Genomic DNA, 138353 nt, shown 5'->3' on the forward strand with positions numbered 1-138353 from the left:
TTATAATAAGTCACGTATTGGGGCCAGACATGGATCTATGGAAAGTTTTGGATATGAGCTCCTCCAATTAGCTTTTTACTAATTAAATTAAACTCAATTTAATATAAGCTTATAATTGGAATATTACGAGCAGACACTACAAAAGTAATATTGCACTCCCCATCCAAATTCGAAATTATAAGTACTCCGGGTTTCCATTACTTGGTATTTATTTCCCGCGCTTAAGATAGAAACATCCATTAATTAATTATTGTCTGCTATGGACTTAATTAATCAATATCTTATTTATTCCAAGAGTGGACTCAGCAAGAAATTCTTATTTATTATTCATATAGTAATCAAACTCCAACTAGCTAAGTTCTGAATAATAAAACCTTATTTCAAGCTCCTCTTGAGGATGTTATCAAACGAGACTCACCTCGCACACGATTCAACATAATAGCAATCCTAGCACCGCTAGATATTAATCACCACTACCCAATATACCAGGCTTATTGGGTTGCGAAAAACCCGCACCATTTGGTAAGTCAAAGTAGTGCATAATCAATACCGTATGCTCAATGCTAACGTACATTGATTAAAAAATAATAATTTACAAGACCTCGTCTTTCAGTAGATAGCATAAAGAATGTCTCGCTGTTAGATCCATTCAGTGTTATACCACACCAACGTCATCTTATTTCAGTAAGGCTTAGAAATAATCGGACTGACGTTGCAACCTTTCACGATAGGTAGTCTAAGCCTATCTAGGTTGTGAAATTCTTCTTTTTCTTTGTTCAGAATTGACCATGTTACCTTAAAGTGAATGACGCCCAAAGAGTTTACTTATACATTTAAACATGTAATAAACATCCATTAAATGTAAAACATAAAAACATTATGACAAAAATAATCTGTTTATTCCTTTGGAAAATAAAATAAGAGTTTTAATAGTATTCAATCACTCGAAAGGTGATTTCTAGTATACAAACTCTAACATGAACATATGTCCATTTTATCATTTTGGTCCTAAACTTTATCTTTTGAATTTTTTGGACCTGTACATTTCAAATCGGATCACAATTGATCCTCCGTTAGTAATTCCATTAATATTTAACGGTCAACAATTTTAATCACAATTTTGACCAACTTAAGTAATTTTTAATGGGATTACCAACTCCTAATCATAATTTTAATTATTTTAAGGATATATCATTTAAAATACAAAAATAAGAGTATTAAAAAAAATAAAGAGAATTATTTAATTTATTGTAATCGAATCTTTCTGCAAATCCTAAATTGCAATTCATCAAATTTAGACACAAGAAAAGCAATAAAATAAATAAATAAAAGTAACAAATTTATCTACCTCAAGTTATCCAGGTAGCTTCCCTGATCGAAAAAACCGCGAATTTCGATTTCTCCGAATACTGATACTCAATTCCATTGCTCTGCAGCAGCCCTTGGATCAAATTCTTGGCTTCATCGGGGTCGGAGCTCTCGCATTCAACCTCATAACTCGTGTCGAAGCTGTAGAGCGTCTCATCGACTTCTAATTTCAGCCCATTCCACTCGTAAACCCCTCTCACGTTCCTAAAATCCCCCAAACATACCAAACCCTTCCCGCCCAAACTGAACTCCTCCCTCACCCTCCTCATTATGTCGGACGGCTCGACGAGGAGGAGCATACTCTTCTTTTTTAATACTCTATGAGTACAAAATCACTCCTTATTTCATTTTCGCCTGCATTGTTGGCTCCATGGGCGGCTCCTTGTTTGGATACTATCTCGGCGTTTCAGGTCACTTTTCTCTTCTCCCAATTCTTTCATTGTTCCAACCATTCCTAAATCCTAACAATAGAGTTTGCAGATGGAGTGACTTCCATGGATGAATTCTTGAAAGAATTATTCCCCAAAGTATACAAAAGGAAGCAATTGCATCTCTAAGAAACAGATTACTGCAAATACGACAACCAGATTCTGACCCTGTTTACATTCTCACTCTACTTAGCCGCCTTAGTCTCTACATTCGGAGCCTCCCACGTTGTTAGAGATAGAGATCGATTGTGTGTTGTAATCGGAGAAGAGAGAGCGATGATTCGAGGGTTTAAGAAAAATAAAAGAAAGTTGGTGAAAAAAGATAGTGGAACGTGGGTCCTACTTTTATATATTAGTTTTATAATAAAATATGAATGTAAAAAGGTGATTGGAATGTGAGACCTATTACCAATTATGGAATACTCCAACCGGGGTTCCTAAGGTGGGACACCCAAAAATAGTAAACTGAGACTCTTAAAGTGGGACACCCAAAAATAGTAAACCGGGACTCTAAATTTTCCATTTGGCACCGTATAATTACCCAATTGATATCGATTTTATTGAAAGTGAAATTTAAAATATTATGGAGTATGTGATTGTAGTTTAGACTTTCCGCGCTAAACTCAATTTGCGTTCCATGATTCCATTAATTAAGAATCAGTTAACATAGACCATTAATCAATTCTATTAATTAAGACAAAATGAAAAAAAATAAATTTGTTTAGGTTAAGGAATCACCTCCATCCTCTCTTCTGCTCTAATACGTTTCATTTACGAGAGTAACCTTCATCTTCTTTGGTAATTTTCTCCCGCACTTTCATTGTCATAAGTCGACGCCGGCACCATCTTCTTCATCAAGTCAATTTGCCTCCATATAAGAACTTCAAACAAAAATCAATACAAATCCTATATTACAACTCTGTGTTCGACCACAAGGAGTTCATGATATAAAATTCTACAAGAAGTCCAATATTAAAAATCGCAAGACTTGAACCCATGACCTCCTTCTCTATATACCAAGACTTTTACCACTCCACCATATAACCATTTTGAAATAATATGAACATTAATTATTCTTATACACTAAAAATGATATTTTTATCCACATAAAATAATAATTATTTTAATTATATATTTTTTAAGAAATAATCAATTATAATATATATTTTAATTATGCTTTAATTATCACTAAATTTTTACAATATAGTTTGAGTTTGTAATTACACATAAATTTAATATATTTTATATGTAAATATAATTTATTAGTATTATTTAATATTAATATTTTTCTTGTACTATATATTTAATTTATATACACTAGCCATTGATATTAATATTTTTACATAAAATAACTAATTATTCATGTTTAATTATTACTCAATATAATATTATTTCGTTCAATACACTTTTTTAGTTACAATGAAATTTATCTATTTATATATAAAATATTAAATTTTTTTATCTACAATAAATAATGAATCATATATTTAATTTTATTTACCAACAAAAATATTTATGAAACTTAGTCATTTACTACTAAATTTTAATATTTATATTACAACTAAAATATAAGGTTAATATTTTTGATATATTATTGATTATATGTAAATTTAATATATTTTGTATATTGTATACTTAATTATATATATTTGCAACAGTAAAACAGTTCGACCAGTGATTGAACTGGTTGGACCGATTGAACCATGAACCAGTAGCTTTGTCGGTTCACCGATCCGGTTTTTAAAACATTGGTATTTATGGAGATTTGTTTTATTTCATATTGCAGTAATATCAATCAACTGTTACCAATTAACGTTTAATGAAACGGTTGGGTTTGTTTGTTTGTTAAAATTTCAAAGCGAATGCACTGATAAATTATGTAACTGATTGTGGTGTGGTGACAGCATTAAGTCACTTTAATTTTGCATCTTTTTCACATCCATGACCAAAAAATAATGTAACCTTGGATTGCATGATAAAAAAATTATACGTTTAGGTAGTGACCCTTCTTATTCCTATTAAATAGCATTGGTTGTACAATAAAAAAAAAAAAGGGACTAATGTGTTAATTAGATAGAATTAAGTGAAGATACTCTTGATTTCAAATGAATCTTCTTATATTTTCTATTATTATATTCATAATGGCATTATTTTAAATTTTTAATCCTACTTATTTCAATCATGTAAATATTTATGGTAGCCAATTAATTTGGAGGCAGGGGCCAAGAATAGACTGTGGAAAATCTAAATATCAAGAAGTTTAAAGGCGAAAAGAACTTTAAAAAATATAAAGATGGATTCAAAGCTGGATCCAAGTATCAAAGGAAACACACTCTGGTAATTGGTGTAAGAGGTCGGGTAATGTAAAGAAGGACTGCTTTGCTTGGAAAAGGAAGCAGGCGAGAAAGAAGCAACATAGGGCAAGAACAGCTCTAATTGTGTGCAAGAAAATGAAGTCCCATAGATATTGAATGTGACGGTGAAAGGTGAATCAACTTCTTGGATTCTAGATTCTGGTTGCAACTTTCATATGTGCCCAAATATTGATTGGCTTGAGTCCTTAATCGAAACCGTTGGGCTTAGTTTTGTGCTTCTTGGAAACAATCAAGTTTGCACGATTAAAGGAGTTGGAAGTGTGAGGCTGCAGCTAAGTGATGGCTCAGTGAGATTAATTCTTGAAGAAAAGAGGAATCTCGTATCACTTGGATTGCTTGAGCGTAAGGGCTATTGTTTTGAGTCTTTTGGAGGTAGAATGATAATTAGAAAGGATGTTGTAGTGGTTATGCAAGGAGAAAGGAAGGGGAGTCTTTACTATATGCAGGCTTCAGTAATAAATATTGATGATAAACTCCATCAAATCATGGCACATGAGGTTGCAGCATCCTACTAATGGGAGCATAAATCAGCTGGTCAAGAAGAAAGTGATCCCCATGGCTGAAGACAAGAATAGGGAACCTTGTGAAGAATGCATTCTGGCCAAATCAAAGAAGCAGTCATAATCAAGAGGTAATCATACATCACAATCTCCCTTAGAATATGCACATAGTGATTTGTGGGGGTCTGCTCCATTAAACTCAGTTGGGGGTGGAAAATATTACATGACAATCATAGATGATTATTCAAGAAAGATGTGGATGTATGTATGAAAAAAAAGTCTGAAGCATTTGTAAAATTCAAGGAGTGGTGTAAAATGATGGAAATGGAGAAAGGTTGTGTTCTGAAATGTCTAAGAATGGATAATGGACTCGAATATTTGTCTATAGACTTTGAGAACTCTCTCTGAAAAGAGGAACCAAAAGGCATAAATTTGGGCAGAGGCATCCGCTACTGTCGTAGAATTGATCAATATGTGTCCAGCTTCTAGCTAGTATAAATAGTGAGACACCAAACTTTAGATTGTGTGGCAGATTTGGGGACTACTCTCAGGTCAGAATATTTGGTTTCAAGACATTTGCATATCAAAAGCAAAGTTATAAGTTGGATGGTAGGGCATTAAGATGTGTGATGCTTGGCTATAGGCTTTGATGTATTTAGTCTAGGAAGCAAAGAATTGTTGTAAGCAAGGATGTAGATTTTGTAGAGAATGTAATGCCTCTCCACAAGACAGCTTAAAATCAGGAAGTGAACAAGGAAAACCAAAACGAGACTTCTTGTGTTATAGTGATTCCTGAAATAACATTACAAGGTGGAGTTGATATTGAGTCTGATGACGATCAGTTCAGCGATGATATAGCTCAAGGCGGAGCTGGGGCTGAGCAGAATCATGACGATATTGATGATAATGATGGTCAAGATGATCTCAGAAACTATCAATTAGCTCAGGATAGACTTACGAGATCAGTCCACCTGAAATTTGGATGATCTCCCCACGGGGCATCCCTCTCTTCCCTGGTTCCAGCTTCATTTTGATTCCAGCTACCAACGGCATTCACTTGAGCATGGTACTCACTCATATATATTAATTCATTAGCTGTATCTAACATATATGAAACGCTAGTTTTGACTATCTTTTCTGAATATTTATAAATTTTGGACAAGATTTTAATATGTACTGTTAATTAAATCTTTTCGATATTTGTAGATAATTGTGCATACAGTTGATAATAAACACTTTGTTATTGGATTAAATATTTGAGCCCATTAACACGCATTTAACACATTTAAATGGTGTGGGCTGGGAAATAATTTTTATTAAGTTAAGCATAATAATAATAATAATAATAATAATAATAATAATAATAATAATAAATTAAGTAAATTGGTCAATTGACTAACACAGCTATGACTCATTTGGCGTATGAGTCGAGATATTGCAATATAGAATCCTGATAGACATTATTTGGTGTTTAATACTCCCTCCGTCCCGCTTTAGCAGTCTCATTGACTTTTCTGCAATCGTTTTGTAAAAATAATAATAAATAGTTAAAGTAGAGAAATAATAAAGTAAAAAAGAGAATAATGTAGATAAGACTATTCTCTATATTATTCTCTTTTTTATTTTATTATTTCTCCACTTTAATTATTTATTATCATTTTTACAAAACGAGTATAGAAAAGTCAATGAGACTGCTAAAGCGGGACGGAGGGAGTATATAGATTATGATATGGATAACACTTTCGGTCTTAATCCGCAAATCAGTTGGGCAGGATTAGTCGGCTTCCACCAAAGACAAGTTTGGTACATCTATAGTCAAACCAAAGAAAAAAAAAAGAATGAAGTACTAGTACAATGTCGAGATAAACCTTATGTATCTATACAATTCAAATTTTGTTTAAATGGTTAAATACATAAAATTTAATTGGTTTTCATGTTATAACAAGTAATATTTGATTGACTTAACTTTGAAAAAATACAGTAAGGATTGAAATTCATAATTAGCTTAAATATTCATTTAGCTTTGTGAATGGTTAAACTTGAAGCAAGATTGACAAATATATAGTACTTTTTTCTTTCTTTTGTTGTGAAAAAAAAAAAACAAAGGTTTTTTCAAATACTGTATAAAATTTTCTTTTTAAATACCCTTAAAAAGAATTTTGTTTGCAAGTTAAATCAAGAGGAATTACTAATAATTATTATCTTATGGTAATCCAGCTCAGGGAAATTGCTTATGAACATTGACTAATATTCTGCCCAAGCCCGCATATAGCCCTATTAGTTCAAAATGGTATTAGCCCATAAACTCGGCCTGATTTTGAGTTTCATCTTAGATTCTGCTTAAGTTCAATCTATCTATTTTTGAAACTATTACTACTCCCTATTTATATAGCAAATGTTAGATTTTAACATGGATCCTGTTTCACTCCTACTTATTTTCAAATATTAAATATTTTTTACTTTAAATATATTTATGCACATGCAGTAATATTTCAGCCCATCTCGTATGTTATTTATTAATTCAATTACTAGGATTTAACTTTATATCTATAGTACCGTGCGAATTTCAGGTCATTTTTTCGTGCGAATTAAATACACATAAATTTATTCAATTATAAGGGTTTAGCCTATATCTATGGTATGTCCGAATGACTTCTCAGCTCCATTTGCAAACACCGTGCAATTTGAAATTTTTGTTTTGTAAATCTTACAGTTTTAATTATTTTTGTATCATTGAAATGCCTCTCAATGCCGTCTCTTTAAGAAGTAGCTGTATGAACTCCATAGGTTGACGTATAATCATATCCCTAACTGTAATCACAGGTTGCGTGGAGTTCGAACAGCTCATCGACTGTGTTCTTTGCAAAAATAATTAAGATGTTAGATTACAAATAAAAAAATTTCAAATCGCACGGTGTTTGCAAATCGAGCTGAGAAGTAATTCTGACATACCATAGATATAAGGCTAAATCCTTATAATTGAATAATTTATGTGTATTTTAACTTGCACGAAAGAATAACTTGAAATTCGCACGGCGACTTAAAATTCGCCCACCAACTCCCACCTGACGGCAGCGCCCACCTACTCCAACCGGACGGCATCACCCACCCACTCCCATCGGACGGCATCCGCCAACTCCTTCGACGCATCACTCTTCCACTCCTTTCCTGCATCGACCTTTTACTCCCACCAGGTACCGCCCTTCCACTCCTTTCCGGCATCGACCTTCTACTCCAACCAGGCACAGCGCGCCAACTCCCACCAGGCATCGACCTTCTACTCTGTGCTGGCATCGCTCACCCAACAGGCATCGTCCATGAACTCCTTGTTGGCATCGCTCAGCCAGGCATTGCTGCCCCTCAACTCCACCAGCCATTGCTGCCCGTCTCCTCCAACTAGGCATCGCCCGCCCAATTCCACCCGGCAGCGTCCCTCCCCTCCAATCCGGATAGCGCCTCTCCGCGTCCCCTTCCCGTCCATGTAGCTAAGTTTGGTTAGGGTTTTAGTGTAATTTAATTTTAATTATTAATTTAGTAATCTTAGGACTTATTTAAGACCTTGCAGTTAGTATACTACGTTTCAATATTATTGTTATAATATTGCTGTTATAACAATTACTTAGTATATTGCTGCTATAATAATCAATTAATGTTAAATTCCTCCCTATATTGCACCAAATACACCTTGCTTTGTCGTTTAACCACCCAATTTACCGCTCATTAATTGATAAAATCCCTTAAGATATGAAATTCAACATTCAAATAGATCATGTGCAATTTGACATATTTTGTGCTAGAGATTTGCAAAATAGATGATGTGCAATTTGACGTATGCATTTTCTTTTCGCTTTCAAATTTTTCTGTTAACTATTTGAAAAAACAAGATTAATAATTTAGACGAATAATTATTTTCTTTTAAAAACTAGAAATTTTTTATCAAATTTTGACATCGAAACATATGCATGTTCGATCTCTTTGGAATCCTGATTGTGATTTCTTCAATATAATCACAGATTATGTGCAGTTCGATTGTGTTCTCTGCAAAAGCAACTAAAATTGTCAGATTTACAAATAAAATTTTCAAATCGCACGGTGTTTGCAAATCAAGTTGAGAAGTCATTATGACATATCATAGATATAAGACTAAACTCTTATAATTGAATAATTTATGTGTATTTAATTCGCACGAAAGAATGACTTGAAATTCGCACGCGTAACTTAAAATTCACACAATACCATAGGTATAAGGTTAAACCATAGTAATTAAAATTAAATAAGTAACCCACGAGATGGGTAGAGCTCAATATCTTTTCCTCATTTATATCTTTCTCCCTCTTTCTTCTTCTCACACACGGAGTCATGCATGTCATTCGGAAGCAAAAGGCGACAATGACAACATTAGCAAGGGTACTCGGTCTGGCACACTCTAATTAGCTAAAAATCTGTACAAATACATCAGCATAGATCTTCATATTCTAGTAATATAAAAGTAGGTCTTATTAAATGAATTGCGACACACTTTTTTGGAAGTTGTCCAATTTCATTTTTGAGATAATAGATTACTATGTTCTTATGTTCTTGTGTATTCGAACATATATAATTACAAGTTACAACGAGGGCCAAGTTAAAATTACACTCATGCGTATATATATTCAAATTTTTTATTAATATAGTAGTATAAGTTAAGTATACTCGAGATACAAGCCATTGATTTTTTTTTTTTAAATTAGTTTGATGCATAATCACTCATAACATGTATAGACAAAGTTACCAAACCACACATATGAATCTATGTGTCTTTATTTTAATCACATAGAATATTTTAAAATTCGAGTACGACGTGTAATTAAACGACATGCTATAAAGTGAAGATGGACTAATTATAAACCAATCAAAACCAAGTGTCAACACTCATATGTCTTTACATTCTTATATTGGGACCAATCAAACTACTCCTACTTAATCTTGTGCATTATCCACTACTCCTACTTAATCTTGTGCATTATTCACCTCTCAATAAGAGCATCCCCACAAAACCTGCAAATTATGTATGCTCACCTACCCATCAATCAAAGTCGAACTACCAAGCCCTTGAACTATTATAGAAACCATACTTATTGTATAAAAATATAAATCGTTTTCGATCATTATATCATAAAGATTTACATTAGATTTCATTGTTTTACTCAATAAAATTTGCGGTGCAATATCCAGTGTCATAGATGACAAATTCACTTTTAGAATCATCATTTTTACTGTCACTTCATAATGTTTATAACAAATTCATAGTGTTTCATGATGAATTAATTATACATGGATATTAATAGTGTAAAAATCGTTTTAAAAAATCAGTGAAAATTGCTCAAAACTGGAGCTTGTCATTTTTTGTTGGTTTGGGTGGGTTAAGACTAAGATTCAAAATTTTATAAAATCGATAAAAAAATCAATAATCAACTTTGCCCCTAATTAACTTCTCAATTAGGTAACAAAACATGAACCAAACACTCATCACTAGTAATTGAGAATGCATACTTCCCTCAAACCCCTCATCATAAAATTCATAACCTATGGCTACCACCACGAAAATCTTGCTAGTAACTACCACATTTAATATAGTAAAATTAATCGACCACAATTGTCCACGATAACCATTTTGAGATTTTTCACTAGTGGGGATTGGGTTGCCACGACGCGACATCCTCGAGCTCCAATATGAACTAAATATTTTGATTCATTATAATGTGACAAGTTGGAAAAGTGTGGTGTTGAAAGGAATTATATTTACACGCGTGATTAAAGTATGTAGCATGGCAATTAGATTCTAGACGCTTCGGATCTCAAAAGGCCGTTTGTTTATAGTTTTATACTCATTTGAGTCACCTCTTATACTTGACCATTTAAACCCAAAACTGTCTCTCATCACATTGCATTCATTTTGCCTTAATGAAAAACCGACTACGGATTAAATAATTATTTCAAATGAACAAAAAATTCATTACACTGAACTTGTAAAACAAAGTTGTCGTCCACAATAGAACTTAGAAGATATAAGTTGCGTGTAGTTTATTACTGACCGCACCATAGGAGCGACAACCATTTCAACTCAAATTTTCCCTCATTAAACATCCAAGCGGTGTATACTTCAAGCAACAATATGTACTTCCCTAATTAAATTAAAATTTAAGTTTAATTAAAATTACAATAGTTAGACTGCTACATTGAAAAGTAATTAATTAACATAACTTTATATCTAAGTGTTAAAATCATCCTTTGTAGTCTTCCATGACTTAGTAATGATTATGTCTCATCAATACATTCTTCAATAACCTCCCTTAATTTATGAGGCTTTTTGGTGAATGGTCCAGTAATTTCTGCATGGCATTATAGCAAGCCTAAGTCAATAGTATACCTCTTTGTCTATCTCTTGTCACATGCATATGCATTCCAGTCTATATGTGCAAAGCATGTTGAAATCCTCATTTCTTTATATGAGAGCGGGCAAAATAATATATAGGGTGATTTTGACAATTTTAATAAGGAGCATTTAGTAAATAACTTAATATATAGTTGAAAATGGGGCATTCGCCTCACTTCTTAATAATATACATATATTCTTGGAAATCATCTCATTATAGGACTTTTTAAAAGAGTGAGTATGTAATGTAGTAAATTTAATTGGACATGATGTGCTGGTGAATACCGAACTTCGGTATACGAAAAAGTCATATCTTTACCTTATCAAAGTTTTCGGTATACCGAACTTCGGTATACCTTATTTTCGGTATGACGAATTTCCATACCGATACCGTACCGAAGTTCGATATACCTTACTTTTGCGGTATACCTGACTTTCAACATCAATTAAAATAAAAAAATTAGAGTATTTAGAATATTATTTATATTTTATAATTTTAAAAATAAATTAAATATAATTTATTCATAATTATATTTATATTTCACAATAGATTTTATAATTTAAAAATATATAAAATATATTTTATATATAATTGTGTTTATATTTTTGTGGTATATACCTTAGTTTACGGTATATACCTTGATTTACGGTATGCAGCAATATACCGCGGTATTTGAAAATTTATACCGTTACCTTACCGGAATCTTTCGGTAAGGTATCATACCGTACCGAAAGTCACGGTATACCGAAAATTTGGTATTTTCGGTATTTTTTTGGTACAATAAGGCCGGTATTTCGGTATTTTTCCCCAGCCCTAGGTGAATACTCTAGTATAAAACTATTGGCTACATATATTTGTTTACTATAAAAAAATGATGGACTTAAGTGGTGAATTAGAAGCACCAAACAAAATGGACCACAAATAAAGGCCTGAGAATTGAAAGCCCAATATTTACCTTTCATTTGGACGTAATTGGGTGAATGAATCGCCTATAAATAAATTCAATCCAGCCTTTCCAACTCTCACATTCCGAAATTAAAAATCAAGCATCATGCAACTGAAGAAGAAACTCTCCGCCAGAATGAGACTGAAATACGTTCCCCCCTTCGCCGGCGCCGGTGACATGCCTCAACCGGATATCTACGTCTTCACTTCCGCCGGTCAGCGGATTTGCGCTCACTCTAAGATTCTGGTACACTCTCCGATCTTCGATTCATCAGCTCAATGCATTTGGATCCTGTTTCGCTTTCGCCGTAATTCTGTTTGCATGCTACAGATTTCTTTTCTGATTCAGATTCAAATTCAGAATCTCGATTTTTATGTTCATAGGAAATGTATGTCAACTTTTTTTTTATAATTGGGGAAAATTGCAGGCATCAGCATCGCCGGTGCTGGAGAGCATGATAGAGAAGCACCTGAGTACCGAACCGAAAATCACGATTACCGGCGTACCGTTCGATGCCGTCCACATCTTCCTCCAGTTTATGTATTTCGCCAAGTAAGTGGAGTACAATTTATCAATAATACTTACATTTTTTTTCGAAAATCTCTTTCAAATCTCAATCAATAGTAATTCATTCTAAAAGATCTGAAATTTCAACATCGGCTGTCCATTCATAATCACGTGGCTTATTTTTGCCGATTCGTTTGGTGATTGGCTGACAGCAGATATTTTATTTACTCTGATTCCAATTACCGTGTTTCCAATATCATCTATGCAATTACTAAACTGACCTTCGTGTGTAATCGGTTTTCAGGTGCAGCCATGAGCAAATGGACAAGTATGGAATGCACCTCTTAGCCTTATCCCATGTCTACTCTGTACAGCAGCTGAAGCAGGTATGCACAAGAGGCTTAGCTAGGAGACTGAACGTCGAAAACGTGGTTGATGTGCTTCAGCTTGCAAGACTGTGCGACGCGCCTGATCTCTACCTCCAATGTATGAGATTCTTGACTAATAGCTACAAAGCTGTTGAGGAAACCGAGGCGTGGAAGTTCTTGCAAGACCACGATCCTCATCTCGAGCTCCAGATTTTACAATACATCGATGAAAATGAATTGGTATATCTACACCTTCAAACCTCAAATTCATAGTGTGCATATGTTTTGGAAACTGACTTTTGTTGATGTTGTGTAGAGGAGGAAGAGAACGAGGAGGCATAGGCGGGAGCAGAGTTTATATATGCAGCTGAGTGAAGCAATGGATTGTCTTGAGCATATATGTTCGGAGGGATGCATGAGCGTTGGCCCTTGTGACATGGACCCGAACAAGCATAAGGTTCCGTGTAGCAAGTTCTCGACCTGCCAAGGGATACAGCTTCTGATCAAGCATTTCGGTGTTTGCAAGAAGAGAGGTGATGGAGGGTGTTCGCATTGCACGCGGATGTTGCAGCTCTTCAAGCTGCACTCTTCGATTTGTGATGAGCCTGATGAATGCAGAGTCCCCCTCTGCAGGTAATGTGAAGCATTTCTTTATCTTTCAATCTATATTTAATTACATGATTTAGCATAACATATGGAAACTCACTTGGATCCAACCATATAGAAAAAAACTCTAGTTTTTTAGCATATACAGATTGTATCTTGTTTGCCAACTCTAAATGGTAGCAGATTGTGTTAAAGAGATGCAATCAGATACTACTTTATTTGGTGTAATATATAAAACTGAAGATTCTCTGTGAAAAGGAAAATGAATTGAGCTGTTTGTACAACAGCAGAAAAAGTGATTATGTATATATTTTGATGACTCTGCCAGATATTTACTGATTTAAGAACAAGAATATGCCTCACTAAATCTGATTTTGTTAACATAGTCACATTTTATATCAAATAGAGTATGATATAATTTCAATTTCATACAGCTGAGCATACAATCAACTAAAGTTTGGTTTGTTCTGTGGCAGGCAATTCAAGTTAAAGGCACAACAAGATGGACGAGGGAATGATGTGCGGTGGAGACTGCTTGTGAAGAAGGTGGTCTCAGCCAGAACCATTTCTTCTCTCTCCCTACCAATGAGGAAGAGAGTGGACGAACCCCGGATCGCATTGCATCCTCGCAGGATGAGGAGAGTTAGTCTGTAAATCAATTCTCACTTTACTTTGCCATGTAATTTGTGGCTAAAGTGAAGTTTTAAAAAAATGTGGTGGTTATTGTTGTGTGTTGTCACTTGTCACATAGTAGTTTTGTTCCCCTTGTGTCTGTGTGTGTGTGTGGAAAAGTAGGAAAAGCCAACTAGTTGATTGTAATAATCTACTACGTTTTTTTGGTAGTGGATTGGTTGGTTTGTTAGTACGGAGTGTAGTATAGTTATGTTTTTAAGTTGTGAATTTTGATATGCAAGTGGAGTAGCTTTCATTCTTTAATTTTGGGTCGGATTATTTATTTTGATGGTTACTAAACATGCGCTTATACTACTCGATAGTCCATATGAGTTGATCGCGTTGGTTTGGTTTAAGATTGAGATGCAGTTCAGTTACAAACTTACTCTCCTTGCTTATATATTTGGCTACTCCTATTAATATTAATATAGAGTAGATTTTTTATACTTAGAGAAGGATTGGAGTAAAATCATTATGAGAATGTAGAAAGTAGATATTGAAATGGGCATTTTAAAAACTATCAATCTTCACTGAATTCAATACTTGGGCTTTATTGTATTGAAGAATTGGGAAATTGGTGTAAGTAATTGTAAAATACCTATAAGTACTCTATGTTTTCCATCATAGATGTTATTTTACTTGGATATTTACTTTTACTTATCATAATTGTTTCTTGAAATTGACTCATGTTCACTACATGAAAAATGACAAGGATTAAAGACAGAGAAATGTGTAAAAAGGTGTCTAACAGTATAAAATCACAAAGATTTCTTGGAGCCGATTAATAAAATAGGTAATGCTATATTATAATTAAATTCATTACTCTTTACCTCAAGATTATTCATACGGAGCATCATTTTAGCATCTGGGATCAATTTATTCAGCAAACGAATAAATCCCAAGCTTGCATATTTTCTGTAATAATCAGTTTTCAAATGCCCTATTCAACATCGTTTGATTTGATTTAAGATTCATGATGCCACCCTCATGTTATTTTTCCCGAATAGAAAATATCTTATAATCTCGTCACAAAATATGATATTGTAAATTTAATTTTGATCTTAAATATTTGGGGCAAGATAATTTTATAGTTTTATCAAAACAGTAGTCTAATATATGTTCATAACTTAAATCATTCATGCCACCAATATCTACAATATTTGAAATAAGCTCAACCGCGCGATATGTAACTCATCATCTTCTCGTTTACCAATTGAAATGACAGAAAGAAAAAAATTACGTACAAATAATGTATATACATATGGTTTTCCACTACAAAAATTCATGACAATTTTAATTTAGAACATTGTAATTGTCGAGAATATCTGACGTTAGATATCCCAATTTGCAATATTCCCCTATTAGTAGTACTAATTTGAAGAATCTTGATCACTAGAAGTTGTAGGTGGCTGTCACAAATCTTGGGGAATCTTTCCTATATTGCTAGACATTATTATTATTATTTTTGTCCCCTCAGAATTTTCACATTTTTCACATTCATATTGTGAATTTAGGTCACAAAAGTAAACTTTTATAGTGGCATGCCAAGAGGGACAGACCAACATGAGCATCGACAGGTCGTGTGTGTCTGTTTTTTTTGGTACTCCGTATTATTTTGTAATTATTTATTTATTTATGTATTTATTTTGTGTGTGTGAATTACAATGTGTCAATAAAATGAACACGCCATTCCCATCTAAGCTTGACACACTTGATCAATGCAATATACTAGAGTTACAGTCCCATAGGCCCAATAATAATTTACTTCTAGGCCCGATGATGATTTACTTCTAGTCTTATATGCCCAATTAAGTATACTATAATGTGAAAAACAATGAGATTTATGATATCATTGCGTAAAATAATTTACTTGCCATACTATCTATTACTTATTATTAAATAAAATCCTAAATATACATATAACGAGTATTGGTACAATGAAACGTGGGCTATAATATGTAAACAATAAAATATGCAAATTGGTTCGAGTTTAGAGGTTTTTCCCATTTTTAAATTTATAATATAGTATATGCATAAAAATAATGTTTGCTCTATGCAAACGAAAAAAAAATGTAAACGACATTATTTAATTATAACAATATTTAATTTAGTGCGAGACATGTAACACCCAACTTCATGAGAAATTAATGCTACGTGTATGTATATTTGCTTTAATTTTCTCATTGACAGTATGGATTACAGTACATATTTAAATAAGCTGCATGCATGCAAATTACATACTGTATATTTCATACATATGCATCAAAAATGATTTCAATTTTGTTAATGGATACATACATTGAAAGACTCTATTTGGGTATATGGATCATTGAAATTAAGCTACTTTTTGCAAGATTCCTGTTTCTTAAGCTGCTTCTCTCTTTGTGAATCAAAAAGAATTAATTTCCCACCGATAAGAAATCAATAAATGGTGGAGAAGAAGGGATTTCGTTTCGTTGAAACAAAGCTTCTTTCTGATCAACTTCTTCTTCTTTGTCTTCGTCATCGTCGTCTTGTTTCTCTTTCCTTGCATAGTCTATTACTTCACTTCTATTTGAGTCAGTACTGATTTGGAGAAAGTTGTAGAACTCCACTCCTTTGCTTCTTTCTGCATTAATCAGAATTGCGTTAATTAATTAATTAATTAATTGATGGTATACAAGTACATGCATTAAACATTAATAAGCTAATTAAATTATAAAGGATTCATCTCAAGGCATGAGATCAGTTTAATAAGTTCGAAAAAATACATGTCAAAGATGTTGAGATAAGTACCTAATCGTAATAATATAAGTAAAAAAATATATTACCTTCATCTATGTTCATTCTAGTAATTAGTGTTTGACAAAATTGAGGCTCATTCGACTCTGCAATTTGAAAATTATATCTCAATGGACACTCGAACCTCTCTTGAAGGCTATTAAAGCTCGAATTTTTCCCTCTGCCGATATCAATCTTTGATCGTTTCTCATAGATTTTTGATCTCTCTCTGCATTTTCTAGCCATTATTACGTGCCAGTGATTTTTCACGGCATTGTCGGTGCGTCCTGGGAAAAGCCGCGCTATTATGGCCCATCGGTTGCCATGAATCCGGTGGCAGGCGAGGAGTCGCTCCTCCTCGTCCTCCGTGAAGGGGTTACGGTTGATTCTTGGATCCAATTGATTGAACCATCTCAGCCTACAACTCTTCCCTGATATAGATATGTCAACAACATTTTATGTACTAATAATTACGAATTTAATTTGCATGCAAAAATTAAAGACTGTACGTATTTAGGATGTGATTATATACATGAAATTTGAAAATGTTCATATAATTAAGAGCTTTAAGTGAGAACTTGAGAAGCATTTTATTGTGGTTTTTTCAGGCCGCGGGGCAAACGTATAATTCAGATTAAAATATTCTCAGGTTCTCATGGCAAAAAAAGGTTTTTAAGATAACTAATCTATTTTTGAATATGTAGAGATATAATTGAGGTCGTGTGTAATTTTTTAATTGAAGCCCTAATTTAGTTAGAAGTTTGGAGGTTAATATACTAAAACTAGTTCAATTTCCAAATTACGCATGGAGATATGTTATCATATTACATACTGTAAGTATTCTATGTGAGCAGCGCTCTTGTTTAATTTGGATTAGTATGATTTGTTTTATTCTAAACTTATTTTTATTCTAATTTTTCAAAATAGGACAAACTATTAATTTGATGAATTACATAAACATAAAAGCTCAATATAGTATTTATTTTCTCTATAAATTAAAAAAAAAATTAATAAAGGAACAAAACATATGCATGAGAAAGTGTATATATATATATACCTGATCTACCATGAAGCTTCTCAGCTATGGCGTTCCAGTTATGAGGTCCATATCTTTCTACTAATTCCCTCAGCTTCTCATCCTCTGCCGGCCTCCAATGGCCTCTACTGCACATCTCAACGACAAAACAACAGAGATATATATGTAGGTTGATCAAGCCCTAACTCAGTTTTTCCTTGTTTGCAAACTCAACAATCAAAGCTCAAAAGGGATTATTTATCAAGAAAAGTCACAGAATCATGTATGTGTAGGAAGAAGAAAAGATGATGATGAGGAAGAAAGAAGATAAGTGGGAAATAAAAGAGAATATATAGATAGGAAAGGGGTTAGATAAACAAGTGTTTTCCGTTAGAGAGTGGGAGGGATTTGGACAGACCAGAACCACCAGTTGATGCTACTTCTAACCCACTTAATTACACAACATGTACTCCTACAACCTCTACCTCTATCTCGAGATATATATACTACTTACTAGTATATGTATGGTAGAGAGAAATAGTGTAGAATGGAAGGAGAGAGGGGGTTGCTTGGTGGGGTAAATGTCGTTCTCCTTTCAACATCCATTTTTTCCAAAATTCTAACCTACATGTACCCACCAAACCACTTTGTCTTTCCCTTCTAACTCTGCATGCACACTATTTAAACTATACATCCAATAAATACGATGTCTCACACTTGTCAAATTTTATTTGATCTAAGATTTCAAACCTATAGCACGCTTGTACCTAAATAAAAGGGTGGGAGTGTGTGCAAATTGGAAATTAATTTGATAACCTCAATATTGACTTGCATTGAAATGCTTGGTAGCTTATTCACAGAACTTATTCCCACATCCCTTGGAATATATTGCGTATTAATTTACTCATATAGTATTTCAAAATATGTTTTGTGCAACAGTAAATATACATATAAAAAGGAAATCGGATAATTTTATTTTTATGTGATGAGTCCCACATTTCATTCATATATGCACCTATCTTATTTTAACTTTGGCCGTATTTCGTTACTACCTTTTGGATTTAATCATTGGGTAATATGATCTCGGTGGCTAAGGAAATTGTCACATGTTTTCTTTCGTTTTACGTTTTAAATTTAACAAATTGACTAATAACTTGTACATAATAATTTGAGAAATTAGTTATAAAGTAATGCACATATGCCAAACCAAATTCCCAACAAAATGACTAATAATCATCAATTTCGTCCAATGAAATCTCGTCCACCCTAACAGATTGAATTTGACACAATTTACAATCCTACATATAGAAAGAACATCTGCACAAATTAAATGTATAACATTCCTTTTGTCTGTGCATTTATATTATTGTAAATAAACAATTTGCACTGTTTATATTTTCCCAAGCCTCCCAGTTTATTATACATATAGTTAACATACTATTCAGTTGATATCTCCACATCATAGATAACAATGTTGGGGAAGCAGTAGTATATTGAAATCAAACCTTTAGTTCAAATTAACTTTCAAACTAAGGTAAACTTGTTATTTATTTTTACTTAAGCTACATACACATTGTACCTATATAAACTTACATCGCAATAAATAATAAGGTTTGTTTCCGTTACTAAATCGAGACAAGCCATTCTATTTGTGTTAATCATAGTAAACTTACATCACATTGTACTCCTCAAAAACCTCTCAACTTTACAAAATGTTTTCATTTACAACTTTAAAAAATTCGGCATCAGTACAACGAGTCAGCTAATTCTTAGCGTACCGAATTCTCAGGCTGTTTCTAGTTTAACTATGGAAAACCTTTTCTGATTGATCCACATAAAAATCTGACAAGCTAACTTTCTAACACCAAATATACATAACTGTAAGGGAAACTAAACTTAGTTCTCAACATCCTAAAACTGCCGATATTAAAACCTTTTTCCTGAGTGAGTAAGACTTGTTTTTTGACTGTTGGCCTACCTCTCTTCAGCTCAATTTGTCATATTTTATTGTTATCGAGTAATCCTTAATTAAGAACAAATTACTGGATTCCTCTTGTAAACGGATCACGAGCCCACCATTTGTAAAATCGACCATTTCTATTAATTTGACCAAATTATGTCTTTTACCTATTCGCAATATATTATTAAAATAAATATTTATCACAACATAGAATATTATGAAAAGTAACATTAACAAGCTTGAACTTAATTTTCTCATCATACAAGGTTCAAGGAGTGAATCTTAGGAGTAGTTCATAAATATTCACACTATATTCTGTATATACAATCTACATATAAATGTTAAGCTACGAAATTCGTACTGCATGCTTCAAGAAATACCTAAAAGTTTTCAAGAGTCAATTAACTAGTTAAGCATATTGCAAAGAAATGGAATATATATATATATATAGTCTATAGTGTTTATGAATTTATGCAAGAAACGTAATATACAAAGTTTTCAAGTAATCAATTGAATAATAATAACATTCATTCCATGCATATTGGTATGACTAAGTTGAAGCCAATTCTTAAATTGAAGACTTAGTAGATAGTTTACCAGTTTTACCTACTCCAGTTCAGCATATATGTAAATTATTATAATCCCAAGCAGTAAATAATAGTCACACAAACAATCCACTTCTCAATATTAACTTCCTGAATGATCCATGTGTTCAAAGTCTAGATGACTATATAATAATGTAAGACCTTAAAAGTAAGAGGGTCAAGCAAATTGACAATGAATCCAGCCAGTTCTCTTATCCATGTATACACATTTCAGTTCGCATCATATAAGTTTTTGTATTCGTCTCCATCTTGGGTGGAATACTGAGTGCTTCTATGCTAGACTTAACCTCCATATCTCACCTGATTTGACTCATTAGCACACCAAGTTGGCAATGAGTGATTCCTGAGTCAAGAAGTTATCAGAACTTCCCAACTGCAGCACCATATGAAAGCTAACATTCGAACCGTTCCAATGAGAAATCAAAATCTAGGTTTCCTAATTAACAATTAAGGAGTTCAGCTATACCTGCTCTAATGGTATATTATTGCAGTCACTATTACTAACAGCTGGGTATAAGTTCCCTATTTCGGCCAAGATTGTTCTGGTAATAATACCAGCACCAGCTCGTAGAGAAATGCTTATTCATGTTTTCTCACCTTGATTATAGTCTACATGTACCTATCTCAAGAGGATTTATAAATCAGTTAACGAATTAATTAAGAGGTAATACTGGAGGTGTCTTTTGTGTACAACTTACTTTTTGGATCTAATTGATAGTAGGTAGAAGACAAGGATGTAAGATGTCCTTGTTGACATATTGATACTTTCCTTAAATAATCTAACCTTGATGGAATATAACACCTTTTGCACTGGTACAGTCTAACTATTTATTTCTTTCTAAATTTGGTTGAGATTATACTATTTTATTTGCGTCCCTTACCACTCTTTACTAGCAATCATACAAAAGAAAATGTCTTGTTCATCTTTAAACAGTTCTATACCAACTAGCAACTTTTAATAACAAGCGTACAGATACTGAGGAACAGGCTGCAGGCAGAAAATGTCAATGGAAACAAGACGGCAGATATGTATGATCTGTTTATATTCGAGAGTTATTCAAAAAACATTTCTGTGTACAAATGACTGACATTTTCGCTTTAGACAAGAGTTGGAGAAATGGACAGAAAGCCACAACTTTCGGCTCAAGTGTTGAATATCTCTACACTATCATACCACTTCATGATTGATACAGCTTGTCGCATATAATAAAACTTTAATATATTTATCACCACAACTTTAGCAGATTGGAAAAACAAGTAGAAACACATGATTCTTCAATATTACTCAAGAAAAGAAGGCCACTACCAGAAAGAAAGGTCTGTTTTTCAATCAAAAGGCTCCACACCAGGGTTTGAAGCGGCACATTTCATGACACGTAGTTTTCCACAAACGTACCAGAAAGTCCAGTGCTCAACAAACCGTGATCTCAGCTTCCATAGCAGTCAATAATCAAATAATGATGCAAACAGAACATATGAAAAATGTGCAACTGCTCCACTTATGTATACTTTACCAAGAGTACTAATGGCTTGAGAATGCAAATAATTAGTTGGAAACTGGAATAACATCATGCAGTAATTGTAATTTACCTTTATCTTTTCCTATTTCAAGTTCACGTGTGGCCTTCCTTGTATAAACATCTGAGGGAAAATTTAAACTCTCACCTTTGAACCCCTTTCACATCTTGGTTCTGTATAAGTCAAAATTTCAACTACTGACCAGACAAAATGCAGAGTCATACTTTAAGTCAAGTTTTGGATGTTCATGTTCAAACATGTGGCAATATTATCCTCATTGTTGATGTTGATGTTAATGACACTACTTTGAATGAAGTATCTACTTCAGAAATTATCTTACAAAGAAATGAAGCTAAAAATTCGAGCAAGTTAGGAATTTTAATTCAGTAATCTCAGGCCATAAGCATAAGAGCTATTCTAAAGTATAAAAGGCCATGTCAAGGCTAAACTTCAACACCATCTATGCACACAGGAAAGAAAGAAAAAGAAGATAAATGTGCTAAATGGGCAGTTCTCATATAGGAAGAAGTTCCTACACATGCACTACCTATAAATCTGGTTTCAGAGCTCTGGGAATCAGAAATTTGAAAATCAAAACTATAATGTTTAGGGAGTTATTCTGAGTCAGGTATGTATACAATTACATTACATAAAATGGAAATTCGCCCACAAGCTTAGCTGGGTAAAATTGCATCATAAACTCTAAAAATTACAGAGGATCATAGAAATGAGGTTGCTGACCTACAAGGAGAATACAATATTTGCAGCAACTTTTCAATAAATTCAACCCTACAAATTTAATAATAAGACTTCCAAAGAGCTATGTCCCAGTTAGATAGGAACACTCAATTCTCAAGTGTCTATTTGTGTATTTAACCACAGGAATACATACTTACACAGCCGATAGTTCAACTTCCTGCGAGCAAGGTCGATAGGCCACAAAAGTGAAGTCATTTGAGAAGGAACCAGGGTTAAAGCATGTAACTCCAGTGTACTTGAATGCCTTCTGCTCACTTCTATCCCCCAAGACAATCTGCATCAACTAAAAAAATTAAATACCAAATTTGATGAGCTTGAAATCAGAACTTAATATATAAAAAAGGAAATTACTGTTTGTGGAGTTGGATACAAATGAAGACAGTGATCAAAGTTCCAAATTATGGGCTGTACGCTCAAGGGCAGAGGGCAAAGATGGCTTTGATGCACTATGGTAGCAACAAGCTGCAAAAAAGAATTGTGTCCAAGTGGCCTTCAAGGTGATTCCAATTAACAAAAGACGGGAAAATATTGTGTAGAATACTAGGCTTACATGCTCAAATGGGTCGCTTGTTTCTTCAGTTAAAGGAGGCATCAGACATGATCTACGCATTTTGTAAAGCATATCTTCACGTAGAAATACAATTTCTTGCGTATAAAATCTGATTCTGCTTTCAACCAAAAAGAAGAGTAATTTCGCTCGGTTCAAAACAAACAATTAACATCAGCAATTAAAAGAGAATTGGAAATACAGAGATTGATGATTGAAATCATAATCTAAGCAGCCCAACCTTACTAAAGTTTCTACTGGTGTGATCATACTTCATAGTGAAAAATAAGCTATCAGAGTTCAGAAAGCATGTATTCAAGTATGGTCAAGCAACAACTAGTTTAGCAAGCATTAAGAAAATACCTGCAAGGATTACTCATAAATACAGCATTTGGAATGTGACTTTGAAACTCCTCAATTATGTATTTTGGCAACGAGCATCTGGGTAGAGCATGTGAAGGTCCTGAAAACAACAGTATTTTATGATATAAGCATGTTAAATTTGCATCTGGAAAATATGTAAGTATTTTAAATTACCTATATCATCAGGACCAGGAATGAAAAGAAATCTACTATGTTCTTTTAGACGTTGATGATCCGCAATCATTTTGCCTAGCCTCCCAAAGTTTGATCTGCAGGCAAACCTTGTCCACTTTCACACTGTTTCTGTTACCCATGATTTATATCAATGACAAATACAATAGAGGTGTTCTCACCTGATGCTGGAGTAAGAACTAAAAGAAAGATTACATGGATGAGAAGAGAAGTTTCCCATGAAAATGAACAGAGACGGGACTACATTCTCATTCTCATAACCATTGAGGATGATCTCAAGTTTCTCCATAGTCTTCTCTAAGGATGGAGGATGAAGCAATTAGTGAATCACACTAACAAGTTAAAAACAAGATTGGATTTAACCAATTACTAAGCAAGGCAGATGAGATTTTAAGAATGATTACCTCCTCATGGTCTAGCCAAACATCAGAGAGTATCACAAACATGTCATTAACTGCCCCCCTTTCAAGCTCTGCAAGTCTAACCTGGGGCAGTGTTAAGGAAAGTAAAGCAATTATTACTTTCTAAACTGAGGCAGCATATGATTTGTCACTGACAGCAGTAATTTTCAAAGGATACCATCTCCTCTTTTGTAAGTGAACCACCGCCAAAAAAATCAAGTCCTGCTAGCATTGCAAGTGACTTTTCTCTGTCCTCTAATGGAGGAAATCCACATGTTTTCACCTGCAAATCATTTACGGAATTACGATTAACTGTTCCATTGTTGAAACCACAAGTTACATACAAGGGTTGCAGATGCAATATTGGTAATTGTCCAAGGATCCAGCTTAGAAAGCACAGTTAATGTATTCTATAATAAGCATTGTTTGTTCAGCACTAAAAGGTCTTTGCATGGTCAAATATTATCAACACAAACCTGAAAGATACCATCCATGAGCATCTCGCCTTCTGCTAAGACAATCGTGTTCTCAACAAAAAACCCTGTAGTGATTCTGTAATTCAAGTTAAAGAAACTGCATAGAGCTTTGTAATGTTCAAGAAAATACCACAATCATATCACACGCCAATACACGATGATAAGACTTCTAAATGGCAACACTACAGTGAACATCATTTCTTATTAACATTGACTACGCTAGATGATTTTAGATTTAAGCTATTCACAAACGTATTCTAGCCCAATTACTAGGCATTTATCTCCCTTTAAATGGTAAAAGGCACTGAGAGAGCCAAATATTTACTGGTCTATAAAAGGATATTGCATTGGATAAATCAACTTCCACAGCAGCAGTTAAGTCTTCCAGGTAGAAATGGCCATCCTCCAGCTGAGATATAAGTCCCATGACCCATCTCTTTCCTCTCTGACCAACTAGAGATTGAATTGGCGATATCTGAAAATGAAATTATAAAAGTGTCAGCAGAAATATGCTTCCTAGTTTTTGAAATTATGCTTATAAAGGAATCATGTGGCAGCAGGGTTACCTGGCAGCTGCCGTAATCTGACATATCACTATCAAAAACAGGCCTAGAAAAATGAGGATCCCGGGAGAGCCTTTGAAACAACAACATAAACCTATCTCTGTATAGCGTGACCTTTGCAGGCGCATCACCATAAATTGGGAGCTTTCCAGAGTACCTAAACAAGTAAAGAATTTACCATCAGAAGGTAAAAAGAAGCTGCAAGTATCAATACATTTACACAAATCCCTCCATTTAAATGTTGACCGGTTCCATGTTTAGAATGAAATAGTTAACTCATTACGTGAATATCACGAACCAAATATCGTTATCTCTCTCCCATATTCCCATAATACTAAGCTTCAGCTACATGTAATATATAGGAAAAGTCTAGTTTCAGAAACCAAGTCAACTAGTACTTAATATGTGCAAGTTTAAAGACACAACAACACCATACTCACCAACAAAGTAGAGATTAAATTTGACATTAGAGAAATTGTCATGCATCGGGCAAAATACGTCAGAAATTCATAATTGAGAAAAAAGTACATTTGAAGTAGGTTTAGGAAAACACATAGCATACTTGTGAAACAATTTTTTGATCGCATCATAACGAAATTTGGGGAAATCAAATGCGTCAATGATTCTCAAAGCAGACGCAGAGGCAGCCGAGCCATGACCGCTAGTCGTCGGACTCTCCTCCACCGCAGCTTCAGCTTCAAGCAAAAGCGCCACCACTCTCTGCACCGGCTCCTTATCCAGTATCGACGATTTCACTGAAACAGAACAAGCAACATTCAATTAAATCAAAAATAGCAAAAAATCGCCACCAAACAGGGTAATGCTTAAGAGAGAAGCTCGGGAGTCCATTACATGAGACGTTATGCAGCTCGTCGAGGAGCAGATCGAGCGCTTCGTCTTCCGCATCGGGAAATCGGCCGATGAATCCAAGGATTTCCGTTAGGGCTTCCATTTTGAGTTTGTAACCCCTCATGTTGAACTTCTTCTGCACCTTATTTCTCATCTTAGAGCTCATTGTTGAAGTCGCCTTTCGCCGCTGGATGAGCTCGATGTGATGCAGATTTGAAGTGAGTGAAAAAAATGGAGGTTTTGGCGGCAGAAGGAATGGAATGATTGTGTTTACGGCTGAAATGAAATTCTGAGGGGTAGTAGTGGCGGGAATTGAGGTGTGGGCCGGGCTCAAATTGTTATTGGGTTTTAATCCGGGCCGTAAAAATGGGTTAGCTATGAAACTGCTAAATTAAACTTGGGTCCTCGCTATTTAGGTATCTTCCATCACTTTTGAGAGAAAATAATAAAACAAATAAAAATTCTTCACATTTAAAACATTGTTCAGTTTTGCTGCGTCTACACTGAGTAGATTTAGCTCGGTGGGCCCATGAGCCATCGACAATTTTCAAATTTATAGGGGTGTTTTCATAATTTTATACTATATTATTTTTTAAAATATTACTCCCCCGGTCCAATAAAAATATTTTTTTTTTTCATTTTGATCTGTCTCACAAAATTAGTCTGTTTGTACTTTTTGTCAAGTTTTTCTGTTTTATAAGGTAGCCTTCATTGTCCACTAACAACACTTCAATTATCTATTATATTTTATATTTTACATTAAAATTCATATCATACCCAAAATATGGAAATAAACAAGGGATTAACAAATTTGGTAGTGATATGGGAAAGAATGGAAATTTTGAGTGGTAGTAAGATTTGAACAGCAAAGAGAAGCATCCATCATGATTGATCTTTATGATTAAATAGTCGTATTAAGAATAATTTTATGTTTTGTGATACTAATTAATACAGTATGTTGTGATTTGAGCGATTCCATTTATGATATGGCATATAGTAATGAAGTAACATATCCAGTATCCACAAAGGCGTGAAGCATCACTTTCCTAGAAATGGATGGATCGAGAGACACAATTGCAGTACTAATTTAAACACATGTGATGTGCGCGCATGCAATAAACAAGTAAACAATATTCTTAATTAAAAAGAATTAATTAAGGCATGATATATGGTCAAAGATGCTAGCTGCAGTTTTCCCCTCCACACATGATGGCATCATCAACCTTCACCACTCTTTAATTTTACATACCAAACGTAGATGCCGAGGCAGGCATGAAGCTCACCACCTAAACATCACTATAGTCTATAGTCTATATATAGAGACACACAACTAACCCTCCTCGTTAATTAATTAATTCCACTCATGGGTTCTCTGCAAGAAACACGGCTGCCCCAGTTTGAGTTCTTGACCAAGAAGTCTTACACCCCACCTTCATGGGCAGCACATCTCACTCCCACCCCTTCTCACCTCTTCTCACTCGGACATGTACGTTTCAAATTAAGTGAAAATGTAGTTTGATAATTATGCAGTAAGATGATTAAATTTGATGGTTTGTTGTTCTAGTTTCCCACTCCAATTCACAAGTGGAACCTTCCTAATCTGCCTAAGAACACGGAGGTTTATGTCAAGGTAATTAAATCACGCATGCTATGAGTATAATTAATCCAAGATTATTAATTAATTAGTTTTAATAATTGGAAATTTGTAGCGCGATGATCTATCGGGAATGCAGCTGAGTGGGAACAAGGTGAGGAAGCTGGAGTTCTTGATGGCGGAGGCCGTGGAGGAGGGGGCCGACTGCATCATAACCATCGGCGGTGTGCAGAGCAATCACTGCCGTGCCACTGCTGTTGCAGCCAAGTATTTGAATCTTGACTGCTATCTCATATTGCGCACTGCCACGGTAAATCAAAACGTTTCATTTCCATAACTCATTATTAGTACTAGTATTTGCTAATTTTTATGAATAATTATGAGTATCATTCTCATTATTAACATTTTTCTTATTTTACTTTATGCATTTATCTAGTTTAATCTGTTAAAACTTGTTATTGCCATACTTTATTTTATAGTAAAGTTTATGGAAAATGAACAAATTGATTTGTTATTTTCATTCAATTTGTAAAAAATTTTAAGGTATTAAAATAAACTAATTAAATATATCAAATAAAATAAATAATTCTAAACAAGAGCAATATTCACTAATTACTTGCTGCTTTTTCCTTTTTATGACCATTTGCCTCTGCAGGATCTAGTGTATAGAGATCCCGGCTTGGATGGAAACCTTTTAGTCGAACGTCTTGCCGGAGCACGTATAGAGCTCGTGTCCGAAGAAGACTATTATAGACTTGGTCGTGATGTAAGCATATGCATATAGTCGTAATGTTGTTGAATATATATAATACTATTTGATGTGTTCACTTGATTGTTTTCTTGTCATATTTTCTATTAGGAACTCATCAACATATTAAAAAGGAAGTTGTTGAGTGAAGGAAGAAAGCCTTATGTCATTCCTATGGGTGGATCTACTTCTTTGGCAACTTGGTACTATTATTAAATGGTTCCCACACTTTTATTTAAATAAAAGTATGTTTTCTTAATTAAATGGATATTTTTGCAATCTGTTTTTCCCCAGGGGCTATATTGAAGCAGTTAGAGAGATCCAACAACAGCTTAAGCAAGGGAATGTTGTTGGGGCAACATTTGATGATATTGTTGTCGCATGTGGAAGGTTTGATCCTTCTTCTTTTTATTTTACTTTTTCCATTTAAAATAAATAAATAAATAAGAAACGATACGTGACGTGATTTATGAATTTAATTACAGTGGATGCACGGGTGCTGGTCTAGCGCTTGGCTCCCGACTCAGCCATTTAGGAGCCCAAGTACGGTTTTCTGTCTCTCCTAATGCGTGATTGTCCATTGTTTTGTAAAGTGTAACATAATTCTATAAGTTGTGAATGCAGGTGCACGCATACTCGTCTTGGGGCACCCCTGATTACTTCTACGACTATGCTCAAGGCTTGCTCGATGGACTCCAAGCCGGCCTCAAAGCTAGAGACATACTCGACATAAAAGACGTATATACATATATTATTATTGTCATTGTTACTTTTTTCTTATACCATAGAGGACTAAAATATATGTTCTTGATAGGCCCAAGGCCTCGGATATGCTATAAATACAAGAGAGGAGCTAATTTTTTTGAAAGAGATTGCTGAAGAAACTGGCATTATTCTTGATCCTGTCTACAGGTACATAACTTTTTATTTTGTTCGAGTTTCAACTCACGCATGTAACTGCACAGTGGGTGACTCGAACCCCGACTTATTCTTGTTAAACACGCATGATTTTTGTGCAGCGGAAAGGCTGCTTTCCAGATGATGAGAGACATGGCTGATGATCCTGCCAAATGGGAAGGGAGGAAAGTCCTCTTCATACACACTGGTGGTCTGCTCAGCTTGTATGACAACAAGGATGCAGTCGCCCCGTTGGTCGGTAACTGGCGGAAAATGGATATTTGCGGGTAGTAGTTGCGGGTTTCTCGTTGTTTTTGGAAGAAAAAAGGGGGGATGGGAGATTTCTTGCATTTGCAGTAACAAACTGTATTGTAGTAGTTGGCTGGTTTATTAGTTTGAGTTTTCATGGTGTTTGAGAGCTAGGAGTTTGTGAAATTATTTTGAGTGATTTAAGATTAGTTAGTAATGTGAAAAAGGTGGATTATCACATTCTAACTTAAATCTTAGGTGACACTAAAGTTTATTTATGTTTCAAAAGGGGCTTTAAATGAATTCTTCACAACATTCACACACACATTATACATCACTATGATCTCATTGTCACCACAACATATGCAAGAGAACTAAGTTATATTGTAGCAAAAGAGGTTACAAATAAGAATCATGACTCCCCTATTCTTGGAATTGAACATTTTCACATAGGCCTAAGAAGTTTCTAGAACATCTTGCCGGTGCCTTCCTTGCGAGGGATGGACGCATGGACATCCATCCTGCGCCAGTTTCCGACCAGTGGCGTTATCTGCTCAGTTTTCTCATACAGTCCCAAGAGGCCTCCAGTGTGTACAAAGAGGACCTTTCTTCCTTCCCACTTCCTGGGATTTTCAGCCATGTCTCTCATCATCCCGTATGCAGCTTTTCCACTGCATATATCACAAAAAAGATGATGTCACCGGAAAATATTGGTCGGAAGTTTATCAAGCCATTAAATCGATTTCTGGCACAGGCTTCACAACCCACAAGTGGAGAAAATTCTAGTATTGTTTTTTATTCATCATTTTTCATATGGAATTCATAATATCTCATAGTGTTTCATCAAGAGGTGAGGAGACCGGTGACAAAATGAACTTGTACCTGTAGACGGGGTCAAGAACAATACCGGTGGCTTTAGCAATTTCTCGCACAAAATTTAGCTCTTCTGATGTATTCATGGCATAACCAAGTCCTTTGGCCTGTGGAAAGTGCAATTAAAGAGCAGAAATTAGTGTTTTAAACAAATTGTAGAATTTTTTGTTTTAATCTTAACTAACATTCAATTATCAAGAAATGCCAATCTAAAAATGTTGAGAAAGAAATGGAGCTCAACATTTTGAATGTTGACAATGTCACGCGAGCTAACACCGGCCTGGAGCCCATCGATTAGGCCTTGAACGTGGTCATAGAAATAGTCGGGATCATCACATACAGAATAGGCATGGACCTGCATTTACAGACGTTGTGAATAGATAACGATTTTCAAGATGGAGGAGCAGAGTAGTGGGGGAAGAAGAGTACATACTTTAGCAGCCAAGCCGCTCAGCCAAGTCCCGACTGCTAAGCCAGCAATTGTGCCTCCGCTGCAAATCAATGACATGTACGCACGTCTCAGCGGTTACCATCACTGGATTAGAAAACAACAGCTACATCATAACTAAGGTTTAGACCTTCCACATGCTACAATTATGTCGTCAAATGTTATTCCACCGCTCCCTTTTCCAAGCTGTTGTTGGATCTCTCTAACTGCTTCGACGTAGCCCCTGGGAAGAGATGACTGTTTTGTTGATTGATTGCAACATTATCATGTTTAGAAGAAACAAAATGGAATATAACTAGAAATTCGAGATTCATCAAAATAAACGTAAAGCTTATGCCAACAATAGAATAGTAATCTCAACATCCATAAAGACAAGTTGAGATTAAAGACTATGGCATTATTTGGTTAATCGAGATCAAATTGGCCAGACATTGTTCAAGTTTGACTTGGCTGGAGATATCACAGATTAATTTTGTCAGGGGGGGGGGGGTACAAGTCATAAGGTAAGATTAATCCTATGACGCACTGTCCCAAGATTAATTACGTACTAGGAGACTAAGTCGTGTCTATGTGGCATGATGATAAAAATAACCGTCGTTATCCAAATTATTTTCACTCACTACTTCTCGAGGCTACAGTTCTCTAGACCAAATATAAATGAAAAGCAACAAAAAGAAAATCAAGTAAAAACTTATATGGTAAAGGTAAATAGTCTGCTTCGTGAAAAATTTTACCAAGTCCCCAAGGAGTTGGATCCACCCACGGGAATGACATACGGCTTTCTGCCTTCACTCAACAGCTTTTCTTTCAGTATGTTGGTGAGAGCCTGATGGCAGAAACAAAAGAAAGAAAAGTAAGACTTCCAGAAACTGTCAGGCCAGTAAATCAACATAATTAAACAGTGAAGCATTAGACGTACTACAGCCCCAATGCTAGCATATTCTTCTTTTGAAATAAGATCTACATGTGCTCCAACCAAACGTTCGACTAAAAGATTTCCAGTCAACCCGGGATCTTGGTCTACTAGAGCCTGCAAAAAGGGAAGTATGAGGGAAGAAAGAATCAACGTTGAAGGCACCTGTTATTTCTCAGTAGCTAAACGAGTGCTACCCGGGGGATACCTTAGACGTGCGTAGAATAAGATAGCAGTCGAGATTCAAATACTTGGCAGCCACAGCAGTGGCTCTGCAGTGATTGCTTTGTATCCCTCCAATAGTTATAATGCAATCAGCACCCTGCGCCACCGCCTCCGCCATCAAGAATTCAAGTTTCCTGACTTTGTTACCACTCAATTGCATTCCTGTAAGATCATCACGCTATAAACAATAGCAAACTTTAGACATCAGCAAATGGGTACAAAATAATCCCACCTAGAATACTCAGGAAATTGCAAAATAACACAGCATCAACCAGGATAACAAGAATCACAAACCACATCAGTCACATGCCAATATGTGTGTGACATGGAAACTAGTTTAATTTAAATACTTATGTTGAAACCAATACGAGTACATCAAGCAAAGTATTAAAACCATGTTTCTCAATCTAGCAGATTTAAGAGTTTGAGCAGACATTCCAAATTTCAAATTACTAGTATTATTCGTGCCCCTTCAAACATGGAAATCTAGTTCTCTAAAAAGGATTGCAACTGTCCCACAATGGCGAATCACTACATGTCAGCTCGTGTCTTAGCTCTCTACTCAGCCAAGAAAATTTAAATTTTACAGGTCTCACTCTACATCACTACATCAGTGATTCAGTCAGCTAGTATGAGACTGAATCACTACATGTCAGCTCACGCCTTAGCTCTCTACATCCGCTACTCATCTATGTGCTGCTCGATTTGGTCACGAATTCGAACAATCCACCAACTACCTACCAAAGGATAAACATGTGGAAGCACAATACAAATAATCATATTCTGCAAACACAGCCAGAAAGACTAAACTTTACAAGCATACACATTTAGAAGCACAGGAAAAGGGAAATCGGTTAACCAACCAATCACACTAGAATAATTCAATAATCGACTCAATAACCACCAAAAAATCAAGAATCACGGTTACCTTGAGATAAACCTCGGTTCCCTTAGGCAAATTAGGGAGGTTCCACTTGTGAATTGGAGTCGGAAACTGCACACCAAAAGAAAATAAAAAAATGCATTCAATTAATTCAACGCGACTAAAAAAGGAACAGACCTGGCCGAGGGAGAAAACGTGGGAAGGAATTGGATTGAGGTTGGCTGCCCACGAAGGCGGCGAGTAAGGCTTCTTGCAGAGAAACGTGTCGCTGGTTTTGGGCATAGAATCCATTGAAACCTCCGATTTGATCGATTGAATTGCTGTGGCTGTCGGATAGTGTGAAGAGCTGAAATTTTTCTTGTTATTGACGGAGATGATCGAAAAGGGCGTTGAATTGAATAAGCGACTGCTTATCATCATTGCTTGGATACTGATTTGTAGTTTATATGTAACTTCCCATCATCTCAATTTGGCGATAGAGTGAATCTTGTGTTTCAGTTGACAGTCAGCTCTCACTCTCTCATTTCAGAAACGGAAAAACAATTTTCTAAATATATACTACACCAATAATTCCTTTTATTCACACAATAATTCGTCAAGATTTTAATTGAAAAATCAGAACCTTCAGTTATAGTAGCAATTATTTATCCAACCTAAATTAGAATTTAGAATACAACAATTCAAAATAAATGTCGCACAAATAAACAGACGCAGGAAGTAATATAGTAGTGTGAATTTTTGGCTATTACCAACCCACTAAAGTGTGGGCTGAAAAAGGCCACTATAAACGAAAGGTAGGCCCAAAACCTTGCATTTATTCTTATAACCCGAATGATATGATTTAATCGTATAGGAGTAATTGCTAACATCATAAGTGTATTTGTTAAAATTAAATATATATATATATATAGAGACGTGATCAATGTCGAACCCTTCTTAAAGACCGAACTAGAGACTAAATTTGGGCCACTCATTTTTCTTTATCTTATGGTTATGATTAATTTAGAATTAATTTAATATTTTATTAAATAAAAACGTTTTTAATTTATTTATTTTTAATTTTTTTAAATTTTTTTTAAATTTTTTTTTAAATTATTTTTTTTAGATTTTTTATTATTATTCGATAAAAACTTGATGGAGTAAATAATGAACTATATTCACTACATAATGAACTAAATGAATGTATGTTATGAAGTAATTTTTCGCATTCATTATATACTGAATTTACTTCAACTGAAAGATAATTATGTCATAACACATTATGAAGTAATAAACTAATAAAATGAAGTAGTAAACTAATGAAATGAAGTAATAACATAACTGAATGAAGTAATAAACTAATGGAATGAAGTAATAGTATGACTGAATGAAGTAATAGTATGACTGAATGAAGTAATAAACTAATAGAATGAAGTAATAGCATGAATAAATGAAGTAATAAACTAACGGAATGAAATACTATCACGACTGAATGAAGTAATAAGTTCATAACATATATTCATTTAGTTCATTATGTAGTGAATATAGTTTATTATTTACTCCAACAAGTTTTTATCGAATAAAAATAAATAAATAAAAAATTTAAAAATTTTTAAAAAAAATTTAAAAAATGAAAAAAAATTAAAAAAAAATTAAAAAATCTAAAAAATAAAAAAACGTTTTTATTTAATAAAATATTAAATTAATTGTAAGTTAATCATAACCATAAGATTAAGAAAAATGAGTGGCCCTAATTTGATCTCTAGTTCGGTCTTTAAGGGTGGATTTATGGTCTATAGGACTCTCTCTCTCTCTATATATATATAGAGTTGTGATCAATGTCGAACCAATTTTAAAGACCGAACTAGAGACCAAATCTGGGCCATTAGATCTAGTTTTTTTGATGAGATGAGCTGCTGTGAAAAATTTTTCAGCTTCATTACAAGCCCATTTTACTTCATTATATAGGTTTATTACTTCATTCTGTACTTCAAATGCTTCTACACATACTTCATTCCAATAATTTATTATATTATTCCATGCGTTTATTAAACCATATTAGCGCCATGGCGGTGGTGATAGATATCGTAGAGAGAAAGAACGGGACGAGACGGCGAAACCACATTTACGTACTGGAATGAAGTAAAAACCTACTGGAATGAAGTAAAAACCTACTAGAATGAAGTAAAAACCTACTAGAATGAAGTAATATATTCTGGACGAAGTTAAATCTTCGTAACATGTTAGTATGACTTATTTACCTTCAGATGAATTAAAATAGGCTCGTGATGAAGGCGGAAATAATTTATAAATTTCTGTATCTTATCCATAAAAAACTAGATCTAAAAGCCCTAATTTGGTAGGGTTCGGTGGTTCGGTCTTTAAGAGTGGATTTGTGGATAATGGGACTCTATATATATCCCTATATATATATATATATATATATATATATATATCGGGGTGCATTATAATGATAACCCCAATTTGTGTGATAACCCTATAACTAAATCTCCACCACACATTTTTAAAATATGTGGTCTAGATTTAATCTAATAAAACTATCATTTTATCAAATAAAACTATCATTTTCGGATATATTAAGGGCAAAATTGTCATTTCGTTTTAAAATTTGGTGGGAAAGAAGGAAACTTGACTCAAACGTTCCATTCGATTTCTCACACACTCAAACCCTGCATTCAATTTCTCTCACAATCAAACCCTCTGAATCGTGTTTCAAAGCCTTCGAATCGAAGGAAAAATCATCCGATTCTGGAAAATGTCGAAGGAAAACGCTCAAGCATCATCGAAGAAAGATTGGATGAAGTTTATTACTTATTTCACTTTTGATTTTGCTCGATTTATCATTTTGCTGGAGATTTTCTCGATTTTGTTAGATTCTGTAGTTTTTTAGTGTAGATATTTCTTATATTTATACAATATCATTCATGCATAACAATATTGAGAACAATCTATATATTTAGATTTACATTTTGCTGTGTGTGCTGCTGGTGTGTGTTTTTCTGTGTTTGTGTGTGTGTTTTGCTTTGTTTATGTGTGTTTTGCTGTGTGTGTGTGTTGCTATGTGTTTGGATGATCTGTTTAAATGTAGAAATTGTGCTTTTGCTTGATAAATGATACTTTAGGTGCATAAAATGATAGTTTTTGAAAATGATAAAATGATAATTTGTGAATAGTGTTTTGTTCTACTTAAGTGACAAGTTATGCCCTCTCTGCTTTTTTGAACTCATTGAAATTTAGAAAATGATAGTTTCAGAAGATAAAATGATAATTGCCCTTGATAAAATGATAGTTTCAGAAGATAAAATGATAATTTCATGGGATAAAATGATAGTTTCATATTATAAAATGATAGTTGATAAAATGATAATTGCCCTTGATAAAATGATAGTTTTAGAAGATAAAATGATAGTTTCATGGGATAAAATGATAGTTTCAGATTATAAAATGATAGTTGATAAAATGATAATTGTCCTTGATAAAATGATAGTTTCAGAAGATAAAATGATAGTTTCATGGGATAAAATGATAGTTTCAGATTATAAAATGATAGTTTCATGGGATAAAATGATACTTTATGTTTGTGTGTGTGTGTGTCTTGAGGCTACTGCTGTTGTGTTTGTGTGTGTTGTTGTGTGTGTCTCTGTGTTTTTGTGTGTGTGTGTGTTGCTATGTGTTTGGATGATCTGTTTAAATGTAGAAATTGTGCTTTTGCTTGATAAAATGATACTTTGGGTGCATAAAATGATAGTTTCTGAAAATGATAAAATGATAATTTGTGAATAGTGTTTTGTTCTACTTAAGTGACAAGTTATGCCCTCTCTGCTTTTTTGAACTCATTGAAATTTAGAAAATGATAGTTTCAGAAGATAAAATGATAATTGCCCTTGATAAAATAATAGTTTCAGAAGATAAAATGATAGTTTCATGGGATAAAATGATAGTTTCATAGGATAAAATGATACTTTGACTTTATATAATTACATAAACTGTTTAACACACTGAAATCTTTTGTTTATTAGGTAAGAACATTCGTGATGTTGAATTCTTCTTTCTAGATTTTTCTGCTTCCTGAATATTTTGGTGCTTATTGCTTCCGCAGCCTTCGAAGAGTCTTGCGGCTCAAACGAGAAAGAAGTCCGCCACAAAGCGGAAGAAAACAGAAGCTGTTGTCGCTGACAGTGAACAGCCAGCGCCTGCTGTTAATGGCGCCCAGGAAGATGCCGCGCAACAGGCATGAAGTGCGTAGATGGTGAAGCCAAGCGTGAGCATGATAGGATCTATAACTGAAACTCAGCGCTTGTTTTAATTACCATACTTCAGCATAGATTCTGTTGGTAGACATTTACTTATGTAGGCTTTAAACATTCTTTTGCCATTGTTTGTGGTTCAATTTGAACTAGATTAGACTTTTCATTTGTAGGTCTGTGCAATGTGAAGAGAACTCTTCTGTATTGTTCAATTGAAATTATTTTGGAAGCCCTCTTCAAAGATAGTTTGTCATAGAAGTTTCCTTGTAGATGTAAACCGTTGTAGAAACTCTGTTCCAAGGTTGCTCATTTTATCAGCCAAAAAGTATCATGTTATCAGCCAAAAGTATCATTTTATCAACTACTATGACTATCATTTTATCAGCTATGACTATCATTTTATCAGCCAAAAGTATCATTTTATCACCTATGACTATCATTTTATCAGCTATGACACGTCTGAAAAGTATCATTTTATCAGCCAAAAGTATCATTTTATCAGCTATGACTATCATTTTATCAGCCAAAAGTATCATTTTATCAGATATAACTATCATTTTATCAGCCAAAAGTATCATTTTATCACCTAGGACTATCATTTTATCAGCTATGACACGTCTGAAAAGTATCATTTTATCAGCTATGACTATCATTTTATCAGCCCAAAGTATCATTTTTTATCATAGTATCATTTTATCATAGTATCATTTTATCCGACAAAACTATCATGTTATGCAGTAAACCTAATATTTATAAGCCAAAAGTATCATTTTAACACATAATCGACAATACATAATATAATCAAATAAGAATTTCAGTACATCAGAAACATAAACCAATCGACAACTAATATTAATCTAAAATCAAATTCAATACATGAATATGAACACAATCAACACCAAAACTAAGCACACCAATTTTAACTAACTAGAAACATAACAGCAAATGACAATGCCTTATGCTTTGGACATTCTGGAGACTACGGAATAATGAACAAATCGAAGAAAATCTGGAGATGTTGAAATAAAATAGGCGAGAAATATGGAAGATGAAGATGAGAGAATCGATCTGTTATTTGTGAAGATGAAGATGAAGGTGAGAGAATTGAGTTCAAACAGAATGAAAGCGTGAATCTCGCGTTTAGAGTAAAATTCAGAAATTAAATGAGGAAATTATATTTTTACCCCTCTGCGCCTTTTTTATGAAGTAAATCTAAGTTTGAATCTCAACCACAAGATTATCAAATATGTGTGGTCCAGATTTGGTTATAGAGTTATTATGTGATTTGGGGGTTATGATATGATCACATCTCTATGGATATATATATATATATATATATAGTATTTGATCACACACCTATATATATATATATATGTTTGTGTTAAAATGACAATCCCTCTTAAAATGACATTGTGGCACCACTTATACAACAATATTATAAACGATATACAACAATATTACAAACACTACACAACAATCTATACATTGATGTATAGTGTGTCGGATATTGCTGGACAAGAAATATTGCTGTATAAAGACCAGCAAATTGCTGGCCGAGTTTTTCATATTTTTTTTTCTTTTTTTTGTCACGTGACAGCTTATTATTCGTCTACGTATACAAATGATTGACTAGGAATGGTGGTATGGTGTTATTTTAAGGGATAGTGACACCCTGACATGCCCCTATATATATATATTTAAAAATATTTTCCCTTGTCAGCCCTTTCGCTCGATTGTTGTTATTATATCTTAACACATCTTTTTAATTAAAAAATTATGTTATATATATGATGGATATCAGTTCATATACTACACTACCGGCTTATTATAAGATTATAGGCGTAGGTCTATTTTCATTTTGTGTGCCTCTAAAAAAAATCAATCAATCTGTATTAAAACGTGATGTGATTGTAGTATTATTCAATAGAAAAAAGAATTGGGCCAGCCAAATTGCTGACAATTGAAAATTTAATTAGTAATAAATTATCTTCTTTAATGCTATCATATTAACATGTCAACAGTCGAGCAATTAGGCTTTACTGCTCTTATCTTCAGCCTTTATTTCTCAAACTATTAATTTTCTTTTTTAAGAAAAAGACATTGCAGGTCACTCAATTTACACTAACATGTAAATATTAATTAAAATAATTAAGTATTAAACCGATATTATATTGCAATGAGCACATTAAAGTAAAATTGTACTAATATCAGCAGTTATATATGGGTTCAAGCATTCAGTTAGTTGGGAAAAACAGAGAAATATAAATTCTTCATCTTATTTCTTAAAATAATGCAATCATTTCAAGACTACAAAAAGATAAATGTGTACGAATATATTAAAATTATGTGTGATAAACTACACAAAACATCTTTGTCATTTTTAAATGTACATGAGGCTGTACTATATGGTTTAAAACTCTAAATGGTTATTATGACTAATACCCTAGCAAGTTTAAAAGCTTATAAAATCAATAAATTAAATTGTAGTATGATTGTAAGTTTGAAGACTACGTTCATTATGAAACCAACATATTATCAAAGTGCATGCCTAGCTTTTAATTTCATTAAAAAACAATGAAAAAACAAATTCCCATAGATCTATTTATTTCCAATAATTTAATATCCGAATGATTATTTGTATAATTATTGTGTACGTGCGTACTTTTTATAAAACCTATAAATTCAAAGCAACATATAAATTCTATACCTACGCACGAGATGATTTCTTAATGTTATTATTTTCCTTACTCAAATTCTTCATTTCAATATTCTCAATATTAATAGTTGAAGAGCTAGCTGCACCCAAAAAGCTTTGACTTTTCACAAAAAATGTATTTTTGCATTACTCATATTTGAGAAATGTGTAAAATTAAATAATCAGGCACGAAATCAGCACAAGAAATGAAGGACACGTCGGTCACTCCAGCCGGGAAAGTTTTACCGGCAGCGGCGCCACCGGCATTAATATGAGTTAATGGTGGGTTTGGCATCCCTCAAAATAAAAGCTCCAAACTGTACACATCTGGCTGTGAGTTATCGTTTTCCATCCACCAATAACTACTAATAACGCTTGTCCTTTCTCTCTCTCTTTATGTTTTTCTCAGTGGTTTCAAAATCCAACCAAATCAACAAGAGAGAGAATGAGAGTATATATTTTTCACAAATGATTCACCATTACTATTATTTACTCCTTGTTTGGCTGTCATCTACATATATTGATATTGGATGTTCAGTATTATCAAATGAAGAACATATATATTCCACTCATACTGATGCAAAATTATGTAGTCTTAATTTTGAAAGGAGTTACGAAAACAACATAGAATTACAGTGCATGCCTATAAATTTTATAAAACAATTCCGAATTTTTTTACTAGTGTAAAAAAAATACTGTAGTAGTATAAAATATAACATGAAACCTTCAAATTTTTTATTGCATGTACTATTCTCATGTTAATTTACAATATGTTAATTGTAACAGCATTGCTAGCATGTGTATGTATATGGCATGGCTCAACTGTGTATCCGAATTCGTATTACAAGAATGAAGAATCCCACCCACCCCCTACCCCAACCCCCACTCCCTCTTTATTGCAACCCTTTTTTTCTCACCTTATGACCAGAAAACCATAAATCCGTCGGTTACAACGTTACCACACACACATATTAATGTGTAATACAGTGAGTAGTCAGTGTGTGTACATAGGCATATTTGATATTAGTACAATAGTAAGGAGTAGTAGTATAGGGAGTAGTTATTATGGGTTGCCTTTCCATCTCTCAATTCCTTTCTTCTTCTCTTCTTTGGCTCCTTTACCCAAATCCCTTCTCTTAATTACTCCACACCTTCCACTCCCACCCTCCAAGAATTCTCTTCATTTTCAACCCCCTATCCCTATGTATGCATACATACATACATGCATGTATATATCTTTGTGTGGCGTTACTCTAGGCTACACTTCCAAAAATGAAAACATGGCTTGTGCCTTGACAGATGCTGCAATTACTCCACATTTGCTCAAAATCCACTCCCTAAACTTGATATCATTTTCCATATCAAATCCCAGATATTCTTCTCTTTTCCTTTCCGTTTCTCTCTCATCCCACATCACTACTTTCCCCATCGTCTCGCCATAAATTTCTTGGTGGCTTTTTTGCTTTTCTTGATTGTTATTATTCTAGTTCTAGTAAAAGGGAAAAAGATTGTTTGTTGCTACAGTTGTATTATGAGAATAGTTGGTGCTCATCTTCAATATACAACTAGTACTGCTACTATTTATTGTGTATATCACATCGATCTTTTGCTGAGGTGAGTGGATTTCCGGCCATGGAGTTCAGTAGCGGCGGCGGCTCCAGCGGCGGGGGCTCCCACGACGCCTCCGAGAGGAGGAAGAAGCGCTACCATCGACACACCGCCCACCAAATTCAGAGTCTCGAATCGTGAGATTTCCCCTTTTTTTTTCTTGTCTCTCAAACTCCATCTCCACCATGCACTTGCATCACCACGATAACAGGATCATCAAGAATCGATTTTTATGAAATTAGTTTTTGAGTTGTTCGGGAATACTATGAAAAAAGACGACTTTTTTCACTAAGTGAAAAAACATCAAGAAACCATATCTTTGAAATGGGTATTTTAATGGTTCGACTATTCTAGTATGGAAAAAAGCATCAACAAACGATTTTCTTGAAATGGGTATTTTAGTTGTTCGAGTATCCTACACACCAAAAGGCGATTTTCTTGAACTTAGCATTTGAATGGTTACTATGAAAAAAGCATCAAGATATGATTTTTATAACAAGAAGCGATTTTTCTTGTATCGGTATTTTAATGTTTATACTAAGGTTTGTGTGTGTGTCTTGTTAGAATGTTCAAAGAGTGTGCTCATCCAGATGAGAAGACAAGAAATCAGCTAAGCAGAGAATTAGGCCTTCATCCACGGCAGATCAAATTTTGGTTCCAAAATCGAAGAACCCAAATGAAGGTTTCATTGTTTCCTCAAAAAACCAACGCGACAATCTCAAATTTTTGATGGAATGATGTATATATATGGCTCTTTTCCTCCTCAGGCACAGCATGAAAGATCAGACAACTGCACACTAAGGGCAGACAACGACAGAATCCGCTGCGAAAACATTGCTATGAGAGAGGCCCTGAGAAACATCATCTGCCCCTCCTGCGGCGGCCCTCCGGTCACTGAGGATTCCTACTTCGACGAGCAAAAACTCCGCATGGAAAACGCCCAGTTAAAAGAAGAGGTCTCTTCGTTTCCTAGTCCCACTCATGTTTGTATTCTCATCATAAAAAATGTAGTATAATCTTTTTCTTCAACTTTTCGCAGCTGGATAGAGTTTCTAGCATTGCGGCTAAGTACATAGGCCGCCCTATTTCCCAGCTGCCGCCTTTGCAGCCAGTTCATGTCTCCTCATTGGATCTGTCAATGGCTAGTTTTGGTGGGCATGGCATGCCTTGCCCTTCTCTCGATCTTGATCTCCTCCCTGGGAGCTTGTTGAGCATCTCCGATGTGGACAAGTCCCACATGGCTCAGGTGGCTTCCGCAGCCATGAATGAGCTCATCAGTCTGTTGCAGGGCAATGAGATGCTGTGGATCAAGTCTGCAACCGATGGCAGAGAGCACCTCAATCTCGAGAGCTATGAGAGGGCGTTTCCGAGGCCTAATAGTCACTTAAAGAACCCTAGTGTTAGGACAGAAGCTTCGAGAAGCTCAGGAGTTGTGAGCATGGATGACTTGGCTTTGGTTGATATGTTTGTTAATTCTGTAAGTTGGGTTTTCTGCTTTTCATTTCTGTGTATATATATATATATTACTACTACTATTGATTTGTGTTACTATGTTTGTATTGAAGAGTAAATGGATGGAGTTGTTTCCTGCAATTGTGTCAAGGGTGAGGACTATTGAAGTGATATCATCTGGAATGCTAGGGAGCCACAGTGATTCATTACAACTGGTAATTAATGGTGGAGTATTTATTTATGTGATACATATGTTAAGTTTATACTAGCTTGGAGTAATTGTATTTATTGTGGCAGATGTATGGAGAGGTGCAGGTGCTCTCACCATTAGTCCCAACAAGGAAACTCTACTTCCTTCGGTTTGTTCAGCAGATTGAAGCTGGATCATGGGCTGTTGCTGATGTCTCTTATGACATCCCCAATCAAGAAAGCCAATTCTCGTGTAGGGCGCACAAGCTCCCTTCCGGATGCTTGATACAGAAAATGCCTGATGGCTACTCCAAGGTAGTAGTATTTTTGAATTTTCAAATACCTTGCTTGTGTATGTAGAATGATGATGGAGCATTGGTTGTTAGGTGACGTGGATCGAGCACTGGGAAGTGGAGGATAAATCGCCAGTCCACGGGCTATACAGAGACCTTATCTATAGTGGATTAGCCTTTGGGGCTGAGAGGTGGCTTTCAAATCTTCAGAGGATGTGTGAGAGAATTGCTTGCTTGAATACAAACCCTGAGCTTGGAGGTTTTTACACTAATATATATCCTAATCAATCAAACTCATAGGAGTGGTATATATGTAATTGCAAAAGTGTTGTTTGTGTTTTTGTAGGCATTCCATCAGCATTAGGAACAAGAAGCATGATGAAGCTTGCGCAGAGAATGGTGAACAACTTGTGTGCTAGCATCAATCCCTCCAGTGGCCAGCATTTAACAACCCTAATCGGGTCCAACGACCTTGAGGTCCGCGCCACGCTGCACAACAGCATGGACAGCCGCATGGTGCTAAGCGCCGCAGCCACTGTATGGCTTCCCGTCTCCCATCACAACGTCTTCAACTTCTTCAGGGACGAGCGGACCCGTTCTCAGGTAATCTTTTAGTTTAAGTTACTGAAAAAGGAAAAGCAATTTTAATTCTTGCTAACATTTCTATAGTCATGTTAAGTTATTTTAGTAATCACCCTTTACTTATTGTGTAGTGGGATGTGCTCTCAAATCAAAATCCAGTTCAAGAAGTTGCTCACATTGCCAATGGCTCACACCCAGGGAGCTGCATCTCTCTGCTCAGGGTAACTTTTGGCCTTGCACATTAATTTCCAGTTATCATGTCTACTATTATTAACTACAATTATATTTTAATTGATTATTTGATTATTCTATGATTAATTAATATTATCAACCAAAACAGGCCTTAAACACAAGCCAAAACAATATGATGATACTCCAAGAGAGCTGTCTAGACTCATCTGGCTCATTAGTGGTGTACTGCCCGGTGGATCTTCCATCGATTAACATCGCGATGAGTGGTGAGGACACCTCATTCATTCCCCTGCTGCCCTCGGGGTTCACGATCTCCCCCGATGGCAGCAGCCCAATGGGAGGGGCCTCCACAAGCTCCAAATCATCCGGGTCCCTTGTGACAGTGGTCTTCCAAATCCTAGTGGGCAACACACCTACAGCGAGGATCAGCCCGGAGACAGTCAACACGGTCAACAACCTCATAAGCAACACCGTCCATCATATCAAAGCGGCTATGAATTGCTCCTCATCGTAAATCGTAAGCCTACCTATCTAAGGAATGGAACCATTTTGAATGCTCCTTATTCTTTTTGATACATACACTTTTTTCTCAACTTAATTTTTGTTGTTACTTGAAAAACCATAGTAGTAGGAGTCAAGAACGCACCTTTACAGTGCATTTCTGTATGGTTCGGGTATTGACTTCTATTCATCATTTTCTTGGATTAAAGAAAAGGATTTGTGTAGTAATTAACTGATTTAATTTAGTGGCGATTGTTGAATTTGAGATGTGTTACATGTGTATATATGGATGGATTCTCATTTAATGAACAATGTGTTTCTTGTGTGGTCCATTGATGTAGGAATTAAGATGAGTTTGGGTGCAAGATAAAAATATACAAGTATTGATTGGTGTAGGTGTACATGTAGTTAGATTAGATGGGACGGGTTGAAAGTTATAATTAATATAACTAATTCCAACGTGTAATAAGTCTTATTGGATTTTAGTCTAGAATTTTCTATGGAGATTTGTGAAAATGAAAAACAAAACATAAGGAAAATATAGTAGAATAATGTTAGTGCAAGTTTTTATAAATGAATGTCACGCATATTGATAAAAAAAAATTCGAGATGAATGTCATGGAAAAAAATATAGTAGAATTATAAAATGGGAACTCCCTTACAAGTCTAGTTATATATTGGATCTAGCCACAAAATAAATTAACTAGCTAGTAGTACCACAAATGACAGAATAATATTTATCAACTCTATATGTTAGAATGTTCAAAGTCTTATTTACTCTCTAATTTAATACGTACTTTAGAATATTAATTAGACATGTTGACATCTTCTAAGATTTGATAGTTCTAGTATTCGATCTTATTATTTTATCCACCTCCATTCATAATAAGCGAGCTAATGTAGTTTTTTCAATATAAATTAAATGAGATATTTGTCTTATGACGAATTGAATAAATATATACACGTATGAGTTCGGAATTGATATTATGATTTATGAATAGTACTAATTTACTCTCGTATCTAACACGTTTATTACGTATAGCTAGGTATACTAATCTAATTATATTATCTGTCTATGCAAATAAAAATGAGAAATTTATAGGAGTTTGATTATAAATTATATTCTCTCTCTAGGCATACAACATCTAATTATTGTTCTAACTAAGAAAGCAATAACAAGAAAATATGCAATTTTCATGCTGCATATTTTAATTATAAGTATTAATTCACTAATGTTCAATTATTAAATAAAAATACATTATTTTGGAAAATACAAAATAAATTTAGAAGTAAGGGGTCGAATGCACCACCTTTATGAGTTAAATATGCATCAAATTTGTGTTTGAAATTGATATATATGAGTATGATACATAGTGACATTAACACCAAAAGGCAATCTTGTAGTTTGCCATATTAGTCCAAATATGAGATTTATCTAATTAAAATTGGGCCCTTGTCATTTTCCATGTATTGGTGGTATCTCTTATGCCCACAAACACCACAGTAGTTTGTTATTGAGAATGTTCCTTCACAAATCAACATTGAAAATTGACGCGATGATCTATTAACATTTGACAATCGCTATGAATAGATTTATTGTGATTGTTAAGCTAGAATGATATTTTGAGGGGAATTATTATTATTATTATTATTATTATTATTATTATTATTATTATTATTATTATTATTATTATTATTATTATTATAAGAATTAAGATGGGCTCCAACATTTATGCCTTATGGATATTAATTGACGGCCAAGTCCACGAATGAATCTACCGAGCCAACCTTATAAACCAAGATTCATTAATGCATCAAAATCTAATAATTATGAGACCATGTGAAGATTTATTAACTAGTACTAGTACTTAAGTAGTTAATAATTTACCATTTGGGTACACAAGCCCGTACATTATTACTTCACTATAGTTAACATTATTAACTACTACTAGTAATTATATACTGTATATCCAATCACACAGCATGTTAGCTCTTCAACCAACTCAAGAATTCGGGCCAAGCTATGTTACCTCTTCTCGTGCATAGCTTCGGGGTCGAGACGAGGATCACATCAGAAGGGGATTGCTTCTGCAATAATTGTAAGTAGGTGGAAGATAAAACATAAATATATCAAGTTGGTGGTGCTGAACAGACATGAACAGGAAGCATATTTGAAATGACATTACTAGATAGATTGTTGAGCCTAGTTGACATTTATATCTGATGAAAAAAACTAATGTTTCTGTCATAAGTTAAACTTCATGATGGTACAGTCAAACAAAGTCATATGAAATTATTTAATGAGTTAACCCCGGACAGGATTACTTTTCTTCAGGATTCACTCGGGCAGAAAGCTTCGCCTGATTGTAATGGTGCCATTTTCGGCCTATCTGAGGTAGAGTTGTTACCGGAGACCTTCCATCTTTGAAATCCAGCACTATCAAACATGAACGAACTGGCATTCCGATGTCCACCACCTCCATATTTCTGAGTAAAATTAGATAATAGGCCAAAGCTTTAGTTGCATGACTATCATTCTCCGAATAATATTAGTTTGGAAAGCAGAAAATTACCTGTGATATGGGTGTAGTGTCCTCTTCACGAACACTCCTTAGGCTAATTTTCAACCGTGAGTCATTCTCAAGTTCAGGAACTTTGTATACAACAGCTCCAATTCCCCTACAGAAAATGAGCGATAAGGATGAGGGGGAAGAATGATGAAAATTGCAAGCATATAAAATTGCTATCGAGTTCAAAGAAAAACCAAGCTAGCCTCAAGAACAAGCAAATAAGCATGGCCTGTGAGTCTAACCCAGATACCCACCTTTGAACTACTCCTACTATCTACAACTGGGAACCATAAAACACATAAAAAAAACATTGGCTTGCAGTACATGCATAACTACAGCAATGGGTTCTCAACTTCCCATAACCCTCATGGATGGACTTTGTTTGAGTTTGTATAGGGAATCAGATTTGTGCATTAAAACTTAAAATTTGATTTTAATTAAATTGTATGCCTTCAAGCTGTTCTCTCACATGCAAGAGATAAATTTTATCTCCCTGGCATTTAGAATGTACTATGAATAAGTTTGATTAATTTATTCAGTTACAACCGAGAATTACTAGCTCCCACTTACAATTTAATCATAAATTTCACTGTTCATAATTATTCAAGGTCATGAAACCCTTTCAATCTACCAATTCAATATAGATAGATAGTCATGCATCCCTCGTCTACAGTAGGCTCACCAGATAAATAATAAGCATCAAACTTTGTTGATGCCCATATAAGTGTGCTAGTGGAATAAAACAAAAGTCTTTGTAATTTTTGTTTGTGGAGTTCACTAGAAACTTATGGATGAGAGACTTTAATAAGACTTGGTGAGTTTCTCTAAATCTTGTACACTTGGAGATAACTAGGTCCCAGAAAAAAAAATCAAGAATAAACAAGTTAATCATTAGCTAAAATATGAGAGAGTGGGAGAGAGATAAAAATCCCACAGCACAGCATTCTTCTGGAGTATAGTATTTTACTTTTTGCAACAGCATTCCCCTTCTCTTCAAATTATCCTATGGACTTCAGAATTTGGATCTTCGTATCCTAAACCTAATGTATATAATTATATTGCAGTGAACTATAATTGGTTCTCCCATTCAACCTTATGAATTATTTAAACAGCCCAAATACTCATACTTAAAACTCCTGCTAGGTTGTCTTAAATCTATAAGGATTACTCAAATGATCTTCGAATTTTGACTAAACACCAAACAGTTCATGACTTCAATGAAGAAACTAAAATTCAATCTTTATCTAGATCTTAGTTCCAGAGCAACTCAAAAGAGTTCCATAACCAAAATGATACATATACAATTCAATCATTGTTGAAGTTGTAATTTTTGCATTTTTTTCTCTAAAAATAGACGTATTAATATTTAGTGGTAGGCCCAACACTTTTTCTGCTTTTTTCCTTGTGTGTGGGGGGTGACTACAAAATAAGACTTTTGCAGATGTAAAAAGCCAATGTGAAATGCCAAAGACCTAACAGGAAGAGATATAGGGAGTCAATTAGAGAGTTCAAGTCAGTAACAACAAACCTCAGGTTCATTTTGAGGCTTTTAAGAGCTAATTGATTTCCAAGCTCACTCCTTAGTTCCTGGATGGAATCCGCATTGACAGCCTAAAGGATAAAGATCCAAATAAATATGTAATGATAGATCAAGATGGAATACCAAACATTCACTTCAAATATTAGCAATGATTCAAAAGCCAGATATGTACACTTCTCTGGAATTTTGAAAGTTAAATTGTTATCCAGCACAAATAAATGAAGTTATTCGTCAACCTCCTGGTAACAAAAGTTTAAGTCACAGATGGACAAATGCAAATTGTATGACGTGTAATTCAACCAATATGATAAAGCACCAAATGAAACACTTCAACTGAATTTGGTTAACAGAAGCTGGATTCAGTGTAACGAATGCAGTCGAAGATAATCAACTTTACCAGGCAATTTCCAAAAGCACCGCCACCGAGAGTTATTTCATAGGAAAGCTCGAGAACCTCATCTATCTTTTTCTGTTTGTCTGCCAAGCTTGACATACCTTGACTTATTACTGAGTCAAGTTCTAAGGAGAGAAGCTGAAACCATATCAATATAATTAGATAAGCAGCTATAAAACACAAATAACAAGAAAAGGTGAGGGCAACTATAATGGAATATATTTGGTCAGCTAGAGGACTGGGAGAAAGAAAATATCTCAAAAAAAATCATGATACACTGCAGAAGACGACAATGCTGATGCAAAAAGGTGAGAGAGAAGGAAGGAAAAACCAAACTCTTTCCCCTAGTGTAATCTAAAGGCTTGTAACAACCCCTCGAATTATTGGCTTCACTAGTTGTCTTCTCAGCATTCAAAACGATAAGGGGAAAGAAGATAAAATAAAATATCATGATGAATCGAGCGCAATAAACATCTTCCTGGACCATGATCATTAATCAATATGATGTTCATAGACTTCGAAATTATGAAGCATGTTAATGATACACACTTCATTATTCAGGTATAGGTGTTCGTATGACCAGCTAGCATTTCACAACTAACAACATGTAGATCATGGCTAGTGTGAAGTATAATGCTTCGACTCTGCTCTCAAAGTTATCGAATAGATTATTCAAAAAATGCTCCTTTGCTCAAAGACACATAATTACTTTTCGTAAACATCACAGGTATCTAATAATCTGCGTACAGTTGCCAGTTTAGAAAGTGTAGAATACAAGTTACCTGTTGGAACAGGGAGGGATTTAATGTGACATCAAATTCAAGATTCAAATCCTTCAATCCACTACTAAATGCTTTACTATTTGGAAGGCGCCACCTCCACAAATCACCATCCTCAATATATTCAACTAGTCTCCTCACTCTCCGGAATTCAGCAATGGCACCATTGGTATCACTGTTGATGTCCCCACACAAGAGTTTCTCCTTAAAATAATCATAAGCTATAGTAGCTCCACTCCTGTCCATGTCTATCACTTTAGTCACATTCCCATTAGTTGATGTCCCCGAACCCAACAACTCGAGTGCAGTCTTATGATGATCCAGGACTACAACCCTATAAATCACCAATCAAACAAACAGAATTACCAAAAAGTTTGAAACACAGAATGGTCCTAGATAGAGAATGCATTACTGGAGATAGTTTTGTTTCCTTTTTATTCTTTAAATGGTATATTGTGGGAATCTAATCATGCTCCCACTATGCACTAACTTACCACATTAGCACCAGACCAAAGGTGTACCAAACGAATCACCAAATTTTCATAATTGTTTAATTTCACATCCAAACGCAACAAATGTGCAAATCCCACTAAAAAGTTTTTATCTTGATCCACAATCCATATAAAAAAAACCACAATCATCTCCCAACACCAATAATCAACTTGCCTATTGCCTAATGAATAACTACAAAAAAAAGACAAAAAAGGCAAAAGATACAATGAACGTAGTGTTCTTCATATTTCTCATGACGTGCAATTCTTATGAAATTAAAACTAATCTTGCTTACACATGGCATATTTACTATCCGCTAACGTGTCAACGTCTACGCTATTGATGAAACAATATGTATTTGGATTCGGGAAAAAAAGAGAGAGAGCAGTAAGTTCGTTTATGTAGTTTGGAGGAAATATACTACAACTAAATTCGTGTAATTGAATTAAAAAAGAAAAGTAAAAAATCAAACTTGCCTTCCAACTTTACGAGAGAGCTGCTCGACGAAACCTGGCGGCCCCACAAAGTCCAGAAGGTAAACAGTATCAATTTCATTCAAGGGCAAGTCCTCAGCTCTGCAATGTTACAAACACCTTTTGCGCATGAGTATTTAATTAAAGAAGCAATCTGTTAATGGAATTGAAGATGTGGGAACCTGATAGGAGAGTAGACGGTGTTGGGAAAGAAGCGAGGAGGAGTGGAGGCCCGAGCATGAGAGAAGTATAGGTAGGCCGCCAATGCACCGAAGGCGCCGTCGGGGCAGGGATAGTGATACAGAACCGCCGATTTCTGCAGTACCGCCATTCTAAAGTTTACTTCACAAAACGACTTCTTCGATATATATATATGTTCTTTTTTTTTCAATCAAGCGTAGTGGTAACTGTTTTAGAATCTAAGGGATTTGATTAGTGATAGCAGTAATTAGTAGAAACTCCATTAGGGAAAGAGACTCTTTAATTCATTTGAATTCATTTGAGTGGGGATGCTGTGTCATGAAACTATGACGTTTTCCCCTCATCTTCTACAAACTTTTCCTTTATTCAAATGTAGTTTCTGACACCTGCCGACTAATAGTAATAATGATTTTATTTAGATGGCAATTAATAGTAATAATGATTTTATTTAGATGGCAATTAACTAAGAACTTTGTTAAATTTGATTTCATATTCAGTTGCACATGGTTCACTTAAATTTTAATATAATTATTAATAGTATGATAATGTACGAATCAATGAATTATTATTTGAAATAGTTAGAGATTTAGAGAATGAATTCTAATTATAATTTATGAGTACTTAATAGCTGAACTTTTATCAAATTTGAAAAGTCACTTTATATTTAAATTCATATTCTCTTTATTATAGTCTCTTAATTTTTTACATTAAAACTTATGTTGGACATTTATCTCTCTCTTAATTTATAAATTTTACCTTAAAACATATATCGAACTAAATGTTCATACTTTTTAAGGATGAGAAAGTATAATTTTATATTTTAATTTAAATTATGAGATGAGCAAGAAGAAGTCCGCAAAAAATAATTTTAAAAATAATACTCTTTCCGTCCATAATAGGAGTATCATTTTTTTCTGGCACAAATTTTAAGAAATATTAAGAAAAGTGGGTGGAAAAAAGTTAGTGCAATATGACTATATAAGTCATACTTATATACTCCTGGGTTTTAATAAAATGTGAGAGTAATGAGTTAATAGAATGTGATGTCCATATACCATTTATAACATAAGTGAACCGAGACTCTTATTTGCAAACCGACCAAAATGAAAAAACGAAACTACTATTTGCGAACAAAAAAGTAGCACAAAGGGACTTTCAATTATTTTTAATATTGAGCGACTATAATAAAGAGAATATAAATTTAAATATAAAGTGACTTTTCAAATTTGATAAAAGGTTAGCTATTAAGTACTCATAAATTATAATTAGAATTGATCTGATAAGCTATAAATCTCTAACTATAATAAGCTCTAAATCTCTAACTATACTTTCAAATAATAATTCACTGACCGTATATTAATTTATCATAATATTAATAATTATATTAAATTTAAGTGAACCATATGCAATTGAATATGAAATCAAATTTAACAAAGCTCCTAGTTAATCGCCATCTAAATAAAATCATTATTACTATGAGTGCGGCGGGGTCAGAAACTACATTTGAATAAAGCAAAGTTTGTAGAAGTTGAGGGGAAAACATTACCGTCCCTGCTGTGTTTTCGCCACAGCGGGGGATCCACCCCCAGTATTTATCACGTGCATTTAATTTATGTATTTCGCTATTTTATTTTAATTTTTAATATTTAATTTTTTCAAATTATGAAAAAAGTAAAAAAATATAAAAATAAGTTGTGGGGATTTTGAGGCTATTGCAAGTTTTGTGGCTGAAATTAGGACAAAAAAGTTGGTTGTACCCTTTGTTTATCTCCTACTTCTTACTCGTGAATGTACTAAAAATATAGTAATTACAATAGATTGAACTATTTTTGCAAAGCTATACTCCGTTTTATAGAAATGAACTCAATTTTTTTATTCATCTATCGTATAGAAAAAATCTATATTCATTTATATATACTTTTTCCTTCTCTTTTATTTTACAATTTATAGGATCCACTATCCATTACATTATTTTAAATATTCCTACTTTTCTTCCATTCACTTATACTTTACCAGTGATGCATTAAGCACGTGTTATCCCCAAATAGTCTATATCTATGAGACGGGTTCTCATGAAAATTTCCTCTTCATCGTTTTTATTCTCTTCTTTCTTTGCATTGCTCTCAATGAAAATACTCCCTCCGTCCACCAATATAATATCACATTTGATCGGACACGAGTTTTAAAAAATTTAGTAGAAAGTTTGTTGAAAAGATTAGTGGGAGGTGGGTCATACTTTTATAGTATATTAGTTTTATTATGAAATGTGAGTCGGTCTATTTTTAAAAGCAGTAAAAAGGTAAATGGAAAATTTATTGGTGGAGAAACGAAAATGACAAAATGAGTGATTTATTAGTGGACAATTGAGTAGTAATTTCGCAAATTCATGTCTCTAGTAGTTGCGATTGGTCTCCCCTTACTACAGTTAGATGGTAATTTAAAAATATGAACAAGAATTGATACTCTCACTCCGCTATTGTCGATACTAACATTGCATTATAATATTATCCATTTTCATTTTAAAGGAAAAAGTGCAATTTCTTAGAGTTTGTGGTAATTTACCAAATCAAGATTCCAAAATCTCATAGTAAAAAAGTTGGAGACGTAGATGTGTATGTTTCTCCAACTGCATCGATTATATTATAATTTAAAATAAATACTACTCCATTTTACTATGTACAGAAATATTTTTTCAATCCAATACACTATTCAAACCTAAACAAAAATATTAGTTCCACAATCTTGACATATTTTCAAAAACAGTAACCACATTCTCAAAATTCATATTTACAATAATTATATTTTTTAAATGATAAATACCAAAAATCAATTAATGATAAATACCAACAATCTAATGATAAATTTTTTATGACATTAGATTTAAAACTCAGTTTTAGATTTTTTGATTTTCGGTTCATATATTTATTTAAAAATTTGATGTTCAGATTGAATTGAATATTTAAAAAGCCAAAGTAATCCAAAATTCAAAATAGAATAAAATATGGAGTATTACAATTATGAACTTAACTAATATACACATTTTTGTGTTGAACATACGTAATTGTATTTAGTAATTAGATCTTTAAATCGTGGAGTTAGATTTTCAAATTTTTAGTATTGAATTTTTAGATTTTAATTTACTTTTATCCCACTTTAGATTTTTTCAAATTAGATTTGATAATTCAGATTTAAATTTTGTAAAAATTCGGATCATTTGACCCAATTACATTACTATATCACCATCCACGTTCCACGCTATCATTCCCTCGGTCAACGTCTTGAGATTCTCCACATAGGATGCCACGTAACTCATTAACTCCATTCCAAAATGAGTGGCATTTATGTAATTTCCTGAAACGCTAGCGCCATTTTCCAACCAGCAACCCCACCCTCACCTGCCTTTTTTATCTTTTATTTTTCTCCGCACTTCTCACTCATTACCCTCTCTCTCTCTCTATTTATATTTGTAGTTGCTGCTCTGTGTCTCTACTTCGTCGCTGTTTGCGTAGTTTGAAGTTTTTCCCTTGCCGTTTTGTAAGTCTAAAGGTAGGTGTAGCCGCAGATTTTTGTGTTTGGCGATGGAAATGTCTGCTGCAAATTTTGCTAGGGTTTTGATTCCGTTGTTTGGGGGTGGATCTAGTTCAATCTGGAGGTTTACTCCTTTTATGTGTTTGCTGTTAATTTTCTAGGCTTTGTTTGACCATTAATCATGATCTGATCTTTTGTTTCTGTTTCATAGGTCTCTTAGTTCAATTTTTTAATACTCCATTTTAGTTGTTTTTGGCGTGTTTTGCTTCTAGAAGAGATGCTTTGGGTCATTTGAAACTCCGAGCCACAAATTTTGTTTTAGATGAGTTTAAGGTTTTTCTAATGTTAGTTTTTCACTGTTTTCCTAGGTTTTTAAGCGCTATATGAGAGGGTTCGCCTTTGAATTCTCGTTTACACCTAGGTCTTTTGAACTTTTCACCCAGCAGCACTTATTTGTATAGTGTTTGTTATTCTCAGAATGTTTCGAACCACAGTACTTGAAGAATAGTTATCAACTTTACTGTTAACATAAACTGGTTGTGTTTATGTGTGATTGTCTATGTGGGATGCTGGTGGGTGTGTTACTTGAGTAATTTCTTATATATTAAGATTATTTTATTCATGCTAAATGTTTTTGTAGTTGCTTCTACCATGGCAAGAAAGAGGCGAACCGAACTTCCTGGTGGTGAGAGCTCAGAGTCTCAAGAAGCTGGCTCAGGACATGGTGGTGTTCAGCGCCCACCTGCTCAACAACAACCACAATCGCAGCCACAACAGCAAGGGGGATATCAAGGAGCGGGAAGGGGCTTGACACCCCAACGTGGGGCCTATGGTGGTCGTGGCGGCGGCAGAACAGCTCCTCAGCAGTATTATGGTGGACCACCTGAGTATCAACAGGGTCAGGGCCGTGGTGGTCAGCAGTATAGCCGAGGAGGTGCAGCACGCAGAGGTGCATTCGTGGGTGGCCGCGAAGCGCCTTCTGCTGGTGGTCCATCTCGTCCACCAGCTCCCGAGCTGCACCAAGCTACACAGTCACCATATCAAGCTGTGATGACTACGCCTAGTTCTTCTGGGGCAAGCTCCTCTACACAGGCACCTGATCCTCTGCAAATTTCAGAAGTAACCGAGCACATCCAGGATCTCTCTATCCAGCAAGAAGTGACTCCAGGCCAACATATGCAACCGGCTTCAAGCAAATCTCTGAGATATCCGTTGAGGCCAGGAAAAGGGACCTATGGCTCAAAGTGTGTGGTGAAAGCCAACCACTTCTTTGCGGAGCTTCCAGACAAGGACTTGCATCAATATGACGTGAGTGGTTCACATGAATTTAACGCCCTTCTATGTGATTTAAGTTTTCTTCTATTACTTTATCAACTGACCCATCCTTCTCCTATTGGGTGAAGGTCTCAATTATTCCTGACGTTACATCCCGTGGAGTTAATCGTGCTGTGATGGAGCAATTAGTGAAGTTATATAGGGAATCTCATCTGGGTAGGAGGCTTCCTGCCTATGATGGAAGAAAGAGCCTGTACACTGCTGGACCACTACCTTTTGATTATAGAGAATTCAACATAACACTAATAGATGAAGAGGATGCTCCCGGTGGTGTGAGGTTTTTGTCTCTGCATCTCTTAGACCCTTTTTAATATTTGTCATATCCTGTTTTTAGGTATTAGTTGTTTTGCTTTGAACATAATTTTTTTCATTATATCCTGTGTATTGTAGGCGAGAAAGAGAATTTAAGGTGATCATCAAGCATGCTTCACGGGCTGACTTGCATCATCTAGGAATGTTTTTACAAGGCAGACGAGCCGATGCACCACAAGAGGCTCTTCAAGTTCTGGACATTGTACTTCGTGAACTTCCCACTGCTCGGTATGTGTTTTTGTCTTTTTGAGGCCTTTTTATTTTAGTTCTTTATACATGCTTTGTGCTGATTACTTTTACTGTAGGTATTCCCCGGTTGGCCGTTCTTTTTATTCCCCAGATTTAGGCAGAAGGCAACCTCTGGGTGAAGGACTTGAAAGTTGGCGTGGATTTTACCAGAGTATTCGTCCTACTCAGATGGGTCTATCGCTGAACATTGGTGAGCATTCTTGATCTTGTACAGATTTTGTTAATTATTAGATATTTGTGTATGCTAGGAGTAGTGGTGTAGTAATATTTACTAGCACAGATTCTTATCCTTACAATTTACTGATCTTTGACAGATATGTCTTCCACTGCATTCATCGAGCCACTCCCAGTTATTGATTTTGTTGCGCAGCTTCTGAATAGGGACGTGTCAGCTAGACCATTGTCTGATGCTGACCGTGTTAAGGTTAGTTTTTGATTCTTCAGTTTGATGTATTTGTTTGGTACCTGGACATTGCTTATAAAACTGCTAGCTTGGGTGTGATTTTCCAACTCACGTGTTTGGATATCGTACTTCATTTATGACTTTCATTGTCTACCATTGTGCTTTTAGTGCTTTAATTTCCCCCCACCCGACAGTGCTTTTATTTACTGAAGTACAATTCGTTTGGCAGATCAAGAAAGCACTTAGAGGAGTAAAGGTGGAGGTTACTCATCGAGGAAACATGCGAAGGAAATACCGCATCTCTGGTTTGACATCACAGGCAACTCGTGAGCTAACGTGAGAATTAAATTCCTTTTGTTATTATTTTATGCACTTATGATTTTTCACTGTTGAAAGTGTTTGTGCCTTGAGTTCTTTTTATGCATATTGGTTCTTTATGCTACTATCACTTAGTGGAAATACTGTGATTCCAATTGTTATTATTTTATGCACTCATGATTTTTCACTGTTGAAAGTGTTTGTGCCTTGAGTTCATTTCATAAATATTGGTTATTTATACTACTATCACTTAGTGGAAATAGTGTGATTCCAATTGAATCTGAGCTGAATCCGGTGGTCTCAGATTTCCGGTGGATGAAAGGGGTACAATGAAATCTGTGGTGGAATACTTCCAAGAGACCTATGGGTTTGTCATTCAGCACACCCAGTGGCCTTGTCTCCAAGTGGGAAATACCCAGAGGCCAAACTACTTGCCCATGGAGGTGTGCAAGATAGTGGAGGGCCAGAGATACTCCAAGAGATTAAATGAGAGACAGATCACTGCACTACTTAAGGTGACATGCCAGCGTCCCAAGGAAAGAGAATTAGACATTCTTCGGGTTAGTCATGTGGTTTTTCTCTGTTACTCTAGTTGTTGTTTATTGTTAATTTCGCTTTGACAGAAATGCACTTTGTTTAGGACGCCTGACTCATCCTTTTCTGTTTTGTGTTCAGTGTTCTGTGTGTTATGGGATCTGAGTAATATACCTTTTACGTCACCCCCTCTTAATTTTGCTATTTGTACAGACTGTTAGCCATAATGCCTATGCTGCTGACCCTTATGCGAAAGAGTTTGGAATTAAAATTAGTGACAAGTTGGCACAAGTTGAGGCTCGTGTCCTTCCTGCACCATGGGTAATGAAAATACTTTATTTTTTATTTATTTTTTATTTTTTTACATATACTATCTATTTTACTTCATGAAGTTTCTTAAAGTTATGTGATCCTTTTACAGCTCAAGTATCATGATTCCGGTAGGGAGAAGGACTGTCTTCCTCAAGTTGGGCAGTGGAATATGATGAACAAGGTAATTTGCTTTATTCTTATTTTTATTTGGCTTTTCAATGGAAAAATTATCTTTCTTGTAGAAGCAAGGCATCATGTAAAATAAATATATGCTATATTTCGTCTGGCGGCTCTTTTCTACTTGTTGGATGTTATATGTTGTAATTGGATTAACAATTTCAATTGTTTGGCATCGTGCAGAGGATGGTTAATGGTGGCACTGTCAACAGTTGGATCTGTATCAACTTTGCCCGGAATGTTCAAGATGGTTTGGCACACAGCTTCTGTTATGAGCTTGCTCAGATGTGCATGACTTCTGGCATGGTAGAGGCAGTTTGTAATATGTTTTGTGTTCCCTCCGCTGTTAACATGTTAACTGTTTCTGAGTATATTTATTCACTTGTAGGCATATAATCCTCAGCCTGTGTTGCCAGTCCTGAGTGGTCGCCCTGATCAAGTGGAAAGAGTTTTGAAAGCTAGGTTTCATGATGTGATGACTAAACTGCAGCCACATAAGAAGGAGCTTGACTTGCTAATTGTTATATTACCTGACAATAATGGCTCTCTATATGGTACTGGATAATTATTTCTTCAAATGCTTGAATATCTTGTCAAAGAGTAGTATTTAGTACAACTCCTAAGTAAATAATTTAGGTTTCCACTGTTCATGTGATATGTAGATATGATAATTTCACATGTTACTCTTTTCAGGTGATCTAAAGCGTATATGTGAGACAGATCTGGGTATTGTATCACAATGTTGCCTGCAGAAGCATGTTTTCAAGATGAGCAAACAATATCTTGCCAATGTTTCTCTGAAGATAAATGTCAAAGTTGGTGGTAGGAACACTGTTCTAGTTGATGCACTTTCCAGGCGTATACCCCTTGTGAGCGACCAACCTACAATTATTTTTGGTGCGGATGTTACGCATCCACACCCTGGCGAAGATTCTAGCCCATCAATTGCTGCTGTAAGTTCTTGTTCTTAATGTTAGTGTATCATATCCTTTGCGCATGCTTTTTTGTAGTTGTATACTCACTCAAAATTGTTTCAGGTTGTGGCCTCTCAGGATTGGCCCGAGGTCACAAAATATGCTGGCTTGGTTTGTGCACAAAGCCATAGACAGGAGATAATTCAAGACTTGTACAAAACCTGGAATGACCCACAAAGGGGGACTATGCACGGTGGCATGATAAAGTATGTTGTGCATGGTTTAATTTATGCATTTTTTTTTTCAAATATATCTCTTCTTTTTTTTGATGAATATTTTGAAAAGCTCTGTTCCATTAATATGAGAATTGCAGTCTTCCATATGTCTAAGATGTTATGCTTTTGCATATCAGGGAACTGCTTATTTCATTCCGCAGAGCAACAGGACAGAAACCTCAGCGTATTATCTTCTACAGGTAATGTCTTCAACAAACTGTTAACTCTTAGGTGCGATCTTCTGCAGTTTCCTCTTCAAATTTTCTTCTCATATGTCAATTCACGTGTAGGGATGGAGTAAGTGAGGGACAGTTCTATCAAGTTTTGTTTTATGAACTTGAGGCCATACGTAAGGTTGTAATTTCTACTTTGGTTTTGTCATTGAGAATAGATATACAATTTTATATAAGTTTTTTAAATGATGTTTGTAATGCCATACTCATTTAGGCATGTGCGTCTTTGGAGCCTAACTATCAGCCAACTGTTACCTTTGTGGTGGTTCAAAAACGTCATCACACTCGTCTGTTTGCTAATAACCATGGTGACAGGCATTCAGTTGACAGAAGTGGCAATATTTTGCCAGGTACACTTTTTTTAATGTGATTTGTTGCTACTTTGTTCTTTTGTTTGGTGGCTGGAGTCCTGATACTTGTATATTCTCTTATGAATGTTGCAGGTACTGTTGTAGATTCGAAGATCTGCCATCCCACTGAATTCGACTTCTACCTTTGCAGTCATGCTGGGATTCAGGTTGGCCATACGCATCATTTTAAATTTCTAAATCATGTATTGTTCCGTAATCTGACATTTGTATTTCATTGAAATTATAGGGAACTAGCCGTCCTGCTCATTACCATGTCTTGTGGGATGAGAATAAGTTCTCAGCTGATGCCCTTCAATCACTTACTAATAACCTTTGTTACACGTGAGTTTCTCGATCAATGCTTGTGAGGGTTTCTTACTCGTACAATTTCTAACAACTACTTTTTTCTTGCAGATATGCAAGATGTACACGATCTGTTTCAATTGGTATGTGTATGATGTCAATGATTTATTTTCTCTATTCCGCTTGTGTTAGTACCTATGCTTATAATTTGAACATTGGCTTTTGTCAGTACCTCCTGCATACTATGCCCATTTGGCTGCTTTCCGTGCTCGTTTCTACATGGAGCCTGAAACCTCTGACAGTGGGTCGATGACCAGTGGTGCAGTCCCTGGTCGTGGTGGTGGTGCAGGTGCACGGACTACTAGGGTTCCGGGGGTGAATGCTGCTGTGAGGCCCCTTCCACAGCTCAGGGAGAATGTTAAAAGAGTGATGTTCTACTGTTGAGCGATTACTTTGGCTCCAAAACTATGTCATTTGAATTTTGTTGAGTTAATTCTGATATAATACCTACTAAATCAGGATGATTGCTACTACTAATAATTATGGTTGTGTTTATTGTAATATTCGGAACTTTGACATTTTATCTATTATTAAGATGTTTGTGCTTATAAGTTCTCTCAAATTTGTTATTAGCATCCGATTCTGCTTTACTTTAAAATATTACGTGTGGAGATGGACCATCAAATGAATTACTACTATCGAAGGAGCCTATTAAATCGGTCGTATATTATCATTCCTTTATTTCACTTTCTTAAATAATCTCTCGTTTCATATTCATAGTAGTAGAGCCATATAATCGCCAAGCATGCCCATACAGCTTGAGAGCTTCAACAAACCACTGGTGCTCCTCCTCGGTCCACCTCTCTCTTCGTTTCGTGATGGTATAGGGATTTGTCACCTATATTATGCAGAGATGACGCAAATAATTGCCACACGAAGTTAACAAGTGGCAACAAACAAACCTTAGGTGCATAGCTGTTTCTATTAACTTGAGCAGCTGTGGATTGAGAGCCAACAAGCACCGGCAGCTTGATCCTGTCGATAAAAGACCAACAGTTAAGCACCATTCCTTATATTTTCAAGAAAACAAGAAAGTTCCAATCCATTTTAGCAACAACTACTTAACCTCTACACCCCCCCCCCCCCCCTCCTTTTTTTATCAATCTAGGCTAATCCTCAATAAATCAACTAAATTCAACACTAATTCCTTGTATATTTTGATAAATGTAAAGAACATATATCTCACAAATTTGATTTAATTACAGAATCTTATAGAGCAATACAACTGGCCAGTGGTGAAAGAACTTCTCAGACCATAAACCCGATGGGGCAAAATAAGGGGACTTTGTAGATAGAGAAGCAACAGCGACTACAACAGGAGTTCAACTTCAAAATCCGTTCTTTCTTGTGCTGAACAAATTGGGTCGGAATTTTATGACCGATTTAATGCTACAGACACATATCCACAAATCCCAGGCTGCTCCAATTGTTGAGCTGAAAAATCTATTGGCAAAATGGGGAACCCGTTGCAGTCTTCTCAACGAAATTCTCGCCCACTCCATCACCGCTGGCGTCTTCGCGCGGGAGATCGCAGGCGGACTGCTTGGCGCTTATGCGAAACTCAACAAAGTGGCTGAAGCACGGAAGATATTCGATGAAATGCCTGAACGAGATGTGGGGTCGTGGACCTCTCTTCAGAATCTTTACCTCAACATCAAACGACCTAGAAAGTCGCTGACGATATTTTCCGATTTGGTTTTGTCTAATTTCCCGAAACCCGACTCGCATTCCGTAGTTGCAGCTCTTTCTGCTTGCGCCCGCTGCAAGGATCTGAGAAATGGAAGAGCGATTCACGCTATGGCATTAAAGTACCTAGAATATCCTAGGCCCAATGTGCATAATGCGTTGATCGACATGTATGGAAAAAATCAAAGGGTTGGTTTAGCTAACCGAGTTTTCAATGGCGTGGATTATAAAGACGTGGCTATTTGGACCACCTTACTTAACGGATATATTGTAAATAGTGATATGGATTCAGCTCAGAAGGTTTTTGATGAAATGCCGCAGAAAAATGTGTTCTCTTGGACTGCGATGATTGTAGGGCACGTTCGCAGCAAGAATTCTCTCGAGGCATTGGAGTTGTTCATGAAGATGAGACACGAAGATGCTGGAGAGCATTATTGCAATCCCACTACTTTCACTGTTGTTGCTCTGCTTTCTGCTTGTGCCGATATTGGGGCGCTGAATTTAGGAAGTTCAGTTCATGGATATATTAACAAACGCCAAGGGTTCGCTTCGGATGCTACCGTGAATAATGGGTTGATGGACATGTATGGAAAAAGTGGGAATCTTGATTCAGCTATAAAGCTGTTTGATAGCATGGGGAGGAAAGATTTGTTTTCATGGAGCATTATGATATCTGGTTTGGCACTGAACGGAAGGGGCAAAGACGCCCTCGTTGTTTTTGATTCAATGGTCGAATCAGGGCTGATTCCAAATGAAGTTACTTTTCTATCAGTTTTGTCCGCTTGCAGCCATGGAGGATTAGTTAGTGAAGGAGAGAGATTGTTTGAAAGATTTGTAAATAGCTACCAAATTAAGCCGTGGATTGAGCATTACGGGTGTATGGTAGATCTCTTTGTCCGAGCAGGACGTTTGGAGAAGGCCTTGTGGTTGGTTGAGCGGATGCCTATGAAGCCAGACGCTGTGATCTGGAGATCCCTTCTGGTTGCTTGTCTCCAACATGGGAATTTCGAACTAGCTGAAGTGGCAGGGAAGAAGGTGCTTGAACTGGATCCCGATGATGATGCTGTTTACGTGCTCCTTTTCAGCATCTATCGCTCCAAGAATAGGTGGGACGAGGCTGTGAGCGTGATAAAGATGATGAGAGATCAAAAAATTAAGAAAACGCCTGGGTGCAGTTGGATTGAAGTGAATGGTGGTTTTCATGAGTTCCTTGCTGAATCTTCTGAACACTATGTTAGTGAGAACATAGTGATTGTTTTGAATGGGTTGATTGAGCATTCAAGAGTACATACAAATCTTTTCTTGCAATCATCTTGAGATTATCATTTTTATCATGGTTTGATGGATTCATCACGAAGGCACAGACAATTTGTGAGGTATTGTTATTAGGAGTAATTAACTTCATTTCTATATGGATTAGTTCTTACGTGCACGCACTGAGGCTTGAATTTTTAGCTATATGATCAATGTCAACGAACAAAATTGAATGAATGTTTGAAAACTTGTTACATCTTCAAATAGTTTCCTGTGTGGATATAGGTAAGTTTGATTTTTCAGTGCAGCCTCATCTCTCTAGGAGGGAAAAGTCTTGAGCTTCATTCAATTATTGGGTTGGAATAGTCCTATAAGAGCAACTCACATCCATTTCTTTAACATATACACTTATACATCTCATAATGAAGTCATCTTACCTCCCTCTTTGTTTGATTCTCTTGTCCATTTCTGTTAACTCTTCAGCTGCCGATGAAGGTGCTGCAGTGGTCGACATAGATGGGAATCCGGTGCAGGCAGGAGTGGATTACTACATCCTGCCCGTTATCCGGGGAAGAGGGGGCGGTCTCACCCTATCCAGCACCGGCAACAAGACTTGCCCACTAGACGTTGTCCAAGAGCCACAGGAAGTGGATAACGGCCTCCCGCTGACGTTCCACCCTGCCAACTCCAGCCAAGGTGTGGTCCGTGTCTCAGCTGATCAGAACTTTGTATTCTCTGCTGCCTCCGTGTGCGTTCAATCCACCATATGGACTCTCCAATTCGACGACTCAATCTCAAACTATATCATAACAACCGGAGGGGTCGAAGGGAACTATGGCCGTCAGACAGTTGGGAACTGGTTCAGGATCGACGAGTTTGACAGCGACTACAAGATAGTGCACTGCCCCGGAGTTTGTGACACGTGCAGAGTCGTGTGCGGAGACTTTGACGTTGTCGTGCAGGATGGTGTTAGGCGTTTGGTTCTCAATGGTGATGGCCCTTTGAAGGTTATGTTCAAGAAGGCATAGATAATACACTTAATTAGAATGTTTGTGTATTTTCTGAAAAAATAATCAATAATGGATCTTTCTTTGCTGTGATCTTAGTGTCGTGTCATCTTATCCTCTCTAAAGTCAACGTGTCGTAATAAAAGAATAGATTAGGATAGATTTCCAATCACCAAATTTGACCAAATCTAAGCGATTGACTCTCTCAAAACTTATAAATCTGATGCAAAAAATCATGATCAACACCAACATGGAAACCATTTATCTTTCGTTCCTCTTCATTCTCATCGCCGCCGCTACCGCTGCCGATGCCGCTGAAGCCCCACCCCCGGTGCTCGACATCGCCGGGAAGCAGCTCCTCGCAGGAGCAGAGTACTACATCCTCCCCGTGATCCGGGGCCGCGGCGGAGGCCTGACTCTGGCGGCCACCGGCAACGAAACCTGCCCTCTCGACGTCGCCCAAGAGCAGCAAGAAGTGAAGAAGGGCCTCCCACTGAGCTTCCGCCCCACCAATGCCAAAAAAGGGGTAATCAGAACTTCAACTGATCACAACATCAAATTCTCCGCTGCCTCAATCTGTGTTCAGTCCACAGTTTGGAAGCTGCATTTCGATGAATCCATCCAAAATTACACCATCACCATGGGAGGTGCTGAGGGGAATCCGGGGCGTGACACCATAAGCAATTGGTTCAAGATTGAGAAATTTGATGAGGATTATAAGCTTGTCTTCTGCCCTACCGTCTGCAATTACTGCAAGGTTATATGCAAAGAGGTTGGGATTGTTGTTCAACATGGACTCAGGCGTTTGGCTCTCACCGATTCTGCACCTTTCAAATTTATGTTCAAGAAGGCATAATTAATCTAATGTTTCTTGTTATTCATTTTATGTTCAACAAGATATAATGCAAATTTATATCCAAATTTTACCATCTTTATTTATTGGAATTTTACATGGATTGAAACAAGATGGTTTATGTACTGATTAGAGGAAGTGCTACAAGAAATTTCAAGAATCAACTAGATGATACTCAGTATTTTTTGCATATCATTATTAAGCAGCATGATTTAAATGATTGTTGTCACTTGTCATCCTGCACCGTCCACCTAAAACCCAAAGGGTCCACACCTGCAATGGTGTTTTGTTTGGTGACATTTATAATGTGAACATGTCTTGATTAGAGAGAGATTATAGGCTGCTAGATGGAGTCCATGTAATTTTAGGACAAGATGTTGAATATGAACACAATGAATTTAACTTATACTGGACAATTACTACATCATTAAATGGAGGCAAACAAAATTAGATATTTGATGAAGAAAGGTGGGTGGAGCACTTGAGTTAAGGAAGGGGATAATGTTAGGCAAGTGGCCACTCTCCTCTCCTCCACATGTGTGTCTTAAAAGTTGACTTTGTTGCACCCATCACCACTATTCTACCCACTCACAAACCACAACACATGATGTATACATAAATAAACTTGACATAGCTTTTCATTTTTCATTGATGAGAGACCTATATATATTCTCACAACTCATTGTCTCTTTAAATTCTATAATATTCTCTCTTTACATGAAAGTGTAATAAAATGGGTGAGAAAAAAGCTACAATCTTTCTATTTATGGTGTTGTTTGCCTTCATCTCCTCTCTTCCTCCCACCATTGGAGTCCCATCTTCAAGTAAGTACTTTCGGAAATAATATTTTCTTAGAAATTATTGTGAATTAAATAAGTATACTTGATCTTGTGAAGGAAGCCTGAAATCACTCACTCATGGATATACATCAAATCAGCATATGTATCATGAAATATTTCAGGTCAGTCTTAAAATTTCCCATTTTCTTGAAAAATGAAATAGTAATTTATTATAAATTTGAAAATTGCAGTTGAAGAAAGGAAGAATGGATGTGGAGGTGACAGATTATTCAGGGACGGGTGCTAATAATCATCATGATCCAAAACCACCGCCTGGAAGCTTCTGACCTCGTTCTCTGCATATTAATTATTTACATATATATGCTCACTCTATCCCTATATATAAGTATTTCTATTTCTGTAAAGGGTTTCTTCTTCTGTATCACATTGGGATACTTTGAATTTTATTTATTTAGGTTATTGGGGTTTTCTTGAATGATAACATCCACTACAACTTCATTTGCTCCCTCTCCCTCTCTAAATATGATCTTAATTTGTTTAGTTTCTTGAATTCCATATTTAAACGTTACTCTTAGGCAGGAATAATATCTGAGTTTTAACTTTTTTAAGTATTCAAACGTTTTTTTAATATATTTTGATATTAGTGTAGATTTTTTATAGTGTAGAAAACATAAAACTTTATTCAGCTCTAATTTTAGCAAATCGTTTCATTTTGATTAGTGGTATTAATGAACTCCCCATTTGCTAGCAACGCACTATACTTGCAAATAAATTCATTGCAAAAGCGCTAAGATTCATGATTTTATTACTAAATATTTTTAAACCAAGTATAATTACAGATTAAAATAATCGTATAAGACTGGGCCATCTTTGGTTTATTTTGCAATTCAATTATAGAGCTATTAGGCCTTCTTTTATAGCCCATTGAGCCTTGGTAGGCTGGTAGGTCCAACTCCACTGGAGTTACAAAAATTCAAAGCCACAACGATTCTGATGATAATAATAAGAATTAAGTACTCCCTCATCCGTCCGTGAATAGGAGTCTCATTTTTCCATTTTAGTCCATCCACGAATAAGAATTCCAGTTTATTTTTACCATAAATGGTAATAGGATCCCACCTTCCACTAACTCATTCCACTCATATTTCATTTAAAACTACTTCATATATACATAAGTGGGACTCTTATTCCACTAATTTTTTTTCACCTATTTTTTTAACATTTTTTAAAACTCGTGCCAGCTATAAATGGGACTCCTAATGACGGACGGAGGAAGCAGTGAGTAGTGTATAATAAGGTCTCCTGAAGAGGAGTGGACAGTTTATGTGTGGAGATGAATAGAATGGCAGCAATTGGAGCTGAAGTTGTTTGAGAGATAACAGTGAGATGCTTTGAGCAACTTTTGTCCATCACTCACTCCAAATATGTCTCTAAATATGTTCTCTCTGCCCCCTTTCTTTATTATCTTGGCTCCAACACTGAGCTTCCCCTTGACTGTTTCTCAAAATTTTGGCCCCATCTTCACTGCACCTAGCTCCCCATTTTCTGCAGGTTTCAACAACTGTTCATTTGACAATCCTCTTCAAAACACACACACATTGAGAATACGTGCTACATCTTCCAGCTCACGATCCCTCGTTTTCTCCATCAAAGATTCTGTCTTTTCTTGCTGGGTTTATCAGGTTGGCAAAACACGAAATGAAAGTGATAATTCATAAGCTGTCGCTGTCGGAAGCCCCACAGTATGCATTATTCGTTTCAAACATCCAACCAAAAATACAGCTTCATTTGGCAGCATTGGACTTGGAAAATTTCCTCAGTCAAATTTGGTATGCGGTGGTTTAAAATGCAAGTAATTAGTCCACATATTTCTCTTTGAAATCTGTGTTGTGCCTAAGGGCATCCGCATCTCGAGACAGCATCGAGACGGCGATGCAACTCTCCATCTCGTCCGGTCTCGTCCTGGGCTCGTCGCGCGTCTCGCATGAAAGAAGCCGCTGGCGAGCCAGCGCGCCACGTGGCGCGCGCTGGCGATAGGCTTACGCCGGCCCGCGAGTGGGCGTCGTATTTATGACATCATAAATATTTTTTTTTAAATTTGATTTTCAGAAATAAAAAAAATAAAAATATTTTAAACAATAATATTATCGTTGAATGGTAAATTTTTTTTATTATTTTTTTCTTTTTTTATTCTATAAATACTCCTCTTTCTACTTTTCTTTCATTCTGCATTCTGCGACAGAGATGTCAAAAACTTTTGCGCGATCTTCAGGACTGAAGCGGAGAATTACCAAAGCACTCAGTGGAGCCGACATTCTGAGAGCGGCGTTGCGAGTCTTTAAAGACGACACCTCCAAAGATTTCAAACATGTCGATGTTTGGTCGTCGGTCAAAGACCTTGAAAGGTGAGCTGGCGGTATCCGTCTTGCACGGGGTCGAACTCGAAACGCACGAAGCACACGGCGGGTGGCCAATACTCATCTAGTGAGGGCGGGTCAGGCAACACCTCACAAGAGGTTGAGGGCAGGGCCACCGATGCAGGACGCTCCTCCGGTTCACGAAGGGACCAAGGCGGCGAAGGCGGCTAGAGGGAGGGTTAAGGGGAGGGGCCGAGGCGAATCAAGCCAGGCGGGCTCGGGCTCGAACACCCTAATGTCCATGTACCTGCTCGCCACGATGGCTGACACTTCCCGCATGACGCATCCTTAATATGAAGCCCATCTTGACGGCATTGAGCATCTGAGAAGTCAACTTGGTATTCGGCCTCGATCTAACTTAGGTGCACCGCCACCGACCTCGGGGGATGATTAGCCGGCGGAGTAGTTTTTAAAATTTAAGTGTTTTTAATTTCTAGTATTCTAAATTATGTTTTATTTATTTATTTTTAGATGTTAATTATGTGTTTTTTTATATTTTTTTAGGATTTTAAATTGTAATTTTATTTTATTTAATGAAGTGTGTATTTATTAATTGAATATGTTGGAAAGAAAAATAAAAAATAAAATTGAATGAATAGTTAAGAGATGGGATGGTTAAGAAATGAAGGGATGCAGGTGTTGTCTCTTAGTTAAGAGATGGGGTGAAGAGTACAGTGGGGCCCATAAATAGTGAAGAGATGAGACGGATAAGAGACATGATGCAGATGGCCCAAAGCTGAAGACTTTGAGCAACTTTGTAGTGTAAATTTGAATACATGGAAAAGGGTTACATAACCATTTATAAATAGAGGGAACATCTTTTTTGGTCTACAAATTTTGCCAAAGTATCATTTTAGATCCGTGAACTTTGAAAATATCATTTGAGATCCATCAACTATGAGTGAATATCATTTGAAGTACTTTTTTACTATTTCCAAGTTTTTTTGGACGATAATAACCTCAATACTTTAAAGGGTATATATTTTTAATAAACTTATCATATTACTCATTTTTTTATAGATATCTTTACAATATATTTTTAAAGAATTTTCAAAATATAACTTGACCTTCAATATTATCACTTAATTTTGTAACATGCAAGTAAAATTGCTACTTCAATTTTTTATATTAAAGAATTTTAAAATTGAATAAAGAACTTTTCTTTAATAAAAAAAAAATGAATAAGGATTTTTTCTTGCATGTCACAAAATTAAGTGATAATATTGAAGTCAAATTATGTTTAGAAAATTCATCAAAAATATATACTAGTAAATAATATTTATAAAAAATATAAGTATATGATAAGTTTATTTAAAATATATACACTTAAAGATATTGAGGGTATTTTCATCCAAAAAAACTTAAAAATAGTAAAAAAGTACTTCAATTGATATTAACCCATAGTTGGTAGACCTCAAATGATATTTTCAAAGTTTATGGACCTAAAATAATACTTTGGCAAAGTTCGTGGACTAAAAAAATATTCCCTCTTATAAATATTAAGTTCAAAATGTACTAACTACAATGTCCAAACAAAACTGGCCATCAATTTTCTCAAATGAAAAGTGTCATTTTTCACGATGAAACACAACTTGGTTGATAAATACGCTTTCTCTTTAACTAGATGATGTTTATCTTTTGTATTCAGCATGATTGAATCACGTTCCATAAAATTGGCAAGCAAGAAGCTGTAGATTGGTGATGTGAAAACATTCGCGACTTCATACACAATAGATCACTTGAATAGAGTACACAAATGGCAGCCATCATCTTCAGCTAGTTCAAGATTAAACAAATCTGAAATGGCTGTGGAACAAAAAGGAAGTTGAGGAACTGAAATGGTATCCAGAGTTGCCAGTTTGCAAAAACTGATGAAGGTTAAACACGAACAATCAGAACCTTCACTATCCGCTTCAATGAAAATACATGAAAAAAAAAATTCTGATACAATAAAATAAGAAAATGAAACAATGTTAATAAACTAATAAAGTGCTGATAAGCATTCAACTAAAACGATTATTGACCAATTTTGCATATGTATAACATCTAAATTCATCAAACTTGGTTTATGCATCATTCAATCTTTTCCCACAAAAATATGGGTGTAACAAACAATGGCTCAATTAACCAAATCAATAGATGGTGGAATAAGATACAACTATCTTAAGTCCAGCTATAAACCTCAAGCCCCTACAATAACTAGCTGCTGGTTTAGACTGATAGCAAGGTAAGATACAATAAATGGAATATCCTAACTAAGTTAACAACTGGCTAGCTTATAGGAAGGAGGGGAGCCCCATGCCGAGGACGATGCTCCTCAGTTTTTCGTCAAATTCAGGCGTGGATGAAGAGCATCGGCTGATGAGAATTACACACGGCAGCAGTCCCCTCCAACCAAAGATCATGACAGAGTTAGAATATCGCTTTCACAGAACTTCCATGAGCCATCGTCTTGCCTCTTCAGAAGATAACGTATCTTATAAGGGCTGCACCAGATAAGTTTGATATTATGAAAGGCTAAGTTGCACAAGGAAACAAATTAATTGGTCTACTTTGTTTCATCACATCATGGAAATTATTTGATAATTCATAAATTACAGATTCGCCACAATAAACATAAAATCCAAAGAATGTGAACTTATGCAGGAGTTTCTACTTTCTGCCAAGTTATGGCTTAATCAGACAATGCTTTGATGGATGGCTGTAAATATTCACATGTAATGGAGTAGCTCATAGCAAATAAAGTCAGTCAAAACACCTGAAATGAAAAGAGAATTGCCAGAGTACCACTGAAGATTTTACCTGTAGTAAGATGGGTTTTTAGGGAGGGACTCATCCACCAGTTCAGCGGCCTCCTCCAAATGTACTTCTATGTCCGCCATCTCTCCACCAATCCCATCTCTTGAAATCTCTGCATGTAAAATTGTCAAGTGCAGCAAAACAAATCTCCAATGGCACGACTTGGCTTCCGCAGTATCAGCTAAAGCTTGCCACTAGAACAAATCCACTGACCAGGAGTTAGTAATAGCATATGACAAAGACTATATAGATTGAAGTTAGGGCTGGGGAAAAATACCGAAATACCGAAAAACCGGTCTTATCGTACCGAAAATATATCGAAAATACCGAATTTTTGGTATACCGTGACTTTCGGTATGGTATGATACCTTACCAAAAGATTGCGGTAAGGTAACGATATGAATTTTCAAATACCGCAGTATACCGCTGCATACCGAAATTCGGTATATACCGTAAACTAAGGTATATACCGTAAATTAAGGTATATACCACAATAATATAAACACAATTGTATATAAAATATATTTTATATATTTTTAAATTATAAATCTATCGTGAAATATAAATATAATTATGAATAAATTATATTTAATTTATTTTTAAAATTATAAATAATATTTTAAAAACTCTAATTTTCTATTTTAATTGATGTTGAAAGTCAGGTATACCGCAAAAATAAGGTATACCGAACTTCGGTACGGTATACCGAAAATGAGGTACGGTATCGGTATGGAAATTTGTCATACCGAATATAAGGTATACCGAAGTTCGGTATACCGAAAACTTTGGTAAGGTAAAGGTATGACTTTTTCGCATACCGTATTTACGGTGAGGTATACGGTATGGTGGTTTCGGTAAGGTATACCTTACCTACCCACCCCTAATTGAAGTACACTTCTTCACCACAATCATGAAATGAAACTCACCTGCGCAAGCATTGGTCCATCAAGTATTTCACTAAGCCCGCGTATGTTGTGGTTAGGTCCAAGTGCTTCAGCTTTAATTGCTTGCCACTGTTTGACAATAGCCTCAGCATCTTCAACCGGCATTGGAAACCTATAAGTTGATATTGAAGAAGAGACAGAAGCTGTTTGTAGGTCAGCAGATTCTGGATTGTCCCTATACTGCATTTTGACAAGAGAAAAGACTTTCTGGATTTGTCTCATGATGCCATTTTGCTTTGTACGCCTGAAACTAAAATCCGTAGAACAATCCGTCAGGGTAGGAGAGTTTGCGGAAATTCTTTGTTCATACATCCTCCATCTAGAACCATTTCCCAGTCTCAACTGTTGCGAGTTTATTAGCTTGAACATGGCAACCAAGATACAGCCTATTGCAGTAGCATATACCATCTTTCCAATCACATGACTGAAATCCAGCCACATATTCCACACCCCACCCTGCTTGGAACCTAATGTTCTCTTCAATTGAATAGAGGGTGTGCCTACACTGCTTCCAGCATTGGCCTTGCCCTCTATCAGTGGACTTTGCAGGTTATGAGGAGCAAGCTCCTTGACAGCTGGCCCAAGATGTCGTGAAGTTTCTGTGAAAGAACCTGGCACTTCATCTCTGCGATCTGTTGGAAGAGCAACAGAAAGTGATCTGTACCTTATGTCAGATAAAGCTGGAGAAGATCTTCGGTAATGTCTTTTTCCAGAAGCTCTTTTATCACCATAGAAAAAGTCAGCCTATTGTTGCAACTAGAAATTAGAATTTGAGAGGCTAGAAGAATTGCAAACATTGTGCATATTCACACTATCAAAGAAAGCGTTTACCAAGGATGGGTTACAATCTCGGGTATCTGGAAACATGCCAAGAGCAGCATCTTTCAACCATGTTTCCTAGAAAGAGAAAACGCAAAGCTCTGATAAGGATCAAAATTACAGAAATCGTAAAAATTGCAATAGAATTTTTATCCACAACATGCAAATATACCTAGCCATAAGTGATTGCAATCTCCGCAGAAAATGACAGCAAGAATTCCAAATCAAAGTCATTCATGAACCAAGTCGTTCCACACTAGACTAGGCTGTATAGAAGGCTCTTAACCTACTTGTGGATATCAATATGATTGATTATAAATAGGACCGAAAACAAATTTAAGTATTCCTTGTTTCAGAGTTACGATATGAGGAAAAAAGGAATATTAACATGAATGCAAGTGTTTGCTATGGAGTTATCTTGCATAAATTCATCCAACCAACCAACTTATGATAAGAAACAGTATAATCTATTTTCTTTAAAAAGTAAACATAAAGATTAGATTAAAAAAATTATAAGCAGGTCATAGTTCTGTGGAAAACTAACAATCAGCAGCATCTAAAAACTACACAACTGATGCAAGTTTTTTATATGGTGGGTGAGAATGGCATTTATAGATACGAAGCTTAAATAACAGAGAAAACTACCAGTGGTTTGTTAGCACTTGAAACTTCTTTAGTTTCTTTCACTTGCAGTGCTTTCTTAGAACTAGGAGAAGAATTCAGCTCAAGCTGTCTTAGCATTTCAACAGCTGTAGCTTCATCACCCTGGACAAATCAATATCTCAGATTTTCTTACCTGGTCTAAAAATGCATAAACTGGAAAATGCAACAGTGAACAGGGAAAGGAGCAAAACGGTGTACCTGCCCAAGTAGGAAAGCACAAAAGGCCTCCTCAAATTTCAAATCAATGCTTTCAGATGCTATTAAGCATTCACAAATTGATTTTGCTTTGTTAATCTACAAAAAAAAAAAAAAACAATGACAAACTTATCATTACTAGAAAACAACAGATCTGATTGTACAAAACAATGGTAAACTTATCATCACTGTATAGAATTGAATGAATTAATATTCACAAGTGGCATAAGAGTGAGGATGTAGTGATGTACTACATAAAATACTAAGAAGAAAATGTATACTCAAAGGCATAACATCATCTACTAAGTGAAGTCAAACATGATTAATATTATAGGAGAAAAGGATAAGTACCACGTCTGTTTGTTTGCTTGAAACTCCAAGGGCAATATGTGCTAACAAAACTACATAGAAGTTACTGAAATAAATGACAATCCTTTGATTCTGTGCCTCAAGTGACTTTCTGTTCTTTCTGGTGATAGCTAAACTATCCCATGGAACAAGTTCCACTATTTCTGTAGCCAATAGCTTTTTGAGTGCTTGATGCAGAAAACAAGCCCAGTCTTGAACTTGGCATGATGTTTCAACATCCAGGCCTTGTCTCAACAGTTCACGCAAAGCTGCAATTGCTCCAATTCTTCGCTCTGCATTTTCAGGTGTATGGGGCATACCCAAAAGATCCAATGTGCAAGCAGGAGCAAGTTCCTCCAATGATTCTTCTATCTAAAAGCAATGATAGGACTTGATCGAGTTAAGATGCAAAGTTTCTTTAATAGGATTTGTGCATTTCTTGTTACTTCACCAGAGAATAACCTTACTAAAGCACATCTGGGGTGAAGCCCAAACAGTAAACCTGATGGTTACCTGAGACAACAATATCATATTCCCAAGAGATATCTTGCTCCTCAAAAGACACTGAGCACGGGCAAGAGCTTCAAATCCTTGAGATATATTGTTCTTCTCAAATCCAACTTTGGCAATTGCACACTTCAAGAAAGCACCTATAATAAGAAGGTGAAACATAGCAAAAGTGCCAGGTAAAAATTGCTGCTTTTGCCTCTTACCTCTGCTAAAGCCATAGATAGAAGGAAATCGTGAACAAATGGCTTTGATTCAGGATGCTGTAGAGCTCTTCGCCCAATTTCTAGCACAAGCTTCTCTTCGCCGACCTAAATTATTCCAACAGAATTGCATCAAAATATAGATTCTATGGTCTGTATTCTCCATTTGCAGATTTGAGGGCCGGTAAACAATAGATCCATCAGATGAAATAGAAAATAATACTGCTAATATGTAGCAAAGTCAACATCACACTTGCTACATTATGTAAAGCAGGTTGGAGAGAATCAACATTTAAGTGCATGGCAATGCCTACCTCCTGAAGAAGGCATAAAGCACCAGGCAACCAAGTCCAAGGAATGTTGAGAGAAGATTTAGGTGGCTGCTTCTCTTTGAAATTTCCAGCATATTCTGGTTCAAAAAGAAGTTTGTCTCTTACATCCATCAAAACATCCTGAGGGAAAAAGGACACAAATATATGAGCCATACAGAAATCAGGGACCACTTATTAGGGAAAATGTGCAGCATAGATGATTAAGTTACTCATCATATAATGCCCACCAGGCATGAAAAGGTAATGAATCAATAACAGGAAAGAGTGAGTAAAGAAAACAGGATCTAGACCCGGCGAGACAAAACAGCATCTTTGGTGTAGCCCTCTTCAATCTCTGCACTTTTTAGATGCATCACTGACTTAACAATTTCATCTTTCTCGGCTTGATCATGCATGCCGATAATCTGAAATCACATTTTATCAAAAAAAAAAGGAAGAAGTCAGTCACACGGATTAAATTCTTAATTAGTAGTGCCATCAGTTATATGTTTCCATACAGGAAACCGAGACCACATGTTAATATGAAACATCATAAAGAACCCACCAGACTAAAGGGCCAGAAATGAGATGGGAGAAGTTGATTTTGATAATTTCTCTCCCAAATCTTCTTATATTCATAACAAAATGAAAAAGATGACAGTAATGGCTTAATGTTGGAATCGAGCTGGTGTAATGTATTGCCCTTGAGAGTAACTGTAGAGTAGTTTAGAACAACACTTTCCGGCGAGTATAATCCAATTAACCAAAAAGGCAGAAGCAAAGTATAGGAAACAAAATAAGTGTAAATTAACCTGGTAGCAAGTGACGGGAATTTCAATAACGGGAACCTGATTCGCGGCATTGCACTCTTACTAGAACTTTCCTGAACCGTGGCAGCACACAGTCTCCACGAGCGGCCGCAGCCACTGTGATAGTCAAAATCGTAATTGCGCCGCCAAGTTAGAATATCGCCCGCATTGTAACAGTATAACTTGTTCCCAGTTTCACTATAGAGGCATAGATTATTTACACTGGCCACCAACGTGTGAATATTGGCCATGAAATCCTAAATCAGCTGCTCCATTTTACACTCATCTAGTATTTGCCTAGCTATGGTTTTTGAAGTGGGAATTGATCTGCATTTGAGGAGAGATTAATTTTGTCGAGATTGTATGCAAAACCGTTGCTTTTCTCCTTTATTCTTTTCCAAACAAGGAAGGGATGAACGCTGTTAATTGTTTAATTAGTCCCCAAAGTATAGGAATTTACTATATTTGACCCCATAAGTTTCTTGTTATTTCATCCAGACCCTTGCACATGATTCACTTCTTGACTATGTATTGAGCTTCATTTTTCTATTTATAAATGCATCAACTTTGAAATTTTCTTATTTTTCCTGATAAACAATATCGATCTCGTGAAAATTACTCTCTCCTTTTCGGATAATTCGTCTCACTTTGACCGGGCACGGGTTTTAAAAAATATAATGAAAAGTGAGTTAAAAAGTTAGAAGAATATGAGGTTCACTACCAAAAATGGTAAAAAGTGAAATGAGACAAGTTATGTGGGACAAATCGAAATGAAAAAATGGAACAAATTATCCGGGACGGTGGGAGTACATGTAACAAACATTAGAGATTTATTGGCGTAAGCATTGTTATAATGTTTGAATATGACTCAAATTCAACATCGATATTTCTAAAGATATACTCCCTCCGTTCCATAGTAATAGGGGCGTTTTTCCATTTCCGTCCGTTCCATAGTAATAGAGTCATTTCCCTTTTTAGTAAAAGTCAACACATTTTTCCACACCTACTTTACTTTCTCTTACTTTTTTCTCTCTTCATCTCTCTACCTTTTTCATTTTCCACTTTATTCTCTCTTTACTTAACTCACCTAACACAATTTTTCTTAATCTCCGTGCCGAAAAGTTTTGCCTCCATTACTATGGAACGGAGGGAGTACATGCTTGTTACACTTGTACGGGAAACATTCGCGTTAGGGATATCCATATTAAGGAGTTACATTAAGTAGAGTTATACTAAAATGACAACCTACCACCAATAAGGACCCTTAGATTTAGGAGCAAATTAAACATTGCTTACTATGTGGAACTATGGAAGGCTTACTTGTCTATGTGTAGCAGATTGCTTGATTGTCTCTAGTTTCGTATGTTTGGAATCATATACCGAGTTGCTTGTCTATGTATTTGTTTGCCTATGTACTGCATATTGTTTGCCAAGATTGCCATTTCAACTATAATCTCACAATAGTGCTCTGATTTTGTATTGCATGTTGCTTGAAACCATATGATGAGATGTTTGTTTATGTATTATAGATTGCTTGCATAGCTTGTCATTTTAACTATGATGTCACCATATTAATTATTACATCCCTACATAAGTAGTCTTAAATACTGCATAAGACATTGTACAAGCCTAGTTAAAAGCAAGAGGAGACATAAATTAAGGAATTGTATAAAAGAGATGAAAATATGTGTCGTATGTATGAACTCTAATGTAACGTTTATATTAGTACATATCTTAGTTACACTTTAGATTCAAAGAACCCGCGAGCTATACTATATTTAAAAGTTGAAGATTTTAGGAGAATTTTAAGAAACTTCCGTAAAGTGGATTTTTTTAAGAGACTTTGGATTTTTTGTCTTATTACTCATTTGTATCTTGGAAATACTTAGGAACAAAAATTAGGGCTTGAATTGTTGTGAAAGGAGAAGAGAATGAGTAATGGGAAGAGAGAATCGGGTGCAGTGGCACTGCCAGTGTTGACAAGATTGAAGCTGTTTGTGTCGGAGCTGATTACATATCTGACGACCCGCTCCGACGGCAGCCTGAACCGCCGCCTCTTCAACCTCCTCGACTTGAAAGCCTCAGCACCATCCACCAAGCTCATCAACGCCATTCACGTCACCACTTCCGACATCACAGTGGACCCCTCCCGCAATCTCTGGTTCCGCCTCTTCACCCCGGCCACCTCCACCTCCGCTCCCGTCCCCTTGATCGTCTACTTCCACGGCGGCGGATTCACCAAATACGCCCCCGACTCCAAGGTCTTCGACCACCTCTGCAGCCACCTAGCCGCCCACGTCCCCGCAGTCGTCGCCTCCGTCAACTACCGCCTCGCCCCCGACCACAAGCACCCCAGCCAGTACGAGGACGGCTTCGACGTCCTCAGATTCATCGACGCCCGCCCCCACCTCGTCAATGCCGACATTGGGAGGTGCTTTGTTGGAGGGGACAGTGCGGGTGGGAACATAGCTCATCATGTCACGGTTAGAGCGGTTGAGGAAGTGGAGCAGTTTGGTATGCTGAGGATCGTTGGATTGCTTGGGCTGCAGCCCTTTTTCGGAGGCGAGGAACGCACCGACTCAGAGGTGAGGCTGACCAAGGTGCCGGGGCGGATGGATAGATACTGGAGGGACTTTCTGCCGGAGGGGGCGGATAGAGACCACCCTGCGGCTAATGTGTGTGGCACTGGCAGAGATGTGACCCACCTCCGGTTTCCGCCTTGTTTGGTGGTTGTTGGAGGGCGTGATCCGCTGCAGGATTGGCAGAGACGCTATGTTGAGTGGCTGAGGACTTGTGGGAAACCAGTTTTTGTGGTTCACTATCCAAATGCATTCCATGCTTTCTATGCATTTCCCGAGCTGCCCGACTTTCATCTCTTGCTTCAGGATGTTGCAAGCTTTGTCCGGGAACAACTCAACTCCTATTGAATTTCATTATTGTTCTTGCATCATTCATGTAAACCCAATTACAGCCTTGTAACAAGTTTGTGTTTTTGGTGATGTTTACATTTTCTTGTGATCAAGGTGTATCATGTATCTAGAAGGGCTTGTACTCTCGAGGATATATATATCAGAATCAGATTGTGGCATGCAAGACTCATTTCTTTATGATCATATATATACATAGGTGTATCTCTAGTGTGAATCTTGATGTTTTATGCCTCAGATTGAATTTTTCTCCAGTATAACGTGTGGATGATAAATTCCTTATCTTTTTCATTCAAGGTTTACAATTTACCGATGAATCATGACGATAGTGTTCATTTTCGCGTATAGAGGTTTTATTCAAATAATATTGAATCAAGTTTTCTTTACTGGATTTATACTCTATGCATATGCCATTTGAAGTTGGCAGTAAAAATAGCAGGATTCATGGATTGCAATTGAAGGTAAGTCAAGCAAAGCTTTGAAACTGTACACACATTTTGAGCAGAGTTGTGGATGCTGCTGCTTTGGTCTCCTGTTTCTAAGGAGAAACTACAAGTATAGTACAGTGATACACATTTACATTTACATTTGCAGGTTCTTGCCCATTTCCATTCCAATATCTGTAGACTCGGATTCTAACATTTCTTGCTCTTCTTGTTGCTCCAGAGTTTCATAGAGAGGAGAATTCCTGGTTTCGGGGAGCCACAAGCTCAGAAAGCCACTGATTATGGACAGAACCCCAAATACAAGGAAAGAAAGAGATGGGCTCGATCTCCCAAACACAACCAGCAGGGGAGAAATCGAGGCCCCCAGCATCAATGACTGCCTCAACATGGAAACACAGAAGTTCCTCACGTTTGTAGGGAACAGCTCCACGCAGTAGATGTACAGCACATCAAATGCAGTTGAAGCTGCCATGAAACCAACTGCCTCGATCATCAGTTGAGGTAAGCTTCCTCTTTTCTTTGATGATATCTCGCTTCCATTCTTGTCTCCTGTTCTTGAGAAAATCATGCAGAGGATGCAAGAAATTCCGGTGAGAAACGCTGAGGCAGAGAAGAGCAGGCGGCGGTTTGTGAAGGCGAGCATCACACTGCCTATGAAAACAGCTGGGATCTCCATCATCGCGTTTATGGCAACAGTAAAGTAGAGGTTAAAGTTAAGGTTTTCAACGTTGAGCTGAACACCATAGTAAACGAAACCAATCCCAAAACCTGTGAGCATAACCATTGTCATCCTTCTCACAGCCCATCTAGTATTCCACAGTCTCTCAATAGGCGAGGCTTTATTTTCTCCTTTGCCCGAGACCATTTTCTCATTCGTAGACGATGGCTCCAGGAGACTTAGATTCGAGGGCAACTCTCTTCCATTGATTCTAGCATATCTCCTCAACACATCAAGAGCTTCTTCGCTTCCTCCCCTCACGAGTAGCCACCTCGGAGACTCTGCTACAAAGGGCATTAGTATAAAGATTGAGTAAACGAGTGGAAGGATTGAAATAATCCTGTACAAACTTCTCCAACAAGTTCTGGTCGGATAAGCTATCAGGGGGATAGACAGAAACCCCGCTGCAAAGAAGAAAAATCCAACTTGGCCAACTTGACCGCGCCATTTCCGGCCAATGGTTTCTGTTGAGAGAACCAGGCAGCATATACCGATGCCTGCTCTGGAGAACCCGTTTGCCAAACGGAGAAGAGAGTAAATCCATATATTTGGGGAGAAGGAAGTTAGGAAAATGGTAGCAGCGGTTAGGAGACATGAAGCAAGCACTGCTCTTTTCCGCCCTAAGCATCCATCTGCCAAGCGGCCAAACACTGCAGAGCCTGTTAACACATACGGTCAAATTCATTCAGAATAAAAACCTTTTCTTCATGCATGATGCCTTAACATTATTAAATCTCATTTATGCAAAGTTTAATATTCTTTCTGTCTCTTTTTAGTAGTCTTGAGTTGAGACAAATAACAAGTGGGAAAAAGGAGGAAACCTATGAGGGAACCAAGGAAGTAAACCGACGTTGGCAGAGCAGCGAGAAATTTACGGTCACACACGAGTCCCCATTCAGCAATGGTGGAGCTTGTACTCCCACCACTCCACTCCCAAGTCCCCGGCTTCAACCCACAAACAGAAGCAGCCGTTGTGCCACCACATTCGCGGCCAATGCACCGCCATGACTGTGGTTGAGCATCTGTGAAGATGGTGACAAGGGTGCAGTGGGAATCGAATATCCTAGCCAGGGACACCAAGATTACCTGCACAAGCTGCGAGAATCCGAACGACCCCACATATTCCTCCACCACCTCATCCACTGTAAGCTGCAGCTTACTCCCTACTACATTTTTCTCTCCCACAAGTTGGTGTTTTTCCTCATCCATTTCAGACAAGAATGTGAGGGCGTGTCAGTGTTGTCTGATTCTTGAAAATAGCCCTTTTTATACACTGAGAAAACAAACAGTGAAGAAAAGGATGGATACCAGTGACTATGTTTGCATTAAGTTTGGGGTTTGGATCACATTATGGCTAATGTTGGTTGGTTTCTTGACGTGTTATGCCACTAAGAAAAGATAGCATTTTTATTCCTTGAAGGTGGCAATCTGAGTAAGGCAGAACTAGCTTGGATTATATTATACTACTATAATCATTATGCCTTAATAATCAGTGACATAGAACTGCACTATTTAAACATTAAGTTGTGCCTCAAATTCAAGGTTTAATGCATACAATCAAAATTTCTACTGTATTTGATGAGGTAGAAAATGTATTGTGCTGTTGTAGTGGAAACATAATTATTCCCACTAGTACAAGATGCTGATCCTATATTCTGACACAATATATATATATATATATATATATATATATATATATATGGTTTTGATCTATGAAGATCAGATTTAAATACAGAAACGCAGAACGCGGTCATACGTAGGGAATTTTTAGGTCATAGTTAGTTTATTTTTAGGTCATGCTAACAAAGCATGACCTAAAATGATGTTAACATGACATAAACCCAAATCTTATAATATGACCTAAAACTGCTTAATTATGACCTTTCGTATTTTTGATTAATTATTGACCATTAGATCATCTAATCCTAGGGCCAAGATTTGGGCTGCATTTTTGGATTTAAACATATACTTATTTTGATCATCTATATATATATATAGGGAGATGATCAAAATAAGTATATGTTTAAATCCAAAAATACAGATATATATACTCAAGTATTTAATCAGATTTTGCAAAAGATAAAAATTAGACTTACTAGCTTATTTTGAATTGTGATGTGAAATGAGTTATACATTTTTATGGATGCGCATGCGAAGAAAGAAAGTACATATCCCCATATTGTTACACTGTTTTATTTTTTCTTCTCATATTTATGCAATTAGAGTATGATATTATTATTGTGCTTTGCACATAGATGCATGTGACACGATTAACATACATTTAAAGCCATTATGATTGCGAATAATATTAATTTTCAACATAAACAAATTCATTTATAAAGTACTTAATAAATAATTTGCCCACTCTGAGTTTGTTGCCCATACTTTCAACAAACATCAATTTAAAGAACCAAATATTGATACCAGCAATATACCAAAAATTTTCTTGTTACCAGAAAACTTTATTTCAGTGAAACAGAGAAAATATCCAACTAATATTGTTTGTATCTACAAATTTAGTTAAATCTCCGCGATCCGAAAAATAGTACTCCCCGGTTTTTGTTTTCTTTTCTCATATTGGCGATGTCGTTTAGCATTATAAAACAATTATTGTAAAATTAATAATTTCCAAAAAAAAAAAACATATGAATTTTTGTATGATAAGTTCTTGTAATGAAGCACTATAGCAAGTATTTTTTTTATTAAAGTTGATGGATATCTCAATCATGCATGCTTGATTGAAACCCCTGCATGATGGAGACTACCACCTTGCATACATATGTCATAAGTGGTCATCATATTTTTAAGACTTTTAAAAGCTAATCAAAAACAAATTATCACATAATGCTTTTTCTTGTAAACTATGCCATACTTTCAAAACTATTCAATGTACTAGTAGTTAGAGTATACATCCATACAAATTAATTATCTGAGGGCACATAATAAACACAAAAAGGACACTAATTTGTGATGATCATTGTTGCCTAGCTACAATAAATTTAGAAGGAAAAATGGATTGAGAAAAAGTATTGATGGTTTCCTTTCCACTGTTCTCTTCTACTTTCAAACTTGCTCAAAATTAAAGGACCTATTTTTCAAGCCATGATGTGTGTTAGGACAGAATACTTGTGTATTTGATCAAGAAACAAGGTGTATGTATACTTCTAAACTGTAAGAAAAAATAAACCTTGTGGTGATCATTGCAAGTTTACTATGTTCTTATACTCCAAAAAGTCCCCTCTAATGACCAACAGTTGCTGATGAGCTTGGTGTGAGCTCATCCGATCCTTTGGTGATGCAGACGAGCATGTAACTCCAATTTGGAGGAGATGGATCATGCAGTCACGCTGCACGTTTCTCAAAGCTGCACTCCATGTCTCAGCATTTCCTGTTACTTGTTCACACAAAGCTGAGTTGTCTAGAATTTCTGTGACTTTTTGTGGGACAGACATCTTCACAAACTGTTTGGCATTGGTGATGAAGACAATGCAGTGCAACAGCTATATTATTACAATGTTGATCCTTTGAAGAATGTTCAACTTATGTGTGTTTTCTTGTGGATTTAGCCATTCTAAGCTCCCATTTGACATAAACTGATATACGAGTGCTTTGAAATCGTTTCCATGGAAATCATTGATTGAACAAGCAGTTTTCACCTTGGCAAGGTTTGTTGGATATTTTAGTGTAATTGGATTAACTTGATCGATCGGTATTGTCATAACGATACATCATAATAGCGGGGTCCAAGGGGCAGAGCCCCTGGCTTTATTTCCGACGAAGTTGCTGTATAAGAAATTCATCCGAAAATATAATTTCGGAAAAGTAAAAAGGACCAATTTGCAATTTCGAAAACCTTTAAAATTCTGTTATTTTCGGTTAGGAAATGAACAGACGCGTCTGTTCATGTTTATAAACCGATCCGATCGTTATTTATGGTTCTGATCATCTTCAACAATTGTATTCGAAAAAGTTCAAAACAATCTTCTGAATTTTATCCGATCGAATAGTTTGGTAGAACCGCCAAATTGATTTGATCTGAAAGTGTTTATCACGACTTTCAGATATCCGTTTTTGTGTTCTATATGTTGAATCTCCCCAACAAAGATCAAATCAATTTAAAATGTCGAACAAGGAAACGGTGAAGGAAGGAACGAAAGGTTTCGCGAAGTTGGATAAGTTTGCTGGCCAGGATTTCAGACGCTGGCAGAAGAAGATGCATTTCATGCTGACGAATCTCAAGGTCGTGTATGTTCTGAGTACTCCCATGCCCGAGGCTGTTGAAAACGAAACACTGGAACAGACGAGGAGACGGATGAAGTGGGAGAACGATGACTACATATGTCGTGGTCACATCTTAAACGGTATGTCTGATTCTCTGTTTGATGTGTATCAAAATGTTGAGTCTGCTAAGGAATTGTGGGATTCCCTCGAAGCCAAATATAGGCAGAAGATGCCTCTAGCAAGAAATTTCTTGTTGGTAATTTTATTAACTATAAAATGGTTGATTCGAGGCCTGTCATGGAACAATACAACGAATTGTTGAGGATATTGGGACAGTTTTTCCAATATGATATGAAAATGGATGAATCCATTTATGTCTCTAGTATTATTGATAAACTGTCACCTTCTTGGAAGGATTTTAAAAATAATCTGAAACACAAGAAGGAGGAATTGAACTTGGTCGAACTTGGAAGTGATTTCCAGATTGAACAGTCCATACGAGATATGAAAAAGAGTTCTGTTGGTAATACTAAAAACATGGTTGGTTCTTCTGTGAACATGGTGGAAGAGGGTGAATCCTCAAAGGCTGGTAAAGAGAAACGTAAGTTTCAAGGCAAACGGAAGTTTCAAGGGAATAACTGTAAGGATGGGAATAAGAAGCCCAAACTGACTTGCTGGAAGTGTGGCAAATCCGGGCACTTCAAGAAGGATTGTAAGTCTGGAAAGGGTGGAGGAAAAGGGAAAAACGAGGCTGGTCCAAATGGATCCAGGAATCCTGAAAAGCAATCAGGTTCGTTTTTCGTACCCAATGATCATTCGGTTGAAAATTATTATGCATCAATAATCTCTGAAGCATTTTATGTGCAGGATGATGATCTCTCATGGTGGATTGATTCGGATGCAGCATGTCATGTATGCAAGGATCGTCAATGGTTCAAGGACTTTAAACCAATTGAAGATGGATCTTCCTTGAAGATGGACAATGTTGCAACTGAACCAATCAAAGGAATAGGATCTGTTAGCCTAGTATTTAACTCTGGAAATTCCTTATTGTTAGAAAATGTTGTTTATGTACCTGGAATTCGTAAAAACTTAGTTTCTGGTATTGTATTGAATAGTTGTGGCTATAAACAAGTGTTAGAAAGTGATAAATACATTCTGTCAAGGCATGGTAATTTCATTGGTTTTGGTTATCTATGTGGTATGTTTAAGTTGAATTTAAATGTCTCTTTTGTTAATAATTCTGTTTGCATGACTTCTACTAGTTCTAGTAATCATGTTAGTAAATCAGAATTGTGGCATGCTAGACTTGGACATGCACATTACAAGAGATTGAAAGATATGTCGAAAATGAGTTTAATACCAACATTTGAGTTGAATGGTGAAAAGTGTAAAACTTGCATGTTAACTAAGATAACTAGACAACCTTTCAATAAGAATGTCAATAAAGAAACTAAGGTATTAGAACTTATACATAGTGATTTGTGTGATTTTCATTCGACTCCATCACTTGGTAATAAAAAGTATGTAGTTACTTTTATCGATGATGCTACTAGATTTTGTCATGTCTATCTATGTCATTCAAATGATGAAGCTCTTGATAAATTTAAAATCTTTAAAGAAAGTGTAGAGCTTCATCATGGTGTGAAGATTAAAACTCTTCGCACTGATAGGGGAGGTGAGTATTATGATCCAATATATTTTGAATCTACTGGAATAATACATCAAACGACTGCTCCATATACACCACAACAAAATGGTGTAGCGGAAAGAAAGAATAGAACGTTGAAAGAAATGATTAATTCAATGTTGTGTTATTCTGGCCTAAGTGAAGGATTTTGGGGTGAGGCTATGTTAACAGCCCGTTATTTGTTGAATAGAGTTCCTAATAAAAGGAACAAGATAACCCCTTATGAACTTTGGCATAAGAAACCACCAAAACTGAGTTATCTCAGAGTTTGGGGTTGTCGAGCAGTGGTAAGACTGACTGACCCTAAAATGAAAACCATAGGTCAAAGAGGTATAGATTGTGTGTTTCTTGGCTATTCTGAAAATTCTGTTTGTTATAGGCTCTATGTAATAGAACCCAATGACTATGTATCTGTGCACTCTATTATTGAGTCAAGGGATGCTGATTTTGGCCATGAGGATATATTCATGTCTATACCTAAACCTGGAGACATGACTGTAAGGTCTAGTAACTCTGGTGTAACTGGAAAAGTGATTGATACACCTCCTGATGTTAGGAGAAGTAGTAGAGCAAGAAAAACTAAGTCTTTTGGAAATGATTTCCAATCGTACTTACTTGAAGGATCAAGAAATGAGATTAATTTTCAATATCAATATTGCTTTACTATTGGTGATGATCCAAGGACCTACAAAGAAGCTATGGCTTCAAGGGATTCTGCATTTTGGAAAGAGGCAATCCAAGAGGAGATGGATTCTATAATTCAAAATGGTACTTGGATACTGGCTGATTTACCACCTGGTTGTGAAGCTTTAAATAGCAAATGGATCTTCAAAATGAAGATGAAGGTGGATGGAAGCATAGACAAATATAAAGCCAGATTGGTTATCCAAGGCTTTAGACAAAAGGAAGGCATTGACTACTTTGATACCTATGCTCCTGTTGCTAGGATTTCCACAATTAGATTATTGTTAGCACTTGCTGCCATACATAATCTTGTAATTCACCAAATGGATGTTAAGACTACCTTCTTGAATGGTGAATTAAATGAAGAGATTTATATCAAACAACCAGAAGGCTTTGTCATGCCTGGTAATGAACATAAGGTTTGTAAATTGGTAAAATCTCTTTATGGACTAAAGGAAGCCCCTAAACAATGGCATCAGAAGTTTGATGACGTGGTGTTGTCTAATGGTTTTGTATTAAACCAAGCAGACAAGTGTGTATATAGCAAATTTGATGCTACCGGTAAAGGAGTTATCATTTGCTTATATGTGGATGACATGTTGATCTTTGGTACTGACCAAGATCAAGTTGATAAAACAAAGACATTTTTGTCATCCAAGTTTGAGATGAAAGACATGGGGAAGGCTGATGTGATTCTTGGAATTAAGATCACACATGGAGAACAAGGAATTTCCATTTCTCAATCACATTATATTGAGAAGTTGTTGGAAAAATTTAACTTCAAAGATTGTTCTCCAGTTAAGACTCCTTTTGATCCTAGTGCAAAACTCGTGCCTAATAAAGGAGTTGCTGTGAATCAGCTTGAATATTCAAAGGCTATTGGATCACTAATGTATGCTATGATTAGTACTAGACCCGATATAGCCTTTGCAATTGGAAAGTTGAGTCGATATACTCATAATCCAAGTTTAATCCATTGGCAAGCCATGAATCGAGTATATAAGTACTTAAAAGGAACAATGGATTATAGATTGTCTTATTCTGGATTTCCTTCTGTTCTTGAAGGTTTTTCGGATGCAAGTTGGATCACCAATATGGAAGATCATTCTTCCACAAGTGGTTGGGTGTTCTGTCTTGGAGGTGGTGCTATATGTTGGGCATCAAAGAAACAAACTTGTATCACGAATTCAACAATGGAATCAGAATTTGTGGCATTAGCAGCAGCTGGTAAAGAGGCTGAATGACTAAGAAATCTAATATACGAAATTCCATTGTGGCCTAAACCGATATCACCTATATCTATCAGATGTGATAGTGCAGCTACCTTGGCTAAGGCATATAGTCAAGTGTATAATGGAAAGTCAAGACACTTAGGTGTTAGACATAACATGATTCGTGAACTTATTATGGATGGTGTGATATCTGTGGAGTTTGTGAGAACTCACGACAACTTAGCCGATCATTTAACCAAAGGGTTGAGTAGAGATCTTGTGTACAAATCGGCTAAAGGGATGAGATTAAAGTCCACCACAAATCTTTGATATTAAGATACCCAATTCCCATTTAGTATGGCACTAGATGCAGAATTTAATGTAGAAGACTTTATATTTGGAGATTGGAACACATTTGAAAATCGTCCCAAGGTATGTGTTCGGACCTACAATTTAAGGAGGTTGAATGTATATATTCTTAATAGTTCTTTTGAAAATTTGCAAATGTAGGTGCAAGAATAAAGGAGCTACCTATATAAACATGAAGTTTAGCCGCTTCAAAAAGCTGGTACTTGGTTTCGATATGTTTATAAAGGATAAGGACATAGGTTAGTAAAATATAGTGTCAAGATAGAACATATTCGTATGTAAACTTTTGTGTACATTATCTTCGTGTATTCAATGTGAGTTCCCAGGGTTCAATCCTTAGTGACACCCGGGGTATTCGAATGTATGGAATGTGTAATGTACTAAGGTGGAATTCAATCGTTACGATATTTCATTTATGCAAAAGTTTGAATGTTTGAGACGACTTGTTTTAGTTAATCAAGGATTGTACTAAAATAGGGGAGGATTGTTGGATATTTTAGTGTAATTGGATTAACTTGATCGATCGGTATTGTCATAACGATACATCATATAAGTATGGAGGGTACGGAGTGCATACTTATTTGAATTCGTTATGATGTTAGGGGCGAAGACCCTGAACAGATGAACGGGGGTCCAGGGGCAGCGCCCCCGGATAGCGGTGTCTGACGCTCTTCAAGGCATGGCATTCAGCCAGGAAGCTTCTAGCGGCTCCACTCCATCTGAGGTTAAGAACCTTAACTGCAACGACTGTTCCATCTGAACCCAGAGTGCCCTTGTAAACACTCCCAATACTGCCTGACCCAATGTGGTTCTGTGATGAGAAACAGTAGGCAGGGAAGAAGTACACAGGCCCGGATTATGAATCCGGTGACCTCTGCAGTCTCCTTAGTGTCCAGTAAATCAGGAGAAGAAGCAACGATAGAGCAGCAAAGGATGAAGGCAAGACGATTATCAAGATGGGTATTGGAGTTTTTGGTCCTTGTTTTCTTCGGATTCTTTGAGGTTCTCGCTGAGGGCATGCCAGTAACTGGAGCTGAGGTATTCCACTGCAAAGCCTAGAGTTTTTGCGAACATTCACTGTGCTAACATTTTCAAACACACCCGTGGAAGGGACTCACCCTCAAGGTTGTTGACAGATTTTAAGGAGATGAAAGAGAAGAGTTTTGTCAAGAAACTTGGGATTATCCCTCAAAGATTTTTGTTTGAGAGGTCTAAGTAGTTGAGGATACTCAAATTAGCTTAATTTGGAATCCTCCCCTCAAAAAGAATTTCCTTGAAAGCAGATAATGTTCAATTCCAAACAGCTGCCTATGCTGTCTGAAATCTGACCAGAAAATCTGTTGTAAGAGAGATCAGTTCTAACAAGATGGCTCATGTTTCCTACATTTTCAGGCAGGGGACCAGTGAGGGAGTTGTGATACAATAAACGATAGAATGCTTGGCATGCCACTGATTTCTTGAGGAATGATCCCTGTCAGATTGTTCCTTGCAATATCAATAAAGACCAGTTGATTACGATTTGCTAAGTATGATGGTATACCTCATTCTAACATGTTGTCAATCAAAAACAGTCACAGCAGGCTGGTGATATTTCCTATGGATTACGGGATCTTTCCTGTCAGCCGGTTAGACCCAGAACGAGCTTTCCTACGCTCGGAAGCATCCCAAACGAGTCGGGAATGGTACCGTTGAGAACATATAGTGTAGTCTAGCTCACAAGATTTGATATTTCTCTTGGTATACTTCCATGGATAATATTGGAATTTAGATAGAGTGTGTTCAACTTATTGGAAAAATTGGCTATAGAGAGAGGCACGATTCCTCCAAATTGGTCTTCACCTAAATGCAATAGTTCAAAGTTGCTACAATTTGTTAGAGAAGAGACAAAGTCCAGATCTTTTCTTGGCCTAATCCAAGATTGTTGGAGCCTATAAAAATGTTAATAGATTAAGCTGCCCTAAGTTCAGAGGTACTGTCCCGGAGAAGTTATTGCTGCTCAGCTCAACGCTCTCAAATTTTGAAGCATTAGGGAACGAATCAGGAAGAGGGCCGGTGAAGAAATTGTTAGCTAACCACAACTTACTGAGATTGGAGAGAACAAGGCCAATATCATTCCTCGAGTTTCCAGTCAAGTTGTTGAAGGGGAGGGCTAAAAAGTCGAGCGCAGTGACGTAATTTACAGGAAAACCACAAAGTTGTACCTTTTAGATTGTTGCTGCCAAGATACAACCTGAGAAGATCAGGAAGTGATCCTAGTTCCGTTGGAATGGTCCCTATCAAGTAGTTATGGTCCAAAGCCAGGTTTCATAGTTTGGAACAGTTGGAAAGGCTTCTGTGATTCGCCCTCCGAGAAGATTGTTGCTCATATTCAAGATTTCTCAGCCCTGAGGATCACTCCTTGGAATGAGTTTACTGAGAGATCAAGAATGGTAATGAAGGAAAGGTTTCCCAGGTGGGGCGCTATGATCCCAGCTTAGCTGAGTCGTGTGAGATTCAAATCCATGAACCTTTGGAGCTTTGGGCCACATGCAACCCCGGTCAAGTTGCAAAAAGGGAAAGAGTCATCCCAGGAGGCTAAGGACATGAGGGGATCTGCGGTTATGAGGGACTTGAACGTGATCAGTGCTTGTTTATCGGCCTTGTTTGCTGGGGTATCTGCAGCTGATGAACAGTCTGGAGATTTGATTATGACTGGAAGGATTAAGGAAAATCTCATTGTGAGAACATCCATTTTTTGCAAACTGAGAAACTACAAAGGAAAAGTTTCTACTACATGCAGTGTGCGTGTTTTTTGTCTTGTTTGTAGGCGTGATTCTTGATGGCTAAAGTTATTAAAATTTTGCTAGGGAAATACTAGTAATATTTGGAACTAAAACAAGTTTTCTTCTTTCACTAGGCTTTATCACGCATCTTTAAGGGGGGAAATGTACCACAATAGATCAAATAATAAAAATTTTGTAGACTCAACATTAATTGAAGTAACATTGAAATGACTTCACTGATTAAGCATTACAACCAAATCCTTCTGCAAATTTCAAATATGACTATAATTCTTTTGATGCAACAATTGACTTGGGAATTAGGATTGATCTTCAATTTAGAGAAGAAAATTCCTGCAAGCAAAATACGAGCTGGTCTTCCTAATATAACAATGGTAGTTCTATCAAACCAGCACTAAACAAGCATCCAAAACAAGAAAATAAATTTAGAAAACAACTTCTTTCTCTTCCAATTTAACATGATATTTTACAGTGCAGGAAATATTCAACTAACACTTAGGCATCATGATTCCTCTACAGATGATTACTTCTCAAGTGATACAGTTTCCAGTCAAAAAATGCACAGGTCAGCCACATTTTCCTCGTTTAAGAGGAAGAAAACCCCACACTGTTGCCTCTCAAGAGTTTGTCTTGGCAGCAAAACATGTTTCAGAGCTCACACAGTTGAGGCACTAGTTTGCCTGGTGGTCCAAGAAAAGTCTCAATTTGTGTAGGAGGAGCTCTTGAGTTCCATAAAGCGGTTTACTGCTAATGATCCATTCCTTCTCAAGGAGCCCTGCTTTCCCACTGCCCAGCATCTCATTCTGAAAAGCAGATGCAATGCAGTAAATTGAAGTTTTCAGGATATCAGCCATTGAATAAGCTTTCGCATACAGAGGGCTCCCTCTTATTTTCCCCATTGCACCTGCTGTTGACTCCCTTCTGCCAGTGTTGACAGTGGCCCATTTGATTCCAGCAGGACCCATCAAATGCGCGGACTGTACATTGGTTTTCTTTCCCATGAGAGCTTCCACAGCTAACAAACTAGATAGCAGTGTCGAGATTACAGCAGCATTACTCCCTGAGAGTTGAGCAACACCAAATTTGTCCTCCTTGCGCGACCTTGAAGTTAATGAAGCAACAACCCGAGCACACCATGCACACAGCTGCATGATTGGCAGTATAAGTTAGTAAGTGAGTGCAATTGCAATAATCATGCCTTTCTTATAACAAGTTGAAACAAATGCTCTCTTCACAGTTCACTCTAAAGGACAACAATGAGGTCTATAAATAAAACAATATAATTGATTTTCTTATCAGGAAAACAAATCATCAAGCATCACTGCATCAACAGATAAGAAAGTACTTGCTGAATAGTCCTTTCTGGAAACACTTTTGTGATGCCAAAAATTGGGAAGGTACTACGGCAAGAAATTTAAGATATAAAATTAAAAATATAATGTTTCAAATAATTTCTGCTTCAGATTCTTATTTCTCAGTCTATCTATCAGCAACAGTACCTTAAGTCCTTAACCCATTCACACAACTACTAAAACTTTGGCTATGTGTGGAAGAAACTAATCACACTTCCCAAGCATCAAGAAAGATAGCAAATTCAAGAGAATGGCCTCATTCCTTTACCAAAAAACTTCCAGATACAAAATTAAGACTTCCTTAAACCTCCATGGAGTGAATGACCATACAAAATATATATAACTTGCAACAGTATAAGTGATTAAAAAGAATTTCTAGAAGAGAGAACCAAAAGATATATGCAATGTAAATATGGAAAAGATGAAAAAAGTGTTTTGAATAAAACACAAGGATAAAAATCAAGCAAAGAAAAACAGTAGAACCAAAATCGATAAGTTGATGAAATGAGGAAGAATAAGCCAGAGAAAAGTGAGATGATGACATGTCTTCACACAGTTAGCGGCCATAACCAATTAAATAATCACTTTGATGTGATGTGATCCTGATGTCATACCTGAGCATCAAAAAATGAGATATTGAGTTTTAGAACAGCAAGCCATTCCGTTGGTGAAGTTAACTGGTCAGATAGTTGCATCGACTTATCAGCTGAAGAACACTCTAGACCTTCAGCTAGTTTCAGGGTGAAGTGTTCCAGAGGCCGTAGGCAAGCAGCTATAACTCTTCTATAAGTCTCACCGGTCTCCTCAAAGAAGGCAGCTCGGCGCCATGAATCAACACTATTTTCACACACCATGCAGAGATCAAGATAAGCAAGATATTGCAAAAGTGAATTAGGGGTGCTTTCTTCAATTGTGGCCAGGAGCGGCTCACTTGGATTTGTTTCTGCTGCTGCTGATCCTTTTGGGGGCGCAAATACAAATCTCTTGGTATGTAGAACCTACATAATGATCAAAATGGAGTACATAAAATTCTTGAAAACTCAGAACGTGTTAAACTGTGAACAAAGTTTTAGGAGAAACAATAGGTTAAATGAGAAACCTGATGCACATGGTGGCTTAGTTCCCAGCAAAGAACTACTACAAAACTCCCAAGATAAAACACAATCTGCTCAACAACAAACTTTCCAACTGAACCTTGACTCTTGTACTCATTAGGCAGGAAAAAAGATAGTATCCCAGATAGTGCAAAGCCAACAGCAGAAAACCTTAAAGCCCGTCTAATAGACAAGGGAAGCCCCATTTTGTAGCTGAAGAACGGAGGACGCTGTTCGTTCAATTAGCTTTAATCAGTACAGAAAAATAAGAAACAAAAAATTGCAGTTTATCAAGACTTTGTTAAGTCCAACCTAAATATTTCACTAAAAATTGCGATGTTTCATAAATTAGTACAGGACTACAGGCTCATTATCATACCATTCTCTCAATCTACTTTACCCAATAATCTCAATAACTGAAGTAAATTCTAGTCAATCAGTAGTATACAGTTCCACATAAGCACAACAATCTAAAATTTGACTTAGTTCAGAAGGCTTGAAGAACTAATTACCTGAATTATCGGAAACCTGAAAACCCACCGTTGCTTATACACATAATGCAAGCCATAAATCAATCCGATCACGAAACCCCTAAACCCCAAAACACCAACCCTAATCGAACCCGAATCAGCATCATAATAAGCATCACAGCCCCAGCACACAGAAATCGCCGAAACCGCGCCGGCCACAGCACAGAGGCACACAAACAGAACGAAGCTCAACGACACTCTGACCCTCGTCCTCAGCAAGCTCTGCTCCCCTCCGGAAACAAATATTAGGTGAATAAACGAAAGCGAGATTTCGAGAGGGGAGGCGAACTGCAGAGGATGCGGAGAAGAAACGAAGAAGAGGGAGACGGAGAATACGAAGAGAGACAAGTGGAAGCAAAGGAAGTAGAGTAGGGATAGAAAAATGGGGGAAAATGGGTACTTAGTAAAGGGGGAAAGAAGAAGGGTTTTGGAGAGGAAGAGTATGAGGGTTGATTGGAGCGATTGCCAAATTAAGAAGCTGAGGAAGCGGTGCCTGATGATGGCGGAGAGAGCTCCACTGCCGCCACTGCCACCGCCGCCGCCGTCCTTGTCTTTGAAGAGAGTGCGGTGGATGGCGGCGGAGATTGACATTTCAGCTATTGTGACAGGGGGCGGGAGGATTTGGGGTTTGGATTTGGTATTGCTATTATTTATACGGCTCACTCCATCGTATTCTCGGGGAACGTTCTAACAAAATTGAGTTATTTTCTTTTCTAGAAAATAAAATATTTAATTATTCTTATTTTACTTTATTATCTATTTTACCTTCTCCAAAAAAATAGTAATTGAAGAGATAAAGAGAAATAACTAAATACAAGGGAAGAAATAAATAATGAGTTAGAGTATTTATATCTTATTCATGAAATACTATTCTCCAGTGGAAAAAGTATTTGAGAATGTATTATACATTTTTCTTATTTTAAAAAGATATTTTTACTTTTCCATTATTCTCTCTCTATAGTCTTCTTCTTCTCTACATTCATCTTTCTATTGCTTTACCATTTTTCCACTTTAACTATTTATTATCATTTTTATAAACACAAGTGCAAAAAAGTTAACGAGACTCCTAATGGCAGATGGAGGGAGTACCTTCTCTCCTTGGAGATGCTCTAAAATTCCATACTTCAATGACAAAGGTATTTGATGAGTATTATACTTCTTTCATTTTGAGAATGTATTTTACATTTACAAAAGGTAAAAATTTAGTTATTTTTTTTGTGTTTTTTAATTTACTTTTTTTCTTGGAGTCCATAACTTTTTAAAAATGTATAATGAACTTTTTGAAAAGGGAAAGGGAAATGAGAAATATACATTTTCAATCTACCTTTTCCCCTGGGATATGTTCTAACTAATTCAACACAATTTTTTAATCTCCATGTCCAAAAGAAGTGACCCAACTTAGTTGGGACGGACGAAGTACTAGTTTTTATAATTATTTACTACTCCCTCCATCCACTCAAGATGTTGACACGGATTTTAGAAGTTGTTAGGTAAAGTAAGTAGAGAGAAAAAAATACTAGTTGAATAAAAGAGAAAGGAGAGATTTATTTCCAAATATAGACCTGATACAGGTTCCATACTAAAATCAATTGGTGATAGGAGAAGTGACCCATTAGAATTATATAGTGGTTTCAGGTCTATGTGAACACCAATATGGGATAGTTATAATTTTATATCTGATTTCAATTGTCAACACTCTCCCTCAAGCCCTTCAAGGTGAACTTGGAGGGGTTGGACTTTTTTTCTGATCGATTGGACAACTAGCCCAATTTTTTCCTGATCGATTTGACCACTGGCCCAAATTTTTAGCCCAGATATACTGTTGGGTCAGTTATTTTTTCGGTTTCAGCCCAGATACACTACTGGATCAATTGAATTTGGCCCACAGTTGGCAACCCGCTCTGATAACATGATAGAAATCCTTGTGTTTTATCCTAAAACCAATTGGTAATAGGAGAAGTGGCCCATTAGAATTATATAGTGGTTTCAGGTCTATGTGAACACCGATGTGAAATAGTTATAATTTTATATCTAGTTTCAATTGTCAACATAGACAGTGAATATCTTGAGAAAGACAAATTAAAAAGAAAATGTGAACATTTAAGTGGGACGAAAGAAGTATTATTTATTTTGCACTTTCTTTCAGCGAAGAACCATATGAAAATCATGAGATTGGAGTTGGACAACCTACTCGTCACCCCATGAGATGGAGAGCAAAGGATGGGGATGAACGAAATTACAACGTAAAGCGAAAGTGTATCTTCAGTCATTGATAGACCTGTCCAAGGTTTACTGAACCGGCGGTTAAAACTGAAACCGTGAGGATCTACCCGAATCGAAACCGTCATTTTTGAACCGTGGTTCGGTTCAGGTTCAAAAATTTTCGAACCGAAATCGTGAAAAACCGTCAGAAAACCGTGAAACTAAGCCGAAACCGTGAAAAACCGTAAAAAAACTGCCGAAAAAACCGCCGGTTCCGAACCGAAACCGGCGGTTTTGGAACTGGAACCGCAACCGCGAAACACCCTCGCGGTTCGGTTCCGGTTCAACAATTTCTAAAACCGGAACCGGCGGTTCCGAACCGTGGGCACCTCTAGTCATTGATACGTGTCACATATTCAAAAGTGTATCTTCAGTCATTGATACGTATCAAATATTCAAAAGTGTATCTTCAGTCATTGATAAGCAAAAGCGAAATTACAATCTAAAGTAAAAGTGTATCTTTCGATTATTGATAAACGAAAGCGAAATTACGACATGAAAGTGTATCATTTCAACCCCTTTGCTGAGCTCTGAGTGTGGCAAAATAGTGCAAGTGAACGAATGAATACTTTTTCATTACTTCACTAGGTTTCTATTTTTGGATTGATCATCGTCATATAACACACCAAAGTGTAAATGATTGATTAATAAAATAATCAGTATATTATTATTAATTGAACGTACGAAATACAAATAGATTTTGCTTTTATTTGTTAGAGTAGTAGTTTTTTTTTATTATTTGGTACTCCCTCCGTTTCTTCATAGTTGAGGCGGTATTTTTCGGCACAGAGTTTTAGAAATGAATGTTGGATGTGTTAAATAAATAGATAAAAAAGTAAGAGAGAGGAAAAAGATAGAGACAATAAAGTATAAAGTGAATAAAGTAGAGAGAATAAAGAGAAAAAAGTTACCATATATGGAAATAACTCAACTATGAAGAAACTTTTCGAAATAAAAAAATGACTCAACTATGAAGAAACGGAAGGAGTATGTGACTATAGTTCAAACTTGTTTGATCGCAAACCTGTTTAATTAAATAAACCTATTTTTATACAAATAAACTAGTTTTTGGTTGTACAAAATTTGGTCACATAGATTTGTTGTTTAATTAAACCAACAAATCTATGTGACCAAATTTTGTACAACCAAAAACTAGTTTATTTGTATAAAAATAGGTTTATTTATGCATTTTATTAAAATATATGGATGCATATATAGTACATGGAAAGTGTATAATATTATGGTCATATATTTATGATTTATGTATATTTTTTTTAATTTTTTGGAACCATTAATTTTATTTAGTGCATACTTTAATTCAAAATTTAAAAATAATAGAAAGAAAATTCAAATATAAAATTAAAAATGAGGTTAAATGCTAATAAGTCTTTTTAACTTATCCACTTATTATATTTATGATTTTAATATATAATTAATACATCAAATATTAATATTACCTTATTTTGATTGTACAAAATTTGGTTGTTTATCATTACTCTTTACTCTTAATTAAATAGATTCTTAATTAAATAGATTCTGAAATAAAATACCGTTTAGAACGGTTAATCCTTTTCAACGTAATCTTGATGAAAGAAAGAAAAAAAATAGATAACTGTATTTATGATATCTATACATGCAAGATAGCAAATCATATCCACCACGACAAGACAATGAGCAAAATAAATCACATTTATGTCACAATACAATTTGACATGACATTGATAGGATCACAAAAATATCATTCAATCAACTGCTCTAACTGCTTTTACTAACAAAATTAAAATTGAATAAATAATTAGTACTTATAACTTCTACATACGTTTGACTTTAAAACATGATCCTAATTGGCCTACAAGTACTGAATGTTTGGCATGTATCATTTGGATTATGGGCAAAATCTATTTAGTAAAATATTTGGAATTTGCAATTTGCACCACATAAACTGGATAACCATTTGTAGCTCAACTAGATTAGTAACAAAACTCCAAGGAGTATAATGTGGCACCATAAGAAGTAATAATAATTCAAATGGCATTATTTGGATTGTAAATAGGTAAATTTTGTCCAACATGGAAGCATTTTGTCCAAAAAAATAAAAATAAAGAGTAAATGCTAAAATTGGTCCTAAACATATGAATATTTTACGTTTTTGGTCATAAACATTATCTTTTGGCTTTTGTGGTCCTGAACATATGAAAATTTAATCATTTTGGTCCCCCGTCAACATTTCCGTTAAAAACTAACGGTCAACGGGTTTAATCCCGATTTTGACAAAATAAAACTTTTTATTTTGAAGGGGCAAAAGTCTCTTTTTTATTTTATTATCATCAACCATAGTATATTTCTGGTGTGTTTCATACACAGTTGTATGTTGAAATTGAATGACGAGCCTTGGTCTTGGCCGTTCATTTCCTGCTGGCGTTGGCCGGAGATTAGGGCGGCTTCCGCAGAATTCAGCCACCCCTATGAGAATCTCATGTTCGACCTTTCTTCTCCCTAATAAGGTAAGCTGGAAAGATGTATATCTGGAAAACAAAAAATTGAAAAAAATGCCAACTTTTTGTTGTGGATTATTGAAACAGTTTAAAAGGGCGTACACTAGTGTGATGATAGTGCCAACTGGAGTAGGAGCGGCCATTGGCGGCTACGCCGGAGATGCTTTGCCAGTAGCTCGAGCTCTGGCCTCTGTTGTCGACTGCCTCATCTCTCATCCCAATGTATGTTCCTGTAAAAAACGTAGAGGTTAATCTATACTTTGTTCCAAAATCAGCACATAACAATATAGAAAAGTTATCAAGCGAAAGCAATAGATATCCCGCAAAATCAGCACATAACAATAGGGTAATCTATTGCTTTGGGATTCTCCATCATTTGAGCTAAATTTGCTGGACTCATATCTCATTGAAAGAGTAGGATTGAAGAATAAAAATTCTCAGTTATGTAAGTAAACACCTCATGAGGCTTGGAAACTCGTTAGTTTTCGCCTTATAATGTGATCTTCATCTTTGGCTGGTTAGTTCATTGTTATCTAGCTTGTACAAGTTAAACTTGTTGGGTATAAAGCAATTCCGAAAGGGAGCAACCTTTTTTGGATAAGCATAGGTCAATGCTTAGGTTCGTATTGGCCCTCTTGTGTAAGATTTACTTGAAGAATCAATCGCAGATGAATATGGCGAACATCAAGAAACTGATTAGATCAGTCCCATTTGATTGTAAGTAAATGTGGTGGATTGTGCATTGAAGGCATTTCATGGTAAAAGGGTGTAATTCTTCAGGTTCTTAATGCAGCAATGCTTTACTGGCCAATGCCAAATGTGATATATGTTGAGGGCTATGCACTGGATCGATTTGCTCAAGGCCTTTGGGCACTGGAACCAGTTCATCAGAATAAGGCGAGCATGTCCTGAGGTTGTGCATTGGCTATTCATAAGTTTATTTGTTAGAATTTGAAATGGAACATGGGCAATACCAATTAGGTGGGGCTAGTTCTTGATTATGGGATAGAGGAAGATCTTCGCCTTGGTCATTTGCAGGTGGTGGATGCAACAAGGGCTTCTCTTGGTCTGCCTGTTGTAGAATATACTGTCACAGATGCTGCACTACAGGTCTGCAGCTAATAACTAGATTGGTGTGGTGTAACTTTAAATCCTTAATAAAGTTTAGAGTGAAGATCTGAGTTTCGATGTAAGCTGTAGGTGGAAAAGTGGGTTGACCTGAAAACTGGAAAGTCTACTGGTAGGATAAACCGTCCTGATTCCCTATTGAGGGCTGTGGAGACGTTGGTGGAAAGGAGTGGCGTGAATGCCATAGCAGTTGTAGCTCGCTTCCCAGATGATGATGATGACGATGACGATGATCTAGACAAGTATCGGCAAGGAAAGGTACATTTTAATACCTTTATGCACGAATTACTGCTTTGCATACTAACAAAGGGGTTTGGATTTGAGCAGGGAGTTGATGTTTTGGCAGGCGTAGAAGCGGTGATAAGTCAGCGAGCCCACATTTATGCCCCAAATCAGCTGCGGAAGAGGTGCGCACATTCATTCGTGTAATTAAGTACTCTACAAAGAGAATGAGGTTTTGATGAAAATTGTTGTGGTGTGAATGCACGTTCCTACCGTGTGTGCAGCGCCCCGCAGTACTCGTTATCAGGGGATTCGAGGAATGGTATAGTAGGTGGTGACGTGGACAGTGTGATTCTGCCGATTGATGCTTGTGGAGGAGACGCAGCTCTCGCGTTTGGTGATAATGGTGTTGTTTGTTTCAGCCGCTTATACTTGTGGTTGAATAGAATGAGACTGTGCTGAATGATACACCTGAGAAACTTGGGATTTCAGCAGTGAAGGAGTGATTGCAGCTCATAAAGCAGGAATCGACCTCAATTCTCTCCGGAAACATGGAATCACTTTCATACCATTCACGTCTTCTTCATATGGAGTATTTTTTATAACAATAGTTATTAGGGAGGACAACCGATTTGAACGTTACATTACTACTACGACTAATATTCAGACCTCATTCGTTAATTTTTTTGTGTCCCAATTAAATTGAGTCGTTTCCATTTTTGACAAAATACAAACTATCTAATCACTTTTACTTTATTAGTTAGTTATGATTTGTTGTATTTTTAGGATATTTAATTTCTTTTTCGTAAAGCTACTAACAAAATAAATAGGAGATATTGTTATTCTTTTTAATCAATCAATGAAGTAACAATTGTATGCCTTTATCTTCTTTATTTTTCTGCGTACAAATTCTAAATTGATCGATGAGCCTCGGTTTCCTCGCGACTTTCTTCTATCTCTCGACGTGGTAAGCGATATAAACCCTTATCGATTAGTGTTTTCATCGTGATCTCATCCTCCAAATTACCGTCATCATGCTCTACAACTACGCCAACTATCACCATCTCCAATTCTTCCACCATGACATGCCATATGATCAACCAGATTGGCAGCCACACCAGTGCAGCATCAACACGGTGAACAACTCCCGGATTGGCATACCAGCGTAGCATCGGAGCCCACGCGATAATGCCACCGCACCTCCCAGCATACTCCAACCACCACCTGATGGAGACGCACCCAACCCAATCCATATCACTACCTCGCTCTATACCAGCCCCGTTGTACGATCATTTAAAGCCCATCATAAGACAAGGGCTCGCCTCAATCTTACCAAAATTATAACTTTAACTATATTTATGTAACTAACTAATTTATCAAGTTAAGCCATTATTATCTAATTATACAAATCTAGATATTTATTTTTGATCAAACAACAACGAAAAAGACATGATTTATCTACGTATACTTTGACACGAAGTCAACATTTCTTATTTTTTTTTAGTAAGTAAGAGTCTTTTTATATCTCATATTTAACGTCGTTTTGATAATAGTGATTTGTGCCTAAATTATTTCCACTGTATCCTTGCCTATGCTATCCGGGTAAAATAAACTAGTAATTAAAGAAGATGGTTTGTCACAGCTCACCTAATTGAGGAATATATTCTTAATGAATTAGAAACTAGGGAGACATTAACCTGATTTAATTATATTATCTAACATTATAATCCCAAAGTACGATAGTCGCAACTGTTCTTTACTTAAAGCAATGTATATTATATATCATAAAAAAAGAGGCAATGTTTAGTGGCAGCAAGCGTGATTGCGATTATAATATTAATAATTAACATTTTTCTATACTCACTAAGAATGCAGAGAATACTAAACAAGTCAATGTTTACTGGCATCAAACGTTTGAATGAAGTCAAAAAATATTTCGTGTAGAATTAACTGCTAAACCATGTCTTATGTCTCGTACTAATGTGGGTTATATGGGTATGTTTGTAGTTTTTTTAGTGTTTCGTGTTGTATTGTTTTGGGTTGTTTATCGATATTCATATTGATTTATATATATATTATATATATATATATATATTGCTATTTTAATTATCTGAAAACAAAAATATTAAAAAAAGGCGAGCTATAGAGTATTCTATTGCAGGTGAATGATTAGGACTATAAAAATGTCAACATCCACTATAAATTAGTATAGTCGGCCCCATTATGAATAACTGGATGCCTTTAAATTAGAATTGCACCACATTTAGCCCGCAGGGGCTTAGCGCAGTTGGTTCCGGGGGAGCAGATATTGCTACAAGGAGCTGGGTTCGAATCCCACTACTGGCGTGTGGGAGCTTCCATCTTTCAGGCACAAGTGTGAGGCCTTGGGAGATGGGCTCCTGTCAGGATAGTGGGTTGAAGGCCTCCTCTCTAACGGGCCGCTGTGTACCCTGATTTAAACCCCCTCACAAACTGTCGGGCCGGGGTGTGGGGGCGGCCAGGATGACCGCATCACCTTTTTTGCTACAAGAATTGCACCACATTCAGTTTGTCATGGTCTAGTGATGGGAAATGATCTAGCTTTAGATCTAGTTCAAACACGTGTTCTTGAGACAGGAAATGGTCTATTCCTTAAGACCTAGAACTACTATTTGAGAATTGATAAAAATTGGTTTATAATTCATGGATATTTTGTTTATTTCAGTATTAATTTTTTATAATAATATTAACAAAAAAATTGAATATGACAAGTTCCAGATAGATTTGGTTAATCAGTGTTTACAACTTACAAGGGAAAATGGTAAGTTTATAACATGAGATGATCATAAGCTGCATGTTAGGGCTGTATGAAAAAAATACAGGATAGAGATAATTCAAAAAGGTGTCATTCGGTGCTAGTTACAGTTTATAGTGGCTGTATACGAAAAACTGGAATATATTTAATCTCACTCTTAAGCTTGCTGCGATTCTTATCAACAATTCAAGTCTCTGTTTCTCTCTCCATAGTAATTGATGTTGATATATGCGGCACACAAATTCAATTCAATCCGAGTCTAGTTTCAATTGTTTGATGGTCTCAACTCTTTCCACCAAATCCCACAACAGAATCAATGCCAAAAAGTGAAAAAAATAATCAAGTATTGATTTCTTCCCCCTCTTTCTCTCTTGTGTCATGGCATTTCTGAGCTCTGTTTTACTTCAGGTATGAATCAGTTTCTCTATTGATTGATTCTTTGTGGCAAATGCAAAGAGTAAGTTTGCTTGTATTGATTGCTTTCTTCCTGAATTATGGCTTATAGTTATAGTTATGCTTTACTCAAAATATTTACTTGAATCTTAAATAAAAGATTAGATTGACAAATTTGGCACTTCCCAGTTCCCACGAGAGTGTTGCTAATTTTGTTGTTGGTTTCTTGTGGCATTGATGCTATCATTTCCGTTTTCAATTTGTGTAATTATTTTATTTTTTTTCAACTTTTTCAATGCAGGATCGACCAGGTTACATATCTTCTGAATTATCACATTTCCATCCCTTGGTTATATACAGTTTGACATTATGTGGCTGGTGCCCCTGAGTTGTCAACTTCTTTACTTGGTTTTGGATTGGTCGTCTTGACTTATTTGAGAAGCTTGTTGTCTTGGAATTATTCTAACGTTTCTTCTGGTCAACCTGCTGTGTTCGTATAGACCATATAGGTTGCTGATCGATAAAACCTTAGGAAATGGGATGTTTTGTATCGACTCAAAAAGACACTAGTGGAAATCGGAGAAGGCCAGCAAACATTGGGGATGTCGCTGTGTTTGTTCCGGGTTTACGGATCCCTAAGCCTGCTGATTTCTCAGAGATGCTGGGCGATCACCTGTCTAAATGCTTGGTGGAACGCTTTTCTTCTCTCAGAACGAGGATAGTTGTAATGGCGGGGCAAGAAGCTCCAACGATTACAACAAACAGAAGGAAAACTGCTACCCAACATGGTCAGTATCGTGTTTTGCTGTCCTATCATATTGATGTTGCATAAGCTGACTGATTCTTGCAGGAGGTTCGACGCTGGGCGATCTCCTTCAGGCTCTAGAAGAATATCTGCCCGTGCTTCTTGGATTGGTTAAAGAGGGTAAGCCATTGTTTCCACTAGTTTTGCCAATCCTATGGCGAGTGTGACTCATTTGCATTGTGCAGGGAGTCCTCTGCAGCACAAAGTACAGTTCGTCTGGATCAATCAAGAAGATGAAGCGGAGGTCAAACTCAAACACCATTCTTTATTCCTTCCCTTGTGCAGTACGTCTCATTATCCTAATCTGTGTCTCCAGGAAACGGCAATGTGTAGTGCTTGGTACGAAGTATTATCTGTTTTGCATTTAATGGCAACATTATCGTTATCCCAAGCTAATCTATTGCTTCTTCCGAGAACGGCAGTTGATGGTTATCAGCCCAAGCTATCGGAAGGTAGGTGTTATGGTAAAGCTTATATACAGACATATATTATGATCATACTATTGTCTCACAAATAATGTTTCATTGAGCCATTTTTGTCCCTACTTCATGCATACAAACCCGTGTGTAAGTCTGTATTTTATAAGCCCACATGTTTATACTGCATTTGGTTTTCTGGAGATGAAAATGGAATTTCTTGTAATATTTTTGCATGGATAAATTTAGCACTAGAGTACGATGAATATGCTTTCAGAATAGAAGATGAAAACTTTCTGAGTTGCTCTAGTGATCTTTTTGAACTTTATAGTAACTGGTGCTTATATAGGCTTTTCTTCTTCTATGTTGTGTGTCTTTTCAACAGAGAGTCGTCGATCTTCTGTTGATGTTTTCTTGAAAGCAGCTGGGTACCTTGATTGTGCTGTCCGCCATGTTCTCCCGCAGTTTCCCAATGAACTGAGGTATCTTCGTGCACGCTTTTAGTTACTGTTCTGAAGATCGTATTCAAGAAGTGCCCGATTCCATCCTTATTTTCCATTATAATCTCAAGGAGGAATCTTCCAGTGGACCTTTCTGAAGGAGTTCTACGAGCACTTTGTCTCCAAGCACTTGGACAGGTATTGAGCACATGTTTGATCGGCTTAATCATGCCATTCTCCCAGAAATTTCTGCTTGTGTTGCCTCCATATGAACAACTGGAATCGATGAAGCTTTATCAGTTTTTGTTGAGGCTAATTTGTGCGTTGAATAGGGCGTTGATATTCAGCTGGGACTTGCTATTGACAGCACTAAAGCAACGCTGGCTGTAAAACGAAGACTTGCCTGCGAGATGGTGAAATACTGGCAGCAGGTATTGTATTGTTAATATATGTTACTCCCTCCGGCCCATTTTAAGTGGCTCGTAATTTTCAGCCAAGCAGTATAGCCCTACTAGCTTTGAGCCACTTTTTTGTGCTTAAAAAGGAATACAAGCCGTTGTGTTAGATAGTTCAAGTTGATTTGGTTGATTGGAAAAATCAGAATATAAGTGCAACTTATGGGGATTATCTGTGATGGCAGGCACAAGATAATATAATAGACCTTATGATGGCAAACGGGTGGGGAGAAAAGCATCAACTATTCGTGAAATGGAAATACGTAGAAGCAAAGGTATGTTAGCAATGAGAATTTGTTTAGGTAAGTGTATAGTGGTTGATGGTTATTTGGTTGGCAGGCTGAGGCATATTACTACCACGGTCTAATTCTGGACGAGGGGAAGACGGAGAAGTCTCACGGGATGGCTGTAGCTGCTCTGCAAGCAGCAGATGAGTACCTCAAAGAGAGCAACAAAGCCTGTGAAGCTTTCCATGCATCACCCCCGCTATCTAGGTAGATATAATGTTTCTATTTGCTAAAACTATCATTTTATATATATATACACTATATTTATGGAAATGTATGAATCTGTGCAGGAATCCTCCTCTTTGGGGAACCATGAAGTTTCTCTCTGAAAAGATCCCAAAGGATACTTGTAGCAAAATGAGAATCAACAAGGATCTTTACTCTCACGACAAGTAAGTCAGCCGCCACCTCATCAACAAGGATGATTGATAATTGATTAATAAACGTTAGTTTTTATTGTAGGATAATGGAGACAGCGCCAACGCTGCCAGAATTTGCCTTGGCCCTCAAACCGGACGAGTACCAGCTTCCTCCGGTGGATATCTCGTGGAATCAACAACTACAGAACACTAGATGATGATGATGATTGGCATGACCAAAATGGTTGTCACAGATTATGAATAATGTGGTGTTTTGCTGTGTCTCAAAGCTTTCAACTAGAGAAATGGGGTAAATGTTTGGTTGCAGAGGGCCTCTGTGAAATTCACATTGTGGTGTAAATCTCAGTGTGTGAAAGAATGCTACAACAGCATAATAATTCAAACCATTTTCTCAACTCAGTTTGAGTCTCACTACTGGTGGATCATGCAAGTTTTAATTAATCCATTCCCTTTTGTTTCTTTCTCCTTCCGTTACAAATATAACTGCAACTGAGGGACTGAGATATTGCGAAAACGAGAGTCAAGAAGACGGAGGAGAGAGCACGTGCCGGAAGAAGATTCCAAGATTCCCTCACCGATCAAACTTTTGGCATTGTCATAGTAGTAGAGTAGAAGTTTTATAAAATATACTACTGCTATTATTTATGTTCATTTAAAATGATGTGACTGTTCCTCTACTAAGTACAAACATAATCGTTGAAAGTGAGAGCTGAACACATGACATGGGAAGAGGCGCATCAAATTATTCAGAGTTTGAGTCCAAAATGACAAGTACTAGCTTTAATGCTGATTAAACTATTAGTAGCAAGACTATCAACGATCAACATGCAGGTCCCCACTATCCTGACCTTCCTGAGCTTCAAGGATCCAAGTTTGATGCTGACGGGCACATTTATCTTAAGATCGAGAGGGACCCTTCCAGTTTGTTGCTGCTCCTGCAATGCATTAAGCAGAGTTGTCCCATACTGATTCCGCCCTGTTAATGCAACGTTCAACACCGTCTTGTTTTGATGCCCCTGGTAGAATATGGGGATGGTTCCTTGGCAGAGGTTGGTTTCTTTGTACCATACGCTAAGATGGCTTCCCTTCTCGTAGTAGATCCCAATCTTCTTGTTGGGGTTGTCAGCGGTGACCCTAACGTTGAACCTTGCAGAAAGGGTCATGTCGAAATTGAGTGTCAGATCCGATACCCTGAGGTTGTCGACTGAATATTTGGGAAGCTTGGGTTGAAATACAAGGTAAATAACGGCTACAGTGGCTCCAACGATGAATAGCAGGAGTGTCAGGAGGCCAACTGTCCAGCAAAGGCATTTGCAACAACGGTCAGGCTTGCGTGGTGGTACCATTGCAATTGATGATGGATCTCTTTTTTCTAGTATGAGTGGGGCTTGAGGCCGAGTAAGCGTCGCTGCTTCCACATCCGGATATATCTTCTTGTGGTGGTCTGCCATTGGAGATGCTCTGCTCTCAATTCTTGTTTTCTATTGTTGCCAAAACCAGTTATGTTATGTCTAAATTATGTTCTGATATAATGTGTCATTTAGATTTGTGGTGTATATATATGTGCGCGTGAGTTTTCTCTTTGGTCGGAAAAATTGGTCACCTTTTTTCTTACCTAAACAACAAAAGTAATAAGTGCATGAAAGTCAGACAGGGTTAGGCCAGCTATACATCACAATTTTAATTTATTTTTTTATTTTCTTTGGAGGCTAGCTAAGCATGACTAGTTGGATTAAGCTCAAAAAACAGCATGGGAAAGAAGATGTTGCAAGTCAATAAATTCTGTCCAATTGTATGTGCGCGCCTGTTATTTAAAAAGTAACTACGTAAAAGAGCACTAAACTTTTGACACATTTTTGCCAAATCTACGAATATAGTTGATCAATATTTGAAATTGAAACCATACACGATGTCATACCCATATAATTCCACAATCAATTAACAGGCTAGATCATTTCCATGTAATATATTCATAATTTAGAAACCAGACAGCTAAGTAAAACAAGTACTGTAGTACAAAATTTAACATGTATTGCTGTTCCAACATAATCATGCAATGAACTCAAAATGGCTTCAACTAGTAATTTGATTGGTTTCATCAGAAAAAAACTCTACTTTGGCATGTGAATGACACAACGCAAGCATTTCCCTTCTCTCATCAACTGAAACGCCTCGTTTATATCTTCAAACATCAGGTTGTGCGTTATATAGCTATCGATCTCAATTTCCTGAAGCACAGTAATTGTCGTGATGTCAATTACAACAACAGTGTTCCAAAAGCAATTTCTACACATTTAAATTGAATTATTATCTCCATGAACTAGTTTGAAGTAGAGGAACTAGGATTCTTCTGCGCAAAGTTAGCTAACTTTTTTGCATGAGGTGTTCTTTATCTCAAAACTTATTAGAAAATGTGATTGCATAAATCAAGGAAAGTGAAACATCAAAACATTCTACAAGCAGTATAATATCAAATAGAACTTGTCCCAGTATTATAATACATGCAGATGTTCAAGACTATATAATGCCGTTACCTTCTTCAGGTACATGTCAACAAGTGAAGGAAGATCAGATTTTGGTTTCCATCCACCAAAAAGTGATCCCGTTAGCGTTCTTCCAGAGAGAAAGAGTCCATAGTGAGCTGATATATCTGGTTTCTCTTTGGGCACACCAAGGGTCACAGTCAAACCCCACCCCTGTAACCACAAGATATATCTGGAATCTTATTGTCGTCCTCAAACAAGTGAACCAAACAATATGAACAAGTGAAGTTCAGAATTTACAGCACAGCATGACTGTAAAGCAGCAGTAATCATGCCAGTGTCTCCCACACACTCAAATGCATAGTCTGCACCACCATCTGTAATGCCGCTGATAACCTGAAAAGGGATTCAGCATAAAGCCTTGTATATGAACTTATTATAAGTATAATTTTTAAGATGAGCTCTTGGAAGCAAGCTATTGTAATACAGATTTCATGATAGAAAAATAGGGTAGAAAGGTCTCAACACTATTTGAAAGCAAAAGGATGACATCAATAAACTGCAATCTCGACCAGAACACGTTAGTCAATAAGTAAAACATGATTCACAATTACCAAGTGCATTGCACTGTTTCAGCTTCTACTCTAGTTTTCTGGTTGCTATTGGCTAATTTTTCCACATAACACAAAATAGTGTGTATAACAATTTCTAATGAAAATGCAAGTGCAAACCTGTTGGATAGGTTGATCATGGTCATTTGGGTTCAGAAAGTCGGTTACTCCAAAAGCCTTGGCTGTATGTTAAACAAAACATGATCGCAATTCAGTAAATCTTCTATTATGCTTATTTTTTGTAGCTCATGAACATCAAGGTATAAACTTTAAGCACCTCTTTCACTCTTCTCCGGATTTGTGTCAATACCAATTATTCTAGATGCTCCTCTCAGTTTTGCACCTTGTGCAACCTGTTCAGGTGTGGAACAGCGAGATATAGATGTCACTAGGAAAAAAAAAAGGTTTTGGTCATGATGGTGGAATAAGAAATTTGCTACTCACAGAAAGACCAACAGTTCCAAGGCCAAAAACAACGACAGTGGATCCTTCAGAGATATTTGCAACCTTCCAAGCTGCGCCTAAACCTAGTGGTGGGAAATTCAGGCAGCTTTCATATTAGCAAGTTTACAGTAAAAGCAACTGCTCCCACATGCTAGCCAAGAATAACACCGACAAATAAGGGAATGCTTATGATGGTAAGGCTGAGATAATGCTAAATTTACATCACAATCCTTGGAAAAAGAAGTGAGATAAGTACCTGCAGCCACTCCACAGCTTAGAAGGCATATTTTATCCAATGGTGCAACTGGGCTAATCTTCACAGCACATCCAGAGTGCACAACTGTATACTCACTAAAGCTCGAAACAGCACAGTAATGATATACAGGCTTTCCCTTCAACGAGAAGCGGGTTTTCTTGTCACTATGCATTAAGCCTTGACGTTCCAAGCCAAGCGTGTGGCAGATATTGGTTTTGCCTAAGGCACATGGTCTGCATCTCATACATTCTCCCGTGAATAAGGTGAGTACATGGTCCCCCAATTCGAATTCAGTAACTCCTTCACCCACACTCTCGACAATCCTACAAATATGCAACTATGTGTTGATTTTCCATTGTGAGTCGCATAAAAGGTAATTATGTGATTAAGACACATCCAGCAAGAGGAAAGGAGTAATAAGGACAAAGAGAAGTCACCCTGATGCTTCGTGCCCAAATATCCGAGGAAATATTTGAGGTTGAGCCTGCAAAAACAGTACAATAAATGATAGAAATGTGCAATATGCATAGAAACAGAAATAGACATCAAGCTCAAAGAATGAAACAATAAGGTGAAGGATTACTTGTATTATCGAGAATTCTGCTTAAAATATTGAACGAGAAAAAAAGTAAGGCAAATCATAGTATTAGTATCTGATTTCACAGCATATTCCATAGCGAAATTGAGTTGCATAACTGTTGGGGTGGATAATAAAGATGAGGTTATCGTGCCTGAGAGAGCCAAGCGGTGAGGTCGCTGCGGCAAAGGGAAGTGCAGACGACTTTAATGCGGATCTCCAGTGGTTGAGGCGGGCTCAGCTCCACCTCCTCTATCACCAGCGCCTCTCCCGCCGCCCACGCCACCGCCGCTTTGCATCTAATCGACATCAAATGCGAATGCTGCTTTCTTCACTCTTACTTTTACTAGCCAGGTAGGTGAGTCGATAGTTTGGTGGGGAAGAGGTAGTAGGTGAGGCCATATTTATTTACACTTCTTAGCTCGACCTCGAGCTCTTGCTCTTCCTCTTCCGGGTGAAAGCGCTATTGGACATCATTTTAATTTGTTAAATGTAGTTTTTTATATTCTTAACAAAAATATTTTTTCACTTTTCAAAAATAGAGCTGTCTATGACTATCTTTTCCAAAATATTTTTTTTAACTTTTATCTCTAATTTATCCAAATCATCTATAAATACTTTTATTCATTACCCATTTTTACATTAAACTATCTCTACTCATATTTCTTCATATAATTCACCAAATGGATCCAAAACTGATTGATTGCGAAAGTGGAGCATGAAGAATACCATCAATTGCTAAATTCAACTATGAGTAATGAGTTTTAAATAAATTTTATTTTAGGATTTTAATTATGCAATTTAAAATTTACTACTTTTTTAATTTTAGAAATTTATTGTATCAACATTTAAAAGTGAACTCGGGGTTTTACAAACACCAAGTCACCAAAACATTTTCTTGTTTAAAAGTATGGCCAGCCCATTTTTTTCTCTCCTCATACTATATATGAACCTTATATGTGAAACGAGAACGTGGCCACATTCTCGATCACCGGACCGGCCAACTCGAAAGATAACGCATGATCCCCTCTGTGTACGCTACCTTGAGTAGGGACTCACTCCCCACTAGGCGATCAAATAGACACATCCTCACAAAATACGGCATGACACAACATAGTTGGAATTTAAGCACATAACTCATATTTGAAAAATATTGCGTAAATTTAAAAATTGGCCTACACGATAATGTAGGATAGAAAGCCTACCTCGTTCGCTTAAAATTCTTAACTTGAAAAGTTTCACTCCGACTTTAACTCGCATGAGAAAGAAAATCTTTTTAAAATTAAAAAATAAAAATAAAAACTCGTCAAAACTCGAGAAACATCTAATTAAATCAGAATGCATGCATCCTATTAGTGATCATTTTGTCCTTAGGTCTCTTTTTAGGGAATTTTTTTTTCTGAATTCTCGTATATTAAAAGCTCCATCCGACATTCTACTTGAGCCATAATCCCACGGTTTCTATCTTGTTTGCCATTTCTTGTATTACTTGTGAGTCAGATCCTTTAGGATCTGATCTATTAGTGTTACTGACGTTCTACTTGAGTGTGCAGGCCAAGTTCGAAGGATTTAGCTATGGAATCTAAATTGGTCAAGGGTTCTGATTAGTGCTAGGGTTTCCTTTTTATCTTGTAGCATCTGTAGATTGTATAGTTCAGTAACCATCTCTGAGATTAACCATCTTGGCTTGTATCTCTGAGATTAACCATCTCAGATCCTTTGCAATAAAAGAGGTCCCGGTAATTAGTGAATCCCGAGTGATCTGATCCCTACACGAATTAATAATATAAATAAAGATAGACCTAAATTTTGTTTGGCATAAAATTCTATTTTCTTCTCAAGAATTATGTAACATTCCTCGATTTCCTATGCAATACGAATCTCCAATAATTATTGAGCATTCACAAAATTCCACCTCCATTTGCATTCATAATTCTCTTTTCTCCAATCAAGTAAGGCATGAAGAAACACGAGCTCTAAAAAAAATAATTCCATAATCTCTCCAAATAAAATAAAACGATATTTGACTAATAGTTCGACGGTCATCCAAAAATAAACTTAAAGGAATAGGAAAAGTCGGGGCGTAACAATCTGTTCAGTTACATGACAGCACGTTTATACTGATTATGCTAATTCAATGCAAGTAAAGAAACCATTTCTCAGCAGATGCGAACCTGATAATGCATTCATGAGAATTAGTGAAGCATTCATTCCTGAAACAGGAACTCACATCGAGCATGAGACAATATGTTGATACGTGGTAACATTAACAGCAGAAAAAACTCAGTTCATGTCTGCATACTCTACGAACGAATCTACATATACCATCTCTGAAATACTAACAGACGGGAAGCTAATGTCGCGGGGCACTTACAAAAATTTGAAATGGCTTTGGCGCATCATGATCATACATTTGATGTTTTGGAGGGGAGGAACGGCCCCCACCACCCATATTCGTACTTGGCATAAGGAGCTGTCCACTTCTCCGGCTTCTCAAACTCAATATCAATGGGGCTGGAAGCCAGAGCTTCTTCAAGAGTGTCAGTTTCAAAGCTATCTTGCAGAACTCGGTCTAGTCTTAACTTCATGAACCTACATATATACAAACAATTACGCTTAGTAATTAATGTCGATGGAAATCACAAGGGCATAAATGGCTGTACAAAGGTGACAACGAGTCTATGAAATGCAATGTAGCAAAAGGAGAGCAGCAAGATACATGGACAATCTTGACTAAAAGCATCAGAAATCAATGCGTACTGTCAGACAGCCATTCCAATCTTGACACAACAGAACCAGCAAGCACAAGGAATGCATCAATCTTTAAACTTGTAATAACAATGAGTCTATGAAGCACAATGCAAAACAACAAGATGCATTTTTCAGACAGCCACACCAGTCTTTAAACACATTACAATCAGCAAAACAAATGCATAAAATGCAACAGCATACGTGATCCAAGGGCCATTAGTGGAAACAAGAGCAACAGCAGGCCTCTTGAGCCTCTTAGTAATATTAGGGAATTTGTCCAAGAATTTAGGCTCAATCACAAGCCAGAAATCCTGCTCCATGTTCCTCTCCCCATAAAGCCGGAGGCGCTCCAACATCAGCTCTTGGAAATGCTCCTCCTCATCCAACATAAACTTTGCATTCGCCACAACAAAGTGATAACTCTTGCTCCCACCTTCACCCTCTGCCTGCTGCCCTCTCTCTCAAAACCAAAATCAAGATCAGCCCACATACAAATGCATCAATCTTTGATTAAAAAGAAAATATCATATGGGACATCGGAAAATGGTGATAAAAGTTGAAAAGTTTCAACCTTTACAGCGGCATCGGATGAATCAACCGCGGCGACAGCGGTTCTGAAGGAAGTTCTCGATTTCAAGAAGCTGCTGCTGGTGATGGAGTTGGGAGATTTTAATAAAGGCTTATTTAGTGGAAGTAGGAAAGGCTTTGGGGGATTGTGGGAGGGAGAATTGAGCAATTGGCTGCCAAGTGAGCCAAGACTTACTGCAGTGGAAGCTAACATGGCTGCCAGAATCAGCTACTTCTTCTGTCTGGGGAGAGAGTGAGAGAGAGATGGGCGGACTTCTCTAGTAGTGTGGGAATGGTGAAGAAAGGGGATAAGATATAGGGAATCTTATCTGCTTTCTTTTACCCGTTTTCCTTATCTATGTACATTAATTTGAGCTTTAATGAATTATTATAAAAAAATCATTTCGTTTTAATATACTCCATATTTTATTATATGTTAAAAATAAAACTAACATAAAATAGAATGGAGAGAAGGGCGTCGACGCACGAGGAGGAGGCGATTGACCGCGGTGGCGTCGTGAGATCCGGGGAGGGTGGAACCGCGCACAGTGACGGCGAGAGTGGTCGATGGTGAGAGGAGCGACGGCGGCGGCCTTGTCGTGGCTTGCCAGAGAGGAAGAGGGCGAGGCGATATGGAGAGAAATGGTGGGAGAGAGGCCGCGAGAGAGAAAGGGAGACGATGGGAGAGAGGAGAGCGGCAGGCAGCGGAAGGAGGCTGGATTTAATTGAGGTTGGGCTTCGGGGATTAAATGGTTATGTCCAATCTGGATTTAATTGATTGAGGTTGCAGATAATGTAAAAATGAGCCCAATTTCGAAATTCATAAGTAATTGTAATTACTTATGTTGTGCTAATTTATTAAATCCAGATAAATTACTTTTTATTAAACTACATCTTCAGATTTCTTAAAAAAAATGTAATCACCGTATTAACCAAGGAAGATGTTGTAGTATTAACCAATGAAGAACATCAAAGAGAATAATTAATTCGGTGTAGAAATGAACCTTCGAGCCAAGGAAAATTCAAGAATGGGCAAAGTCCCTTGTTTGACTTTGATTCCCAAAATATTTATGGCATGATTAATTAAATATCCAATTTAATTATAGCAAAAAAAATAAAGAAAGAAAAATTAAATCTCCAATTTAATTATAGCACAAAGTTGTATAAAGATAACATAGAAATAGAATGCATATCATCGAGTTAGTATCCAACTCGAAACTAAATTCTACCCCCTCTGTCTCCGTCCCGCCATAAGTGATGGATTTCTTTAGGACACGAGATTTAAGAAAATGTTATGTATTGAGTTAAAGTAAAGAGAATAAAGTATGAGAGAAGAAAAAGTAAAAGAGATAAAAAAGAATAAAGTAAAAGAGAGAATAAATTAAAAGAGAGTTAAAGTTAGGGGTGGCGAAACGGGTTACCCGCGGGTATCCGTACCCGACAAGTCGGGTACCCGTACCCGATTCTAGCCAAATTGTTGTCCCGATACCCGCCCCACGACATACCGGGATTACCCGATACCCGTGTCGGGTATCCCGTACCCGACATTGCGGGTACCCGTACCCGACTCGAAATCCTAATAAAAAATTTGAAAACCATAACAACCGTCAATATTCCCTAATTTACTTTATTAATATCGATGGTAAACATTGACTAGATTGGGAATAAAAGTTAGGGAACACTCTATAGCTAGTTCGGTGAGTTTTCAATTGTATGTTCTTTGGAATATATAAATGTTTCAAAAGAACTCTTAGATAAAGTACTTCCATTGTTCCACATTAATAGATGCATTTCATTTTCTCACTCATTTTGGAAAAATAATAATAGAAATACTATTCTCTACATTATTATCTCTCTTACTTTATTTTTCCTCCATTCTAACTATATATTTTTAATTTTTTAAAATGAGTGCGTATAAGGCTATTATTATTTAATTATTTACTTTTTTTTTCTCCACTTTAACTATTTGAAACACGTCTATTAATATGGAACGGAGGGAGTATTAAAAGATGGAATATGACTAATACTAATAATAACGGGTATTATCAGGACTAACGGGTATACCCGCGCGGGTAGTGGGTATACCCGCTACCCGTAAAACTCTAAAACGCATTACCTGATCCCGCCCCGTTTCCCGTTATCGTCGGGTAGTGGGTACCCAATACCCGGCGGGTAGCGGGTCGAGATGGGAATTACCCATTACCCGCTACCCATTTTGCCACCCCTAGTTAAAGTTGATCACTTGTGGTGGGACGGAGGGAATAACTTTTATTCTAAAAAGGAAATTTCTGAGGAAAATAACATTGAGAAGTGAAGGACTAGTCCTAATACCAATGATTGATTTCCCTTTTTGGTTGCCCTATTACAAGTGATTGATTTCTCTTTTGAACAATAAATAAAACATTCACTTTACTCCCTCTTACTTTTTTCTTTCTATCTTACTGTATTATCTCCACTTAACTCAATGAATATCATTTTCTTATATCTCGATTCAAAAGAAATCAATCGCTTATATTTTAGGAAAATTTGAACTTGTGTTCGTTGTCTATTTAAATGGTGTTGTCTTGCCGTAAATGTTTTATGTATGACGCTGATGTGTTCGGTTGGAACTTATTAATCGAATTTGGACTCGAGTAAGGGTGGTATCCATATTCAGATTAGTGTAAACATGGGACCAACAGCCAAATCAACGTTTTTGGTGACCGTAAAAGGGGGACACCTTCCCGACACGAGAATGTTATGGTGATCACGAGCTCCTGAAGATTCCAAAAAATCTATAGGCAGCTAATCCAATTACAAGAATACTCCATTGATACCCACAAGAAATGAGATATAATCCAAATATGAAAATGTCTTACTGTTACCCATAACATATACTCCCTCCGTCCGCGAATAGGAGTCCCGTTTTTCCATTTTAGTCCGTCCGCGAATAAGAGTCCCAGTTCACTTTTACTATAAATGGTACTAGGGTCCCACCTCCACCTAACTCCTTTCACTCACATATCATTTAAAACTAATATATACAAGTGGGGCCCCTATTCCACTAACTTTCTTCCACCCACTTTTCTTAACATTTCTTAAAACCCGTGCCGGAAACAAATGGGACTCCTATTCGCGGACGGAGGGAGTAGTTTTTAACACCACATCAATTGGTCAATAAGCTTGAGTAACAAAATGGTTATGGGATGCAAAGATTCCAAAAGAATCCCTAGGCATGCATAGGGCCACGTCCAAAAATGGGTGCAAAATTAAGAACATAACGGATCGACTAGGCCTTAGACAGTTCCTAGACAGCCAAGTGTTGGAAAGAGGAAGATGGCCCCCAAATTAATCATGGGAGAGTTCCTAGAGCATTGAATAAGTGTAGAGTCCCTAGTGTTGTATGTTTCCAATTATCATTTATTGGTGTAATTCACAATACACTAATTTTCCTATAAATACTAGGGAAATTGGCAAGATCAATAGCAAGAAACATTCACAACAGAAATACAATTTTCTCTACATTCTACAACAATATGCCTATCCAATCTTTCTATATCTCTCTCGATTACCATCTTTAAGATGGTATCAGAGCAGGAAATCAACAAAACTCCAATGGAGGTAAGCCAAACACACACTCTCAAACAATTGATCAAGACAATCTCAAATCTAATTGATTTGTACAAATTCAACACAAACCAAAGCCAAAATTCTTACCAGCCGAAGAACCTCGTCATAAACTCCAAGTGCACTGCTGCAGCAAGGACACAAGCAAACAACCAAAGAAGTAACGTATCTGACGGATCTGGCAAATCACCATATCTATGCAGCAGAGAATAGCCACGCACCGCTGCCGGAGAACAAGGAGAGACATCCTCAACCGAAGAAGACATATGCCAATGGCCTCGTCGATGACGGAGAAGGGGTATGCCGTGGTTTAACGCCACTGGGGGCAGTAGCACCTGTCACCGACGCCGAAGAGAACAAGGAGGGACGAATGACTGCTGTAATTAGCGATCATTCTGCAGACAGCAGCGTCGGCGTTACAGACAGCATCGTCGGCGTCGGCATCGGCGTCAACAGCGGTAGCAGCAACACCAGTCAGCAGCAACACACGTCACGGGCTGATGAAATATCGGCAGCGGCGGCTGAAGCAACGCATACCCCAGCGGAGGCTTAAGCAGCGTGTCGGCGGAGGCTGAAGCAGCGTCGTAGCGGAGGCTGAATCAGCGTTGGTGGCGGAGGGTGAAGGAGCGTCAGCTGCTTTACGGTGGGGAAGGAGGAAGAAGCAGAGGAGGCGCAGGGCCAACGCACCGACGGATAGCGCCCATCCATCGGATGTCTTCGAAAATAGTGGCAGCGGCAGCGGCTTTGCGATGGGGAAGGGGGAAGAAGTGAAGGAGAATGAAGGGGAGGCGGCTAGGATCAGCGAGGGTCCGATTTGGGGGTTTTTTAAAAACCTCACCTCTATTTTGCAAATCAGCCCCCCAATTTCGGGATAATCCCAAAATAAACCCCACCCCAAAAATCCCTCCCAAATTTCCCCCCAGTCAATTCCGATATTACCAAACCCACCCCAGTTGACCGAAAAATTGCAAAAAAACCCCTTTTGTCCGAATTTCCAAAAATACACCCCGAACTTTTGAAAAAACTAAAATTACACCCCGATTTTTTGAATTTCAGCCTTCTGTTACTTGTGTAAACACATTTCAAGCCCTCGCTTACTCATCTTTCTTAGCCATATGACCTAAAGACCACCACTGGATTTTTGATTGTGGGGCAACCGATACCATGTCATTTGATGCATCGGATTTCTTCGGTATTTCCCGCTCCACAAAACAATTCGTCCAGACCGCCAGTGGGGATTTAGCACAAGTACGGGGGGAGGGGGGGGCACTATTACTATCTCACCAACCCTTCACCTCTCCAACTGTCTTGTCTTTATGTTCCATCATTGTCCCACAAACTTTTGTCTGTAAGCCATATCACAAAGGATCTCAACTGCAAATTGCTAATGCAACCTCGTTTTTGCATATTACAGGATATCAAGACGGGAACGATAGTTGGGCATGACACCGAACGATATGGATTGTACTACATGGATGAGATAGCCCAACAGAGTACTGCGATGCTAACTCATGGCCTGACTGACAGACAGATTTAGCTCTTACATCGCCGGTTAGGACACCCTTCTATAGGATATCTTCGCTTACTCTTTCTTGAGTTAGTTCCTTCCAAGTATGTTTTGAATTGCGAAACTTGTGTTTTGTCAAAGAGCCATAGACATTCTTCAAAATAAACAACACTAGAGAAAAATCTCCTTTTGCTTTGGTTCACTCTGATGTGTGGGGTCCTGCCCCGGTAACTGGAGGACAAGGGTTTCGATATTTTTTTATTGTTATTGATGACTTTTCTCGTATGACTTGAATTTATTTTTTTAAAACAAAATCAGAAGTTTTTGAGAAATTCACCGAGTTCTATTGTCTTGTTCAAACCCAATATAACTCCAAAATTCAAGTCCTTAGATCTGATAACGGGAGGGAATACATGAATTCTAGGATGACATCATTCTTCACTGAAAATGGCCTTGTCCACCAAACTTCGTGTGCATATACACCAGAACTTCGTTGAGCGGAAAGATTGATATATCTTAGAAATTACCCGTGCCCTCCTCATTGAATCAAACATCCCTAAATCTTTTTGGCCAGAAGCTATCGCAACTGCTGTATATCTCTTACACCGTCTACCCACAGGGATCCTTAACTTCAAAACCCCTCTTGATATCTTCTCTTCCCATAACTCGGTGCCATCCTTCCTTCATCTCGACCCCAAAATTTTCGGATGTACCGTGTTTGTCCACATTCCCAAACATGACCGTGATAAATTCTCGCCTTGTGCAGTTAAATGTGTCTTCTTGGGTTATGGAAAAAATCAAAAATTTTATCGGTGCTATGATCCTTCGACAGATCGTATGTACACAACTACGAACTGCGACTTTGTTGAAAGTGAATACTTCTTTCGCCAATCTAGCGGTCAGGGGGAGAGTGGTGAGTTGGTGAACTCAAGTAGTGACACACTAAATTGGCTACCTCTTTGGGGAGAAACCATTCAGGGGGAGGAAGAGAACAACCAAACCCAACAACCCGACCAAAATCCTGTCACTAATGTCGGTCCAACAGAGGAAGTTAGCAATACCACAGGGCAGTCAAATCTCCAAGTACTGAACATGCCTCTTCAGGACACTGCTGAGCTATCCGACCAGTCTTTAAATCCTGAGGTAAATACTCTGGATCCCAATATTGTTCATCTGCCTGAAAATACTAACAGTGACAGGGAAACCAGAAGTGATACCGATGAATCAGTGCCAGAACAAGTGACCAGGCACGACATACAACCTCATAGAAGCACACGGGGCGTTCCTCCCCGAAGATACTCACCAGATTGGAAGGGTCCGAAATCTAAATACTCTGTGGTGAATCTTACTCAGGGTCACCTTACCGAAATGGCTAGGGCATTCGAAGCTGCACTTTACGAAGATGAAGAAATTTCGTAATCCTTCGAGGAGGCAATAAAGCACAAACACTAGAGGCAAGCCATGAAGAGAGAAATTGATGCCTTGATAAAAAATGAAACACGGGAGAAGTGTTCTCTACCTCTGGGCAAGAAGCCAGTTGGATGTCGTTGGATCTTCACCATAAAACGATGAGCAGATGGTTCAATCGAGAGATACAAGGCAAGATTGGTTGCTAAGGGATATAATCAGGTGTATGAAGTAGACTATGAAGAGACTTTCTCACCTGTGGCCAAACTAAATACAGTAAGAACTCTTATGTCTATAGCTGCGTGTAAAGAATGGCCATTATATCAGTTTGATGTTACAAATGCTTTCCTTCATGGAGAACTGGAGAAAAATAAAGAAGTCTACATGGAAGTTCCCCCGGGATTCTATGCCGAATTTGGAAAAGGGCAGGTGTGCAGATTGAAAAAAACCCTTTATGGGTTAAAGTAGTCTCCCAGAGTGTGGGTTGGAAGATTCTGTCAAGGCAATGTTCAAACATGGCTTCAAACAAAGCCACTCAGATCACACACTATTTCTAAAGAATAGGAACGGCAAAATGACATGTCTGATCATATATGTTGATGATGATCATAACAGGAGACGATGCCGAAGAGATAAAAAATCTGAAGGAAATCTTGTTCAAAGAGTTTGAAATGAAGGACTTGGGAGCATTGAAATATTTTCTAGGAATTGAAGTGTTAAGATCCAAGCACGGGATATTCCTAAGACAGAGAAAATATTTTCTTGACATGTTAGCCGAAACGAGCTTACTGGAATGCAAACCTGCTGACACTCCAATGGTACCCAATCATGGGTTGAAAATTGTGGATGGGGCCAAGCCTACAGATCGTGAAAGATACCAACGGTTAGTAGGGAAGCTTATCTACCTTTCTCATACTCGACCAGACATCACATATGCAGTTGGAGTTGTCAGGGGTTAATTCTATTTGTCTTCTAGGATACATTGCCCATTCCATCTTAATACTGCGTTTTTTTTAGCTTCCCAGTTGGGAGAAACGCATGAGGATCATGCATCTTTCGTTAATAAACGCATCAGAGTTACACGTTTTAAAGAAAGACGCATCACTGTTATGCGTTTCTAATTTTTTTTAAAATTTTTTTAAAGACGCATGACGCTAATGAGTCGATACTTAAAACGCATAACACACATGCGTGTTTGATTTGAATTAAACCCCAAGCGCAGAAGGCAGAATACCTAGCGTAAAAAAGAAGGCAGCGGCGATTTCCGGCAACTTCTTCCAATTTTCCGTTATATTTCAGTAAGTTTTCTTTAATCCTTCAACATTCATCACTTATTCGTTGGTTATTGGCTTTTTTGTTTTGGTTTTAGGTGATTTTGTAGATGAAATTGTTCAATTAGTCTGATGATTTGTTGTTTTGTTAATTGTAACGGGTTTTTGTTGATGATATGCAAGCAATTGATTCTATATATTTGTGAAATATATCCAATTATTGAAGTTGTGAAATTTATCCAATTAGTGAAGAAAAATTGTTGAATCTTGAAATTTATGGTGATATTGGGAATGTTAGCTACAGAACATTGAATATCGAATATAATTGTTGGAAAAAATAAATAGCTATATATTGGGGGCACCGGGCACAATTGGTAAAAATACCAAATATTTGAGAACAAAATACTGTTTCCGGCACAATTGTTAAAATGACCAAATATTTGGGAACAAAATACTGTTTTCCTCAATCATATGTGAGTATGATTTGGATGTAAGTCATTCTTGTACACATATAAATCTATAAACATACAAAAGACACATATTTCACCAAGTAGTAATGTGTGTCGAGGACCTAGATTTTAATGTATCAAGCTACATTATTTTGTTTAAACCATAAAATTAAGAGTGATCTGTAAAAACCGATCTCTATATGATTTGTATAGAGCCTAAATTAGCATATGATGTTAATAAAATTAGTATAGAGCCTAAAATGCATTATTAGCCATCTTGATGTTAATTGATCATTTGGAGGCATTATCAGCCTGCTGCAATTAGGGTTAATTAGCATATGACTTGTTTGTAATTATTGTTTTGTGAATATCTTGTAGGATTAGATGGCAACTTCAAGTTCTAGAGGGTAATTGTTATATGGACCTGAAGATCCGTCAGTTCTATATCTTCAGAAACAACACATATCAAATAAACTACTGACGGAAGGGACATCACATATTTTCAAAGTTCGCCGGACGGAAAGTAAGACATGGGATGTGGATATTCATGCTAATGTGAGGCATTGGCTTAACATGTTTGGTTTTGGAGGCGTGACCGAATGTGGGAAGTTGATGAAGGTCGACAACAAGCTTATAACTGCTTTGGTTGAGCGTTGGAGGCCGGAGACACATACTTTCCATCTACCGGTGGAGAGGAGACAATCACCCTAGAAGATGTGCAAGTCCTGTGGGGCTTGAGAGCGGACGGTCGTGTTTTCACAGGCCGTGATCATCATGTCGGATATCCCAATTGGCCCAGGAAGTGCCAATATTTGTTGGGATGGATACCCGATACAACATACGAGACAAAGCAAGGAGGTATGCTAATGACCGCTCTGATCAATCAAACGAGGATACCTTTGGGTGATGAGCTACCTGATTATGTCTACATCCAAAGGGCACATATCCATGCTTTAATCTTGTTAGGAGGACTAATTCTACCAGACACCACGGGGTGTAAGATTCCTTTTATGTGGCTGAATGCATTTGAGGATCCGGACGAGGTGATCAATATTAGTTGGGGAAGTGCTTTATCATACTTGTATCATTATTTGTGCGAGGCTTCCGTTGACAAGAGGAAAAAGTTGGGCGGGCCTATGATTCTTCTGCAGCTTTGGGTATGGGAAAGAATGCCTACATTGAGGCCGTCGTTCGTAGTAGCGCCTGTGCATGAGCCATATACACCATGTGGCGCTAGGTGATATATTTAAACATTTATTTGTTTATGCATCTTGGTTTTTTTTTTTGACATTAAATTTATTTATAGGTGGAAGGAACTACTCAAATAGGAAATGCTCCTAGATTTTCGGTGGAGCATTACCGTGATCAAATATCCTTGATTACACCTAGCCATGTGAATATTATTTTTATGTTGACTTAATTTATGAATTTATTATTTTGTTAATTTGGCGTTTGCATTGTTGGTTTGTAGTTTCTGTGGACACCATATGTGGATCGCATACTGCCTGACTACTTTAATGATGCGAACCAATGCTCCATGTGTGACACTTATTTAGTGTGTTGGGCCTATGTCGAGGCGCATGAGGCTGGACGAGTGCGCAGACAATTTAATCGGTACCAGGAGATTCCTCAATCGGTTGATAGGTTGCTCAAAAATGCTGATCATTTGGGTAAAATTGATCGGCATGGTAAGAAGGGTAATGATTAGGAAAAGATGCATCAGTTCTTCATTGGGGAGTGAGACATGAGGTATGAAAGGTTCCAGGAAACCGCAGATTCCGCGAAAATGTCCATAAACACTCCATTGAGTCCGGGATATATGGCGTGGTATAACAGGATTACAGTGACGTACCTAACTCAACCGGGGGAGGGGGGGTGCGGTCAACTGCTGGGATGAACGAGTCGGCTTCTTCGATGAGATTATTTGTAAGTTCGTGATATTAAACTATATGCTTTCATGTGTTATATACGTATTGATATTTGTATGATTTTTTTATTTAGGTTGAGGGTTTTCAGGAGATTTGGCATATGACTACTGAACAAGAAATAGACCCAAGAATACGATGATTTCGTGAAATCGCTAGACATGTCCTTCAGTCTACGAACCACGCCGATGTCATGGAGTACCCGGCTTCCCAACACCGTGATATGGTCATACCTTTTGAACCACAAGACACTGCACCACGTTGAAGTCATAGAGTGGGGGGAGCTCGAACAGGTGGACACGGTTACACAAAACAGATAAGGATGTCGCAGCAGCATCCCGATTATGTTCAACCAGAGCCTATGAATCCAGAGTATGACCCATGATAAGGCTAATTTCATGCATTGGTTATAGGGTTAAACTCTGTGATTTCCCAGGTCTAACAAACCTTTTTGAGCCAGGTATGTAGAGAAAATGCCAGCCCCAGGAAGAAGACAGAGATCGCCTGGTGAAGGAAGCTGGCAAGGAAAATTGAGCAGAAGGATGAAGAGCTACTAGACTGAGGAGCATCGATTGGAGGGCAAAATAGAAATCACAAGAAAGTCTAGAAGCTCTATCCACTAGAAAAAGGAGCACGCAATCAACATGAAAAAGAGTCTTGATCATCACTTTTCAGCTTCTAGTTTAGTTTTCCAAGCTTATGCAGAGAATGACAATATGGTTGGGAGAGATGTTTCCCCAGATCAAGGAGAAGCGGCAGCCCGGTCCAGGAAGTTCCTCCCAGCAGCAGCTTCCACCCACTCCAGGCCTTCGGTAGACCCCATGCATCTCCAGCCTTGGCGTCTGTTCCTGTGAAGAAACCCCTGTCGAGAAACCCCGTGATTACTGAAGAGGAAGCGCCGGCGTCGCCGGCAAAGAAGAAGGTGAAAGTGAACCGCCCCAACGTTCCACGCAAGTCTGGCTCCCAAGGGAGCCGGACCCAGAATTGAATTTCCCCCCATTGACCAAATAAACTTTACATTTCAGTCATTTCATTTTAGTTTCTGATTTTGCATATCCATGTTGCTTATGCTGAGCATGTTAATTGTTTTCTTGTGTATTCTCCCACTTAACCCAATCTTTGGTCTAAGTGTGAGAAGTTTTTGTTTCTTCAGCATGTTTTCCTTGTGATTAGGTGTTTATCTCCCACTTAGCCCAATTCTTGGTCTAAGTGTGAGAAGTTTTTGTGCTGTGACTTTTTTATGTCTTTGTTTTCTCCCACTTAGCCTGTTGTTCGGTTTATGTTTGAGAAGTTTTATGTGTTTTTATTTTGATTGTGTGCACCAACTCCCTCATTTCTCCCCTTCACCAGGACAGCTTGGGAATAAGCTGGAGTGAAGTGGGAGGGGGTGGGAGAGTTAGTGCAGTATGTGCTCAGCATGTTTAGAACTTCTTAGGTCTAGGAGTTTTAGTTTTTAGGATCTATGTGTTATAGCATGAACTAGTGATAATAATAAGGCAAGATTCCCTTAGTAAAAGTAATTGAGAATAGGATGCATGCAACTTTGAGATCTCTTTCTTTGAGAAACTGAAATCGGTTTGGAGGAGGCAAGAACGATAGAAGGTGCCTTAGCTGACCTAGTTGTGAAGCCCCACTACATAAGTGAGTTAAAAGCCTTAACATTGAGTGCTAACATGATAAAAGGGGCTGCCACCTGATGCTTAGGGAGAAGAATTTAGTAAGGAGAAAAATAGGGAAGAAAAAGATAGAAGAAAAATTTTCAAATCCGGAGGTATAAGCTGAACAAAGTCCAGAGGAGGAAAAAAAAAAAATATAATAATCGGAAGGTATAAGCTGGACGAAGTCCAGGAAAAGAGGAGGTATAAGCTGAACGAAGTCCAGGAAAAAAAAGAAGAAAAGAATTAGGAAAGGAGGATAGAAGGAGAAATTCTCGTAACCCGAAGCATCAGTGGCAGGAATTAACTAAGAGTGATCGATCCTAACATCCCTGGTGAGGAATGAGTGATCGAACGACTCCAACAATATTAGTAAGCTATAGGCCATCTGGATAAGCTGACAAACCGACTAGGTGGACAAAGGGAAGGGGAGGATTTGGAGTGTGTAGACTATTTGATTGACCTTAAGCTTGTGGGGACGACTGCTTAAAAATTTGAACTAGTTCATGCCTATGTGTTTTATTTTCTAAGTGTTTTTTTTTTTCGTTCATATGTTAGTGTCTAGGTCTAGGAGTTTACTTAGGTAAGAGAATAACCATGCATCGAAATTCGCCTTATTTCTCTTTTTCTTGTCTTTATACTTGAGGAAAAGTATGGTTTAAGTGTGAGCAGTTTTATAAGGCTAATTTCATGCATTAGTTATAGGGTTAAATTCTGCGATTTTCCAGGTTTAACAAACCTTTTTGAGCCAGGTGTGTAGAGAAAATGCCAGCCCCAGGAAGAAGACAGAGATCGCCTGGTGAAGGAAGCTGGCAAGGAAAATTGAGCAGAAGGATGAAGAGCTACTAGACTGAGGAGCATCGATTGGAGGGCAAAATAGGAATCACAAGAAAGTCTAGAAGCTCTATCCACTAGAAAAAGGAGCACGCAATCAACATGAAAAAGAGTCTTGATCATCACTTTTCAGCTTCTAGTTTAGTTTTCTAATTTTCTCTCTACACACTCACGCATTTGGGGGAAATTTGGGGGGGGGGGTTCTCATTTTCATCTTAAGTTTGTGGTGCAACACCGTCTCTAAGGAGGCGAAGAAACAATTGTTTTAAATTTTTTGCTTACTTTTGGTACTCGCCGAGTCCTTGCCATTCGAGGCTCGACCTTTTTATTGTTGCTATCGTTGGATACTTCGTATTTCGTAATGGATATCACTGTTTGTGTTTCGGTTTTCTTAGTGTGTTGTTTTGGGTTTGGTTTGCTGATTATTGTTGGATGATATGAGTTTGAAGTTGTTTTGTAAGAAATTGTTTGTGATCGGTTGAATCTACGTAGACTTGTGAGGATCGAAGATGGAAATGGTGTTTGGTTGTTGTGGATGGTTTGGATCCGGAGTAGATTAAGCGTCCCGTGGTTGGATCTGCTTGTTTGTGTTTCATTTAGTTGTTTAAATTCTGCATTCTCATTTTGCCTCGTCTAGTAGTTGTAGATCTGCTTTAGTTTTATCTGTTCTTAATTTCTGTTGGTTTAATTTGGTTTACGTTGTTTCGATTCTCGCTTTGCTCTGTTTTAGCCGGTTGTTTCGTGCAATATAATGGAGAAGATGATGTCGCTGTTAGCTAATCCTTTAGTTAGTTATTTTGCAGCTTTTTAGTCGTACTCTACCTTTTCAGAAAATGGACCCCACGTTTAGCTTCTTTCCCGAGTCTAGGTTAATTTAGGAAATTGTTCATTAGATCTGGTAATTGTCTTGCTCTATTTCGATTTAATATGCATGTTTTTAAGTCTATGTCTAGATCTAGCTGTTAGAGTAGAATATCTCAATTACCAAGTCTAGGAATTAGAGCTCAACCCCAAAATTGCGTGGCAGCGGCCAACAAATAATAGTTCCCGTGTCTTCGAACATGTTTACTTGCGCATTCATCTCTGTGGATTCGATCCCTACTTCCATGTACTAGTTTTTCTTAACTAAAGCGGGTTGAGGGTTTTTGAAGAGGGAGTTAAGGTAGCGATTGTGTGCCCAACGACAGGTAGCTTAAGGTTCTCTGAACTCCTATACCCAGTGTCTAGCGGATCCCCTGGACCGAGGGTTTTCTTTATAAATTTCAGAACACTCTTTCGCTAACCATTATTAGCTCTAAACAAACCATAAGTAACACTACAAAGAAAACATGGCTCTTCACCCACCTCAATGGTCTTTTTATCCAAGCTAGGAGTCGCAATCACAGTTGGGGCGTCCCCTATATTCCCCAAGCCAACCTGAGCCTAATTGGTGTCGTCGCCCCTACTCACAAAGCCAAAATGAGCCGCAATGGAGTGGAGCCCGAGCATCAGTCGATTCATACTTCCAAAATTATCAGTTTGTGGCTCCTCAACGAGTTGAAGAAGAGGATGATGATGAAGGAGAAGGAGAAGGAGAAGAAGAAATGATGAAAGAGAAGAGGAAAATGAGGAAGAAGAGGTTTAGAACATTCATGTACAACCTCGACCAGTTGCGGAGGGTTCATCACGCACCGGGGTTGGGAAGTACATGACCAAAATAATGAAGAGATTATCAACCAGGAAGAATAAGGGGATTCAACCTTCAAAATACACCCCATCATCATATAAGTAGCTCATTATGGAAGGATGTAATATTATGTTAATTTTGTTTACTTGCGTCTTTTTTTCCCCTTGAGTACTTGAGTTTTTTCTTGAACAGGTTGTTCTTCGTATATTGATGTTCTGTTACTTGATTAACAGGTTTATGGTGTCATATTTTTAGATGAATTCTTGCCAAAGTTTTCATGACAAATAAGTGTGGAAATGGCTAATAATAGATGCCACTTTGAATAATAAAATATTGTTCTTTGTCAGCATCTACATAAATACACACACTTTGACACACATAGCAGCAGGAGCTTCATTTCTTCAAGACACTGCAAGAAAGTAGTTTTTTGTCAGCATTATTATGTACTTAAGGCAAGAAATAATATCACCAAAATGAGCTTGGATGAGTTCTCCAATGAATGATTATAAGAAATTACTTGTATAGATAAGCTGCTAGAAACTACATAAGACGACCGACTGAGCAATTTCTTTGGTCGTGTCCCTCTTGTCCGCAATTCCTGCAACGGCGGGGAGCTTTCGGTTCACCTTCCTCACAGACATCCATTTGATTAGGAATCCTCTTTTTTCTACCACGGCCACGCCTTTGAGGAAGCAATTGCTCAGGGGTGATACACAATTTCCATTCAGGTTTACCCCAATAATCGTAGTGTCTTGGTGCATCCCATGGATGACCACCAGAATACTGTGCTTCCCATCTAGATTTGTGGTACTGTGTAGATATGAGCTCAAACATAACGATACCTCTATCTCTAGCAACTGCACAAGCATGTGAACAAGGAACTCTCCACATTTGCCACTTCCCACAAGTACACTTAGAATCTTCAAACATTACCTTTTGTACATTGTTGCCCTTTGGTTTCCCATCTTCTAACCGTATCTGACTTTGAATTTGATAATGTCCTAATCCTCGGTCAAGTACAGAAATGTGATGTTTTTGCCCATTGGAATCATTCTCAGCAAGTTTGTCCCTCGCCCACGGTGTTAACCGACCTTCGGTGTGCTATATTTTTGTCTTCTTTTGTGCCCACCATTCCATCGTTCTCCAAAATGTGAGATCAGTCAAAGCTCTAATTGGCAACTCTCTTACCCCCCCTCAACACATTGTTGTAGCATGAAGATGCTTGATTTCGTGTTTAGAAGCTAATGATGGTTAGCGAAAGCGTGTTCTTAAAAATAATGAAGAAAACCCTCGGTCCAGGAAATCCGCTAGACACTGGGTCTAGGAACTTAGAGAACCTTGAGCTACCTGTCGTCGGGCACACAATCACTTCTTTAACTCCCTCTTCAAAAAACCCTCAACCCACTTTAGCTAGGAAAACTAGTACGTGGAAGTAGGGATCGAATACACAGAGATGAATGCGCAAGTCAACATGTTCAGAGACTCGGGGACTATATTTTTTTTGTTGGCTGCTGCCACGCAATTTTAGGGTTGAGCTTTAATTCCTAGACTTGGTAATTGAAATATGCTACTCTAACAGCTAGATCTAGGCAGAAACTTAAAAACATGCATATTAAGGGAAATAGAGCGAGACAATTGCTAAACCGAACGAACAGTTTCCTGAATTAACCTAGACCTGGGAAAGCAACCGAATGTGGGGACCATTTTCTGAAAAGGTAGAGTACGATTGAAAAGCTGCAAAATAACTAACTAAAGGACTAACTAACAGCGACATCATCTTCTCCAACATTTATCATGAAACAACCAGTTAAAACAGAGCAAGAACGAAGATAAAATCGACAGAATTAAAAGCGACAAAATCGAAGAACAGATAAAACTAAGGCAGATCTACGGCTTCTAGACGAGGTAAAAAGGAGAATGCAGAATTTAAACAACTAAATGAAACACAAACAAGCAGATCCAACCATGGGACGCTTAATCCACTCCGGATCCAAGCCATCCACAACAACTAAACACCATTACCATCTCCGATCCTCACTGATCTACGTAGATTTAACCGATCAACAACAGATTTCTTATAAAATAGCTTCAAACTCAGATCAACCAACAAATATCAGCAAATCAAACCCAAAACAACACAATAAGATGAACAAAACATAGACAGACATATCCATTGCAAAATACGAGAAATCCAACGATAGAAACAATACCAAAGCCGAGCCTCGAACAACAAGGACTCGGCGAGTACCAAAAGTAGACAGAAAATTAAAGAAAATTGTTTCTTCGCCTCCGTAGAGACGGTGTTGCACCCAAACTTCCGATGAAACGAGAACCCCCCTGAACTTTCCCTCAAGTGAGTGTGTAGAAAAGGTAGAAAAACTAAGCTAGGAGCTAGAAAAAGTGATGATCAAGTGTATCATTCATGTTAAGTGCGTGCTCCCTTTTATAGCGGATAGAGCTTCTAGACTGTTCTTGTTTGTGATTCCTATTTTGCCCTTCAATCGATGCTCCTCATTCTAGTGGCTCTTCATCCTTCTGCTCAATTTTCCTTGCCAGCTTCCTTCTCCAGGCGATCACTGTAATCCTCCTGGGGCTGGCATTTTCTCTACACACCTGGCTCAAAAAGGTTTGTTAGACCTGGGAAATCGCAGAATTTAACCCTATAACCAATGCATGAAATTAGCCTTATCAAACTGCTCACACTTAAACCATACTTGTCCTCAAGTATAAAGACAAGAAAAAGAGAAATAAGGCGAATTTCGATGCATGGTTATTCACTGACCAAAGTAAACTCCTAGACCTAGACACTAACATATGAATGAAAATAACACTTAGAATATAAAACACTTAGGCATGAACTAGTTCAAATTTTTAAGCAGTCGTCCCCACAAGCTTAAGGTAAATCAAATGGTCTGCACACTCCAGATCCTCCCCTTCCCTTTGTCTACCTAGTCAGTTTGTCAGCTTGTCCAGATGGCCTATAGCCTACTAATTGTTGGAGTCGCTCGATCACTCATTCTTCACCAGGGATGTTAGGATCGATCGCTCTTAGTAAATTCCTGCCACTGATGCTTCGGGTTATGAGAATCTCTCCTTCTATCCTCCTTTCCTGATTCTTTTCTTCTTTTTTTCCCTGGACTTCGTCCAGCTTCTACCTCCTCTTTTCCTGGACTTCGTCCAGCTTATACCTTCAGATCATTATATATTTTTTATTTTTCCTCCTCTGGACTTTGTCCAGCTTATACCTCCAGATTTGAAAATTTTTCTTCTATCTTTTTCTTCCCTATTTTTCTCCTTACTAAATTCTTCTCCCTAAGCATCAGGTGGCAGCCCTTTTATCATGTTAGCACTCAATGTTAAGGCTTTTAACTCACTTATGTAGTGGGGCTTCACAACTAGGTCAGCTAAGACACCTTTTATCGTTCTTGCCTTCTCCAAACCGATTTCAGTTTCTCAAAGAAAGGGGTCTCAAAGTTGCATGCATCCTATTCTCAATTACTTTTACTAAGGGAATCTTGCCTTATTATTATCACCAGTTCATGCTATAACTCATAGCTCCTAAAAACTAAAACTCCTATACCTAAGAACTCCTAAACATGCTAAGCACATACTGCACTAACTTTCCCACCCCCTCCCACTTCACTCCAGCTTGTTCCCAAGCTGTCCTGGTGAAGGGGGGAAATGAGGGAGTTGGTGCACACAATCAAAATAAAACACATAAAACTTCTCACACTTAGACCGAACAACGGGCTAAGTAGGAGAGAAAAACAAAGACATAAAATAGAAAACAAACATGCTGAATATATACTCAAACTTCTCACACTTAGACCAAGAATTAGGCTAAGTGGGAGATAAACACCTAATCACAAGAAAGCATGCTTACGAAACATATAAACTTCTCACACTTAGACCAAAGATTGGGCTAAGTGGGAGAACACACTAGAAACAGCTAAACATGATCAACACAAATAACATAGATAAACAAAAACAGAAACTAAAATGAAATGACTGAAATGTACAGTTTACTTGGTCAATGGGGGGGAAATTCAATTCTGAGTCCGGCTCCCTTGGGAGCCAGACTTTGGTGGAACGTTAGGGCGGTTCACTTTCACTTTCTTCTTTGCCGGAGATGCTGGCGCTTCCTCTTCAGTAATCACGGGGGGTCTAGACAAGGGTTTCTTCACAGGGACAGACGTCAAGGCCGGAGACACATGTGGGGCTACCGAAGGCTTGGGGCGGGGTGGAAGCTGCTGCTGGGAGGAACTGCCGGGGCCGGGTTGCCGCTTCTCTTTGATTTGGGGAAACATCTCTCCCAACCATACTGCCATTCTCTGCATTAGCTTGACCGCCTCGGTCATTCTCTCATTCTGGGCAGATGAGCGTCCAGCCAGGGTGTTCAAACTCCCCTTGATCTCTTGCAGCACCTCCTTGACTTCACCAATATCTCCTCTCACCACAGCCATCTCTTTCCGCAGCTCTGCCACGTCCGCATTCACCACATCTTCCACCAGCTCAGGTTCACGCTTCACCTTGTCCACGTTGGCACCTATGTTGTAGAAGCACAGCTCCGTCCCCTCCAGAATTCTTAGGGATTTCTCCCTCAGCACACGTAACTGGGGTTACCCCGTAGATTTAATCGGAGTCTCCTACTCAGGTTTGTTAGGGATTTCTCCCTCAGACACAATTGGGGTTTCCCCCTCAACGAGCAAAGTCAGGGTTACCCCCTCAAGATCAAACGGGGTTCCCCCCTCCACATACACATTCGGGGTTTCCCCCTCCACATTCTTAGATATAGGGGTTCCCCCCTCACAGATTCAACCACAGGGGTTTCCCCCTCCACTAATTGTACAACAGATGCATTACCTTCCCTCGCGATTCCATCCAACGAAAAATCCACCGCCATTCTGTCGATTTCGTCTGCAAATCCGCTGACGCTTTCTTCCTCGAGTACGCTACCACCCTTCTCTTGTTCTGCGCTGTTTGGGTTTGGCCCAGTTGCATGCGTCTGATCTAGGGTTTTGGAAGACCCTAGGTTTTAACTCGGTGGTTGCGCCCTTGAGTCCTCAAGAATTGCTGGTGGTTGCTGACGAAACATCGAGAAACGGGAGAACAGTTTCTCGGCCTCTTCTTTACTTCCGAACTTCTCTTCTAGTTCCTTCAAAAATGCTTCCTCATCAGGACTTTTGACGGTAGAGGAACCTTGCACAGAAGTCGGGTTCCATTCTAAGCGAATATCGAGTGCCGAGAAGGTCGGTTGAAACGGCGGTTGTCCGGACGACTCGCCGGACGGTGGTCTGGTGGCTGGGTCTCCCTTCTTCACGGTGGTTCCTTGTTCTTTCTTCATGGTTACCTGCAACTGCACAATTTATGGGGTAGATTTGGTTAGGGTTTGAAAACGATTTTGGGGAAAATTATTTAGAGAGAGGTTTATAAGAGTAGAGAGAGAATGGATGATAGATTCTGATTGAGAATCAAATATCTCCAGCCTTTTTCAGAGTGGCAGGCGAACGGTTGCCATATGATGCAAGCAACCGTACGTTCCTCGAAAAGCAGAATTCAAATTTCAAAAGGCAACCGCCTTTTCTCCTATTTGTAAGGCTCTTCCTCCCCCTAGCAATTCAAAAATAAAGGAAATGAAACACCAAATTCCTGCGTCGGAGATCTCGAGTGAAAAAACAATTTCCCCAAGGATTTTGGTGCTTCGAAAATATTTTTGGAAATTAAAATTTTTTAATTTGTTTGGATTTTTTTGTTTTTTAGAAAGCAACTAAACTATTTACATAGCAAATCAGTATCCTCAAGATTTCCTAGGTTAGTGCAAAAATAAATTCTGTTTCCCACTCTACTTGACCTAGGAATTCATTAAGGATATCCACTTGCATGACCATCCTAAGAAACAATAGCAGATGCATGTGGTGGCGTTTCTTCCACCACATGCATATCTGTATTGTCTCTGTATACCTTCACTCTGTGCCCATTTACTAGGAAAGGAACTGAGTTTGGGGCGCTTCCTTGAATCTCTACAGCTCCATTTGCTCGAAGGCCAATGATCGTGTATGGACCTATCCACTTGGATTTCAACTTACCAAGAATTAGCTTCAGCCGGGATTGAAAAAGGAGTACTTTTGGCCCTACACGAAGCTCCTTGACTCGGAGATTCTTATCATGCCAGAGCTTTGTTCTTTCTTTATACCACATGGCCGAGTCAAATGCTTCCAACCTTAGCTCCTCCAGTTCTTGTAGTTGCAGCTTCCGTTCTTCTTCACAGGCTGACGCCTTCATATTCATCTCTTTCACAGCCCAGTAAGCCCTATGCTCCACTTCCACGGGTAAATGACACATCTTTCTGAACACCAATCTGTACGGTGACATCCCGATTGGCGTTTTGTAAGCAGTCCTATATGCCCTGAGAGCATCGTCGAGGTGCTTAATCCAATCTTCCCTTGTGGTGTTCACCGTTTTTTCCAAGATGTTTTTGATTTCTCTGTTCGAAATCGCTGCTTGACCATTCGACTGGGGATGATAGGGTGTGGATAACCGATGATGTACACCATACTTTCTCATCAACGCTTCTATTGTATGGTTACAAAATGCGTACCTTGATCCGAGATGATGGCTCTGGGCACCCCATACCTGTTGAAAATATTGGCCCGCAGAAATTTAGCTACCTCCTTTGACTCGCAGGTGGGTGTAGCCTTTGCTTCTATCCATTTGGAGACGTAATCCACCGCAACCAAAATGTATGTGGTCCCATATGAAGATGGGAAAGAGCCCATGAAGTCCATGCCCCAAACATCAAAAATCTCACAAACTATTATCGGATTCTGCGGCATCTCATCTCTTCTAGAAATTCCCCCGGTGAGTTGACATCTTTCACAGACTTGACAAAACTCGAAAGAGTCTTTGTTCAGAGTTGGCCAATAAAATCCACTGTCCAAAACCTTTCTGGCAGTTTTCCTAGGCCCAAAATGCCCTCCACAGGCTAAGGCATGGCAGTGGTTCAAGACATCCTTCTGTTCCCACTCCGGGATGGATCGTCGGATAACCTGATCTAAGACATCTTCCAGACGTAAGGATCATCCCAGAAGTAGTATTTGGCTTCACTCTTCAGCTTCATTCTCTGGGCCCGGGAAATTTCGTGGGACCCTGGTAGTTCTCCAGTGACTAAGTAATTGGCCAGGTCAGCGAACCATGGCTCTGTATTCATCGGACGCTTCCCCCTGTCTGATGTTCCTAGACCTGTTGCTATGAACACTGCTTCCCAGTCAATAGACCTAGCAGACTTCCATACATATTAAAGATGTTCCTCAGGGAAGGCATCCGGTATAGCTTCATCCGTATCCCCTTGGAAAATTCAGCTCAGATGATCTGCAACTTTGTTCTCCGTCCCTTTCTTGTCTTTTACCTCCCAATCAAATTCTTGCAGCAACAACCCCATCTAATCAACCTTGGCTTAGATTCCCTCTCGGCCAGGAGATACTTAATCGCAGCGTGATTAGTGTAGACTATCACCTTCGACCCTAGCAAATACGGTCAAAATTTCTCGAATGAGTACACCACTGCCAGCATCTCTTTCACCACATAGCCTTGAAGATTCCTTTATGCCTATCCGATATGATACACACCTCCCTCTGGTATTTCACCACATGAATTCTTACAAGTTTCAAGAACCATGTCCAACTGTCGCCAGTTTCCTCATCAATAACAGCATATGCAATAGGCAAGCATTTTTTGTTAGCATCAAAACCACAAGCAACAAGCAATTTACCTTTAAATCTTCCTCGGAGGTGGGTCCCGTTAATTGTTAAAACCGGTTGGGCCAGCTGAAAAGAATGTATAGCAGCACCAAATGCCCAGAAAACATAACTAAACACCTTTTTATGTCCGTGACTCAACAGCTCACTGTGCTTCCACTCAACAATTGTATCTGGATTCTGTGACTGCAGTTCAAGCATGTAGCTTGGTAACTGTCTGAATGATTCCTCCCATCCACCAAAGACAATCTCTAAAGCCTTTCTCCGTGTATTCCATGCCTTCTTGTAACTGATTACCACATTGAATCTTTCATGAATATAGGTTTTTATGCTCGAGGCCTTGAAAGCAACATCTTCTCGTACTTGATGTCGTATACACAGAGCAATCATCGCTGATGAAAAGTTAGCATGTCCTCTATTCACACGATGACCTTCACAAGTATGCCATCTCACCCACTTCCTAATTTCCCAAAGATCATCATGGGCCCTTTGTGTAACTGAAACTTCCCACGAACATTTATTCGCTTTTTCAGGGTCGGTGTCGCTGATAATAGCTATCCCATCTTCTGTTGTTCCTGCTGGAAATTTGCATACAACATGCCACCTTCTTAACTTGCTTTCAATGGCCTTAAACTGTCTTTGATGCCACAAACTCCACATAGTCGTAGACGCCTTCACATGCAGCTTAGAGTGAAATTTTGTTCCCATAGAAATCCGATATAGATGTCTCTCATCCCAGTACATGTTGCTGTGTTCATTACCAACTTCATCAGGTACTTCAGAAGGACCACTTGGTAATTTGCGAAAGAATTTCATCCCCTTGGAAACGTATTTTGGAAGTGGTTGTTCACCTTGCACAACGGGTTTACAAACTACTATCTCATCATCAGAAGCATCACCAGGAGAATCGTCACTTAGACTGGCATCTGCCTCAGATGTTACTGGCGACAATGGTTCATCATTATCTCGTACAATGCGAGTATTATCATCATGGGTATTTGCAACAACAACGCCATAATCAATAGCTGGTGTGATTTCTAAACTTCTCACAGGTGAATACTCAACAAACAATTCAATACAACAAGTAGAATTTTGAGCATCGTTGAACATGAACTCCACACTTTGATCAGTGTAAATTTCAGTACATATATAACTCATAGTGGATACAAAGACTAGACAATGTCTCCATGATATTTGAATAACGTGTTGATTCATATATATTCTCATTGCACCACATATCATTGCAACTAATTCAGAATACGAAACGCACGAATTCAATATAATGGTGCCTCTTGCCCGAGGTGGATCATAACAAATACCCAAGTGTGGAAGTTGAACTATTTTACCATCCCAATACAAACTCACAAATATTTGCATGATTTCTGCATAAGAAAATATAACAAATACAAAAATTAGGGACAATTTTTTTTTCCTATAAACCCTAATTTAATAAATCAGGGAAAACCAACCTAATCTAGCAATATTATTCAATAATTAAGAGTAAGAGATAAACTTACCTAAATATAACGACAAAATGGAAGAATTCGCCGGCAAAATTAACGAAATCGCCGGAAATTGGCTCAAAATCGCGCTGCCTCCTTTTATTCTCTCATCTTTCGTGCAAAATGGTATTCTGCCTCTGCCTATCGTGTTTTATGTTCAAAGTAGAGACGCATGTTCCTTATGCGTCTTAGGGAAAGACGTATCAGGGTCATGCGTCTTTCAATAAAAATATTTAAAAATTTAAAAATGCATAAATTATGCGTTTTTCCATAAAACGCATGATCCTCATGCGTTTCATTATAGGGTGACGCATGACAATCATGCGTCTCTCCCAAACTGGGATGCTAAATAAAGTCTAGTATTAAGATGAAATGTATCATATGTCCTAGAAGAGAAATAGAATTGTGAGGTATTTGAAAGGAACAACTAGTTATGGAGTTTTCTTAGAAAAAAAGGATGATCTGGAAATCGATGGATACACCGATGCCGATTGGGCTAGTAACCCAATTGATAGAAAATCCACTGGAGGGTATTTTACCTTTGTTGGAGGTAACTTAGTCACTTGGAGGAGCAAGAAGCAGAAAGTCGTGGCACTATCAAGCGCGGAAGCTGAATTTCGGGGGATTAAGAGTGGCCTTATGGAGATACATTGGCTTAGAAGATTGTTAACAGAAATTGGCTTTCTACCTACACAGAAAAGCCAACTTTATTGTGACAACAAAGTGGCTGTCAACATTTCAGAGAATCCCGTACAACATGACAGAACGAAATATGTTGAAGTTGATCGTCACTTCATCAAAGAAAAACTCGAAAGTGGCATCATTGAATTTTCATTCGT

At 37.2% G+C, this 138353-nt stretch overlaps 18 protein-coding genes, 1 long non-coding RNA gene and 4 pseudogenes across 29 annotated transcripts; 11 read left to right on the forward strand and 12 right to left on the reverse strand.

Annotated features, from left to right (window-relative positions):
* Positions 1–12093: 12093 nt before the first annotated feature.
* On the forward strand, positions 12094–14450 carry LOC125187163 (BTB/POZ and TAZ domain-containing protein 1-like). Its single transcript, XM_048083694.2, has 5 exons — positions 12094–12279; positions 12461–12585; positions 12845–13148; positions 13225–13541; positions 13991–14450. The coding sequence occupies exons 1-5, from the start codon at positions 12139–12141 to the stop codon at positions 14166–14168; spliced, it is 1065 nt and encodes a 354-aa protein (XP_047939651.2). The 5' UTR covers positions 12094–12138; the 3' UTR covers positions 14169–14450.
* Positions 14451–16345: 1895 nt separating this feature from the next.
* On the reverse strand, positions 16346–18419 carry LOC125187164 (transcription factor MYB52-like). The gene is made up of 3 exons (XM_048083695.2): positions 18004–18419; positions 16997–17377; positions 16346–16794 (listed from the first exon to the last, which is right to left on the reverse strand). The coding sequence occupies exons 1-3, from the start codon at positions 18116–18118 to the stop codon at positions 16586–16588; spliced, it is 705 nt and encodes a 234-aa protein (XP_047939652.2). The 5' UTR covers positions 18119–18419; the 3' UTR covers positions 16346–16585.
* Positions 18420–22627: 4208 nt separating this feature from the next.
* DPB2 (DNA polymerase epsilon subunit B2) lies at positions 22628–26455 on the reverse strand. The gene is made up of 13 exons (XM_089058517.1): positions 26198–26455; positions 25908–26100; positions 25349–25502; positions 25125–25257; positions 24783–24859; positions 24485–24589; positions 24310–24390; positions 24067–24197; positions 23888–23982; positions 23714–23813; positions 23354–23468; positions 23155–23265; positions 22628–23077 (listed from the first exon to the last, which is right to left on the reverse strand). The coding sequence occupies exons 1-13, from the start codon at positions 26358–26360 to the stop codon at positions 22937–22939; spliced, it is 1599 nt and encodes a 532-aa protein (XP_088914643.1). The 5' UTR covers positions 26361–26455; the 3' UTR covers positions 22628–22936.
* Positions 26456–27450: 995 nt separating this feature from the next.
* Positions 27451–29985, forward strand: LOC148926541 (D-cysteine desulfhydrase 1, mitochondrial-like). The gene is made up of 10 exons (XM_089058519.1): positions 27451–27680; positions 27759–27824; positions 27904–28098; positions 28444–28554; positions 28648–28739; positions 28831–28926; positions 29022–29079; positions 29161–29274; positions 29351–29448; positions 29556–29985. Exons 1-10 carry the CDS (start codon positions 27558–27560, stop codon positions 29722–29724), a joined length of 1122 nt encoding a protein of 373 aa, XP_088914645.1. The 5' UTR covers positions 27451–27557; the 3' UTR covers positions 29725–29985.
* On the reverse strand, positions 29986–33561 carry LOC148926542 (bifunctional D-cysteine desulfhydrase/1-aminocyclopropane-1-carboxylate deaminase, mitochondrial-like). Its single transcript, XM_089058518.1, has 10 exons — positions 33202–33561; positions 33070–33135; positions 32125–32319; positions 31923–32033; positions 31738–31829; positions 31134–31226; positions 30989–31046; positions 30797–30910; positions 30565–30662; positions 29986–30353 (listed from the first exon to the last, which is right to left on the reverse strand). Exons 1-10 carry the CDS (start codon positions 33442–33444, stop codon positions 30149–30151), a joined length of 1275 nt encoding a protein of 424 aa, XP_088914644.1. The 5' UTR covers positions 33445–33561; the 3' UTR covers positions 29986–30148.
* Positions 33562–41025: 7464 nt separating this feature from the next.
* On the forward strand, positions 41026–45065 carry LOC125190922 (homeobox-leucine zipper protein HDG11-like). The gene is made up of 10 exons (XM_048088345.2): positions 41026–41711; positions 42139–42256; positions 42342–42530; positions 42614–43051; positions 43140–43241; positions 43324–43530; positions 43602–43767; positions 43855–44111; positions 44222–44311; positions 44431–45065. The coding sequence occupies exons 1-10, from the start codon at positions 41599–41601 to the stop codon at positions 44794–44796; spliced, it is 2046 nt and encodes a 681-aa protein (XP_047944302.2). The 5' UTR covers positions 41026–41598; the 3' UTR covers positions 44797–45065.
* Positions 45066–46938: 1873 nt separating this feature from the next.
* LOC125189618 (DHHA1 domain protein) lies at positions 46939–51541 on the reverse strand. Its single transcript, XM_089058249.1, has 7 exons — positions 51214–51541; positions 51035–51133; positions 50070–50400; positions 49291–49425; positions 48882–48964; positions 47357–47462; positions 46939–47270 (listed from the first exon to the last, which is right to left on the reverse strand). The coding sequence occupies exons 1-7, from the start codon at positions 51360–51362 to the stop codon at positions 47115–47117; spliced, it is 1059 nt and encodes a 352-aa protein (XP_088914375.1). The 5' UTR covers positions 51363–51541; the 3' UTR covers positions 46939–47114.
* A 3083-nt stretch (positions 51542–54624) lies between these two features.
* On the forward strand, positions 54625–61086 carry LOC125188460 (protein argonaute 1-like). The gene is made up of 21 exons (XM_048085309.2): positions 54625–54778; positions 55401–56068; positions 56164–56372; positions 56486–56635; positions 56713–56846; positions 56971–57080; positions 57289–57395; positions 57682–57937; positions 58125–58232; positions 58333–58404; positions 58584–58706; positions 58789–58954; positions 59094–59353; positions 59438–59580; positions 59727–59789; positions 59880–59943; positions 60037–60172; positions 60266–60339; positions 60420–60514; positions 60587–60618; positions 60705–61086. The coding sequence occupies exons 2-21, from the start codon at positions 55412–55414 to the stop codon at positions 60917–60919; spliced, it is 3174 nt and encodes a 1057-aa protein (XP_047941266.1). The 5' UTR covers positions 54625–54778; positions 55401–55411; the 3' UTR covers positions 60920–61086.
* A 122-nt stretch (positions 61087–61208) lies between these two features.
* Positions 61209–64093, forward strand: LOC125188461 (pentatricopeptide repeat-containing protein At2g22410, mitochondrial-like). Its single transcript, XM_048085310.2, has 3 exons — positions 61209–61530; positions 61741–63597; positions 63959–64093. Exon 2 carries the CDS (start codon positions 61910–61912, stop codon positions 63536–63538), a length of 1629 nt encoding a protein of 542 aa, XP_047941267.1. The 5' UTR covers positions 61209–61530; positions 61741–61909; the 3' UTR covers positions 63539–63597; positions 63959–64093.
* On the forward strand, positions 63730–64575 carry LOC125188463 (kunitz trypsin inhibitor 5 pseudogene; annotated as a pseudogene).
* Positions 64576–64702: 127 nt separating this feature from the next.
* LOC125188462 (kunitz trypsin inhibitor 5-like) lies at positions 64703–66610 on the forward strand. Its single transcript, XM_048085311.2, has 3 exons — positions 64703–66159; positions 66232–66296; positions 66366–66610. The coding sequence occupies exon 1, from the start codon at positions 64706–64708 to the stop codon at positions 65336–65338; it is 633 nt and encodes a 210-aa protein (XP_047941268.2). The 5' UTR covers positions 64703–64705; the 3' UTR covers positions 65339–66159; positions 66232–66296; positions 66366–66610.
* Positions 66611–70577: 3967 nt separating this feature from the next.
* On the reverse strand, positions 70578–76498 carry LOC125186784 (plastid division protein CDP1, chloroplastic-like; annotated as a pseudogene). The gene is made up of 12 exons (XR_016130153.1): positions 76154–76498; positions 75653–75766; positions 75345–75482; positions 75034–75138; positions 74834–74956; positions 74324–74692; positions 73976–74071; positions 73760–73879; positions 73127–73192; positions 72278–73039; positions 71355–71545; positions 70578–71038 (listed from the first exon to the last, which is right to left on the reverse strand). The product of XR_016130153.1 is annotated as a plastid division protein CDP1, chloroplastic-like (transcript).
* A 1510-nt stretch (positions 76499–78008) lies between these two features.
* LOC125190387 (putative carboxylesterase 18 pseudogene) lies at positions 78009–79238 on the forward strand (annotated as a pseudogene).
* Positions 79239–79497: 259 nt separating this feature from the next.
* LOC125187412 (organic cation/carnitine transporter 1) lies at positions 79498–81491 on the reverse strand. Its single transcript, XM_048084000.2, has 2 exons — positions 81063–81491; positions 79498–80900 (listed from the first exon to the last, which is right to left on the reverse strand). Exons 1-2 carry the CDS (start codon positions 81448–81450, stop codon positions 79660–79662), a joined length of 1629 nt encoding a protein of 542 aa, XP_047939957.2. The 5' UTR covers positions 81451–81491; the 3' UTR covers positions 79498–79659.
* A 7523-nt stretch (positions 81492–89014) lies between these two features.
* On the reverse strand, positions 89015–91147 carry LOC148926543 (uncharacterized). Its single transcript, XM_089059164.1, has 5 exons — positions 90924–91147; positions 90618–90646; positions 90390–90565; positions 89289–89471; positions 89015–89227 (listed from the first exon to the last, which is right to left on the reverse strand). The coding sequence occupies exons 1-5, from the start codon at positions 91145–91147 to the stop codon at positions 89015–89017; spliced, it is 825 nt and encodes a 274-aa protein (XP_088915290.1).
* Positions 91148–91620: 473 nt separating this feature from the next.
* On the reverse strand, positions 91621–94800 carry LOC125189021 (nucleoporin protein Ndc1-Nup protein). 2 transcript variants are annotated; one of them, XM_048086184.2, is made up of 4 exons: positions 94155–94799; positions 93648–93872; positions 93163–93546; positions 91621–92341 (listed from the first exon to the last, which is right to left on the reverse strand). In XM_048086184.2, exons 1-4 carry the CDS (start codon positions 94761–94763, stop codon positions 91868–91870), a joined length of 1692 nt encoding a protein of 563 aa, XP_047942141.2. In that variant the 5' UTR covers positions 94764–94799; the 3' UTR covers positions 91621–91867. The 2 variants fall into 2 exon arrangements, with proteins under 2 accessions (XP_047942141.2, XP_088915810.1); XM_089059684.1 differs by lacking the exon at positions 93648–93872 and having other exon boundaries at positions 94155–94800.
* A 3976-nt stretch (positions 94801–98776) lies between these two features.
* Positions 98777–101034, forward strand: LOC125186041 (uncharacterized; annotated as a pseudogene). Its single transcript, XR_016130514.1, has 6 exons — positions 98777–98938; positions 99017–99151; positions 99710–99826; positions 99911–100039; positions 100130–100315; positions 100385–101034. The product of XR_016130514.1 is annotated as an uncharacterized LOC125186041 (transcript).
* A 2105-nt stretch (positions 101035–103139) lies between these two features.
* LOC125188941 (uncharacterized) lies at positions 103140–106648 on the forward strand. Of its 6 annotated transcripts, none has more exons than XM_048086047.2 (13): positions 103140–103481; positions 103768–103777; positions 103967–104254; positions 104317–104391; positions 104457–104515; positions 104588–104723; positions 105073–105169; positions 105259–105325; positions 105460–105558; positions 105768–105857; positions 105922–106076; positions 106160–106261; positions 106320–106648. In XM_048086047.2, exons 3-13 carry the CDS (start codon positions 104002–104004, stop codon positions 106444–106446), a joined length of 1260 nt encoding a protein of 419 aa, XP_047942004.2. In that variant the 5' UTR covers positions 103140–103481; positions 103768–103777; positions 103967–104001; the 3' UTR covers positions 106447–106648. The 6 variants fall into 6 exon arrangements, with proteins under 6 accessions (XP_047942004.2, XP_088915712.1, XP_047942008.2 ...); XM_089059586.1 differs by adding an exon at positions 103482–103530 and having other exon boundaries at positions 103140–103416; positions 103768–104254; XM_048086051.2 differs by lacking the exon at positions 103768–103777 and adding an exon at positions 103482–103530 and having other exon boundaries at positions 103140–103416.
* A 311-nt stretch (positions 106649–106959) lies between these two features.
* On the reverse strand, positions 106960–108063 carry LOC125188943 (Late embryogenesis abundant (LEA) hydroxyproline-rich glycoprotein family). The gene has a single exon (XM_048086056.2). The coding sequence runs from the start codon at positions 107698–107700 to the stop codon at positions 106996–106998; it is 705 nt and encodes a 234-aa protein (XP_047942013.1). The 5' UTR covers positions 107701–108063; the 3' UTR covers positions 106960–106995.
* Positions 108064–108164: 101 nt separating this feature from the next.
* LOC125188942 (GroES-like zinc-binding dehydrogenase family protein) lies at positions 108165–111539 on the reverse strand. The gene is made up of 9 exons (XM_048086053.2): positions 110775–111539; positions 110481–110527; positions 110044–110366; positions 109788–109870; positions 109621–109696; positions 109464–109525; positions 109033–109128; positions 108784–108945; positions 108165–108477 (listed from the first exon to the last, which is right to left on the reverse strand). Exons 1-9 carry the CDS (start codon positions 110928–110930, stop codon positions 108361–108363), a joined length of 1122 nt encoding a protein of 373 aa, XP_047942010.1. The 5' UTR covers positions 110931–111539; the 3' UTR covers positions 108165–108360.
* Positions 111540–112597: 1058 nt separating this feature from the next.
* EMB3143 (YCF54) lies at positions 112598–114627 on the reverse strand. Of its 3 annotated transcripts, XM_089059588.1 has the most exons (4): positions 114426–114624; positions 113943–114294; positions 113573–113820; positions 112598–113212 (listed from the first exon to the last, which is right to left on the reverse strand). In XM_089059588.1, exons 2-4 carry the CDS (start codon positions 114150–114152, stop codon positions 113026–113028), a joined length of 645 nt encoding a protein of 214 aa, XP_088915714.1. In that variant the 5' UTR covers positions 114153–114294; positions 114426–114624; the 3' UTR covers positions 112598–113025. The 3 variants fall into 3 exon arrangements, with proteins under 3 accessions (XP_088915714.1, XP_047942016.1, XP_047942014.1); XM_048086059.2 differs by having other exon boundaries at positions 113573–113817; positions 113943–114627; XM_048086057.2 differs by having other exon boundaries at positions 113943–114624.
* An 8946-nt stretch (positions 114628–123573) lies between these two features.
* On the forward strand, positions 123574–125160 carry LOC148926544 (uncharacterized). Its single transcript, XR_016130199.1, has 3 exons — positions 123574–124104; positions 124180–124475; positions 124564–125160. It is a non-coding gene; the product is annotated as an uncharacterized LOC148926544 (long non-coding RNA).
* An 8569-nt stretch (positions 125161–133729) lies between these two features.
* Positions 133730–134822, reverse strand: LOC148926545 (uncharacterized). The gene is made up of 2 exons (XM_089059165.1): positions 134452–134822; positions 133730–133868 (listed from the first exon to the last, which is right to left on the reverse strand). Exons 1-2 carry the CDS (start codon positions 134820–134822, stop codon positions 133730–133732), a joined length of 510 nt encoding a protein of 169 aa, XP_088915291.1.
* Positions 134823–138353: the final 3531 nt, after the last annotated feature.

This window comes from Salvia hispanica, chromosome 5 (assembly GCF_029641045.1).
Source record: "Salvia hispanica isolate PSC_SH4W2 chromosome 5, Shi_PSC_v1, whole genome shotgun sequence".
NCBI classification, from domain to species: domain Eukaryota; kingdom Viridiplantae; phylum Streptophyta; class Magnoliopsida; order Lamiales; family Lamiaceae; genus Salvia; species Salvia hispanica.

Bases quoted from the DNA above. Each gene is read 5' to 3' on its own strand.
- LOC125188941 (XM_089059585.1), top strand. From the start codon at position 104,002: ATGGGATGTTTTGTATCGACTCAAAAAGACACTAGTGGAAATCGGAGA. The intron at 104,516-104,587 runs GTCAAACTCAAA...CTGTGTCTCCAG, and splicing joins ATCAAGAAGATGAAGCGGAG to GAAACGGCAATGTGTAGTGC. The intron at 105,170-105,258 runs GTATCTTCGTGC...TATAATCTCAAG, and splicing joins CAGTTTCCCAATGAACTGAG to GAGGAATCTTCCAGTGGACC.
- LOC125187412 (XM_048084000.2), bottom strand. From the start codon at position 81,450: ATGGATGAGGAAAAACACCAACTTGTGGGAGAGAAAAATGTAGTAGGG. The intron at 80,901-81,062 runs GTTTCCTCCTTT...ATGTGTTAACAG, and splicing joins CTTCCTTGGTTCCCTCATAG to GCTCTGCAGTGTTTGGCCGC.
- LOC148926542 (XM_089058518.1), bottom strand. From the start codon at position 33,444: ATGATGATAAGCAGTCGCTTATTCAATTCAACGCCCTTTTCGATCATC. The intron at 31,830-31,922 runs GTACGTCTAATG...TTCTGCCATCAG, and splicing joins ATGCTAGCATTGGGGCTGTA to GCTCTCACCAACATACTGAA. The intron at 30,911-30,988 runs GTATGTACTCTT...CTGTAAATGCAG, and splicing joins TGAGCGGCTTGGCTGCTAAA to GTCCATGCCTATTCTGTATG.
- LOC148926543 (XM_089059164.1), bottom strand. From the start codon at position 91,147: ATGGATGTTCTCACAATGAGATTTTCCTTAATCCTTCCAGTCATAATC. The intron at 90,566-90,617 runs GTACAACTTTGT...TCGACTTTTTAG, and splicing joins TGGCAGCAACAATCTAAAAG to CCCTCCCCTTCAACAACTTG. The intron at 89,228-89,288 runs GTCACCGGATTC...TTCTCATCACAG, and splicing joins ACACTAAGGAGACTGCAGAG to AACCACATTGGGTCAGGCAG.
- LOC148926541 (XM_089058519.1), top strand. From the start codon at position 27,558: ATGGGTTCTCTGCAAGAAACACGGCTGCCCCAGTTTGAGTTCTTGACC. The intron at 27,825-27,903 runs GTAATTAAATCA...GGAAATTTGTAG, and splicing joins ACACGGAGGTTTATGTCAAG to CGCGATGATCTATCGGGAAT. The intron at 28,927-29,021 runs GTTTGATCCTTC...ATTTAATTACAG, and splicing joins ATTGTTGTCGCATGTGGAAG to TGGATGCACGGGTGCTGGTC.
- LOC125188461 (XM_048085310.2), top strand. From the start codon at position 61,910: ATGACCGATTTAATGCTACAGACACATATCCACAAATCCCAGGCTGCT.
- LOC148926545 (XM_089059165.1), bottom strand. From the start codon at position 134,822: ATGAGAAAGTATGGTGTACATCATCGGTTATCCACACCCTATCATCCC. The intron at 133,869-134,451 runs GTATAAAGAAAG...TTGAATTGCTAG, and splicing joins GCATTTGACTCGGCCATGTG to GGGGAGGAAGAGCCTTACAA.
- EMB3143 (XM_089059588.1), bottom strand. From the start codon at position 114,152: ATGTTAGCTTCCACTGCAGTAAGTCTTGGCTCACTTGGCAGCCAATTG. The intron at 113,821-113,942 runs GTTGAAACTTTT...GAGAGAGGGCAG, and splicing joins CATCCGATGCCGCTGTAAAG to CAGGCAGAGGGTGAAGGTGG. The intron at 113,213-113,572 runs GTATGCTGTTGC...GTATATATGTAG, and splicing joins ACTAATGGCCCTTGGATCAC to GTTCATGAAGTTAAGACTAG.
- LOC125189618 (XM_089058249.1), bottom strand. From the start codon at position 51,362: ATGGCGGTACTGCAGAAATCGGCGGTTCTGTATCACTATCCCTGCCCC. The intron at 50,401-51,034 runs GCAAGTTTGATT...GGTGATTTATAG, and splicing joins CTCTCTCGTAAAGTTGGAAG to GGTTGTAGTCCTGGATCATC. The intron at 47,271-47,356 runs GTAATTTTCTGC...AATTTTACTCAG, and splicing joins ACACTACACCCATATCACAG to AAATATGGAGGTGGTGGACA.
- LOC125187164 (XM_048083695.2), bottom strand. From the start codon at position 18,118: ATGTGCAGTAGAGGCCATTGGAGGCCGGCAGAGGATGAGAAGCTGAGG. The intron at 17,378-18,003 runs GTATATATATAT...TATCTATATCAG, and splicing joins GAAGCTTCATGGTAGATCAG to GGAAGAGTTGTAGGCTGAGA. The intron at 16,795-16,996 runs GTAATATATTTT...TGATTAATGCAG, and splicing joins TAGAATGAACATAGATGAAG to AAAGAAGCAAAGGAGTGGAG.
- LOC125188943 (XM_048086056.2), bottom strand. From the start codon at position 107,700: ATGGCAGACCACCACAAGAAGATATATCCGGATGTGGAAGCAGCGACG.
- LOC125187163 (XM_048083694.2), top strand. From the start codon at position 12,139: ATGCAACTGAAGAAGAAACTCTCCGCCAGAATGAGACTGAAATACGTT. The intron at 13,149-13,224 runs GTATATCTACAC...GATGTTGTGTAG, and splicing joins ACATCGATGAAAATGAATTG to AGGAGGAAGAGAACGAGGAG. The intron at 13,542-13,990 runs GTAATGTGAAGC...GTTCTGTGGCAG, and splicing joins TGCAGAGTCCCCCTCTGCAG to GCAATTCAAGTTAAAGGCAC.
- LOC125190922 (XM_048088345.2), top strand. From the start codon at position 41,599: ATGGAGTTCAGTAGCGGCGGCGGCTCCAGCGGCGGGGGCTCCCACGAC. The intron at 42,531-42,613 runs GTCTCTTCGTTT...AACTTTTCGCAG, and splicing joins ACGCCCAGTTAAAAGAAGAG to CTGGATAGAGTTTCTAGCAT. The intron at 43,768-43,854 runs GTTTTTACACTA...GTGTTTTTGTAG, and splicing joins TACAAACCCTGAGCTTGGAG to GCATTCCATCAGCATTAGGA.
- LOC125188942 (XM_048086053.2), bottom strand. From the start codon at position 110,930: ATGTCGATTAGATGCAAAGCGGCGGTGGCGTGGGCGGCGGGAGAGGCG. The intron at 110,367-110,480 runs GTGACTTCTCTT...GCATATTTGTAG, and splicing joins TTTGGGCACGAAGCATCAGG to GATTGTCGAGAGTGTGGGTG. The intron at 109,871-110,043 runs GTACTTATCTCA...TCCCACCACTAG, and splicing joins AAGCTGTGGAGTGGCTGCAG to GTTTAGGCGCAGCTTGGAAG.
- DPB2 (XM_089058517.1), bottom strand. From the start codon at position 26,360: ATGAGCTCTAAGATGAGAAATAAGGTGCAGAAGAAGTTCAACATGAGG. The intron at 26,101-26,197 runs GTAATGGACTCC...GTTCTGTTTCAG, and splicing joins CGAGCTGCATAACGTCTCAT to TGAAATCGTCGATACTGGAT. The intron at 23,266-23,353 runs GTAAGCCTAGTA...TCTTTTTTGCAG, and splicing joins CAAGCGACCCATTTGAGCAT to CTTGTTGCTACCATAGTGCA.
- LOC125188460 (XM_048085309.2), top strand. From the start codon at position 55,412: ATGGCAAGAAAGAGGCGAACCGAACTTCCTGGTGGTGAGAGCTCAGAG. The intron at 59,354-59,437 runs GTAAGTTCTTGT...AAATTGTTTCAG, and splicing joins CTAGCCCATCAATTGCTGCT to GTTGTGGCCTCTCAGGATTG. The intron at 59,581-59,726 runs GTATGTTGTGCA...TTTGCATATCAG, and splicing joins ATGCACGGTGGCATGATAAA to GGAACTGCTTATTTCATTCC.
- LOC125188462 (XM_048085311.2), top strand. From the start codon at position 64,706: ATGCAAAAAATCATGATCAACACCAACATGGAAACCATTTATCTTTCG.
- LOC125189021 (XM_048086184.2), bottom strand. From the start codon at position 94,763: ATGTCAATCTCCGCCGCCATCCACCGCACTCTCTTCAAAGACAAGGAC. The intron at 93,873-94,154 runs GTAATTAGTTCT...TTGAACGAACAG, and splicing joins TCAGGTTTCCGATAATTCAG to CGTCCTCCGTTCTTCAGCTA. The intron at 92,342-93,162 runs GTATGACATCAG...CCAATCATGCAG, and splicing joins TCTCATTTTTTGATGCTCAG to CTGTGTGCATGGTGTGCTCG.